The sequence below is a fragment of the Alternaria ethzedia genome, assembly GCF_023757985.1.
Source record: "Alternaria ethzedia strain BMP 0044 chromosome Unknown scaffold_59, whole genome shotgun sequence".
Lineage (NCBI taxonomy): Eukaryota > Fungi > Ascomycota > Dothideomycetes > Pleosporales > Pleosporaceae > Alternaria > Alternaria ethzedia.
The window spans coordinates 1-111558 of NW_026056252.1; the positions used below are offsets into that span (position 1 = coordinate 1).

Here is a 111558-nt window from a genome sequence, read left to right on the forward strand (position 1 = left end):
CTAAGTTATACTACTTTATACTAAACTTTACTACTTTTTACTAAGTTATACTAAGCTATACTAAACTTTACTACTTTTTACTAAGTTATACTAAGCTATACTAAGTTTTACTACTTTATACTATACTTTACTACTTTTTACTATTTTATACTAAACTTTACTATTTTATACTACTTTATACTAAGTTATACTACTTTATACTAAACTTTACTACTTTTTACTAAGTTATACTACTTTATACTAAGTTTTACTACTTTATACTAAGTTATACTATTTTATACTAAGTTTTACTACTTTATACTATACTTTACTACTTTTTACTATTTTATACTAAACTTTACTATTTTATACTACTTTATACTAAGTTATACTACTTTATACTAAACTTTATAACTTTATTTTTTTTAATTAAAAAGTTATTTTATATTTTATTTTATTATTTTATTTAAAGCTATACTTTATCTACTAAACTAATAAATAAAAATATAAATATAAATATAATAAATATTTTTAAAAAAATAAACTTATCTTTAACTTATAAAGTAGTATATAGCTATTTTAAAAAGCTTTAGTATAGAACTATACTACTAAGCTAAACTACTAAGATATACTACTAAGATATACTACTAAGATATACTACTAAACTATACTACTAAACTAAACTACTAAGCTAAACTACTAAACTATTCTATTAAAGCTATATTATAAAGATTTACTATAAAGATTTACTATAAAAGATTTACTATTAAAGATTTACTACAAAGATTTACTATAAATATATTAGTTACTACTAAGAATCGAACTTACGCTCTTTAGTTATACTAATATATAGTTTAGAAGAAAATTACTACTAGACTATATAAGTCTATAGTTTTGTTTAAGTATAATAGAATCTAATAAAATATATACTAAATACGTATTACTTATATTATATCTACTAGTAGTATTTATACTACTACTTTCTAAGTATTATCTTAACTACTATTATATAAAAGAAGAATTAAAGTTATAAGAGGTTTACTATTTAATAACTAGAAAGATATTTACTTTATATCTATATAATTATATAGCTTAATAGCTAAAACTTTAATAAATTTAAAAGAAAATAAGTTATTAAGCTATAGAGTTTTAAGATATAAAAGATAGATAGTTTAGAAATAGAAAGACTTAAAGTTTAGTAGTTAAGAATTATAATAATAAAGTAGTAGTATAGTTATATAAATTAATAGTTAATAAGTTAAATACTAAAGATATTATATATATAAATAGTTAAAAGATTAAAAAGTTAAATAGCTAAGTAGTTAAAAAGTAAAAATACTAATTATTAATAGATTAATATATTAAAATAAGTTATATTACTAGATAGACTATAAGCTAAGTAGTTAGCTAGTTAATAAATTATAAATTAAGGTAGTAAGAAAACTTAATAGTTAGATAGCTATATAGTTAACTTAATTTAATATTCTAAAGTTAAGTATTAAAATAATTAAAAGAAAAGTAAAAATAATAAGTTATAGTATAATATAGTTAGAGTTAAAAAGAAATCTAGTTAACTAGTATAAAAGTTATATAGCGAACTAAACTATTATAAGTAGCTAGTAGTATAGTAAGTAGATAAAGTATATAGCTTATAGAAAAGCTAGCTTAAAGAATACTTAGCTAGTAATAGAGTTAAATAGTAAGTAGTATAGTTAATTAGTAGTATAGTTAGATAGTAAGATAAATTAATATTAGAATAGTTATATAGTAGATAGTATATAAAAATAAGTAGCTAATAAAATAGCTACTTAGTAAAAGAGTTAGATAGTAGAGTATATAAATAGTAATAAAATAATATAACTTAAAATTATAATATTTTATAAACTTTAGAAGAAATAAATAACTTAGTAGCTTAAGAATATAAATAGATAGTAACTTTATAGTTTAAAAATATTAAAAACTAAAAACTAAAAACTAAAAACTAAAGTCTAAAAGATAACTAAGAATCTAAAATAAAAAGAAAACTAAAAACCTAAGACTAAAAGAAAACTAAAAATCTAAGATAAAAAGAAAACTAAAAACCTAAGACTAAAAGAAAACTAAAAATCTAAGACAAAAAGAAAACTAAAAACCTAAGACTAAAAGAAAACTAATTATCTCTAGAGTTAAGTGTAGAGATCTAATAGAACTTAGAAGTTAAATTCTAAGCTCTAATAGCTAGAAACTAAGTTTAAACTATAGTTTCTAAGCTATTACTAGAGTCTTTTATAGCTAAAGACTCTAAAAACTCTAAAGCTTCTAGAGAAGACCTTTCTAGCTCTAGAGTAATATCTCTAGTAGAAGCTATTAAACTAATAGTATCTATCTCTTCTTTAGAAAAGTAAGATTTATTATATATATTAAGTCTACCTAAGTAATAGATCTCTTCGCTAAAAAAGTAAGCTTTAAGATTAAGAAATCTATCTTTATCTTTAAGCTTGTCTTTAATAGCGTTAATATCTTTAGACTTAAGTAGAAACTTAGATATAAAGCTTTTAATAAGATTTATATAAAAGTTAGTTTAAAGTTTTAATATAAAGTAAATAAAAAGTAAAATAAGAATAAAAAAGATAGTAAAATATACTTACTAAAGTCTTTAAATACAATACTAATCTTAGTAATATAAGTATTTAGATACTCTATAGTAGACGAAAGAGAAGTATTCTTTTTATACTCTTTAATAAGAAAGAGATACTCTAAGTCTATACTATTCTCTCTAAGTAGTTCTATTAAAAGTTAGTAAAAAGATTTTAAATAAAATAATAAAGATAATAGAGTATATACTTACTAAGAGTAGAAGAGTACCTAGTACTATTATAGTACTTAAGTCTAGCTAAGTAATAGATAATACGTAAAGTATTTAGATAGTTTATAATAAAAGAACTAGACTCTAAGTCTATTTTCTTATAGTTATTAATTATAGCTTTAATAGTAGAGTCTAACTTAGTAGACTTTACTATAGAGCTATTATTAACAAAGCTAGTAAGAAAATAAACTTTAGAAAAGCTAGGCATTTTCTATAAATACTAATAAAAGTAAATAGAAAGTAGATATAGTTATAAACTATAGTAAAGATATATAGTAAAGTAGATAGTAAAGTAGATAGTAAAGTAGATAGTAGAGTAGATAGTAGTAGATAGTAGAAGTGTTATCTACTTTAATCTAGAAGTAGAGAGCGTACTCTTATATATCTCTTTCTCTTTCTTTTCTCTACGTACGCTTACGCATAAACTACGCTATTTTAGACTCTAACACTAGTATATTTAGAATCTAAAACGCTTGTTTTATAAGCGTTAATATTAATACTTCTAACACTAGTACGTTTAGAATCTAAAACGCTTATTTTATAAGCGTTAATATCTAAAACAATTCTAAAACTAGTCTAATACTAGTCTAACACTAGTATGTTTAGAATCTAAAACACTAGTTTTACTAGTGTTAGAGTCTAAAATAGCGTAGTTTATGCGTAGATAGACGTAGAGAAAGAAAAGAGAAAGAGATATATAAGAGTACGCTCTCTACCTCTAGATTAAAGTAGATAACACTTCTACTATCTACTACTATCTACTACTTACTACTATCTACTTCTATCTACTACTATCTACTACTATCTACTACTATTTATCTTTTTACTACTATTTATTTTATATATTATTCTTTTTTAAAAGATTTTATATAAGTAAAAGTAAATACTTAGATATTTAAGTCTTAGTACTTTATCTACTATCTTTTCTTTTATATTTAGCTATTACTAGCTAGAATTCTATTTTAGTATTAGCTATTATCTAGCTTAGTAAGCTAGTCTTACTACTAGATTACTATACTACTTTTTAGTTAGTACTATCTCTACTAGTTATTATAGCTAGTACTAGTTACTTTTTTAGTTTTAGTATTAGCTTTTATCTAGCTTAATAAGCTAGTTTTATTATTAGATAGTTATACTACGTTTTAGTATTATCTACGTTATTAGTTATACTAATTACTATATCTATTTATCTACTAGTATTTTATATCTTCTAAAATGTCTACTTCTAGATCTAGAAAAGTAGATATTTTATCTAGTAGTTTTACGTTACCTGCTTTAGAAGATAGTTTTTATTTATTTAAAGATAATCTATTTACTAGAGAATTACTACCTTTAAACTCTAGTAATAGTAATAAAAATAGAATTAAAATAGACTATACTAATTATACTTATAGTACTTTATCTAGTTAGCCTATTAATACTACTAATTTAAAATTGCATTATAAGTATAAACATAGAAATTTAATACATACTAGTAGTAATATAGATAATATAGAAGAAAGTAGTTTTAGTTTAGATATAAATAGTAGTTTTAGTACTACTAGCTCTTCTAGTAATTCTAATCTATTTAATAGTACTATACGTAAAAGACCTAGTTTTATACTATTTAATAAAGAAGAATATAGAAGTTTTCTTTTAAAGTTTATTATTAATAATAATCTACCTTTTAGAATAGTAGAAAGTAATAGTTTTAATAATCTTTTAAAGTTTCTTAAAGACGATATACCTACTATAAGTAGACGTAGTATTAAAGAAGATTTAGATAAGCTATATAATAAAGAATTTAATAAAATTAAAAAGAAGTTAGCTAGTAATATAAGCTTCTTTTCTCTTACTTTAGACAAGTGGAGCTCTAGTAATAGTATAGACTTTTTAGGTATAACTATTAGCTTTTATAATAATTCTTTTAACTTAGAAAGCTTCTTAATAGCTTTTGAAAATCTAGAAGACTACGAGAGCTATACAGGTATAATACTATATAATTTACTAGATAAAGTATTAAAAGATTTAAATATAAATAAAAGAATTCTATCTATTACTAGAGATAATGCTAGTTCTATTACTAGTTTAGTACAAGAACTAAAAGAAAATTATAATACTAAATATAAAATAGAAATTATAGATAATAGATGCGTAGCATATATTTTAAACTTAATTACTAATAGCTTTTTAACTTATTTATGTTTTATACCTAGTAATACTATAGCTTATAATACTAAAGTTAAAAATCTAATTAAAGATAATAGAGACTATAGTTTATTATATAAAGAATATACAGATCTACCTAATCTAGTACGTAGTATTGTTAATACTATTAAATATAATATTTACTTTAAGAATAACTTTAAAAAACTAGTAAGACAATATAAAAAAATAGATTATAGTACTTTAGTAGGCCTAGAAAGACTAGTTAAAGATAATACTACTAGGTAGCTATCTACATATAATATGCTAGATAGATTTATCTATTTTAAAGAAGAAATAAATACTTTATTAACTAAGGCTAAAGAAGAGCCTAATAATAGAAGAAAAAACTTTAAAATAGATAGATTTAATATTATAGAAGTAGAGTAGAATTATTTAATATATATAAGAGATACTCTAGAGATATTTAGAAAACCTACTATTAAATTTTAAGCAACTAGTTATTCTACTAGCTATTTAGTAATACTGTATATAACTAGACTTCTTACTAAACTAGAAGATATTACTAGAAATAATACTACTAATATTAACTATAATATATTTATAGAAGTAGCTATTAAAGAAGCTATAAATAAATTACTAGAGTATTATCTTATTAAAGATACTAGAGTAATTAATACTAAAGTAAAAGATTTATATATAATAACTACACTAAATCTGTAATTTAAGCTTAATATCTTTAGAACTCTTAGTTATAGCGAAGATATAATAGAACTAATAAAAGACTTATTATATAGTATATACTTTAAATATAGAAATAATTATATCTTTAATACTAATAATAATAATAATAATAATAATAATAGTATAGATATAGATATAGAAGCTTCTAATCTAGATATAGATTATAGTAGCGATAACAAGTTTTATAAAGATAATAGTATAACTATACCTAAAGAAGAGCTAGAGATCTATCTAGAAGAAGAAGTAATTTTGCAAAATATAAGTATAATAGATTACTATAACGCTAATAAACAAAAGTTTCCTATCTTATATAATATAGCTAGAGACTATTTAGCTATTTCTTCTTCTTCTAGTGCTAGCGAAAGCGAATTTAGTAAAGCTAGTAGTATAGTAACTAAAGCTAGAAATAGATTATTACCTAATACTATTAAATAATTACTTTGTTTAAAATCGTAGAATAGTATAAGTCTAGAAGAACTAGAGATTAACGATAATATAGATCTAGATCTAGAATCTAATTATAGTAGTAGTTCTAGTAATAGTACTATTATAGACTAAGATATAGCTTATATAGTTTTCTATTTTCTTTCTTTTTTCTTTTTTTTCTTTTAGGTAGTATTAGATAGATAAAGCTTTATATAGATTAGTTAATACTATTAGATTTTCTTATATACTTTTATTTATTTATTCTTTTTTATCTAACTATACTAACTAGACTAATAGATAGTAATAAAACTAATTTAGTATATATAATATAGCTATTTCTTATATAAAGCTTAATACTTTACTTAATTACTATTTTACTTTATTAGTAGTTTACTATACTACTAGTTACTTATATTATTACTTAACTAAAATATCTACTTACTATAATACTAAGTAGCTAAATACTATTAATTATTACTTATATACTATTTTTGTTTTATTATTTTAATCTAACTATATTAACTTAATTTTTAAGTACTAACTATTACTTTATATATATATCTAAATATTATTATCTTATATCTAGTAAATCTTTTTAATATATAAGTTTCTTATTACTTATTAGTATTTATATCTATTACTATAAATACTTATAAATACGTTATACTTTTATATATTTAATAAACTTTTTATAATTTAATAAGTTTACTTATTTAATAGTATTTATACTTACTTTTTTCTTTTCTTTTAATACCTTTAGTATTTAGCTTAGTAGAGTCTACTATTAACGTATACTTATACGTTATTTTTATACTAGCTAGTAACTTTATAAAACTTAGCTATATCTTTTTACTTTAAACTTTAGATAATATTTAAATATATTATCTCTTTTATTAACTTTCTTTTTAAGTATACTCTATATACTCTTACTATTAAAAACTTTACTACTACTATATAATTTACTATATCTATTTTTAAACTATTTAGTTTCTTTATAAGTTTAAACTAAGACTATTATCTACTTTTTTTTATACTTTAGTTACTAAATACTTCTAGTACTATTTATATTTTATATATATCTAGACTTTAGTTACTTACTATATACTATATACTTTCTTTCTTATTTAATTTATACTTTAATAGTAAATTAAAATTTAATAGTTTAATAGCTTTTAGTTTAAGAAAAGCTTATATAAAGTATACTAGTCTAAACTAAAACTTTTAATCTAAACTATACTTTAAGCTAAACTTACTTTCTACTATTTATATATACTTAATAATATAACTCTACTAGTAAAGCTATATATATAATTATGTTTATTTTAATATTTCTAAGCTTTATTAAAAGTTTATTTTTAGATTAATATTTATATCTTTTTATACTATATATAGATTATAATCTAACTATTTATTAATTATATATTTTAGTTTTAGCTAATTACTATATAGTACTTATACTCTTTTCTAGAGCTATATATATATTAAACTACTAAGCTATAAGATATATAACTATTTACTAGTACTAAAATACTCTATTTAAAGTTTTAAACTACTACTTTTATAACTAATATAATAATATACTATATAGTTACTATCTTTATTAATATACTAAGTAATAAAATAAATTATTAACTTTTTACTAAAAGTAATAATATATTACTTAGTCTAGTTATTTAAATATAAAGTTTTAAAAAGATTTTTATATTATTTTTTTATTATTCTTACTTTATAGAACTATATAAGCTATATACTATAGATAAAATATATAAATAATATATCTATTATATATATATACTTATAAAACTTAAAGTATTAGAGATACTATTATATATAGTAGCTATACTTAAATATATACTATAAAGTAAGAAAGATAAAAATCTCTAAGTCTTTTGTTACTAATTAGTAATTTAGTAATTACTAAGTATTACTAAATTAGTAATTACTAGTTAGTAATTACTAACTATTAGTAAGAAGTTAGCGTTAGTAATTACTAACTTTTTTTTACTTAGTATTACTAATTTAGTAATACTTAGTAATTACTAAATCACTAACTCCCCCAACCATGATGCTAGACCCGGGAAGCGGGAACCCCTCCACGCCGTCATAGCCGCGGCCGTTGACCAGCAAGTTTGCAATTCCGCATCCTCATCGACGATACATTCCCATGTACTCTTTTCGGACCGGAGACATCCAGCACTGGGACCCAAAGTTCGCATGCCCCAGCGGCTAGCCATAACACCAAAGGCAACTTTGATGCGTTGGTGTTTCGTGACGGTGCTGAGGCCCTCCTCAACATACCCCTCACTCAAGACACCCTCAGCTCAGACGCCTCTGCCCCAAGTAAATTCTCCGCAAATCCAGACACGCTCCTACGGCAGATCTCGCCGCCGATCCTGTCCGAAAACTAACATACATACCCGCTCAACACCATACCGAGTCTTATGCTGCGTCTCGCTCTTGAGCGAGCGAGTTGAGCGCCTGTCACTGCGGCAACGCAGAAACGGTCGCCGACAGTATGACGAGTTTACCGCCACTATCGTAACCACACTGCACTCCACTCTGCAACTCTACCGATAATCAGCCAACTAAAGCTTACATCTGACCCTCTACGTGCGAACAAATAAAAACACATTCTTTTTGATCCACCCCGTACTCTACCTCACCGAACAACGGCGAAAGCGCAAAGAACCACCACACTAGATCACGATGTCCCAAAATCTGAAACACATCTGGGTGGAGTCGTACGCAGTTCCCAACCACCCACAACCACGCACGCACAAAGGAGCGGTAAGCAGAAAAGGCACCAAAACAGCAAGCAAAGAAAAAAAATCAACGTGTACCAACACCAGCGGTCAACCCAATAAGCGGGCCGCTCCCGGCAATCAATCGGTGTCCTTTGCTCCGTTCACACCAACAGCCCGTCCGTCTCATCCCTCCCCCACTTCCGCTACACACCAAATCCCAACACGTGCACACTTCCACCACAACACCCACATAACAATCCGCATTCTAGACCCTTGATTCCCACATTTCTCGCCTGCCTAACACGTGCAACACACCGGTAGATCGTTATCTCCAAACGAAACGGCGCATCTGCAGCTGTCAGGCCAGGTCATGCGCGGTAGGTGCGGGTAAGGCGACGCGCGGGTGTACCAGGGTGAAAGGAAAACACAGTGACAGGGGCGATGAGGGGCATAGGGGACCGGGTATGCTGGTATAGGGACAGCGATCATAGTAGATGGGAGGAGGTCAAGCGGGAGGTTTTGTGCTGTTGCGGTTTAGTGGCGGTGCCGATGTATGCATGAAGTGACAGGGCTTGGGGCGTTTTCTTTCACGTGTGTTATGCGAGTATGACTGGAATTATGAGGTGGGTTTGCGTGGTGGGGGATGTGTATGGTAGCCGGTGGGTGTTTTGGCGATGGGAACGCGGTATGCGGAGGGAGGCGTGTGGACTGTGGATACGTGTGTTGAGGGGACTTGATGGTAAGCGATTGGTTGGGGGGTGGTGTTGTTGGATTGGACGGTGGCTTGGCTATTGCTATCTGCACGTGAAGATGGTGGTAGAAGTATCAAATCAATCATAACATAGAGGTGATACAGTAAACATATAAGCACGATCAAAAGTGAAGTAGTTTGAAGTGGCATGATTTGTTGTGTTTGGACAGGGCAGTTCTTTGTATGTACTATCATCACATGTCGACATAGGCAATTCGCACTGTACCACTAATGGTGGTTTACTCCTACAACATGTCACCTCGTTCATATCATCCAAGTTCTTCAATGCTAGGTTGGGGTCAGCATGAGATCGTGAGGAGTCACCAGTTGCACTTACGTCGACATCGTCCCAACCACGACCCTTTACGTTTGCCAACTCGTCCATCGACATAACATGGCCAGTTGTGACTGCGACATCCTGTTAGTAGTTGCCCAGAGCATTAAAAGGGAATAAAAACATACAGTAGCCAGCTTGAATCTTAGCATCAATCTCGACACGACTATCCGCCGGGATCATATCGTCGGGAATGGGTACACGCTCATGGATAGGAATGCCTTGATCGACAATAGCATCGTGCTTCATGTTGGACATGCTGAGCATCCTGTCGATCTTGGTGATACCCAGCCAGTGCAGGATATCTGGCATCAGAGCCTGGAAGCGCATGTCCTTGACACCGGCAATGTTCTCGGTGCGCTTGAAGTACTCGCTGGCACGGTCTTCGCCTCGCTTTCTGGCGTTGTAGACGAGGTATTTTGTGACCTCACCCAGAGCACGGCCTTCCTTGCGGAAGTAGATGACAACACCGCTGCCACCCTTCTGGGCCTCTTTGACTGCTTCTTCAATACCGAAAGTCAGGTAGGGGCGGCATGTGCAGATGTCAGATCCGAATACGTCACTTCCGTTGCATTCGTCGTGGATACGAAGAGCGAGCTTCGCGCTGGGGTCGGACATCTTTGCTGGGTCACCGAAGATGTAGACTGTTAGACCGCCAATAGGAGGAAGGAAGAGCTTGATGTCGTGACGGGTGATGAGCTCTGGGTAGGAACCACCAGTCTCTTCGAACAGTGTCCTGCGCAAAGTTCCCTCGTCTTTCGAATACGTTAGTGGATGTAGTCAGAAATGCGTTTCGACCCACTTACCAATGTTGAAACGCTCAGCAACACCAGGCAGGTACCATACAGGCTCGACTGCGACCTTGGTGACCGCAACCTCACCAGTCTCGTTGACACAAATCTTGCCATCGGGAACGAGCCTGCCTTTCCTTACACTCTCCTCAAGTTCTGGCACTTTCATGTGTGCTCTGGTGATGGCAATGGTAGGTCTGATCTCAACATCGTCCTTATCCATGGTTTCCTTGTACAGCCAGGGTGCGAGATGGCCGTAGGGGTCCATGGCCACGATCTTCTTTGGGTCGCTCCATTGCGGGAAAGGACCAATCTTTGCGGCAGGTTCAGTGTTGGTGAAGTCTGGCTTGTGTGTGATGTCGAGATTCTTGCTGGCAACAGCAAGGGCGTTGTAGATGGAGTATGAGCCACCATGAGCACCGATAGCTACGAAATGTTAGAAACTAAATGTATAGTCGTTTAGATGTACGTACCGTTACGTCTTCGGATAGTGTTCGCATGTCTTGACACAACGACAGGGCCACGAACGGCAGGGTCCTTGGCACCCCACTGCATTGGCAACGGGTCGACACCGGCTTGGCCGGGATACGAAGTCAAGATGATCTTTGAAATCTTGGATACACTCGTGCGACGTGGTTGGGCATCAGCATTTGAAGGTGGCTGCTCATACTGCTCGCTAACAGCTTCTACGGACTTCTCTGGCTCAACTTCCTTCGCCTTCTCGCCGTCCAGCTTGCCATTGGCAGCTTCACTTGCTGCCTCGTCCTTGATTTGCTTGATGCCTGCCAGCATGTTTACACGGCCGTTGATCTTGTCGACTGAAGCTGCCAGTACGGAGTTCTCCGAACGGAGCGCCTTGAGCCCATCGAGAATCTCCTTGAGGACAGCATCGCTGGTGGTGCTTTCAGTAGACATGTTTGGTAATGGAAAACCTCATACAAAGTAGTACAGGATCTCTGATCTTAAAGGCAAATAGCAATCGCGATTGCTGCGTTGGTATCGAGTCGTGAAACAAAGACCGGTGAGCTCCGGTGGTAGGACGAACACGCAAGATGATGTAGAAGTGGGGAGCGGACAGAGTCACAAACACAACTTTGAACAAACGTCAAAGGGGACCAGAAAGATCCAGAGAAGGAGGAGAAAGAGGGAAGAGGAGGATCAACGTGGTCAGATATTAGGAGCTCGCCGGCGGTGGCAGCAGCGAACAGCTGACTACACACGTGCATGATGGTCGCGGCGAGCGCTGATAGGAGCGGGGGCGCTTATCGGCTATCGACGTATGCGGCAGCTGCAAGGGAGCGACAGGGATCTTGGCGGTCGGAACCACGCGAGACTCGAGACGCATTCAAGCCAAACTCGCGATTTCGCGTCACTGCACACGACACCGGCGCGACAAGCACCAAACACGGCTCTGGAGATCCCCACCACAATCGCTACTTAATAATTACGTGTACACACACCTTCCCCATCTGGCGACTCTAACCAACGCGAAAAATGGTGCGTTCCTCCCGGCTTCACGGTATCGCAGGCGCAAACTAACAGCAATGACAGGGCAAGCGCAAATCCTCCAGCAAGCCTCAAGGCCCCAAGAAGGCAGGCTCTACCCTATCCTCCCGATGCCCCGCCAACTAACACCCCTGTAGAAGGAGAAACTCCCGACCACCTTCCAATGTCTCTTCTGCAACCACGAAAAGTCCGTCAGCGTCTCCATCGAGAAGAAGTCGGGTGTCGGCAACCTGCAATGTAAAGTCTGCGGCCAGACCTTCCAGACCAACATCAACTACCTCAGCGCGCCCGTCGACGTGTACGCCGACTGGATCGATGCGTGTGACGCCGTCGCGAAGGAGGCAGCCAAGGGCAGCGTCGAGACGGCGCGGAGTACAAATCGCATGGGCAGGATGCCGACGGCGCACAATCAAGAAGACGACGACGGCGACGGCGGCTTCATCGAACACGACGAGCCTGACGCTGAGGGCGAGTACGCGGACTGAGTCGCCAGGGGCCATCGCGCGAGGACGACCAGGCGTGAAGGCTTCAGGCCTTGTATAATACACGGGAACATGGGGAGCGGATCATGGCTTGCACGGCGTTTAGGATACCAAAAAGGGTCCGCAGATTCACGGTGGCGTTTCATTATCGTCGTCAGCGTCAGGCTGAGTGTGTTCACGGTTAGCTGAGCGCAGCCTGTAGAAGTGTACACAGTAATCAAGCGTGTACATCAATGACCCTGGTACGCCTATAATCATGTGGTTTTCTTTGAACGAAACCATGCTACTACATGCCCAACTAAACCTAAGCCGCCCTGCGCCCAGCAAATGCTATCGATGAACCGGAGATGCTGTTGAATGCTTTACATGGTGTAGAAACGGTCACCAAAGTCACCCAGTCCAGGGACAATGTAGCTACACTTCATATTAGTATGGAGCGGTTAGGAGATGGGAGTAAACATACTTCTTCTCGTCCAGACCCGCATCAACAAAGGCAGTGACTACCCTCACCTTGGGGAACTTATCCGCAAGGTTTTGTGCGCCTTCTGGGCTGGCAATGAGGTTGAGGAAGAGAATGTGCTCCTCTGGCACGCCCCGCGACTTGAGCACATCGATCGCCATGAGTGCCGAACCACCTATCTCCATCAGCAGTGCTTACGCAAACACGCCTTGTGTACTTACCAGTAGCCAGCATAGGATCCAGCAACAGGACCCATCTGTCGGCAATGTCCTCGGGCAACTTGTCGTAGTACAATTTCGGCTTACTAGTCTCCTCGTCCCGCTGAATCAAAATCTTTCCAATACGTACGCTCCTACAGCAGTCCCTCAAACCCTGCTCCATAGACTCTCCCGCACGCATAATCGAGACACCACAGATCTTGCCCTCGAACTTGACACCGGAGTAGGTGCGCCCTACTGGGGTGGTGATCTCCTGGGACTCTGTTGGCAGGTGGTTGAGACCTTCTTCGACAAGCAAACGGATTATGCGGTTGCTGTAGAAGATAAAATCTGCGCGGCCGGTATTGCGATCACGTATCATGCTTTGAGATTGTTAGTTGAGGTAATGATGCCCGACCATGGTGTTAGTCATGGTTCACGGGGCTCTTACGTGAGCAATGCTATCAGCTGAGGGGATTGGGGTAGGATGTGGACATTGGCCTGCTTGAGGGGAGTTGAGACGGTAGCTGTTGGTTTCAGATTTGAGGGACGGTATTCGGGGCCCAGGGATTGGGAAGGTGGATGCGAGTCGGAAGACATGGTTAGGGAGAGGCTGAGGATGGTCAGTCAAGGTCACGTAGCAGAAATCTGGTAGTATGGAAATGTTTCAGAGCCAAGACACAGCATCCTAGCAGGAGCGTTTGGGAATATGTAAACGTAGTCATAGTCTAAAATGAGCTTACCGGCGCGTGAATGTGTGAGTAGAGCTTGTGGTGTTGGAACACAATTTGATATTGTGGGGTGGTAAGAATGAGATGGAGGTGAGAGCAAGACCAAACGATAGAGCAGACTTTTATCAATGGATACGATGTCCAGATAAGAGGCAGGAAAGAGGAGCTGGAGCGTAGGTGGGCTAACAGTCTAGGCTCGTGACCGTCGGCGAAGTCCTTCACTCTGTTTGGGAAGGAGCAACCCATGCCCCGCTGTTTAGCGTGCCTGTCGTTCGGGACCCTGCTTGGATCACCAGCCACCATGCAAACAGCCGCTTTGAGCATTTCACTGTGACTATGATGAAGTCGCGACAATGAGAGAATAGGTTTGCGGTGAGCGAACGCGTGGACCGACGCTATCAAGCTGAATGAGAGCGGGTGCCGAGACAAGCCATCCACGGTCCCTGGTGCCACCCGCCTGCTGCGAGATGCGCGTCTGAGCCAACTTTGGGAGCGTCACCACAACACGCCTACGCACCGACATGGCCACGACCATGTTCGCCAATTTCACGTCCGGCGACCGTCGCAAGAAAGTCTACGGCAAATCCGCGCGTCGCTCCACCCTGCCGCCGCCCCTTCCTGATTCCAACGATGATGCGCCGCCATCCCCAGACCGACCGCGGAAACATCCCGCAGCCGTGAACGGCTCGCTGAAGAAAGCCGGAGACACATTGAAGGCCAGCACGGGTCTGGAGAATGCGCGCGCAAGGTCCGACGATGTCGACGTCTTCGATGTGCCCTCCGACGACGACTTCCTGTCGCGCCCGAAGCCCGCGAAGAAGATAATAGCGAAACGTCGGGCACCTGAAGCAGGCTTGGAAACCTCAACTTCTTCTAGAGGGGAGGCCGTGGTGGCATCCAAGAAGCCAGCAAAAGCTTCACAGCCATTGCGCAAGCCTGACGATGCGAATACTGCCACCGTAAAGAAGACGCTGCCAACGCCCGCACAGGCACCGCCACCGCCATCCTCGGATACGATCGCACCTCGGACACTACGCGGGAAGACGCCTCAGCCTGTGGGAGCACAGAAACAGACGGCAAGGGACCCGGAGTCATCACAGAGGCCGGTGGCCAAGGCAAAGGCGTCTTCCGAGACGACGGCCGTTGCGCCGACAGCTACCAAGGCTCAGAAGAATGCGAAGATAACCTCGGCACTACCTGCGAAAAAGACGGCAGGAAAAGCTCTTGCCAAACCGACCGATGACCTCGCTGTGTTCGATATACCGATGTCGGACGAAGAGGCTCCGCCAACTGTCAAAAAGATCTCACGTCAAGCTCCGCAGACAGCACATAAAGAGCCTCCCGGGAAGTCCAAGACAACATCGGAAGAGTCTCACAAGGACACTACCGAGTCGGACGAGTCGAATGCATCGAACAAGCGAAAGCGCAAAGGGTCTATGTCGTCCACTGCCACAGTGGCTACGCCAGTGGTACAACAGACGACTGAACAGACGGCGCATCAGCGGAGCCGGAAGGTTCAGAAGAACGAAGAAAGTGCTTCACCGGGGCATGCATCACTATTGCAGCCCGTCGCAGGCGCAACACGGAAAACGCAACCGCCAGCGCTGGCACTCAACAAACCGACAAGGACGAGGCAACGTACCGTACCCGTCATGGCACCGCGAAAGATGGTCAAGGGCCAGTCCTCTCCTGCTACTCTGAGCGGCATGATACCGAATCGCCAGGCCCCCAGGCCATCTCCTGTCAAGAAAATCCCAGACGTGCCTGAGATGGAAGACGAGACTATGTATGACATACCAGATCCGTTGACCACCCCTGTTCGGAAATCCAGACCTGTCGTACCTGGCTCCGTGACACCGCGACAGAGGGATCTCTTCAGCGGCTTGCTAAGCGATTCATCGTCCTCTGCTACACCAATGCCAAGCCTGGCGAACTTACAGCTGACGGATCGCAAATCGAGATCACTCATCGGTAACCTGGCAAGATCAAAGTCTGATGTCACTCATAGTGCCAAGGCCCGTAGGACTAGACTCATTGACACTCTTAAACCAACCGAGACTAGCTCGGACGATGACGAAGAAGACAGCAGCAGCGATGGTGGAGAAGAGTCGGAGGCAAGCTCAAAGCATCCTACGTCTGCAAGAAGATCTGTACGAGAAGTCGGAAAAGATCAAGCTTCGACGACGTCCTCTGACGACATGGATGTGGACAAGCAAGCAAACGCGGAGTCACAAACATCGCAGACAACGTCTGGTTTCGGCATGCGTCCAAAGCTCACTTACGCAATGGCGCGGTCGTACCTAAAGGAAGACAATCCAGAGGATGACCTACTGATCTCGATGGATCTAGACGATGGCTTTGGGTCTCAGTCCCAGATGGATACCAGATCTGTATCCGAGGATGACCCCGAGCAGAACAGTCAAGCACAGGCTCAACAAATTCACGAGCTCAAGACACGGGGGCGTAACATGATCATCGGATATGAGATCGAAATGATGATCGGAGACATATCCGTTACCAACAGTAAGAGTATGAGGCGTAGCGCAATGATCGATCTGTGCACCAAGATGGCCGATGAGACGTTCTGTCATCAGCTTGTCGACTCGGCTCTGGCCCATCAGTTCTTCCAGAACATCGCTGGCGGTCGCGAGATTATCTTCGACTTTGTCGCTGCCGTCGCCACAGTATTTATCCTCCGTACCAACCCTACCCACTCTGTCCTAGACGAGTTGCAGGAGACCGGCAGTTTCGCACACTTGATCGAGCTAGCCAGCAATGATGCGGATATCAAGGAGATCGCCAAAGATCGCAAGTCGAACATGTCAAAGATTGCTAAGGAATCGGTATTCACGTTTCGCACCCTAGTCCAGCAAAGCTCTATCTGGTCATCCAGCATAGTACAGAAGATATCTCCCCAGCTTGTCGCTCTGAAAGCTATCGAGCTGCTCATCATTGGTATGCGGAAGGCTGGCAATGCTGATAGGCTACTTGATCAGACGATGATCTCCCAGCTCGTTGAGATTGCTTCGAAATCGAATGACCGGTTGCAATCGGGCAAGGAGGGAAGCGCGGACAAAGTATGCCTGGAAACAGTACTTTCCATACTGGAGTCAATTTCTGCCACAAGGCAGATCCAAGCCTCCTGGCCGACTGGTGTGCTTCAGCGTATTGCGGGCTTTATGCCTCGGTTCTTCCAGCCTGACAGCGCTGCATCAACTATGCTCGCTGTCAAGCTATGTATGAACTTGACGAACAACAAGCCGAAAGCTTGCCAGCCGTTCTCAGCCATGGCTTTTGTGCAGCCATTGACGCAATCTATCATTAGAAAGTTTGAGTCAATCAGTACGGGGCTCGCGACGGAAAAGCGGACAGAGGTTTTGGATAGTCTCATCTTGAGCTTGGGTGCTTCCATCAATCTTGCGGAGCTGAGCGACGAGATGAGGCTTAACGTCGCTGATCAGATTGACGCTCTGGTCGCCATCTTCCTGGAGGGATCAAAGCGTGCTTCACAGGTACGTACGCGTTCAGAAGTCATGCTTTCAATAATGCTAACCCTGCTTTAGGCTGCTTCTGTGGAAGAATCGCATTCTGGTGTAGCCATCGGATATCTTGCCGTGCTCCTTGGGAATCTGAGTCTCAACGACCAGATAAGGGCAAAGGTCCGCAAGCTGCTACCGAACAAGCGACTTGACACCCTTGTCGATAGCATCAAGGAATTTGTCCGTGTGCACCAACATGTTGACCAGAAGGCAGGAAATCTTGAGGGAGCAGAGGGTCAAGAGGCTTTGCAGTCCTACACGGCGCGCCTCATGCTTGTCGTGGAACGGTTGCAGAATGCGAGCACTTGATGGTGCAGAGATGCAGAGGCTTGACTCCGGTATCCCGCCTGGGCATTGATTTATTACTGATCAGACGCACTTTGCCTTTACTTGATTATCTCTCGGGTCGTTTACCATTGGGCAGCAAGTCGTTTCCCTCTTGACAGGTAGGTTCTTATTGGTTAGGCCTTTAACGGCTATGGCATGATACCCCGAATTACGCGTATGCGGTCATTGCTGGGAAGGGATCGCTTGTATTGTATATAAAGATTTCGATACCCCAGCATCTTGGACAGAGATGTGGATAGTAACGGTCGTGCAGCGAGGCTCTTCAGGCTAGCAAATGACCCGTAGCAGTTATATGAGAAATCTGCAAGCTTATACTGATTGAGCGACATGTCGTCTATTCGTCGCCGCTATCCGCTCGTATTCCCATCGCGTAGGCAGTAGAGGCTAAATGAAGGCTTGTAACCTCGCACGTACCCGTCCGTAAGGCTGCACCCGACCCAGAAGGCCGGCTCAAGTGACGCAACAGCCGGCATGTGGAGTGGCTCTGCCGTCGGGGCAATTTGCGAGATGCCTTCTACAGAACTTCCATGCAGCGGGCGTGTAATATCCGGGCGAGCAACATTTTTCACTTTTGCAACGACTTGCATGTGATGGTTTCGCCTTGAGTCAAGAACGCCCGACATCATTTCGGCTAAGTTGTATGCTCGGGGCATCGGGAAGGGCAGCAATAGTTTCTGACATTTCGGAGGTTCTTGTGGCGCTGAGTGGTTGTAGGTGAATGGAGTATCTGCAGGTAGTGTGCTGGACAGGTTTGCGCTAGGCTCGAGACGATTGGCAATACGTAAATGAATGCTTCGAGAAGCTCTGGATTCGTCGGCTACGGGGTGCACTGTTCGGCTTGGATGGCCAGAACTGCGGAACCCAATACCAGCTGCTCGGTGCCAAACCCAAAGCGATATATCATGGTTGCCCAACTTTCATATGCGGACGCGAGTCGTTGCTGCTATATCGAGATGGGAGCCGGCAGACATGACGGCATCAGCACCCGGTCGGGGACTTTTTTTCGTGAGCAACGCCTGCTCTTCACCTACAACTCTGGCACGACGCTCGCCGAAGTTTGCCTCGAACCATACATCCTCACGACAGTAGCTACAGCGCTCGGGCCAGTGAACCAGCTTGTTCGTGCCACACGCACCCATCACCTGCAGCTAGACGGCGTCATTCCGGGCTGGAAGCTAGCTCCTACAGGCAATTGGCAGGTCCGAAGCACCAAACGCAACCTAGGCAGCTACATCGCAGCGGTGGACTGAGACAGCCAAACCTCAAACCTGGCGAGTCGTTCAGCTTCCTCACGACCTCTTCCCAAACCCAGCAGCAAGATGGCGCCCCCTCCCAAGCAGAGAAAGGTGGCCATTGTCGGCAGCAGAGCCGTCGGTACGTGGTTGCCCGAAGCTCGCGCAGGCTTCACATGCAAGTACCAACAAACAGCATACTGACGCGAGGGTGCACAGGCAAGTCGAGTCTGACGGTGCAATTCGTCGACGGGCACTTTGTCGACAGCTACTACCCGACCATCGAGAATACTTTCAGCAAGATGATCAAGTACAAGAACCAGGACTATGCGACTGAGATCATCGATACGGCTGGCCAGGTACATGAGGTTTTCTTTTCCCCCGCGTCGCGAAGCTCAGCCCAGGTCGACGCCCCACCTGTGATGCTTCACGCGCGTCTCTGCTGAGCATGCCATGCCGTGCACCTCAAGCTGTTACTGAGCACCCGCTGACTCGGGTACCGCCTTCCAGGATGAATACAGCATTCTCAACTCCAAGCACTTTATCGGCATTCATGGCTACATGATTGTCTACTCGGTTGCCAACAAACAGAGCTTTGAGATGGCGCGCATCATTCGCGATAAGATCCTGAACCACCTTGTGAGTCTGACATGTGACACGCTCCGCGCCACTGCCTAACCACCCCTCACACTAGGCCGTCGAATGGGTTCCCCTCGTCATCGTGGGCAATAAGTCTGACCTGCGTCCCGAACAACGCCAAGTCACGCCTGAAGACGGCAAAGCCCTCGCCGCCGAGTTCAAATGCGCCCACACCGAAGCCAGCGCGCGCTACAACGAGAACGTACAAAAGGCCTTTGAGCTTATGATTGCGGAGGTGGAGCGGTCCCAGAACCCTGGTGAGCCCGCTGGCGGCAGCAAATGTACAGTCATGTAATTCCAAGATTCTTGACTGACATGAGCGCGTGTACCAGTCGGCGTGGACAAATACCCGGCCCTCCAGAAGGAGCGCGAGGACAAGGAGAAGAAGCGGCGGAACAGTGCGCACCTCCTCAAGCACCCGTTTGACCATCTCACGAACGCGCTCAAGAAGAAGTAAGAGGAGGTATACTTTTGTTTGGTTGTTGTAGATGGCATAGACGGTGGCTGACTTGTCGCGATGATTCTTTTACGCGTTCTGGGTTTTCACTATCCTCATGGAAGGCAATAGTGTGTAATGGCGTAATGGTGTGAGCGGCGGTGTAATAGGCGTTATTATCTGGTATTCTGGGGTTCAAGCTGTTTGTCAATGACGATGTTTCATGGCTGTAGTACTACGTATCACTTTACGTTACTTTCAACAATAGACGGTATACGTTCATGTCAGCTTGAAGTTGTGTACATGAATGTTTGCGTGGAGTTCTGAAGGTCACGCCGGGCCCTGCATTTCGACTCGACAGGCTTGCGATGCACCGACCACCACCCACCATTTCTACCCACAGACCTTACAGTATTAGGAAGCTCGAAGCTTTGACGGAAAAGCTACTGCTTTCAACGGCACTTCTGTCCAGCCTACTCGATTCGGCAGTTTGAGCTTTGATGCTCTGCAAGATGTGTTTTGCCTGCGATGCTTTCCTGTAAACCTGGGCTTGGGAGATATAATCCATCTTTGAAATGCACAAATGTTGTCACATCACCGTTGCATACGTCATTCATTTCTACCTTCCCAATAAGGCAGTTTCGCATCCCGCCCATCGAGTGCAGCACTTTCAATCCGCGTGGTATCCCAGCCAAAGCAGAAAACGCCAAGCGTTCTGAACAGACTCGTCCTGATTCGCTCTAGTGCGGGTCGCTCAATCTAATCCCTGTCGCTGTTTGAGTAAGGTGCGGGACACTGATGAGTCCCGCGTTTTGAACATCTCTCGATACGAGCCTACTCACACCACACACGACGGGATCCTGCTTGTGATACGCAAGCTGAGAGACGGAAAGGATGCTCGATATGTACGTTGCCTCTTTTTTTGCGCCAGGGGAAAGTGGGGGCTGCTTGAATGCGCACGCGCTGAAGTCGGGCTTGGAGGGGCTGGAATTGCGGGAGTAGGCATGGAGAGGGCGAGATTGGAGGTTGCGTTGGGGGTATGAAGAGATATGGGCTGACATTCGCGTCTATACAGAAACGACTTCATCAAGGAGCGCGGCGGCGAGCCCGACGTATGTATTCCCCGACTCGTCTTGCGCAACATTGAATGTTATTCCCATGCTAATACTGCGACCAGAAAATCCGCGAGTCCCAGAAGAAGCGATGCGCGCCCGTAGAGATCGTCGACGAGATCATCGCAGACTTTGAAGGCAAGAGCGACTCCAAAAGTCTTGCCGGGAGGGTCACTAGAACTTACACTGGCTACAGACCACCGTCGCACACAGTACGATGCCACCCAATTCGGCTCCAAGATAAACGCGGTCCAGAAGAACATTGGCGCCAAGAAGAAGGCAAAGGAAGATGCCTCCGAGCTGCTCGAGGAAAAGAAGAAGTTGGAGGCTGAGAAGAAGGAGAAGGAGGCTGAGGCTGCTGAGAAACTGGCCAAGCTGCTCACAAAGACGAAGACGGTCGGAAACTACGTGTACAAGGACGTTCCAGTTAGCGACAGCGAGGACAACAATGCGGTTCAGAAGACGTGGGCTCCTGCGGACCGGAAAGCAGAGTTCAAGGCAGATGGCATCCCACATCACGGTGTACTTGCGCGGTTGAATGGATACGACCCGGAGAGAGGCACCAAGATTGTTGGGCACAGAGGATACTGCTTGACTGGATACGGTGTCTTCCTCAACCAAGCGCTCATCAACTACGGTCTTGAATTCCTGGTAAGCGCGCAAAGCACCGAGTTCTACAGAACGCTATACTGACATGATCATTCCCCAGTTCAGCAAAGGCTTCACACCCAACCAACCGCCCTTCTTCATGCTCCGCGACCAGATGGCCAAGACCGCACAACTCTCCGATTTCGACGAGGAACTCTACAAGGTCACCGAGAGCAAGGACAAGCCAGAGACCGACAAGTACCTCATCGCCACCTCAGAACAACCCATCTCCGCCCTTCACTCCGAGGAGTGGCTACACGACAAGGAACTGCCCATAAAGTACGCCGGATACTCCACAAACTTCCGGAAAGAAGCTGGTTCGCACGGCAAAGACGCATGGGGAATCTTCCGGATACACCAGTTCGAAAAGGTTGAGCAGTTCCTCCTCACAAACCCCGAGAAGTCATGGGAAGCTTTCGATGAGATGTTGGCCAACTCCGAGGAGTTCTACCAGAGCCTAGGTCTTCCGTACCAGGTGGTCGCCATCGTTTCTGGTGCGCTGAACAACGCTGCTTCGATGAAGCGCGACCTTGAGGCCTGGTTCCCCGTTACGGGTGGTGGAGAGTACAAGGAGCTTGTTTCCATTTCCAACTGCACCGACTACCAGACTCGCGAGCTGGAGATTAGACATGGAATTAAGAAGTTGAACGCTACGAGGAAGGAGTATGTCCACGCGCTCAACGGTACTCGTAAGTTACTCCCGGCACCCCATCTTCTCGCTTGAGAATGGAATCAGGAAACTAATTTGTGTGTTACAGTGTGCGCGACTGAGCGAACTCTTTGCTGTATCCTTGAGAACTACCAGACACCCGAGGGCTTCGTCGTTCCGGAGGTGCTAAGGAAATACATTCCGGGTCAGCCTGACTTCTTGCCTTTTGTCAAGGAGTGGAGGGCGCCTAAGGAACCTATTCCTGACAGGACGAAGTAGGTGTTTGTCGCGCTATGTGGTGACTACGAGGATGCATTGGCGAACAGCATCGTGCCGGGAGATTCAAAAAGAAAAACCGTCTGTATGTTAAGTAATAGCCTTGGCGGGTAGTGAGTAGTTCACGAACGAGATTACGAAAGAGCAATTCCACGCATCTTAGAGTGTTGAGATGTCAATGTGATCTAAATGATATCCTCCATCCCTAGAAGCCACCCTGAAGGAAACAAAACATCTCCTTCTGATCCCCTCATTCCTCCCCCCCGCCACCCTCCACCTAACCATCACCATCTCACTATCCCTCCATCTCCCCCTCAACCACAAGCCTATTCTCCCAACTCCCCAACCACCTCCACCCCCGACACACCTTATCCAGCTCTCCCAGCGCTTTATCCACATCCCCGGTATCAGTATCTGTCTTCCTCCCCTTGAACTCCACAAAGAAAACATAATGCCAATTCCTTACTCCACTCGGCCTCGTATTTATACTCGTCAGATTAATCCCATGACGTGAAAATACCGTCAGACAATTCGCCAGCGCGCCAGGATTCGAATGCTCGATGGTGAAGGTAACGAGTGATTTCCAGGTGTTTGCGTTATTAGAGCTGGTTGATGGCGGTGGCGGTGGAGTTGTGGGTGTGGGTGTGGGTGTGGTCGTAGATGGCATGGCATCATCGTCTTTCCGGCGTATGACGAAGAACCTCGTGCTGTTACCCTTCTTGTCATTGATCTCCTTCGCAAGCACATCCAGTCCAAAGAGCTCCGCTGCGATTTCACTAGATAGGGCTGCGGACTCGCCGGTTTTATCTTGACTCGCGATTTCCGCGGCTTTGCTCGTGGAACTCACGTCGTGCCTCTCAGCCGTCTTGAGGTACTTGGCCAGAAAGTTCTTACACTGGCCCCAGGCCTGTGGGTGCGAGTACAGTTTCTTGATGTGCGAGAAGGTGTTTCCGTCTTTGCCATCTCTTCCATCTCTTCCATCTCCATCTCTTTCGCCGGTACTTGAAGCATTTGAATACCCCAATAAACAGTGCTTAACAGCCACATACGCCTCTCCCGTAACAAGAATATCAGGATACTTGTTGTTTAGGTCGGCGAAGAGGTCGAGGGTGAAGACTACGCTGCCGTTTGAGCTGTTTTCAAAGGGCACGACGCCGCGGTATGCGATGCCGGATTGGACGGCGGAGAAGACGTCTTCGATTGTTATGGAGGGGGTGAGGGTTACGCGTGGGGTTGTTGGTGAGGCTGGGGGGAAGGCGGAGAGGGCGGCCTGTGGGGGGTTTTGTTAGATTGGGGATGTGGGGGTTGGGTGGTGAGAGGTTGATCTCAATGGGGGATGAGAGAGGAATACGTATGTAATCCAATTTCTGTGACGGAAGGAAGGATATACGGAAAAGTGGTTGTGACGAAAGACTGAACCAGTGACATTGTCTGTTCAAGCTGATGGCTAGATTTGAGTGGGGGAACTCAATCACCTCTATTCCGCTTTTTAATTCGACTCACCTGATGTGTGTAGCTGCCCTCAGGACCTAAGAAAGCCACGATCGGTCTCTTTTCATCTGCCATGTTTGTGCGTGGTTCCTGAGATGTTGCGAATGTACAAAGATAAATCACCAAATCTCGGAATGACGTCGGAACCCGGCATCGGCGCTAGTAAAAGCAAAGACTAACTTGTCATCCCCATGGGGCGTGTTGCGCCCTAATGTTTGTCTTGAGATTGATCGAAAGGGTGGGGTCATGTACAAAGCATTGAACGTCACGCGCATCACTACGAACACTCAATCTCATTTTCAAATCAATTTTATATTCAGCTGGAGTAGAGCGAGCGACAAGCTGACGCATATTGGGCGAGCAATCTGCCTGTCCTTCTTCCGTAAAGGACTACTTTTCAAGAGGTTCGCAATCGACAATTGACGGTAGCCACCCTTCTGGATCCCTATGCTTTCTAGTCCTTATTGTAGCTAAGTTAGAGCTTCTCAGACCGAGGTTTGAAGAGGTCGAGCCTGTATGAGGCTGCTGCCTCTCCATGCAAGCGAGAGCGGGTCGTGGTAAGAATGGTGCTGGTCGACCTTGTCAAAATTAGTCAATGGTTGCTGGGGGACGGATACTAGTCGTACATTGCAAACCCTCCATAGGCACTCCCATCTTACAATCTGGAAAGGCGAAGTGTCGTTGCTTCGACTACTCCGGCCTTGATCTCGGACACGTCTTTTTGACTTTTCGCGCAGGTAGCGGACGTTCCGTCACTCGAAGCGAGTGGGGACGCTACCTCGCAGTCAGCGAGGGCGCACAACCGTCAATCATCGTAGAATTCATCTTCATCTTCGTCGAAGTCTTGCAGTTGCTCAAAGTTGAGCGCATAACGGAGGATGGCGCCGATACCACCAAAGCCCTTGACGAACTGGTTGCCCTCGGAAGAACGGTCGGAAACAAACTCCAGGTTGGCACCAAAGTCGCGGTACTTTTCGGCGAGCCACTCAAGCATAGAGCCTTGATCGATGACTTCCATCTCTTGGCCGGTTTCCTTGTCCATGAATATGCTTCGGTCCTCTTCTTGCTGCTTGGTGGTGTGGAGGATAATTTCCGCGCCCGCAGAGCTCTTGAGAACCCAGCGAGTGATCTCCAGGTTCTCAAAGACAATCAGAGTCTCAGCAGCACCAGCCTCCAGAGCCTTCAGGGTGTCGTCGATACCGTAGCAGACCTTGCCGGAGTCCTTGGAGATGTGGTCAAAGTACTCGTTGATGAGCTTCTTCTCCTGAATGAACTTGACGTTGCTGAGGGTCTCGCCAGCCAACTCGATGGCCTGGTTGAAACCGTTCTCGCCTCCGTAGGACACGTCGACGACCTTGATGACCTTGGACTGCAGACGGTTGTCGAACAGATCGGACTGGTTGAGGTCGTTCTTGAAGTCGGCGGAACCAGCGAGAATAATACCGGCTACGTTGACCTTGTCGGCGGTGATGAAGTTCTGTACAGCCAGTTCGGCGACCTTGCGGACGTAGTTGTGGCGCTTCTCTTCACGAAGACGGGCGAAACGCAGAGCGGATTGACCACCACGGCCGTGCTTCTTGGGGAGATCGACGGAGAACCTGCACCGATTAGTGAGCTGTATGCTAAAAGGTATTGGTCGCACTCACTTGTGGACAATCTCACGCGTGTTTCCAGACAGAGTGCCAAAGAGCGCACCGTTTCCGTCCATGATGATGAAGCCAAACTTCTGATCCGACTCTAGCAGTTCGCTCAGGGCCTCGGTATGGAATTTGTTGTCGCAAAGGTATAGCGACGTGTTGATAGGCTTGAAGGGCTCGAAGTCGATGTTGATCTTGCGCTCCTTGCCTTCCGCGGTGATAATTTCACCGCAGTAGACAACGAGGCCATTGGGCGGGACCTTTGAGTAGAGCTTGAGGCGCTGCTGGGTCGAGGTAATGGCGGACAGGACGGAGAGACGGTTGACGCGCGACTTGATGTTGGAGGCGGTACCCTGGAAAATTAGTGACGGCGCCGGCGCAGGGTGTCCTGGTACTCACGAATTCTTCAGCCAACATCTTCGCGGCACGTGAAACCTGATCCTTGGGCGCTACAACGGTCAGTCTGCGGCATTTTGCTAGGTCGTCAGGTGTCACCTACGGATGATGAGGGAAATCATGGATGTGCCATTTCCGCGGGCTGCTTCGAGGCGCTTGATTAGCTTCTTGACCTTCCAGATCTCAATGTTCTTTTCAGCCTCATTGGGCTGCTCATTCTTCCCGGACGACATGGTCGCGGCGGTGGTGTCGAGGTGAGGTAGTGGTGTTGGTGGGGTCGAGAGATTTTCTTGTTCGGCGAGGGGCAAGAACAAGCGACGTAGCTGCCGACTGGCGGCGGGAGGAGGGTGGAGAGCGCGGCCTGTGACTACTGCGCGCCTTGGCTACGTGAATGCGAAAGTCTTCAGGAGAGGCAAACGGCAGCCCACTCGGCTTATGTGAATTTATTTGTCCCTGACTGTGCCCGTAAGGCAGCACAGTCACGGTAGGGCAGTCGACTGGGCGCTGACAGAGGCTCGCTTGCACGGCCACTCAGCGGGCGGCGGGCATGGTGAGCAGCAGCAGCGCATGTGCAGTAACCCGTTATCAGCGCGTGCCTTGGGTAGCTCCGGCTGGGGGCAGCTATGACGGCAGACCGGCGGGGCCGCATGAATCCCTCGTGATAGCCATCTTGACTTTCTGCGTCGTTCTATGGCAGACGTGCCTCGCTCGGCGCTTCTTTATATAATCAGGACGGTCATGGATAGCGGCTATCACCCGCAATCCACCAGGCGCAATCTCATCCCGACGATAGCCAGCTATCGACTCAAGTAGCTCCCGCCTCCCTGCAGGGTTTGAATCAACAGTTTTAGACGATATATCGCCTGGCCTGCCCCATACGTTCTTCTTGGTCGCGCCTGCTCCATCTGTCGTGACGCCCTGACGTACTCACCATGGATAACAGAGGAAAGCAGCCATCCGCCTGGAGCGCCTACGACTCCAACCGCCCATCCATCGACTCAGATACGGAGAGCCATGTGCAGTGGGACGAGCTCTCGAGGCGGCCCAGTGGAGAGAGCAATGCCGGGAGGTGGACTGGCACCGCGGGAGAGCTGCGCAGGCGGAGGTGAGCATATCGCGCCGCTCGCGTGACACTGCAGCTAACAGAAAGCAGGTCTTCCGTAGGACAGCAGATTAGCGCGCTGGGCGAAGTTGGAGGCGTCAACAGTATCAACAACTTTGCGCGATCGTGGCAGCGGGCAGCCGGCTTCTTCGAGATCACCCCCGTGCGCCCTTCCTTCCGTGTCGAGACAGACGACGAAGGCGACGACACAGAGGAGTCCGACTTCTCGCGCAGCGGACTGCCCACGCCAGTACCCGACCAACGGTCCGCCCTGCGACAGGCCTTCCAGAACGAGGGCAGACGCGCATCCGACAATGCCATCACAGACGAGGAGAATGGCGCGACCGAGCGGAGCCAGCTGCTGCCCAACGGCGTCGAACAGCGCCTGAGAGGGAGAGGGTCGAGCATCTTCCAGATCGAACCTTCGCTATCGTCACCCTTCGGCGCGAGTTATGGCACGGGATACGGCAGTCTGAGTTCGCGCGTCAACGAGTCGTCCATGCGCCATGCCGGCCGACTCTTCACAGAGCAACAGATGAAGGGCGTTGGGGAGCCAGAACAAGAACGAGAGCCGCTCCTGGTCAAGCAGGTCGAGGAGGACGGACACATTATCAACGTAGTTGTTGGTCAATCCACCCTGCCCCAGACAATCTTCAACTCCGTCAACGTCCTGGTCGGCGTTGGACTGCTCACATTGCCACTTGCACTCAAGTACTCTGGATGGCTGATAGGCATGGTTTTCCTCGCATGGTCTGCCATAGTGACTGGCTACACTGCAAAGCTCCTAGCCAAATGTCTCGACGTTGATGGTTCTCTCATTACCTTTGCTGATCTTGCCTACGTCTCTTTTGGAACCAAAGCGCGGGTAGCCACTAGTATCCTATTCTCCTTGGAGTTGCTAGCAGCATGTGTAGCGCTGGTCGTGCTTTTCGCTGACAGCATGGACGCTCTCATCCCCGGTTGGGACGTTTTCCAGTGGAAGATTGTCTGTGGGCTGATCTTGATACCATTGAGCTTCCTACCCCTCCGCTTTCTGTCATTCACATCTATTCTGGGTGTAATGTCTTGCTTTGGAAGTGAGTCAACAACTACATGCATCATATTCGTCAGCTAACATGGAATAGTCACCCTCGCTATATGGGTCGATGGACTTGCCAAACCCGACGCTCCCGGCTCCATCCGCCAGCCCATGACTCAATACCTGTTCCCCGACAACTGGATGACCGTACCACTCTCCATTGGCCTTCTCATGTCCCCTTGGGGTGGTCACTCTGTTTTCCCAAACATCTACCGCGACATGCGACACCCATACAAGTACAGGAAGGCCGTCAATGTCACCTACATCTTCACCTACTTGATCGATGTCGGCATGGCCTGCGCTGGTATCCTCATGTTCGGAGACGGTGTCAAAGAAGAAGTGACAAGCAACATCTTCCTCACCAAAGGCTTTCCTCAAGGCATATCCGTTTTCATCGCCATCTGCATCGCCATCATTCCGTTGACCAAGATCCCGCTCAACGCACGCCCTATCGTCAGCACGTTGGAAGTTCTCTTCGGTCTGGACACGCGCTCTCTGGCCATGTCCTCGTCCATTGACGGCATGAGCGGACTCACTCGAGGAGCGCTCAAGATCACCCTTCGCATCGTTACCATTGTCATCTTCGTTATCATCGCAATCGTATTCCCTTCATTCGACCGCATCATGACACTTCTCGGCAGTGTCGCCTGCTTTAGCATTTGCATCATCCTACCCTTGGCGTTTCACTTGAAATTGTTCGGAAAAGAGATATCTAGTGGGGAGAAGACGATGAACTGGGTGTTGATTGTCGTCAGCACTATTATGGCTATCATCAGCACTGTTTTTGCATGCCTGCCCAAAGAGATGATTGGGGCTTAGGAACGAAAGTATGGAGATCATGACGATGTCGGAATGATTATAGTTGTCTGGTAATGTGTTTGTTTAGTAAAAGTTTGATATCCGGGTGGTAATGGGCATGGCGTTCTTGTGCATTTGAAGGGTTGTTCTCGATATGAAATATTATTTTGCATAGCACCATGTAAGTTCAAGGTCACCAGTCTCGTAGTATGCTTCTTGAGAAGAGAGTGTGAGGGCTGTGTAGCAGTTGAAATCTGGGCGTGCAAGTGTGCAGAACAGAATTTGGGAATCATGTGACCAAGGCGCAGTGAATGGTTTGAATGGGTTTGAATATGCTTCTTGAGTGTTAGTGCGAATGGAGGCCAAACTGGACTCCGCCGCTCCACCGCTCACTTACTGGCTGCGTTTGCTCTCTCAACTTTACTCGATATCCTGCATAGACTCACCGGTCTCGACTCCTATCCCCAACTATTCAAACCCCCTTCCAACTAACTGAAGATGCGCGCATCGTATCTCACGTCACGCTCGATGGGGCTGTTACTGCTTTCCGCAACTTATATTGTGGCTATTGTTCCCCCGGCTGGTATTTCTAACACTACCCTCATCTTGACAACCAATACCACCTTCAACAACAAACTCCACTCCGCTACCGGAACTGGCCCAGTCAGAACCGCCGCTGGTGACTTATGGACACTGGCTGTCGCCCGTGGCGCCAAGCTCCTCCAAGGCATGAGTTCCAGCGACGCTCAAGCCGCGGCTCTCTACGGCCTAGGCACCACTGCTGAAAGTCCATTCGACGGGGACCTCGTCGCCAAGCTACGTGAATGGGGTTACAACGATGCGACTGAGGAGCTCGCGAAGTCAGCAGACGAAGCATGTGACTTTGACGACCCCTACATGAAGACAGCCTTTGACGAACTAGCCATCGGAACCAAGAGCATGCGCCAGGGTGGTCCAAACCATTGTTTCCAAATCGAGCATGCCAACGGTCCAGCCATGAAGAAGGACGAAAAGGGCGAAATGCCGGAATTGGAGCATCAACGGTACGAGGTCTGCGGCAAGGAATATCGTGCTACGGGCGCAGAATTCAATATTGGCGCCAACTCACAGGCAGGCGCAATATACGGAAACCTTCTCTACTCTCCCGCAAGAAATGCAAGAAATCTATGGTCTGAAGACCCCCCTGCCGATACCTTGCCTGCGATACGCAGTGTCTCGGATATGGCGTGGGCGGTCTGGAATCGCGTTCATACCAACCCGCGAGAGTTCCAGAACATCAGGTACCTGTTCGTTATGCAGATCATGAATCCAGAGACGCGTCAACACGTTAAGCGTGCCCGGCGTACGCTGTCGCCACCGAAGGGGGAGGTGCCGGAGCCCTGGCCAGGAACCGATTTCAGCATGGAGACGGACGCTGGGAAAGCTCTGTTGGGAAGTCCTGTTGGGCGATGGGCTGGCTACTTCCTTATGCAGCATAAGCGGCGGTTGGGAGGTAACAAGTCCATCTCCAAGGTGAGAGTGTTCAAGGGGATGGAAGACGAGAACTGGCCGTATTTCCTGTTTTACGTTGCTGGTACCACGGCGTCTGCAGCAAATGAGGAGGCAGGTATGGGGGTGGCTGATGTATACAATGAGACGCGAGTTATGCGAAGAAGTGAGGACGGAAGAAATGTCATTCGGGAGCATGTGTTGAGGATGACACTGCCAAAGTCCGTAGACTGAGCGTCTTGTTGTCGGTTTTAATCACAACATCTTACCTGTTGCCAATCCAACACCCATACATACCCAGCACTCCCGGAACTTGCAATAAGAAAAAAACAACCATGGGACTCAAAATCGTTGAAGAGAGACAAGGAAGTCAGCAAACCCAAATCTTGAGTGTGTCCGTCTTCCCCAAGGCTGACTAACCCCCATCGGTCCCTCCGCGGCTGAACCTCCGATGCGCAAAGCTTCAAGTACGTCAATCCAGACAAAAACTACAGCCCGCACTTGCAACCAGCCACACCGTCTCCGTCCTCCACCCGAAAACCCCCACGATACACGCCGGCGCAGTCTTGCGACTACACATACACACAAGAAGAAAAGATGGACTCCCTAGGTGGTGGCGGTTTCGGCAACGCCGACTTGAGCAAGCTGTCCGACCGCGACAAGCAGGAACTGCAGCAATTCGCTATGAATGAGGGACAGAAGGCTAGGATTCAATCTTGTACGTCTTTTTATCCCTCTAGGAGCTCTCTTGCGACGAATTGAGTCTATGCACTATGCCTCTACCACCTCCCTCTGTGGATACAACCGCCCTCGACCATCACACCCTCCACCCAAAGCCCTTCCTTCCCGCCTTCCCATGTCCCACTCCCATAAGTACCCATTCGCTAACTCAACTCCTCCAAATAGCGATACACTCCCTCACCGACACATGTTTCCGCAAATGCATCCCCGCGGGTACCGTCAAGGCGGGCAAATTGGACAAGTACGAGGAGCCGTGCATGCGGCAGTGTGTGGATCGGTTCTTGGACGCGAATATGGTTGTGCTGAGGGAGTTGGAGAGGTTGAGGGGATAGATGGGGTATGGGAAGAGAGGGGGTGATACAAGTGACGAGACAGGATGTGTATGATAATGAGGGGACTTTATGATCTGTATAACACTGCATGACGGAACCGTCGGGTGTATGGCATTCGGAATGGAGATATGAGGTACATGGTAGACATTGCGGTGCGTCCAGCATTGCATTGATCTCTCCTACCGAGCAAACTTTCATGGCTATTTGAATGTCTCTATATCTGAAAGATCGAGCTGTGTCGCATGTCCAGGAATCACAATTCAGGAAAGAACAATGTCACAGCACGGAAATGTAAAGGTTGTTGAGGACCAAGTCCAACTTGGCGTCATGTGGAAATCTGATTCATTCGAGTCACCGTGACTACGTTTATCCCATGAACGCCCGCCATGCATATCACATCGCTTTTTCCATTGCCAGGTATAACCAGACCCTATCATGACCATGCCTTCCCTTATACAGAGACCACCTCTTTAAACGATGGCGAGCTTGGTGGCCGCAATGTCGAGAGCGTCGACATCGGCGGTGAGGCGGCAGAAAGCCTTCTTTGAGCCGTCGGGGCGGATCAGGGTGTTGATCTTGACGCAGCTGACGTCGTACTGCTTCTTGAGGGCGGCGGCGATTTGGCGCTTGTTGGCCTTGACGTTGCAGATGAAGACGAGGGTGTTGTTCTCCTCAATCTTCTTCATGGCCGACTCGGTGTTGAGAGGGTGGATGAGAACCTTCTCGGCGTCCATGCGGGGGGCATGGGGGACCGACTTGCGAGGGTACTTGCCGGCGCGGGACAGCTCGAGGGTCTTGGGGCTGCGGCACGTTAGCAGGCGACATCTCGCAGCGTTGGAGTCGGGCATACCGGTGGAAGCTGGTGTTCTTCCTGATCGCGCGCTTCTTGTTCGCATACGACTGTCATCTCGTTAATTGTGCCCATCACACGAGAAGTACAGCCCGTCAGAGGTATGTTTCTGACACGACTCAAGAGGATCAAGGGAGGCTTACGCCGCGGAGGGCCGCTTTGGCAGCAGCATTGGCCTGCTTGCCAGTCTTGGTAGGGGCTGTGAAGGATGTTAGCGATGAGCGCAATAGGAGGGTCGCTGATCGAGGCGCATTCGCAAAGTTCCCTTTTCCACAGACTGCTGCCGCGGTCCGGTGCCACTTTGCGACATGTATGCTCCTCCTCGATTTCGCAGTTACGGTGTCTGCGTTGACGTACTCTTGGATACGGCCTTGGGTCCCATTTTGGCGGTTGTGGTGGTCCTGGAGTTAGTGTCGAGAGTCGCAATCGAAAAGTTGTGGTTTTTGCTCCGGCTACAAGTTGAGTGTGGGAAGAAAGCACGCTAACACACTAGCGCCAAATCCTTGCATCTGAGCTCTCGGCGTCGCTCAACCATCACCTTACCTCAGCCATGTGACTGCAACATCAAAATCGTCATGGCCGTGAAAAAGCGCCAAAAGACTCTGTCGCATGGCCGACCACCCGTCAGCAAGCCGAAAGAGCGTATGACCTCGGAGCGCTCCAGGACTATCATTCGCACCCATCACCGACTACAGAAGGAGCATGCAGCAGCCTTGAAGAAAGGGGATGTGAGCTCAGCAGAAGAGATTGCGCGAGCTATCGAGAAGAATGGAGGCATCAAGATGTACCAGGCTGCAAGCAAGCAAGGTCAGGCGAAAGACAGGGGTGGTGATTCTAGCAAGCTGTTAGTCGACTGGCTCCAGCAATCCAAGGTTTTGGACCCCAAAGCACGGGATCGTCGTAGGGCTGGCGACGCCGAACTCAGATGTCTCGAAGTTGGAGCTTTGTCAACCAAGAACGAGATCTCCAAGTACGCAAGCGTCATCGACATGACGAGGATCGATCTGAACAGTCAAGGGCCGGGCATCGAAAAGCAGGATTTCATGGAGCGGCCACTTCCTACATGCGACGATGAGCGCTTCGATATTATCTCCCTATCTCTCGTACTCAACTATGTTCCGGATGCAGTTGGTCGAGGCGAGATGCTCAAACGCATCACCAAGTTCTTGAGAAAGGGCGTTGCATGGACTGAGACGGCCGATTCGGTGTTGCCAGCTCTATTCTTTGTTCTACCTCTACCGTGCGTCGACAACTCACGCTATCTCGACGAAGATCTGTTTCTGGGAATCATGGGCGATCTAGGTTTCACGATGAGATTCAGCAAAAACACTTCAAAGCTGTGCTACTACTTGTTTACCTTGACGAATGAGCCTAAGGCTACGACGGCTGAGAAAAGGAAGATCAGAGACGGACCGGGAATGAACAACTTCTGCATCGTTGTGGAATGAACGTCCAGATGACGGCAGCTTGTCATTAGTTGCTAGATTACGCCGTCCACAACTCTACTCGGCGACGAAGCAAGGCGAGAACGCGCTCAAGCGCGATTGGTTCATCATACAAGTCAAAGATGACCAGGAAGAAAATACTCTCGTATTCTTTGCGAAGACCAAGATGTCGCGACATCGCAGCGGTTCTGGTTGGCATGGCCCTGTTCCAAGCGGAGACTTCGACGTGTGTGCTGTCACTGCGACTACGACAACTCTGGCTACACTCGAATGCAAGCGGATTCTCAGCGAACAATCTCTCTGGAAGGAGCCGATATTTAGATTGATGGTAGGAGTACCACCGACGCCATCGCGGGGCTGTCATTGTATGCTCTAGCCTGTTGTACTTGTATGGAGAAGACTTGGGATCCACATCTACGCATCCTTACATCCGTTTATGGATTTACAGTTCTGATATGGTCAACAATCTACAGAATGGGTTCCATTTAAGCGCAATGTAGAGAACGCGGGATCATGTAGCAGGTTCGTCGACGATGTTGCGGGCGCCTACCGAGTCAACAATATCCACCGGACCATCACCGGACTACGCTCGGTATTTCGTGTAATATATACACTGGTTCTAGACTCACTAGTACTTACCACGCGACTGTACTACACGGCCGATAAAGTCCCGAAGTGCCACAAATCGGTTTCCTTGAAACGCTTTGGTTCCCGAATTAGTATCGCATAGCCACGCAACACACTCGCGGCGTTACTGCTAAACAACGCATCATGCTACGGCTGCGCAACAAGCAGTTGTAGAACGTCGCTTGCGGTGTTCTACTTTTCAAAATCCGGTTCCCGGCAGCGAATTTCAAAAATACTGCATGTTCCCGTCTTCTCATCTCACGCATGTTTGATCGCCTTTTAGCGCATCCTACGCCTTAGCGCCACACGACTCACAATGCCCCCAACTCATCATACCAAGCATTGACACAAGCATTTTCTGAAACGGACTCTGACTTGCTCAACCCCAAACGCCCGTCAATCAACGGATGCATATCACTGGGGCTGGACTAGAAAAAGGCGAGAAGCGCGTGGGTACCTAGCCGGCATTTTCCCGCTACGTTCGGTGGGTCGAGACAACGGAATTGGTGATCAAGAGATGAGCTTATTCGCATTCCTCCCGAGCGCAAATTTCCACATGTTAGTTTACTGCGTGGCGCTGCGTTGGGTTAGTCAAGTAAAATGAGATGTAAGCGTTGTTCGAGGCCTTTATGTAGGGCGGGGACGCCCTTTCGTAGAGCTTCAAGCTTCTGGTAACTCTCTCAACACGAAGTCGAACTTCCATCTTTTTTTGCAAGCCGCTGAGCTGCTGCCATTCATTACTTGGACTCGTTGATACGATCCTATACAGTCTTTTCCAACAAGTCGTCGTTCGAATTCCATCTTCCGTCACTCCATCAAACAGTCATCAGACACCATGAAGTCCACCTTCTTCTCTCTTCTCCCCATCGCGGGTCTCGCTGTTGCTGAGTCCGTCTGCTCCCAGCAGACTGTCACCACGACCGCAACTGAAACAGTGTACGAGACTGCAAAGCCCGTGGATGTTGCCGACGCTACCGCTAGCAAGTCTGGCGCTTGCTCTTCCAGGAGCACTGTCTACACCACCACCTACGAGAAAGTCTACGTCACTGTCACCCCCGGTGCTGGCTCTGCTACTCCCGACGCTGTCGAAGATGTCACATCCACCAGCACCAAGGAGATCCTCACCACCGTCACCGTTCACCCAACTGGTGCTCCCTATGGCAACGCCACCACCTCTGCTCTCTTCAAGCCTGCAGGATCTTCCGACTCGCCCTCCTACCCTACGATGAGCGTCCTCCCGACCACCAAGCTAGACTACAGCTCGCTTGCCTACACTCCGATCCCCCAGAGTGATGCATCAAAGTCTTACGCTGCCGCCCAGTCATCCAGCGCTGCCGCAGTGCCTGCCTCCGAGTCCAAGGCTCCAGCTCCTGCCGCATCCCAGGCCGCGGCTCCCGCTGACAAGGCTGCCGTATCATCTGCCGCCTCCAAGCGCGGCGAAGCCACTTTCTACGGCGGAAACACTGAGGGCGGCATGTGCTCTTTCGTTGGCTACACCATCCCCGCCGGTCTCTACGGCACCGCGCTCTCCGACTCCAACTGGGACAACGGCAACGCCTGCGGTGTGTGCGTCAGCGTAACCGGCCCTAACGGTAACAAAATCACCGCCATGGTCACCGACCAATGCCCAGGGTAAGCAATCCCACCGTACAAATCTCACAAAAAACACATACTAACCCCACCCCCAGCTGCGGCCCCAACCACCTCGACCTCTACCCCGACGGCTTCGCCAAACTGGCAGAGCCCTCCAAGGGCGTCATCAACGTCGACTGGACCCCCGTCCCCTGCGGCATCACCACCCCCATCGTCCTCAAGAACAAATCCGGCACCTCCAAATTCTGGTTCAGCATGCAAGTCATGAACTCCAACGTCGCCGTCTCCAAACTCGAAGTCTCCGTCGACTCTGGCAAGACCTGGCAGCCGACTACCCGCAAGCCGTACAACTTCTTCGAGAACCCGGCTGGCTTTGGCGCGGACAGCGTCGATGTTAAGATTACGAGTGAGGGGGGCAAGGAGATTGTGGTCAAGGGCGTTAGTATTGCGGCGGATAGTAAGAAGACTGCTGGTGGCAACTTTGCTTAGAGTAGTGCAGTGAGACTGAGAGAAAGGGAGGAAGGAGAGGGGTTTGGTTGATGGGCTTGGGGTTTTTGATGATGGATGATTCTTTTTGATTTAAGCGATACCCTTCTTGATGCCTTGTTGATTCGCTTCTCAATATCTTTCGTGGTATATATCTTTGTGTTTGCAGCGTGGACTGCAGTTGCTATCTGAATGAATAAAGCAGTGTCACCATTCAACTTATGAAGTGTTTGTGTGCTATATTGTACCTAAGTTTTGTCCAAGTTGTGTTTCGTCGAAGCTAAGGAGCGACATTATACACCCACGTCTGTGCATTTGGAGGCTGGCATACTTTATCTCAACTTCGCACTGACGCGACGTCAACGGGATCGCTGTTTATGCATGTCCAAAGATATGCCAGACGTGGCGTGAGCCACAGTAGCCCTTCACACATGCCTCGATTGTCGTTAGTCGGTCACGTATTGATGAGATTGATAGACTCCACAGCACTATCACATCATCACTGTACATATCTTAGCAATACTAGCATGAAGAAGATTCTAGGTTCCGTATTGAGAGTAGAAAAGATCTATCATAGGAAAAGACCAACCGGACTCCACCCATGCAGTACTTGACATTCATTCGTGCGTAACATCCCTTTCGCAATCCCCCTTCATTCCAAAGTAAGTTCCCCGTGCTTTCGTTACCATTACCAATCATCAGGTCGTAAGGAGGGTATCGAAATGCGCTAGACATATCCCGTGCAGAGAGGTTCATGTTTGCTCGCTTGCCCAAAGTACCTAATGTTTCAAGGTGTACGAGGGTTCTTCGCGAGTTTGCTCAGGGCGCCGAGAAGACCTGCGGGATGTGTTAGTGGAGTCTTGTTGAAAATTCAAGAATGCGAACTTACCGGTTGCGCCGTTGGGCAATGTCGACATGGCGATTGAGTTGCGATCACCGACGGTGACGGTCTGAACATTGGGAACCTTCCATTCCTCCTTCAGCTGCTCTGCCCAGCGGAAGACACCCTCGTCACTTCGGTCGTTTCCAGCCGCGAACACAAAGTCAGGTCGACCCTTCTCAGGGTACTTGCTGAAGATGTATTGCGAAGCGGAAGCTTTGTCAAAGTCGATTGGCTCGATGACAACTGAGTCCTTAGTGGGAACCGCCTTTATGCGCTGCTGCTCACATGCATCGTTAATGTGGTTGGCACAGTCACCAGCATGTCGGCTTGCGGAATCATCCTTGTCGTTGGGCGCTCTGTAGTGGAAGATCATGGAGCAGTGGCGCTCTTCAACCCAACTACCCTCGACACGCTCGAGGTAGTACTGCAAGATGGGCTTGACGGAGTCTTTCCATTTCACAGTCTTCTCTTCGTCGGGAAATTGTATCCACTCTTTCGCGCTGGGTTCGCGCAAGAAGCAACCATTCTCCGCGATGAGACCGAGACCTCGCACGCGGTTAAAGATGAGCTCAGTCTCTCGAACAGTACGTCCAGTCATGACGTAAACATCGTTCTTGTCATCAGCAACAAGGTCGTTCAGCACGACAATGACACGCTCGGTGTTCGCCAGGACGGTGTTGTTAACAGATCCGTAGGATGCGAGGGTGCCTTCGTAGTCGAGTACAAAGAGTCGTCGCTGAGATGCCTGGTAGGTACGCGCAAGATTGCTGGACGAAAGACGGGGAATGGACATGGTGTCGCGCTTGAACTGCTCCTCGTGGACCTTTGAGAGATGGCAGCTGAGGTTGTTAACCCAGAAGTCACCAGTCTGGTGCATAACCGTATCGCGCAACTTGGTATATCTGCGTTCCTTTTCGGAATCAGTCATCTCCAAGGCGACCTTGAACGCTTGTGCGATGCTGTTGTAGTCCCAGGGGTTCACAGCCAAGTCGGCACCTTGGAAGACTGAAGCACTTCCGGTGAACTCACTGAGGATGACAGGACCGTGCTTCTTTGGACTCGCGCGACCGTCCTGGCAGATGACGAATTCGTGGCAAGTAAGGTTCATGCCTTCACGAAGACTGGTAATCGCGAGGGCATCGGCAATGGAAAGAAGCGCGAGATATTGCGAAAAAGCGATATCCTGCCTCAGGAATACGAGAGGGTTATGCGTCAAGGTTGAGTGAACCGCGTCGATGCGAGTGACGATCTCTGAGACGGTTGCAGCGAGTTCAGTGTCTTCGGTGGTAGATGTGGCGACTTGGATCATAACAACCTTGTCTTTCCACTCGGGGTTCTTGTTGAGGAACAACTCGAACGCTAACAGCTTCTGCCTGACACCACGGATGTTGTCGAGCTTGTCGCGAGCAACGATGACCTTCTTGCCCTCGTACCGCTTCTGCATGGTCTGAATCCACTCTAGCACCTCGGGTTCCTCGCGGGCCAGGGCGAGAGCGCGAGGATCAATGCCGATAGGCGATGAGTGTACGTTGACGAAGCGGTTCTCAAGTTGGACACCGTCCTCAGTAGCCTCGACGGAGAGAATTCGACTGCACGTCTGCAGGAAGTGGTGGGAATACTCTGGTGTCTGGAAAGCGACTAGGTTCGCCCCGAGCATGCCGTTGAGCAGCTCCTTCCGCGCGGCCAAGCAGCGGAAGACCTCGGAGGAGGGGAACGCAGTGTGGAGGAAGAAGCCGATCTGTGCATCTGGAAGCTTCTCGCGGATCATCTGTGGGACCAGACACAGGTGGTAGTCATGGATCCAAATGACATCTCCGCGCTTGTAGTTCTTGACGACCTTGTCGGCAAAGGCCTGGTTGACCTTGACGTAGAAGACCCATGAGTGGTCGAGGAAAGCCTTGCTCTTGGGGTGGTCGGGGATGATGTAGTGGAAGACTGGCCACAGGATGGTCTTGCAGTAGTGCGCATAGTGGCCATCGAAGTCCTTATCGCTCACGAAGACGGTGAGGGCGTCCTGCTCCTCCTCGAGCTTCTCGTAGATCTCCGTCTTCTTCTCCTCGTTCAAGCTGTCTGTGGGGAATCCGATCAAGCCGACGGTGATGGTGTCACTAATACATTTGTTGTCCACGGCACAGCGCAGCGCGTTGGTCAGGCCGCCGTTGCCCTGGACAGCTGGCACGACGGAGTACTCGGTGGCCCATCGCGGGTCCGTTGTAGGCTTGCCGGCGTGAGAGCCCTTCATGCGCTCCTTCTGGGCCTGCGCCCGCTCCTGCGCCTTTGCGTATTCGAGGATGGTGTCGGGGGGCGCTGGCTCGGCCCTGGACATGGGCTGGTTGAAGAAGAGACCGGTAGTACCCCATTCGGGGACATGGGCATCGCTACGTACCAGGCCCCGGGGGTCTGCTGGCTTGGGGAAGTGCGTGGCCGCGCTGGGCTGGCCGGGGGTGAAGAAGTCCTCATGCTCCGTCATGCGCATGGGCGTCTTGGGCAGCTGGATGTGTGTCGGCGGCGCCCGCTTAAGGAGGCTCGGAGTCTGCTCTTCGGTTGCATTCTTGCTGACGGGCCGCGATTTGGCTATGCTAGTAGCGGAGGACTCGCGGGCGGTCTCGCTCAGCTTCGGGGGAGCGGCGTCTGGCGGGCTTGGGGGGTTGGACTTGGACTCGTGAAAGTCGACGGTATACGGGAGGAAACTAGCGCTGTTAAAGGGCGAACACGGAGGAGCAGGCAACAGTCACGATGCGCTATCTACAGGCTGACAAGTGAAAAGCGGTACCTACAGGGAGACGACGTGGGTGGTCATGTTGGGCAGCAGTCTGGCGTGGGCGCCCGCTGATCAGAGATTGAGGTTGTAGAAATGGTGGAGAAATGGCAATCAGATATAGGCGGGAGAAGCGGGTCCTGCGCAATGGCTTGGGGCAGACGAGGTGAAGTTATAGAGGCGGTGGGCGCGCGCAGTGAAATTTCCGGCAGCTTCGATCGATCGTGATGAAGCAGGTAGTAGGGAAGCCACGCCTTTAGTTACGCGTGTCAGTCGGGGCCCAAGCAAGAAAGTGCTGCCGGCGTGCTGGGCTGGGGGTTGGGCAAATTCAGGATATCTGGCTGCTGTTCCTGGATGAGGCGTGCGGCTTACGGCAAGGGGCGTACTTGATACTTTCGTGTCCATGGCCGCAAATTGCAAGATTTCAGCCCCGCGGTATGACGTACGGCCACACCGGCACGCACAGCGCGTTTGGTGGGCCTCTCCACCGTCGCACTGCAATCAGCGAAGGCCTTGACTCGACGACGGTCATCTTTACGCAAGTTGCACGGAAGACCGTCGTCAGACAGTGCCGGCGCCTGCTCTGCTAACCTGACAGCTGCGGGAGCTTCCCCATTTAGTCGCGCATCACTGTGCCCCGCCCGCCAATTAGACACACGCCGGCTCGTGCAACCGTTGGGGCCATGGACCATAGCCTGCCTCCGTCCTGCGCGCTGAATCTCCCGAAGCCAGTCGCCGTCTGTGCAGCCCGCGCAGTTTGCAACCTTCACGTGAAGGCTCCCATCTCGATGGGGGTTGGTGGGAAAGTGTTGAGAGCGACTCCAGGGCTAGTGCGCCGTCATGGCATTTCAAAGAATCCGATAGTGCGCGCAGAATTCGATGTTGACCTGCAGCATGGCCCTCCCGCGGCTCACTCCCCCCACATGCTGCTATATTTTCCATGCATGCCGTCTGCAGAGACTTGACGAATCAGCCGTGCTGAACGCGCGCGTGGAATAGACGAGAAGATTGGAGAAATTGCGTGTATGCTGCAGGCCTTGAAACTCTGACCGCGTAGAGCGTCTCACGTATATATCGAGATATCATGCTACCTGGAACCGACACAAACTTCGCCTCACCCTGCCACGGCCTGTCTCGGCCGCGGTATATGCGCCAACATGATATTTTCTTGATAACCCGAACTTGTCGACTACACGAACACACTGAAGACCGCATCGCTAGCTCTTAGTTCATAGAGCCGAACGTGCATGCATCATGTGAGGAACGTATCAAGCAAGAATCTCGACTTCAGCATGTAGGCTGCGTTGGGCTGACCATGACATACTGCATACAACCAGATCAAACCGCAATGTATATATATCTCAACAGTAAAATCACATCTCAGATCAAGCCTTTCTCGAAGCCTTCTTCGGAGCCTTCCTACCCTCAACCCCCTTTCTACTCTCCGCCCCCTCCCCAGGCACACCAAGCCCCACCAAATACGCCGCCCTCACAAGCACCGGCAGCACATTCAGCGAATTAGTAATAACATCCTTCTGACTCCAGCTCCCCAGATCCAACACCCCCCTCGTCCCCATCTCACACCAAGCCGCATAGCAATGCCCCAAATCACACAGTATCAGCCCCAGCACAATCCACCACCACGTCTTCCGATCCTTCACAACGCGCATCAACACGCCCTCTGTGAAGGCGAAGAAGAGGTATGCGGATGCGAGTTGGTCGTATGCGATCTGGGAATCGGGGTGGTACGCGGATGTGGACGGCATGAAGGTAAAGTATTCGGCGGGCGCCCAGTGGAGGTGGTATGTGCCGCCGAGGGCGAAGATGGGCTCGAGGTAGAGGTGCCAGAGGAGGTAGACGAAGGGCGTGTTTGGGGGCGCCATGGCGGGCTGTGTGGCTGCGGCGTGGGTAGGAGGTTATGCGTGGCGTGGCTGCGGCGAGGCAGGGTTTGTGCAAGGGATGGTCGCGAGTTCCGCTGTGCTGGGTACACTGAGGGTCTGGGATCTACGTGATGCGACGCGGTATAATGAAGCGCGCGATTGCCGTTCTTCGGAGGATATGAATCAACTTATGCGACACCAGCGCGCTCTGGTGAAGAGTGTTGATGACGTTGCTGAAGAGCCCGCAATGCGAGGGTTCCGGTCACAGGGACAAGGGCATGCCAAGTTGCGGAGCGCATGACCCTGCTATCACGGCAAGTAGCGGGCGGACGAGCAAAACGAGTCCGGAACATGCCAACACTGCAATCTACACTTGTTGATAAACTGCCTTGTTGGGAAGTGTGGGCATGAAACGGACTTCCGGTGAAGATACGGCGATCGTCTCCCTTCGTTTCACGTCTGGCGTGGGTGCGAGTAACTTTTGGGTAACGAGGGATTAGAGGTGAAGAGTAGGTACTGGTAGACATGTCACGCGCGCGACTTACAGGCGGCACTGACAAGTCTACATGACAGCTTGGACAGGTGTATAAAAAGACGTCAAAGCGGAGAAGCGCGGTATAGACGGTGGACAGTGTTGTAAGGTGATTACAGAATTAATTGACTCGCTCTGGGGCTCTATGGTCCCAGCAATGATGCGCATGGATCATCGAAATAGATTATAATAATACATATCCGCCCAAAAAAACGAAACGCTCCAAGAATGTAAAACTCCTTTCCTCCAAGCTGATTTCGCCCTGTGCATGTAGTACCCCAGCATGCGCCGATGAGAGGATGCTACCTGTCTGACTCCTGTTGCCCGACACGTCTTGTGACTGACCGGTGCGTGTTGGCCCTTCTTATCTTACGACTTCGCGGTTTGTCGGATTTCTGGTTGACCAGGAACATCGCTGAGCTCTGGAATCGCCCGCGAGTCGTCGATCAGGTTGTGGTGGCGATGCGCATCCCAGATGCGATTGTCCGACATGTTTGATGGACATGACATACCGCCTGACGGGTTGAAAGCACGGGTATGATGCAGGACGGCAGCGGACCCTGCAGGTGACAAAGGGTACCGTGGAACCTGGGGACCAGACCATTGCCCCGGGTCCACGACATCTTGTATTACCAGATGCGTCCATCATTCCATCCTGCCCTCTTGCACATAAACGTTGTGAGGTCCCGCACCGCAGTGCAACGCGCCGCTCGCCAGCTGCGTAAACTTCGGCTCAATAACATCGACAAGACAATGTTCGACAAAGTACCGCGCCGCGAGTTCATTCGCTGCCAGCATGCTCGGGCAAGTCCCTACGACCTTTGTATCCTCGCCCAGATCGCGGTTCTTGCTGCTGACTACCACATGATACGCTGACCGGCCGTCATGCGCCCGCGGAATCAGCTTCTGCGAATACAGGGCATCGCGCAGGGCGAGCGGGTATGTGCTGATGTCGCCGGGGACGATGGCGGGTTCGGGGCGGCGATGGACGAGCTGCGGTGCGGCGGCCTGGAGGGGAGGGGGCTGCGACGCCTGAGAATAGGGATGAGGCTGTGGGTATGCCTGAGGAGTTGGCGGCGCTGGGCCGCTGACTACCGACGAGGTAGGAGCCAGCCGCGGTTGCTGCTGCTGATGCCGGAGCAGGAAGTCGCGATGCTCGTCGAGTTGTTTCCGCAGGGCGTCGCTCGTGGTCTGGAAGATGCGCTCCTGGACGCCTGGCCCGAGGTTGCGCGAATAGTGTCGCAGGTCGGCGCTGCAGTCGAGCTGCAAAAGGCTGTGTTGGCGATCGAAGCCATGCGAACGTGCTGGTGCTGTTGCTGTCATTTTCAGAGGGGCGGTTTGCGCGACTGGACACGGTTATAGTAGATGGTGATGAAAATCTAATATGATGTGCATGACGCGGATATTCGCAAATCTTGGAAAGGCCCGGAGCCATTCCCTCCCGTATTCGCGTCTCCACGTGATCTGGCGTGGCAGTATCACGACGCGAGGTGTGTCTCATTGCTTTTGGGCTATTGTATCGAAAATTATTTTTGTTATACGTGTTGGTGCGTAGCTGTGCTACAGTACATCTGGGGCTTCTGCGCCAGAGCCATTCCTTGTACATGGGTCGTTACATGACGTCGTGAGATCGGTGGGCGTGAACATGAAAAGAAACTGACGATGCTGCCGGGATACTCCTCCAACAAGATCGCGCCGAAACTCCATCAGTGCCCACCGTGAAATGCCATGATAACAAAAAGGAATCAACCCACTATTAATTCTCGTTAGAGAAACACCATACAAACATACCCCTGATCGTCATGTAAACATCGCCTAGGCGAAACCATCAACAGACCTTACGCGACTGTTATTGTCGTTACTAGGCGGCCGGAACTCCGAGTGTGGGACAATAATCCCACTCCACGAAGCTAAAGTCGACGCAGTTGACAAGTCTCAGAATCCGCCGCCGAATGCCTCGTTGGCCTCTTGCTGGAGGGCGTCGTAGTACTCGCAGAGGTCAGGGAAGGCCACTATGGTCTGCTTGACCGGGAAAGGAATGTCGCAGACGATCTTCTCCCAGTCCTTGGGACGGTTGCGCACGACGCGGATGAGCTCTTCCATGCAGTTCAAAGACATGCTACACATCTTATGAGCCCATCCCATGTCCACGGAACCGTTGAGATGCTCTAGATCTTGTGTAGCGGGGTTGATCAAGATAGACCAAACGAAGTTCTCGTGAGTGGGATACGGCTCTACGGGCGATGTAGCAGGCGTTCCTCCGTAGGCTGCACCCATTTGGAAGAACCGCTCCCAGACCTGGTCGAAGAGGCTTGCGAAGGGGCTTGCTGGGACCCTGCTGCGAGAGTTTCCTGAGTCATACTGACCTTGACGGAAAGCCATCTCCTGTACAGCCAGATACTCGGGAATGTCGGTCATTGTGCGTGGAAATGCTGGCGCAGGGTTGACCATGGTGGATGGATGACGCTTGGAGTTCCTGAACGATGCGTGACCAGATGAACGCCAGTTATCGGACCTCTGGCCTGTGTGAGAGATGCCACGTTGTGAAACAGAGTTCTTGGGGTGGTTGATCTTAGCCGACGCCATCTTCTGGGTGTAGTCACCGTACTGCTGAGTACCCTGCGGGAAAGTGAACGATGGGGACGCAAGAGAAGGCGGCATGTTTCCGTTGACTGTCATAGGATGAGCTCGCTGAGGAGTTGTCGGCTTCGTGTATGTTAGCCACAGTCCCTCGACATGCTAGGGTGAAGCGAAACCCACAAGCTGCTGCTTTGCGTGTGGCATCTGGCTGTTGACTGGTCCTCGAGAAGCATCCATAGGGCGGCTCATGGCATTGTTGTAGCTGAGCTGCGACGATGATCCTCCAGAAGCGGAGTGTGAATCAGTGGACGCGCTTCCATTGGATCCGTCTTCTGCCACAGTAGGCAAGGACTGCTCGTCCCTCTCGAAGCGCGGACGGAGTGGACTGCCATAGCCACCAGTCGGGCTACCGCCTATGAACCTACCCTTGGTGGGCGTAAGTGCCTCGAGGACTGTCAACAACAAGATTCCACAGAAGATGCAAGAGCAGACGAAAGAGAAGACGACTTACATGAGGTGATGAGAGAGACATGACTTCTACAATCCTAGCAACAATGATGCGATAAGAGCGCTATAGCGGGTGCGGATGGTGCGGAATTGGGGGGGCGACGCGACCGTGTGAGCGTGGTGCGGTGGCGGAGGGAAGAGGGTGGACGCGGCGACGAAAGGCCTCGCCAAGCTGGCAGCTTGAGCAAACAGGCTTCTAAGAGATTCAGTCGCGATAAGGTGAAAGTGAGAGCTCAAAGTGGGGCCCCGAACCCCAGATTCTCGTCGTGCCTTCTGCTTTGGTGCTCCGCGTGGTGAAGGTGAGTCCACGTCCGGAAGAGGAAAGAGCGAAAACATGACACTGGCTTGCCCTCAAACCAGAGATTCGTTCCAAAGTTCCATTGAAAGCTGGTAAAACACGAATTTTTTCTGGGGCATATCGAGAACTGTTGGTTTTATTATAGAAAACCACGACGTAGTGTGGAACCATAAGGACGAGAGTGCGCACATACGACCTCAGCATTATAAACATGAACAGAAAGTGCAATGCGTTTCAGACTGAAATTGTGTAGGGCTTGGAACAGTGGGATTTCGACCTTGCAAGGCAGAGTAATCCCGGAGATTTGCGCGGTGATTGAGACAGAGCGACAAATGGAGACTGGACTGCTGGAGGGTTTTGGTAGAACGGGAGAGAAGCGTTCTTGAGATTTGAGTGGAAGCACAGTACGTGCAAAGAGAATCAAACCCTCAAGGATGTGGAACATCGGCTATTCCTGAGTGAGTCGGCGTTGCAAGAAAATTCTACCTCATCAAGGCCGATCGGCTATATGGCATATACCTCTAACGTCGGCGTGATATGAGTACAGCAAGCCACTACGATATTACCGACCTTACAGTTACTATGAATACCAACACTGGCTATGCGCAATTGATCACACGAGCACAAAGAAATTGCTTGTAGCCGAAATCTTCGTGTGCTGGGACCTTGCTGAGCTTTGCAATCTATCGAAATACGACTTCTTCAAAGACCTGCGTTCTGGAAAGAACCACACTGGGCGAACGATCTTTATGTGCGAGATGACTGTCACAAGTCTTGACGTTTTCGACGATGATGTAGTGGCGTCGAAGGGCCGAAGAAGCCGGAATCGTCCGACGAGCATGCGCGACCAATCACGGATTGGCAGTTGTCATAACCGAGGAAGCTTGAGTGGCGCCCTGGCGCTACAACTTCGATGATAGCAACACTTTGATCTTTAAGCCCCAGCCCGCACTCTCCACACCACACCACACACAATGGCCTCCACACGCGCTTTCACCCGTCTGGCTACCCGGAGAATTGGTACGTACACCGTCCAGTGTCACCGCGACAGCTGAGCACTGCTAACGCTCATCGACAGCCGTACGGCCGGCAGTTTTCTCCCGCGGCTTCGCCTCCGTAAACGACGTTCACGCCCGCGAGCCCATCTCCAAGACCGCCGAAAAGATTGTACCCAATGCGTCGCGATCGCCCATCCCAGAGAGCAAGACATCGACGATTGAGGACCCCGAGGCCAGCGCAGATGCGAAGACCAAGACCTTCCACATCTACCGATGGAACCCAGATGAGCCGACCTCCAAGCCCAAGATGCAGTCGTACACGCTCGACCTGAACAAGACCGGACCCATGATGCTGGATGCGCTCATCAGGATCAAGAACGAGGTGGACCCCACCCTGACGTTCAGGCGGAGTTGTCGCGAGGGTATTTGCGGAAGTTGTGCCATGAACATTGACGGAGTCAACACCCTGGCATGTCTCTGTATGTGTAATCGCAACGTATGAAGGAATTGGAAGGCTAACGATGTTGACAGGCCGTATTCCCACCGACACAACCAAGGAATCTCGCATCTACCCGCTCCCCCACATGTACGTTGTCAAGGACCTCGTACCGGACATGACGCTCTTCTACAAGCAATACCGATCGGTCAAGCCATACCTGCAGCGCGACACCGCCGCACCAGACGTACGTACACCCTTGGAAGTCGGCCAATAGACATCTGCTAACAATGTCCCAGGGTCGTGAGTTCCGTCAATCCAAGGAAGACCGCAAGAAGCTCGACGGACTCTACGAATGCATTCTGTGCGCTTGCTGCTCGACTTCGTGCCCGTCTTACTGGTGGAACCAGGAGGAGTACCTCGGCCCCGCTGTTCTTCTCCAGTCCTACCGATGGATCGCCGACTCGCGAGACGAGAAGAAGGCCGAGCGCCAGGACGCCCTCAACAACAGCATGAGCTTGTACCGATGCCACACCATTCTCAACTGCTCAAGGACGTGCCCCAAGGGACTTAACCCTGCGCTAGCCATTGCCGAGATCAAGAAGAGCATGGCTTTCACATAGAGTGTATTTGGATAGTTGTGGAAGGGGGAGAGCCATCGCATCTTGTTTGCTGGATGAACCTGCGATTTTGCGCAGAAGTTGATACTTCTTTGAGCCTGATTTGTACTTTTTGAGATGTATATGCAAACAAATTCAAGCAATTACTTCACCATTCTATACCTGCGACGTATACGAAGAGGGCTGTTTCTCTGAGCTTGCTCTTCATGCAAATTGAATGTCTCCTAACTATGCTACCGCATGTGTAGATTGTTAGAGAATATATATTTTAAATTACGTTTTGTACAGTGCCATGAGGAAAACCCGGTAACCTTATCCTTCGCAAACTAGTCCGTCATACTTTTCGCATCATGCTCGATGTCATTATTATCCAACACCCTCATATACTGGTCAATCAGAGTCATTCCCTTCCGAGTCATGTTCCCAGGGGTTCTTCTTGGGAGCAGGATCAATCTCATACATCATCCACCCACTGAGCGACTGCAGCGAATCCAGCTTCTTCTCCTCCTCCCCAGCATCGGAGTCATTGCTGCTAGTAATCTCGATACCCAGCGATCCAGCGACCATCTTCGTCTTGTACTCGGTACCATTGTCGTTCACCAACACAGGTACAGAAGCAAAGCCCGACGGGATATCATCGGTATCCACCCGATGGTACGAAACTCCGTCCAATTCCAACAGCTGTTTATCGGATTCATCGACGTTCCAATCCTGCGTTCCTGTCTTCAGGTTATACATGCACTTGCCCTTGTCGTCCCAGAAGCAGAATGCCGTTAGCCAGCCTCCCAGGTATGACGGTCCGCTGCCCCCGCCAGAGCGATGGGCGATCTTCTGCCAGAAGTCGCGGGAGGCAACGGCCTGCTCCGGATCGAACGTTGCGATGAAATTGCGCAGGACAGGGCGAAGTAGATCGGCGAATATACTCGCTTCAGGACCCAATTCGACGAGTTTCTCCAGCCTGGCGAGGATGTCTTCGTAGTCTTCGCGTTCGCCCAGTAGAGTGACGGAGGGAATGCCACACATGATGCTCATTTTGTACGAGAAATATGCCTGCATCGTACCCATCATGAGTACTGCAGCTGTTGTGCGGTCGCTGACTGTGGTCGTGCTGAATGCAGGCATGATCCAATCGCGCAGATCGGGGTCCTTGACATTCTCCTGTATGAGTCCTGTCATCCGTCGAGCCAAGGCACCGATGTCCACGGAGTGAATGCTGCCCACGTCTTTGACCTCAAGCTCTTTCTGTCCTTGGTGCGAGACGAAATGATCGCGTAGGGCTTCCGCATTGGCGTTGATGTAGAAGTTCAGCTGTGAGAGAATTGCGAACCAGACGTCTTCCGGGCGGATGGTGAGATGATGGTGGTAGCTATATGCATCGAAAGCTGCGTGGACGAAGCCATTGTTGGAGCCGACGATGCAAGACTTCTGGAGTTCATCAGCGGAGACCGAACTCCGGATTAGCCATTTGCAGGCCTGGGAGTCTCGTTCACTGGTGCGTGCGAGGAGCTTTTCTGGGGTGTCGACGTTGTAGGTTCGGCTGCGTGAGCTTTTGGAGTCGTGGTCTGCGACTGTGAGGGTGGTTGGCATGGTTGCTGGAGTATGCGGTTGATGATTTTGACTTTTGACTTTTGAGATTATTTGAGGATGAGAAAGATGTGTGGTCTTTCATGTAGCTACGTTCGACTTTAATATGCATGCCGTGTGAGCTTCAGGCTGCTGCTGCCTAGGTATGCCTAGATCAGCCGATGTTTGTGGATTGGTGCCTTCCAACATCTCGATGCGCAGACGCGCAGTTGCTCAACGCTTCGCGGGGTAATCGCGTCCCTGATCTTCAACACCTCACTTTACTGCGACAGAGACCTATCTGGCACATTGACATCCAATAAAGTTGTCATATCGAATTGCGATACAGTTACGGGACCATCATTGGGTCCGCCGGCAGCGTGACAACTTGCTTGAAGAAGTGACGAGACGACGCCGTCCTTGAGGTGGCTTCTGGCGGCCAATGATCTCGACTGAGAACCAGCGACTGCGCATATGCGCTTTCCCCGCCACAATATGACTGACAGCGTGCGAAAAGCAGGACATCAGGCTGCAGTCTGGTCAGCATAGCCAAGCATGTGGCGTCGGTGTAGGTGAACTTTAACGACGCGGCCGATTCAACGTCTACTTCCACCACTGCTGTGTCTATTCCAGCTGAAACTGACCTTGGCATTTCAAGACCCTCATATTTCCTCACTGTCTGCTACAGTCTTGGTCCTAGCCCGTGAGCATCATGGAGTCTGATGCCGGTTCATCGGTTCTTTCAGGCGCGACCATCCGACACACGTCGTTGCCTGGACACCATACGGATGTCGCATCGGACTCCTTGTACCATACGCTTCCTACCCCACTATCTTTCCGCCTGTTCGAGATCATTACTGTGTTTCCGTACCTCAGTTGCAAGATGAGATCGGTTTCGCTCACCGATCATACGCCATACCATGCGCTCAGTTACTGTTGGGGGTCCCCAGATCGGAGTATTACTTTACGATGCAACGGGTTTAGGCTGAAAATATCGTCGAATCTGGCAAAAGGACTGAAGAGATTGCATGCATATGCAGTGGAAGCGAGTTTGACGTCGTTCTGGGTAGATCAAATTTGTATCAACCAAGAAGACGATGCCGAGCGTGCCCAGCAAGTCCGTATGATGCGATCCATATATCAACGAAGTACGCATACCATCATCTGGCTACCGCTCAAGAACGGTAAGTGTTATATTTCAGGGCCACAGAATATACCAGAAAATCTCCAGACGCCCAGTCCCTATGACATGATCAATATACCAAACTCATGATATCGCCTACTGACGGATTGAAGAGGTTGCTAAGGCTGCGAAAAGCCTGCTAACTCAAATCAATCACTGTCCCCACGCAAACCGCCATACGCTACCGCCAGTGGACGACAGAATATGGAGTGCTTTAGCCCAACTGCTGGAATCACCCTGGTTCGAGCGTTGCTGGATCTTGCAGGAGATAGCAGTGTCTAGTAGATGCCCCGAGATGCTTTGCGGTAGCCAGCGGGTGTCCTGGTCACATTTCCAGGAGGCCATAGTTTGGCTGAACACATCTGGCATGAATCATCGTACGGAACGTACGGAACTTGTTAATAACATCCAAGAAGTTATCGGTAAACACTACTGGGGCGGCACAGGGCTGGCATATACCTTATCTCACCTGCACGTCCTGCTACGCTTAACAAGCTCATTCCGCTCTACCGACCCAAGAGATAAAGTCTTTGCGCTGCTCGGAGTCAGTAGCGCAGGCCGAGATCTGGATAATTGGCCTCAAGAATTAGAACCCGACTACACGAGGCCGGTGCAGGATGTGTACGCAGCTGCTGCGAAGTACTGTATCCAGCAAACCCACAGCCTGAGTGTTTTATCGCAGCTCACTCCTGCGAAGATGGCAAGCGCTACTTCATCGGGCCTACATTTCCCTTCCTGGGTACCAAGATGGGATCTTGCGGATTCCACACGCCGCATCAGTGCATTTCGATTGCACTGGGATCCCGATGGCTCGCGCAATCTTTCCGAAATACTCAACAGAGCTTCCAGACGTACTCGGCTTACGATGGATCAAGATGCCCCATTGAACGTCCTGCGCGTTCTTGGAACACATGTTGATACCGTCAACGTTTGTCTCCCTACGGTAAGGCTAGACGACACGAAGTTTCACGCGGGAGTACCAGAGCGACATCGAGACTACTTGTCCAATCTTATTCTCCAACTTTACGAGTCTTGTAAGACACAAGCTGTACACACCTCGGATTCTTTTGACAGGACGTTTTTCCGTGTGACAACCGCAGGATTGACTCCTGAACACGGGGACGTTCAATACGAACCGCTGAGAGCCTTCAAAATTGTCATCGAGTTTTCGCAAGAACGGGTGCCTGATCGCGATGATCGACACCAACAGCATACGACCGAGACATGTAGCGTCGGGACTATCGCGGCCGTTGAGGACCATCGCCCAAATCGCTATATCATGTCACTTGAACGTCTAATGAACAGACGTCTATTCATAACCTCATCGGGTCATCTCGGTCTTGGACCAGCAAGCATGATGTCCGGGGATACAGTCGCAATCTTGTTCGGCGGAAACGTTCCATATATACTAAGGCCTCTCGCAAACAATCAATGGCATTTCGTTGGCGAGTGCTACTTGGACGGGTACATGGATGGCGAAGCAATGGAGGGACGGGATTCATCGAAAGATGAGTGGTTCGAGATGGTGTGAACGACAATCCGGCGGCAATAGTAGAGACAAGTCTACCCTTGAGATTGGCAGTGTGGGTGACGACGACTACCTGAGACGACCCTGACAAACCACCATTACCTAAATAAACCCTTGTTGAACAGAATGTACACAAACTATCAACAGCCATTGCTAGCCACTGTGCAGCCTATCCTCCACAACCGAAACAGCATCGTCCTGCAAAAAAGCGACAATTGTGGTGGAACCATTCTTCCATAGTCAACACCCGCTTCGAAGAAGCTATGCTGCGTCAGTCGAGGACGAGAGAGGATGAGGAAGATGTGGGATGTGGTGATCGAAGAAAGAAGCAAGCGATCGGGTCCGGCTTGTGCTAGCCTGTTGTGCTATAAAGCATGCAGCAAGACTGAACTTGGGTTCGCAGATGCTTTAGCGAGGGGAGCTAGAAGAATCAAGGCGGTGATGAAGCTGTTTCCAACGCCCTGCATGGTCGAAGCATGATGAAGGAACGAGGGTTTCTTCGCATGCCGATGAGACGCGCAAGTGTAGTTTGATCGATGCCAGATTTGTTGTTAGACGCGCTGTCGACGCTATTAGTGCAGCTCCGAGCCATCTCCTACGTTAGCAATTCGATCCAATTCAAAGTAATACAACGCGACAGCTTCTCAATGGGTATTTGACTTGTTCATTATTACCACGAAGCCCTCTCAAAGAGGCATTCGCACCACAGTGCCTCCCCAGCAGGGTCAGCCCATGTTATCCTATACGCGAATATTCAAACACATTATACACAAGCTCTTTGCCCGGTCCACATAACAGCTCTTATGACTTTCGTATCGGGGGTCATGTCTTGTCCGCCTTGAAATCGTACTGCTCGGCTTCGCTCCAACTTCGAATCAAAGGGGGTATCTTATGCCATGCCTTTGCCAGCTTGCCTCTGTGGTGGGTGTTAGAATGCTGTATGGGGGAAAGAATTGGGTGGCTGGGGTGGTTGGGAAAACGTACCTTCTTGTTGATGAACATGGCAATGACGAGGATGGCGACGAGGAAAACAATGACGAAGACGACAATGACACCGGGCTCACGCTGGGCCCAGTTCTTGTCGCGCTTGGCGAGCTGGTGGAGAGCGTACTCGGCGCGAGCGGCGATGGGCATGCTGATGGCGGCCATTGTGTTTGTTTGTGGGTTTCTGGGGTGGAGATGTTAGAAAGGTTGTTCGTACGAGCAGCTGTGAAGACCTGGAAGGATTCCCGGAGCTGGAGAAGCACAGGCCAGGCGCATTGGGCGCGTGCGATTTACTCGCAAGAGAGGTCTCGAGCGTAACGATCTTCGGCCAAGGCTTGTCGCGAGACTGGTCCCGATGGCGGTGATGCGATGCGATGCGACACGACGCGACGGGATGCGACGACGTGACGCGAACTCTCCCCGGCAGCTCCAGAACAAGGCGGCATTGAGCTTACATTTACGAATTGAATCGGTCCACTGTTTGAATATCGAGCTGAAGGGAGCTTTGTTTTGGCTGTTGATGGCAACGGAAGCTGGTCAGCGCGATCGGATCAAACCCACGGAAACGGTCGCTAGGCAGAGGGACTCGGCGATGTTTAATTGAAAGGCGCAGGTCGACAGCGATGCAGCATCAAAGAGTGAGAACGAAAAAGCTCTTAATAGCAAGAGGGTGAATGTCCGCTTTTAAATGCGCCGGCTCGCCGAAAATTTCTGCACAGTTGATGAGGCATTTTGTTTGGCCCCGGGTCCTAGCGGGTTGTCCGGGAGGCTCCAAGCTTGCAAGGGTGGGTGCAGCGTCGCTTCGGCCGGGGAATGGGCGCGGGCCTGGAGGGAGGGAGTAGGGAGCGGTACTTACGTCTGAGGCTCGTCCGAGTGGGTAATGGATAGTGGGCGCTGGGGGATGTTGGAGACTCGGGGCGAGGAGCAGCGTGAAGAGTAGATGAAGGTTGGGTCGGGCCTAGCAACCACCCGCGAGGGTTGAGGGAGCTAGGAGGGAGCTACCCAGTGCAGCCAATGGCGCGACATGCCATCATTTCGTCGTAGATGAGCCGACGATCGCAGCCTCACGTCGGAGATACTCACGTTCGGATGTGTAGTCACTATCTGCTAGTTGCCTGTCATGAGAAGAGCCGCTTTAGAGCTTCACCGGTCGTTGATACCAAGCCATCCACCGTAGCACTCCCAGCACTCCCCATGAACCTCTCGCTCGCGCCTCCACACAGTTGCCCAGGTGCGTCTGGCGCTGCAAGCCGCTGACGCTACTCGTCGGCTCCACTCAGCCAGCACCCCTGCCACCTCTTAACCGTTCTTGTGCCGCAGGAGCAGCAACGATGTCATCGCCCATTGCTTATCGTCCATGACTGATGGAGGCGGCGCGAACCCACCAGCACCCTCGGATATCTCGCCAGGGCCGTTTGACACCAGCCGAACCGTGGGCAGCATCAACCGGGCAACAGCAGGCCTAGCGCACCGGAGCCAAAAACAACGCACGTCAATAATGCCTCATTTCCAGACGCTGGCTTCGCGTCGACAGGGCGACGCGCTACGCCGATAGCGCCCAGGCAGACTGGAGACGCGTGGGGTGGCCTTGGTAGCTCGATGCCGGGATCCTCACTAAGCTTCTGCTGTGCCTGTGCCCCCGCATCTTGGCGAAGCATGGCACACGAGCCCTACACGGCCTTTGAAACGCTGCAGAGCATCACCGTGTCACAGGCACTATCAGCAGAAGCAAGTCTCGCGAGCTGCACGCGGGCCTTGGAACGTCTGAGTTGTGCTGCCGCGTCCGCTATCGCGACGCTGCCCGTACTGCCAATATTGTTGCTATCCGGGATCGTGGAATAGCGTCGCCACATGACTCGGCTCCCATGTGACCGCCGTCGCTGTTGGCATAAATCCTTATTCAGCCCATCATAACCACCGCAATGTGCAGCCAGCCATCGAGATATGCCGTCGCGCGCACCAGCTCCTCCACACTCGCGCTCAGCGGCAGCACCGCTCCGTGCAACACGGCCTGCGCCAGCAGCGGACTGCGTCTGCTCGGAAATAGTGTCGGCAATATCGCGTTCAGTGCTGTCCCGATGGTCTGTGGTTGCCCTGTCTGCCGTCAGCGCCTTCCACACCTACACCGCAATTACACCTACTAGACGACAGGTTCGGCGTCACCAGCCTCTGCACGACTCTCAAACTCCCGGGTGCCGTCTCTTCTTGCACCCCTTCCGACGACGCGTGTGGGAGATAGAGCCGCACTGGTAGATGTCTCAGGTTGACTCCTTGCGGGTTCAGCAGCTTCTGGTTGATAGGGTTGTACACCGCAAAGTCGTGGTTCTTCACTCCGCTCCAGAGCTGCGTGCTGTCTTCTTTGCTTAGAAACATGACTGTCTTTCCTGTTCCTGTCCTGAGGTAGTCGGCCTCCTTCACGCTGTGGATGAACAGATCATGCATGTGCTTGTCGTCATTGTCGAGCTGAACCAGCTGCTCGGACGGGAAGTCGGAGAAGTGTACCGTGAGTCGCCATGGTAAATGTTGACGCTCTTCCTCTGTACTCTCGATCTTGTGCGCTTGCTCAGCCTCTGTATCCGTGTCTGAGGGATACGCCGGCTCAGCGCCAGAGTAGAGGTCGTAGAGAAGACCTAGTGGATAATGCCATTTCAGCGGCACGTCTTCGTAGGATAGCCATGCGTCTTTGGGCGTGACATCCGGGTAGATAAGGCTGCGTGCGAAGAAGGCATGCAGTTTGTGTATGAGCAGCCCGAGATACGATATGCGTGGAAATTGTATCTACCTCTAGTCAGCCATAGCTCATCCGATGTATCATCGCCAGACTATGTCGACACTGCACGTACTAAGTAAGGATCCGACTCGTCGTACGTCCTACAGTCGCCCTTGTGCAGGCGTATCTCGAGTGGAATGCTCCCGTTCCAAGTGCTCTGGCGCAATCTACTCGCAACGTCTCTCTCAGCCATGGGCGCGAAGCATCCGAGATGGCAGATTCGCCAGCCGCCGTTCTGGTAGCCTAGGCGCAGCTGAGCTGATGGATAGTGGGGTAGGTCGCTGCGTAGGCAAGGCGGAAAGGCGCGTTGATGGCGGGGTATGCAGGGGAGCTTGGGCCTGACGTGCAGGAAACCCTGGGTCTTTTCGCTCGTGCGTGCGTCTCTGCGACAACCCCAGACCGACTGTCGTAGGAAGATGGGCGCTGGTCGTGTCTTCTTCTCCACCCACAACGCATGTATGACGTGACGCCGTAGATGGGTGACTTACTTACGCACGACAGCTGGACCATGGATGTGGCTCTTAGCCGCAAACGCTCGCGCCTGACTGTTGACGAGGACGAGGACGAGGTCCAGCGGAGGAGGGAGCCCTCGCCTGCGCTGCCGCCATTGGGCGATGCGCTGAAGAGGTCGAAGACGCAGTGCGAGCTGGAAGAGCTAGATGTTATTAGTCCGGAGGAGGCATGGAGCGTGGATGTGGATGCGATACTGGGTAGCAGTACGCTCGCGACTCCTGTAGGCAGTATGCTGGAAGCGCATAACAACTGGGCAAGGTATAAGAGGCAGGCGTCAATAATTGTTTTGTGTGTGCAGGGGAACGTTCAGGTCCATTACGACCTGCTTTGGTAAGATCATCCTGGACCATTTCAAACTACTACTAACAACCCACAGCTCCGCTCTACCAGACCTCTACGCGCTCTCGCCCACCCTTCAGCCCTTCGTCCTCTGCCACGACCCCTCGACACATAGACTCTCCTCTTCCGCGCCCTTCTCGCTACCCTTAATACAAGCCGCGACTCCATCGAACAACCACTTCGTCCGCTTGGGCTTACTACATCCCCTCGGTGGAGGCAAGTTTCCATTAGATGCACTCGTTGTGCTGGATAAGAAGGGTAGACGGAGGCTAGTGCTGCCATTTGGTTGGGGTGCTGGTAAGCATGCGGATACACCTGCGGGGCGGAGCATACAGCTACGGTTGATGGCATTGCTGAGGAGTTGTGTTGCGATGTTAGAACAGGAATAAATAACGATATTATGAGTATGCTGATTGCATACGCCTACCGTGAGAGGACTCTGGGAATGGTGATGAATAGCGTGGTGGTCTTCAAGAGGTTTTATTACATGTGCTGTACCACATGAACGCCATACGCCTGCTATCAATCGGGGTATCATCGCGAAACAGACTACCTGTGAACGCCTACGTCTGGAGAGGCTCCGCTAGTAGCGGACTTGTGAAGCAAGAGAGAATAGCGAGGAATTGCAAAGACAATACCAACGCTCACCCATACAGACCCGTAAGCCGCCGCAACATGACTTATCTAACCAGGGAATCGCCGGCGGTACGCAGCAGGATCCTCCCTTTTGACCACCTCAACGTAAGCCTTGACGCCCCTCCTTACTTTGTTCAGCCAATACGGCAGATATCCTTCGGTAGTAAGGAACAGATCACTGTACACTTTGCTTCCACATAAGTCATCTTCGTAGAGAACAATGTGAGTGGCGAGCGTGCACATGACCTTGTGAAATGGCAGTGCCGACCGTGTCTTCTTGCAAAAAGCTGGAGTGAACAGCCCGTGGTTCTCTACCAAGCTCCTGAGCTGTTCAGGCGTCAGGCCATCTTCGCTGAGGGCAGCGCTCATGAACTTGAAGGCGAAGTGTTGGACGGCGTTCATACCCATGGCGACTGCACAGAAGTACACTTGCAGGTGGAAGTCGGTCGCAGTGGTGCCGTCGGGAAGGTCGTTGGGGATGTCGTACTGTGGGTCGAAGATGGCCTCAGCCACGGTATTGACGACCATAGGGCTGTAGTCCTTGGTAGGCGCTTCTTGGATATTTTCCGTCTGAAACTGCGTCAGTACAATGTTTGCAAAGTAGCTGAAATGCGGAATGTACTCGGAGACTTACATTGTGCTCGACCCATTCAGACGCCGCAATTGCCAACTCCAGGTTTGTAGCAAAGCTAGCCAGCCTGTCAGAAGACGGGAGAGACAGGTCGCGCGGCATATTACGGCGGAGCTCCTCACGTGCTCTACAAAGGGAGTAAGTATCAATCAAAACACAGGTCTCGGGCGGTTGGCTCGTAGCTTACCTCTTGAAGAGTTCTTCGTCAGATGGCTCCATGTCTTCATACGACAGATCTCCGAACATAAGATCCACCAAGGTAATGTCGGCCCCACTATTACCCAAAGTGTGCTCGTCGGGGTTGCTGGCCATCGCGCTAGATATCGTGGTCGGTAGAGCGACTGCTTCCTGTGGTTCTGAGGGCGGGTCGCTGAAAGCTGTCTGGTGCGGGCGAGTTCAGTTGGTGCAGGTAGTTGTCGGATTGGCTGCGAGATGGAGAAGTTGAACGACTACCGATAATGACTATCACGGTGTTATGACTGCCTCACTAGCGCCTCACATGACTTAATAACAATGGTGCTGCACATTCACTCCGAAGATTCTAATCTACCGGGCCTAGTCGTGCTGTCCTTCGGCGTATCATCACCGATTGTACTGAAAATGGATGCCTGCGCCAGGAGTATCTCAGCTAGCAGCACAGTCACAAAACAAGAGGTATAACGAGCGTTGACTGATACATCCTCGTTGTATTTATCTTCACCTAAGCACGTATGAACTACAAAAGTCTACATAGATTCATGGGCTGACACCCCATCGTCTACAAACGTCCTTGTCGTTGCCACGCCCCCTATACCTCCATGCGATCTTCGGTCTTGACGCCATCGTCTCCATCCCCAGACACGTCAGTCATGCTGGTATCTTCCTTCTTCTTCTGACCACCAGTCTCATCTGATGTGCTACGGGTAGCGACAGTGGGTGCGAGGACGGGAACCTGGGGAACCTGGTTGATGGTGTTGCCCTCGTCGAAGCTGAACTCGACACGTGGGACTTCTAGCTCCATGGGGTCGCCCTTGCCGTCGTCAGATGAACTGATGAGGGGAATGAAGGTAGATTCGTCGACGTTGTCATCCACGGGGATGTTGTTCGACGACGACGACGGATCGAGTCCCTGACGAGTAGCAGTGAAGCCCGTGATGGTAGTGTCATCATCATCCCCGCCAAGAACGTTCTCACTAGCATCTTGACGGTCGACGTTGGTCTGGTCCGTAGTCGGCTGATGACCTCCTTGCTTGCGCGCAGTTCGCGGAGCAACGGGACTAGGACCTTGTGGACTATGAGAGGCGAACGGGGGATTGAAGTCGGCGAAGAGATCCGGTCCATCGACATCATCAGAGCCATCGGCCTCACCGCGGAACGTCTGGCTCTGTCGAAGGCTTGAGCTTGGACGAGGGGTACGCAGGAGACCTGATGCCGGCTTCATGGGAACCGAGGCTGCCTTCTCACCTTGAGACGCCTTGGATCCGCCCATAGACTGCCAAGACCTGTCCAGCTCAGATGGTGTGGGTGTAGGCGGCAGTGCTTTGTTGGTACGAGTGGCCGAGCTTCCATGGTCACGACGACGGGGGGTAGGCGAATCGCTGTGGTCCTCGACAGTAGGTTGGTAGATATTGCTCGAACCAGGGCGCTGGAGAAGGCGACCGCCGATGTTTCCACGCTGTTCTTGTCCTGTACCGACACTACGCATTTTGGGGGTTCTCGCATCAAGCGAAGGATCAGTCGACAGTCGCCTCTTGCTCGATAGCTGTTGGTCGGTGGCGCCGATGTTGACCATGCGCTCTGGGATGTTATGTTCGAGCTTGTACTTGTCCAGGTCTCGCTCGGCCGCCCCCTCGTATTTCGCATAGCCAGATGTTCCGAGGAACTCAAGGTACTTGGTGCCACCTTCTTCTTGGAGCCACACAGAACGCTGCATCGCTCCACAAGTCGCGACCGCGTAAAGGAGCTCTTTGCTGGTGTTCTCTGACGGGTCGAACAGCTTGTACTTCTCCATCATGTTGACGAACTGGTCGGCCGTCGGTAGATCCTTGAGGAGAGAGGTCTTGAAGTTTCTCGCAGCCTCGGCTAGGAGTCCCGAAATCTCCATCTTCTTCGCGCAATGATACACCTGGAGGTGAAGTTCTGTTGGCGTCTCGTCTATCCGCACCGTGAGGTTGTCGTCTTCGATACCAGGCCGAGCTTTCTTCATGTATGTCAACCTATACTCGCCTAGCTGCTGGGCTTTGTCGAGATAGTATTCGCCGTAGAGGATGTGTTGAACCATCAGATCAACGACGATGAACTTGTGGTCATGCATAGTGACAACGGAGTCGGTTTTTTGCGGATCTTGGATCTGATGAATTGTCAGTCTAGGCTCCTAAGGCAGCGGAAAGCTGGAACTTACCTGCATCCTGAACTTCTTCGAAAGGACTCCGGCTGATTCCGTGGGTAGAGTACAAGTAGCGGTCTCGTCTCCCAGCTTGGCAACAAGCGTCACGGTACTGAGTGGGCTCGTCACGAATTCGCGGCGCCACCTGCTTTTGTCAGTGATATACTCGTGCAGATGACATACGCTTGACAGTACATGTCGCGACACTCATGAGGCATCGGGGAGGCCTTCGAAGCCGGCAGGTGTCCAAAATGGATATCCACCAACTCCATGTCCGCGCCGGGATCGCTGTTTGTCAACGCCATTGCCCGAGGCTCGACGCGCTGAGGCTCTGCAACACGTCCGCTGTCGCTCTGACTGATTTGTTGGTTGTCCATGTCGGTTCTTGAGTCTACCGAAGATGTGCAGAGGCTGGGTCGTCTGGACGCGTAGGCGGCAGGAAGTGAAGGGGCAGAGTGGAAAGACAACGAGCGCCGCGACTAGCGCTAGTAGCAGGGCGGTCACCTGCGACTTATTAAGCGGGGGTGGAGTTTGTGGAGTTATGAGTGGTTTGGGTCTTTCACTGTTTGCGTGTTTGCAGTGCATGAGCGGCAATGTCTATGCCTGAGATCTTGTTAGCCTGTATACAAAGCCATCAATTCAGAGATATCCCAACCCCTCTACTCTGAATTAGCTTCTCCCATGAGATGGACCCCCAAGTGGTAGAAGTATACGTGTGTCCTTGACTACGCTATGCCATAGTGTTGATTGGGTCAATGTAAGTATTTTTTGCGTCCACACCAAAGCCGAGAGTTCGGTTCTTTGCTCGATCATTCTTTTTTTGCTTTTGTTTTGTCTTCTAGTGAGAGTGAAAGGGCAAACGTGAGTCCTTTGCGGCCTGCTAAAGTGGGGCTTGCCCATCCGTTGCTAACGCTGCTTTGATGTCCTTCTACTAGGGCTCACACACCAAGACCTCGATAATATTCCTCAAGAGCAGCGCTCAATCGTGGCTATGACGAATCAATCTCCGAAACCAGACAGCAAAGGCGAGAGCTCGGAATTGGATCCTGCGACAACACTAGTCAATGATGCATCGACACCCATTGCACCTTCAGGCTTGAATGCACAGCCAGAGCACGAGAGCCGCGAGGCTGTCAAACGCGACAATAGTGCGGACCAGGGTGGTTTGGAGACAGAGCCGCGTGCTCAAGAAGCGCATCCGCGTACGACAAGCCCAACACCGTCCGCCAGAGATGTAGCTCGTGCTGCGACACACAACCCGGACGAACGTGACGGTGAAGAAGCTGTACGAACAGGTGAGTTACTCGACACCCTTTATGAAGCATGGAGGTTGACTTAACAGACGACGGAGCTCGCGCCCATACAAACGCAGTTACGATATCGTTGGCGACTCTGAAGACCCTCCTGGGCCATATCTTCGAGGGCAAGAGTGTCAGACTACCACAGCCGCAACTAGTTTGTGCTCAGTGAGTATTGATTGTATTTCACTCTTACGTGCGCTGATAAATCGCAGTCGTGGCCAAATGGCCCTTAGCAAGCGACTCGGTTGTGACTTCACACTCGTCGTAGATAAAGTTGCATTCGACGTGAATTCGGGTTTCCTCATTGCAGGCTCGGAAGTGCTAGAAGGATATGCTTTTCCTAGCAATGTAAGTACAAGGCTAGTTCAAATGGACAGAACTCGTACTCACGGCTTTTAGGGTACACTTAATACTCTTACTAGGGAGTGCGAGTTCAACGCACAAGTACACAGTCCTACGATGGTCGACCGCCTCGTCGAATTCATATACACTGGAACCTACAAACTGGACAAGGGCGGACGAGCGACGATGCTACACCATGCGACAAAGTTACCCATCGGCAAGACCAAGGCGAGCTATCCCATGAAATTGGAGGCTGCGGCGGAATTCCATCTGGAGATGTACAAAATGGGCAGAGACCTCCGATATCATTCTTTGGTAGCCGTCGCGCATAGCAAGATGGCAGAGGATATGTTGTGGAAGAGCACCGTCGACGTGGGAATTGCGAAAAGCCTCGTAAACTGGATATACGGCTCAGCTCAGAGGCTGCACGATACAGCTGAAGAGACGAACGATACGCTCGGGGACGACAACCTGAAGGAATTGGTCGTAGCGTGTATCCTGCGGCACGTTCATCAGAAGCTCTGGGATGAGGAGGAGGTAGAAGGGTTCAAGTACCATGTCCAGGCATACCCTGCTTTGGAGGTAGATTGGGACGTTGCCGAAGAGGAGTACAAGGAGCTGCTGAGGAAGCGACCCGAAGCTAAGAGAGGGGCGAAGAGGGCGAGACGCGAACAGCAACATCAGCAGGAGGTTGCGAGTATGCTTCAGCTCTTAGAAGGTCCTACTCTTTTGTAGACGAGGTACTATCGAAGACTGCGATCTTCCGTATCGTCTTACAGTTCCGATATTTCCGGTTGAGGAAGCCACGAGGTGAGCATCCGTGTATGGTAGTGGCGGCAGTCGAAAGATATGATGCAGGGCTAATTACAGGGCATTCGATCTGTACCGTAGCATAGCTGTAAAAGAGTGCCCCAAGCGCCATGTTGCTAAGATCGAACGCGTGATGCGTGGTTACAGGAAGTGTGAAGGCACGTCTCCGTGAGGGTGGCTGGCGACTAGCGTGTTTCCCCCCACCCTGTCGCGATGACATTGGCTGGCGGGTCGTCGAACGTTCCATCACCTCTCCCCTGAACATGCGGATCTCGACAACGTTCATCAGCTTAAATGCGAATTGACAACGATTGCTTCCTCCTGTGATTTGAAGTTCCGAAAACTACGCGTGCAGATGCCATTTTTTCCGCTGCAACAAGCCTTGGCATACTTCTCATTGCATGAAGACGCGTCTCTCCATCGAATCTTTGCGCTTCCATCTAGTGATGATACAGTCGCAACCGCCTTAGGCCCAACTCATGGTCGGTTAGTTATGTGATGACATTACTTTTGCTGGCGGCTTGACTTCGGCATCAGTAAGGGTAGTGCTTCCATGGCTGAGATGCCCCTGTTCCAAGGTTGTGCCTGCCGGCCCGTGCATCTTATTTGCACAGGATCTCATCTCCTACCAAACCCTCTCTCCCACCGATCGTCGATACACACATTTCACCATGCCGCCGGTTCGCACAGAGAAGAAGAATAGTGTTGCGAAAGCTGCTCCTTCCCGCGGTCTCGCAGCCTTCGGCTTTACACCTGCCCCGAAAGAGGAGGTCGTAGCCGCAGCGGCCCGGGTAAAGCCTTCAGTTGTATCACAACCCGCTGCCGTCCAAGTAACGCAGGTAGTGCAAGAAGAGCAGAAAGCGCAGGAAACGCAAGAAGCGTCGAAGTCAGAATCTCGTCTCCCCACGCCTCCAGTCGTATCACGACCCGCTGAAGACCAAGAAGCTCAAGTAGTGCAAGAAGCGCAAGAGACTCCAGAAGTGCAAGAGGCGGCGAAACCAAAACCTCGCCTTCCGAAGCCTGTTGTCAAAGGAGTAAAACGAGCCTCCTTTGAAGACTCCAGACATCACTGGGATGGGATGTACCACAAAATCATTGGAACATCGACACGAAGGATCATCTTTGGAAGAGCGTTCAAACTGGCAGAGTAAGTCTTACTCCTACTTCATCTTTGGAGGGCACATAATACAATACTGATCTGTTTGCCTCAGTAATCACATTGAAGACATCCTCTTCATGGGTCCTAAAGTCTGCGACACGCTGACAGAAATCTATTTCGAATACTTGGATACTGATTACGACGCTCACAATGGTACGGCTCGATGGCTATGCAATCTTAATAGAACTGTTTCTGACTGATGACAGCCTGCCTCGTGACAGACGAGGGTATCAAACGCCTTGCTAGAGGCTGCAGAAACTTGAAGAAGATATCCCTACCCGGGGGTAGCGGTTCCAGCATGGGTGACGAAGGTCTGATTCACCTTCTTACCTTCTGTCGTGATATTACACATCTGGAATTCTCCGGGCGTGGTGTTACCGAAGCCGCTTTCCAACAAATGGCCGCTAACTCAGATCTGGCGCCGAACTTGAAGAAACTACGCCTGGATGACCAGTCTTCGAACAAAAACTACATGCGTGGCATGCGAGAGTTTGGAAGGTCGCGACCGACGCTACCAATCGAGCTGGTTCATCGTTCGCATTACAAGAAGTATGATTCGTGGTACATGTCGACTAGTCATACAACATACATCAATGGTAGAAAGGTGTCTACTAGTATCCCTGTCGACACATGAGCTATACCTAAGCGGGTCAGGCCATAGGTACTTTCTTTATCAACATATATCTTTCTTTGGCTGGACAGTATCTTGGGCTTATTGAGCACAACTAGCAGGATGTCACGAACTGTCAGATTTACAGCGCCGCGCTAGCCAACGACAGAACTACAGGAAGGATTGGTGGCTTACAAGCGTCAAGAGAGGGCGTTCGCCATGTGCCTGCCACATAGCTTAAACCTGTTTATATACACTAAAGCAACCAATAGCAACTGGTGTCGAGATATCGGGGGGTTGGTACAGCTGGGTTGAGTTTCAGCCGTTGGAAAAAGCAATGCCCCAATGTAAGACACAGCAGAGACCCACCTACAGGTACCCGCTATAAAATCTGGGTCATCTGAACATCATTCTTTTGTTATTGACTTTTCGATCTCTGTTTTCTCCTTCGAAGTTGTTACAATTTCCGCGGTTATGCCACCAATTCGCACACAAGACACAAACATGACATCAGAGGGCAGCTTCGCACGACTGGGCTTTCCAGTCGTCTCGCGAGACGAAGCTCTAGCATCAGCCATGAGTGTAGTGGTAGCTGCGCAAACAAGGGCACCTCCGCGCCAGAAGCGCGTTCGTCGCGCGAAGACGCATTCGCATCCAGCACCGATCAGTCGTACAGTATCGACTCCTCCAATCACACCGCCAACCCCGTCAGCTATACCCGAAGAGGGCGAGAACGAGGACGCTGGCTCAGCTGCTGATATCGGTGACCCCGATATCGAGCAGGATCTGGGTGGTTGTACATGCGGGTGCCTATGCGTCGCCGACACCTTGACTGATCCGTCCAGATGGCGAAAACCAGCTCATCTTTTGACTGGGGAAGACGTTGTCATGGAACCCGATTGCCATGAGGGATTTGAATGGGACAACCTAATTTGCGAGCGATGCCCTGCGGGTCGTCAGTTGGACGTAGGCTCGTAAGTCGAATTGATGTGTTTCGCTCGGGAGACCGCTCGCTAACGCCTAGAAGCATGAACGATGAGGCTATGCTAGCGGTCGATATGAATGGGAGAGTAAAGCATATTTACTCTCGCGACCCGTAAGTCATTCCCGCCTCTTTTTGAGAGGCAGCCATGATTGTGGGTGGAAATTAATGGTTTTAGAATGAATCTCCCCACGGCTAGTTGGACGGAAAACATGGGAATCCACAAAGTAAAAAGCTTGATCCATCTCATCCATCATTGTCCTGGGTTGCAGTCCGCTCATTTGCAACACTGCCGCAACCGGGACGTCGCGCTAGCACTTATGTCGTCATGCCCAGCGCTCCTCAGTATCCGACTATCCAAGTTTATCGACTACAATGATGCAGTCGAACTGTGGGCTCTCGCTGAGCACCCAGAGTGGGCCCCAGATTTGCGAGAACTAAGTCTTGAGTGGACTGGATTTGCTCCCTTTCATCACGTGCGGTGTCACATGCCGATGGAATGGGAACGTGTTGCACGCCCATTAACAGCACTTGCGAATGCAAGACCGAATCTCATTTTCAGCATAACTGAGAAAGAAAAGGTAGTCTGGGCTAGGGTCCCAAGCTGGATCCAGTTGGACTGGTATCAAAGACGAAGGAGCACTACGGACACTACGGTTTACGACACTACACATATTGAGGAGGTTACGGAGTGTATTTCGCATTGGGTCTAAGCTTCGCAAGCGGCATGGACTTGCCTTTTCGAAACGAACTGATTCAATGATCCCATACACTATTATCGGAAGTTAGTCCTGTGACGTACAGATTGGAAGCATCGAACAAATTACTTGCTTCAAACTCGTCCGCTCTTCTCCATTTTCTCAACCTACGCATTCTCTCGATGAACCTTCTGATCTTTCTCCCCCAGCGGCCCCTCTACACCTGGATGAACACTCTTCCTCCTCTTCTCATCTCTCTGCTGCCGACTTTGATCGAGGCTTTGCGCAAACTTCGAATTGGCTCTGATCTGCGGACCTTTCCAGTACACGATGTAGATGGGCAGGGTGACCAGGAAAGCAAGGCAGGCTAGAATAGTGGAAGCGTATTGCAACGGTCGACCAGGAATGTTTGAGTAAAGCGGTGTTGAGTATAGAGAAGCGATACCGGCGAGGGCATCACGAGCGAGATCGTTGCCACCGGTTGCGGAAGAAGCGTATGGGCCGTATGCAGCGGTTTGGTAGTCGATTGAAGACTGGTAGATCGCATACTGGGAAGTATTAGCCACTGAACACTGGGCACCACATGAAAGGCTCCAAAACTTACGTTCGCCATGCCAACCATTGCCGAGAAGATCATCGGCGCGATCCAAGGAATGCCATAGTCTGGGCCAAGTGACGTCCAGGCAAACCCAAACAAGCCGATAGTCTCCAGCGGAGCGAGGAACAGTAACCACCAAAGTCGGGCTTCCGGTTCGACTGATCCTGGATTCTGTCGTCGTTTCTTCCGGAAACTGATAATCGACGGCATGTATGAAGCGTAAGCCAGGAAGTAGCTGATCAAGATGGGTAGGAAGGCTAGACCAGCGCCAACGACGCCAAAGCCCCATTGTTCGTAGACGGGACCGAAAGACTCCAAGAATGTGAAGATCAGGGCGTCGCTGAAACCACTGAGGAGGGAGAGCCATAGGACGATTGGTTCGGTAAAGAACATGTAGAAAGGTCTATCTTATTATTAGCATCGAAGCCATCAAGTCTTGAAGCCGTTACATACCTCCAGAAGATAGTGCCGACCTCTTTGAAGCTCATCTTATGACCACCTCGAATCTCATTTGGGCCATAGATATTCGGGTCTTCACCTGTCTTACGTCGTCTCTTCGCCTCACGGTCCAATAGGATTGTCGAGCGAGTCTCGGGGTTGCAGACAAAGTGAACCAGCTGGACGAAGCCTCCGATGATGAGCTGGACCCAGAATATCCACTCGACCGACTTGTACCTAGAGAGCTAAGTCAATAATTGCTAGCGAAACTTGCCAATGATGTTCTTACCTCTCTACGAACGCTCCGATGATCGCACCAACAACGGACCCGCCTACAGATGATAGCACTAGGAATGCGACAGCAAACTCTTGTTCATCCGGCTCCCACATGTCGGCGAGTACACCAAGCGTGACCGAGCCGCCAGCCGTTGATAAGCCTCCAAGCGTCCGGACCACCACATATGTCGCATAGTTCTTCGACAAAGCAGCTGGTATTTGCCAGAGGTTGACAAGGAACAGACTGAGTTGCTGGATCGGCCATCGTCCATACTCTTCTGACCAGGGAGCCCAAAGTTCGCAACCAATACCATATGCGATAAGAAAAGCTGCCTGGGGGACGCGAGCTGCCTGTTCGCTAACGCCATGGTGTTCGGATACTGCGCTAACAGCATGCGAGTACATGGACGCATTCGTGTTGATGCTGATTTGGATGAAGAAGACGACGATCAGGATCTGCCTATCGTGGAATCATTGTCAGCGCCGTACATTGAACATCGCAACATGGAGAGAGTGATTGCGAGGAGGTTGTAAGCCCATGGTAGGCTCTCGACATGCGCCGCCACAATGGTCGGGTCTCACGGCAAAGCGGCATCCAGACAAGAGACATAAGCTCAACTCACCATTTGCGCCAAGTTGGGAACGAGTAACCAAGCTTGTCCCAAGCATCACTGTCTTGTAGCTCGACTTTGTCGCCCGTAATGATTCGGTCCGTCTTCTCTTGCTCAAGTTCTGTGCCTTCGCCATAGTTGGGGTCGCGCTCTGTATCAGGCACAGCTGTCGGTTTGCCATCGTCTACGGTAGCCATATCGAAGTCCACACGCACGTAGGAGGAGAGATGAGAGGAAGGGGTGTGAAAGGCGGAGAACGAGGAAGTGTATGAGATATACTTCACACCATCTCGACCACAGTGCATACGCCTCTTCGCCTTTCGCTCACCCTCCACGCGACATCAGGCTGCCCGTTACCCCGTGCCTCTGATGTCAAGAGGCGGCTGGTTACATCTTCGGTAAGCTTACTCCGCCAATGTGAGGCTTGTCATTCTGAGCCAAGGCATACACAGCCGTGGCAGCCAAGAGTAATCAACTGATCGCGGGGTAAATAAGGGTGCATCGACCGATGATGGGGAATGCGATGTGCGTTGCGTTTCCCATGTTTGGTCGATGCGGGTGTTGGGCCAAGAGAAGGAATGAGGCATGGCGTCATAGGCGTTCTGTACGCTGCGGTTACGCGGCGTCGACCAGGAAGTCGGATCCTACTCATACAGTCAATATACGCAGAGTACCTGGCGCGGAGTTTGACGCCGGGTATTGTGATGTCATGCACCCAAGCAGTTGTTCAGGAGATGGGTGTGAAAGGACGTCGACACGTGGTGGACGAGCCCATGGGTGGACGGCAGGCGCGCTAGGCGGGGGCACACGCGACCTGACAACGCGACGTAACAGTTTGAACCCGCGGCATAGACTGGGTGAACCCCAACATGTACCTGATGGGGATTGGATTACTATTAGCAGCACTTTTGCGACCGACTATCGTCCACCAGCTGTGCCATATTTACCGTTGCCGTGTCTGTCTACCTCCCCTGCGGGCTCAACAGCAGCGCCGTTATCGCATCAACACACGCATAGAACTTTTGTCCCACCTCTGGCTGAGCGAGGTATGCTGAAGTCTTCTCCTTAATCAGATCTTCGTGACTCCACTCCTCCAGTGGCACATCTTCCAACCCCGTCACATCAAACCGAAAGTACTTCATCCAATTGCGCTCCATCAACGCAGCATGTTCGGCTTCGAATCTATCACCCCACGATCTTGCTTCCGCCTTCCTATCCTCAACGCTGTTCGCCATTTCGGGAATCTCGTTTTTGCGATTCAGGCCGACGCCCGTCCCGACCGAGACAATGATCATCATGTCGTTCGCATATCGGAACAGCTTCCTGCATTCATACAGGATGTCGCGAACTGGGTTGTTCTTTGTAGTCCCATGGTCGACGAGACCCTTCTCAATCACGAAGCGTTGCGGAACGCCTGGCTCGGATTGCACATATCGTGGGGCTGCTGAGGTCGCCTTCATCGCTTGCCATATGGGCATGTTGGGTTCCAAATCCGGTCCAGTTATGCGCCGTGTTTGGTATGATCGGATAAGGGCGGCTTTGTTCGTGCCTTCTCTTCGTTAGTGAATCTCACCACGCTTCCCACTTCAGTACGTACCGATATCCATTTGTGTCGTGATTGCGAAACTTTATCGAGTCAGTATGTATGTCGCGGATGAATAGGGTTTACTCACACGTCGCCCGAGTCGGGCCGTCCATCTAGGAGTACTTCGTCTGCGCTGCCTAGCTCCTGCTGAACCACGCTCTTGATCTCGTTCTCTAACGCGCTGTCGTCAGGCTTCTGTATCTGTGCATGAGGGTCGAGATATCTGAAGTAGGCCCTTTTATTGTCGAAGACTTGCTTCGCGATCTGTTTGTAAGCTTCTCTTGCTCTGTGGGCTTGCATGCGCAGTCGACATAGCATGATGGCTATTATACCGCCAAGAGAACTACCACCTGTCAAGTCAAAAATCTGGTGGCTGTCTAAGCGCTGCCCAACTTTGACGCAGATCGCGTTGACCAGCGATTCAACTAAAAGGAGAGCAGATAAGCCCCGGATACCGTCACCGTCAATGGAAAGCAGAATCTTCGTCTCTCTCGTTCTCGAAAGGATGGCTGGTAGAGGTGCTGCTTGGTTTGGTGTCGGATCATGTAAGGCGGGATCGATGTACTGCGAAGATGGGCGCATATTGTTTTCAGGAGCTGCTTGAACAGTGGGAGTCGATTCTGGCGGTATTTGGGTGGCGCCAGTTGGCGCCGCAGCTTGAAATGCGTACGGGGAAGCATACACGGTTGCTGTCGTTGCTGACGAAGGCGTACTATGATCGCGTGGCGAGCCGGGGAGAGCATTCTCAACCACCGTTGACGGTGAAGGTGTCATGAGACCTGCTACCGTAGTATGGGTGACAAATGGTTGTGATGGAGCCTGGCCGTATATGGGAGCTAATGGTGGAGGCCCTGTAGCAGAGGGAGGTGGAGACGGCCATGGAATGTATCCAGAGTAAGGATCCCGGATAAGTCGCAACTCTGCTTCTTCTGCAACGCGTCGGACATCCGGATCTTGAGCCTTGCTTCGATACGTTAGTCCCACTACGGGTGATATCTGGAGAAGACGCGCGACGTACTACTTCACGTAGCTGACGTCCCAAGGCTCCCAGCGACCGGACAGCAAGAACTGTATCGAGGAAGGAAAGGCGGAGTCATGAAAGTAGTGTGTGCCCTCTACCGCCGAGTAGCGGACACAGCTGAAGTCCACCGGAGTCCACGACATGCTGTTGTATAGTGGTTATAGCGCGTACCAGTGGCCAAACCGGTAGACGGAGAGCTGGAATTGAGGCAGCACTCAGCCTTGTACTGGCAATCTAGTGAGAGCAGCGGTGGATCAGACGGCAGTCCTAGGAAACATGCGGTAAGCCACTAGCTGCCGCTGGGAGCTAGACCGTTAATCAGGATGAAGTCGCTTCTGAGAAGGGCTATTGTATAGCCAATCGCTACGCGACAAACGGCCCGCCTGCAAGGTATGCTCTGCGCCAGCTCGTCAAAATATGCTGCCATGCGTAGCGCTTCAGCGAGGATGCGGCCGCGTTTGACCGGCCAGGCGAGGCCCTGTACGGGCAACGTGTATGGACGAGGCCGCTCGGCAATTGGGCAGTTTGATGGATCTGTGAGACAAGGGCTTTGTGATACCCGGCCCATCCCTGCGTGTGCGTTCGTCACGAAAAAGTCCCATCGCAGAGGCGATCGGATCGATCGCCAGGCTCAAAGTATACTGATAAGGGAAGATCTCGGGTCAAGGGTGTATGCAACTGCTGAACATCGCGACTGCCTAGGTGAAGACGGGCGATTCGCTAGCGGCTAGTGCATGACCATCGCTGGATTGGTCCACGCCCGCGGCCCGCAGCGTTCCGCTTGCTCGGCTCTCCCCCTCAACAGCTTTTCACTCTTCAGCCACACATAGCCCTTTCGCGACACGAGTGGATTTGGACAGCATCTTGCGGCGTTGAGCTTAAACTTGAACTTTCCCGAAAGAGTTGGTGTGAACGGCTGCACGGTGACGGCGTAATCGAGCAAAGAACCTGGTCCCACCTGAGCAACGTTGGGGAAACCACTACAAACACCATTCGTCCAGAATAGACATGGAGTCAGGACAGAATCCACTCGGAACACTTTCGATTCTAGCAGTGGAACTGCGCGAGGCCATCTGGTCATATGCACTCACCGACACCACGATCGTGTACCATGCAATTACCGAAACGGTGCCAATCCCACTACTCGGCTGTTCCAAAGCGATTCGTGAGGAAGCCATATCTACAATACTCCGAGAGCGAAGCGTCACGTTCCAGACGCATGCTGCACTATCGGGCTTGCTCACGAATCACAAGAGCCAGCAAACAACAGACACGGTCAAGGATGCGATAGCCCCACAGAGTCCAGCTAGATTGCCGAAGAAGATCAGGTTGAAACTGTTCTCGGAGAACCAGAAACTGTTCAAATGTACCGAGAGCAATTGGCTGGAGTATACAGAGGAGGAGCCGAAACTTGCAAGGGAACTTGATGGTTGGCGGGAAGCGCTGCTTCAATATCCTATTACACATCTCACAACAATAGTCATGGACTGCAATTCCAGTCCCACATACCATGGCGGACCGGGTTATGCACTTCCGTGCATGAGTACGTTCGTAAAGCGTGTAGCGACGCGAATCCGCATGGTGTCAAAGGGAAGATGCCAAATTTTACTAGTCGCACCGCCAGGCACCGTGAAACAGCTCATCTGGCACGCTGGTTCAGCCTCCTTTCTGAGGAGCTGGACGCCAACCGATGACGGGTGGTCTGCAAGGAAGATTCAAGAAGCGCTCGACAAAACGGTCGTTGCGAATCCGTCAACACCCACACAGAGGAGCAGAAAGCGACGACGGACTACGGCAATGATTGAGTAATTTCTGTCAACATAGAGTAAACTTTTGTACATATTGTGAAAATCTTCACGTTCCTTATTATGACTTATTACTCACATGCGAAGTTACTGGCACCATTGCAGGCTTATGAAGTGTGGTAGTATGCATTACTCAGGACAAAAAACATCGTCACGAGTTTCCCCCCGAATTGACCTTCATGACCAACTTGCGAAGGCCCACCCGAAGCAAAAACAAAAAAAGAATGCATGAGATGCTCTCCAGCGGGGAATTGAACCCCGGTCTCCCGCGAGTTGTCTGTGAAGATGACAAGCGGAAATACTGACCACTATACTACTGAAGATTGAGCAACCGAGATGGTTGAGTAGGTGATTCGATGGAAAGCGTAGAGATTACAAATAATATATACCATATTACCTACATAGCGCAGCGAGCCCTGCGGCGCCGACTTGCTGCGTCAATATGCACAAGTTCTGCGTGCTGCATGCCCAGGTGTGGGCGCCTAGCCAGCTCTGGAGGGGCTATTTTAGCTACGGCACATGGCATGCGAATGGACCAATGCTGCTTACATAAGCTGCTGCAATTATCTAGGATCCATTCATACTCTTTTCGAATTGGTATACTTGGATACAAAAGCTTGGCCCAAGACCATGGTACGCACTAGTTGGCACTATGCTCAGACGCAAAGCCCCGCTTGTCACAAAACTGGGCTGTATTATGTGTACGGACCAGAAGTGGGTTCTGTTCTGCCGCGCCCTGCTGTCACTCTCCTCTTTGATTGAGACCTTCCGCCCGGGCTCATCCTAAAAAGGCCATGTATGCATAGCTCACGTTGCAGACACTGCCTCACTGGAGATATGTCATGTTTACGTATCTATACAGTAAGTCACAGTTAGTCTCCACAGGCATGGAACTGTGACTGTGTGTTGAGTTGAAAGCACATCCAGGGGGCTTTGTGCATGTGAGCGATCTGGCGTCACGGACATGCAACATCTTGGTGACACTTGGAAAACATCCATAACGCCACACCCATCACGAGGGCATTGTGCACACCAGGATTTGGTTTTCGAAGCATATTCATTTCTCGCCGAGTCGATTCGTCGTGAAGACTCTAGCTTTATTCGTTCATGCAACCCATGCTCATTTTCTTTCATGAGCTCCGAATCCCACAGAAGATGATGAACCGAATGAAGTAAAACTCCGAACCAATTCACATGCACCACGCTCTTCAGTATCTCATGATCTATGCCTCGGTGGCAGCGGCCTGAGCCTTGGCACCCCTGGCCTTGGTGGGCTTGGACTCCTTGACGGGCTTCTGGCTCTTGCGGATGGCGGAGGCCTTAGCAACGGCGTCCTGGCGGAGGTCGGGGCGGTAGTTGCGCTTGGTGGTGGAGTTGACGATGGCGGAGTATGTCCTACGTTGGTCAGCAAGCAGCCCTTTGATATGCGGTATCGGTACGATCGAGCGAAGAGAGCCGCGGCTCGGAGAAGACGTACTTGCGGGTGGACCTGCTGGGGCCGAAGGTGGTGGTCTGGATGGCAGATGCGGGCTGGTGGTGCTTGTCGGCCTTCTTGATGAGAAGAGTGACACCACCCTCGGGGCCGGGGATAACGCCGATAGCCTGTTCCAACTTTATCAGTATCGTCTCGTGTGTTGATTCGCATGTGCGCGCGGCGCATTCGTGGTTCGTGGTAGTCGTACCTTGTTGGCAATGGAGCCCTCGTTCTGAGCAGAATTAGTCAACTGTCCCCAAGAACACAACATCCACACATACCTTGCGGCTGTACACGTTCCTCAGGTTAAGAGGATCGCGCGAGAACTGGATACCGTTCGCCCTCTTGACGAGCGTGGAGCTGCGTCCCTCTGCCATATGTCAACCCCAGTCCCTCCCCAATGCGCGTCCCAGTCTTTCACTCACTGGTAACCTCCCAGGCAAGATCGTGCGAGATAGTGGTGGCCATTGTGTCTGTATGGAATGTGGATACGGACGATGTCGATTGCTTGACGTTGGGAAAGTTCGCCAATATTGAATCGAGGGCCCTCGTCTGCATTACCGCATGCGCTTAGTGCGTGTTTCGGGGATGGATCAACGTGGGTGCCGACGCCAAGAGCGGAGCGGAAGTGACGATGCATGAACGCGACGTGAGGCGGTGCAGCCGAGCGTTCTTGTCCGCGACTCCGTGGTTACAAACCATCGTTGTCTTGCATCAACCTCCCCTAATGCCTTGGCTTCAGAGGCGCTCATCTACACACTACCGCTGAATTTACTTCACATCCGTTTCTTTTGTATTCATCACCAACTCCTTTGTCGCGCCTAGCAGCTCCCTCCCGCACTCCCGAAGACCTCCGCTCTGTCGCATACGCTATAGACCTCTCGTGCAGCCTCGCAAGCAACCTTCATCATGGCCTACATCCTCTACTCCGTCTCGCTCTTCGTTCTGGTAATTGCGACAGGTATGTTGCCTTAGTGAACACCTCCTGCGCCACACTAACACTGCGCAGCTGCCTATTTCACCCGGCACCGCTGGATACACCTTCTGCCTATCCCCGGACCCATCTACACGCGCCTCCCATCCTCGTTCCGCGACGACATCGAAGCCGGCCTTTCGTCCTCAGCGTTTGACCTGAGTGGGAACGTGGAAGCCGGCGACTCGCGCCAAGGCTTGGACGACGCGGGGAAGAAGGAGGTTATGCGCATTATGAAGAGACGCGGCTGCGACTTCGACGAGGCACGCAGAATATACATGCAGGAGAGGTTCAAGAAGAACAACATTGGAGCCGATGGGATACCCCGCGACCCCAAGTTTGTCAGCTTCTCATAATTGCAACGACTGGGTTCAATGGCGGATTTCATTCACAGGGCTCTTTCGTAATTCTTTCTTTTGTATGGGGTTTGGAAACATTACTACATTTCCTTTGTTGCCTTCAGTGGCCTATCTCTGTCTGACATGCTCTTGGCGGGTATCTTTCTGCGAGTACGGATTTGGACGCCAGATATCCTGCGTCTTCTGTTCTTCCATCTCTTGCGTCTTTCCTTCGCTGACCTTTCAGCGCCTTTTCGAATACACTTTTGATGTTTTCCCTTATTCAACTCGAAGCCTGGTGAACATCATGTCTCCCAATCGTGAACCCATCGTCTCATGCTGCTTCATGTCGATCAAAGGCCATGACTTCCGCGATTTCTGCGGACGGCTATTATACTAACGGGCCTGGTTCCCTGGCTCGCAGAAGTACCGGTTCTAGCATCTTGGAGACTGCTCAAGCTACAACGCCCATGTTCAACGTGATTGTCATTGATCCTTCCGCGTCTCGTCTCTCTACCTCGGTGCCTGAGCGTAGCCGGGAGGCCCTCCGAAACCTGGGGGACCACCGAAGGCTGGCGGTGGGCCGTTGAACCCGGGCGGAGGAGGGAAGAAGTTCGTCGGAGCGCCGCTTGGTGGGCGAGCAGGTAAGCCAGATGGGGGTGGTGGGAGGCCTGGATGGCCGACCGGAGCTGCGGAAGGAGGTCGGCCATAGCCTCCAGGGCCGTTGGGAGCGTAACCAGGAGGTCCGCCGGGAGGTCCGCCTGGGGGTCCATATCCTGCTCCAGGTCCGCTTGGTGCGCCAGGCATGCCACGTCCATCCATGCCCATGGCTGGTCCACTCGGTGCAGCACCTGGTGGAAGTTGGAAAAGATGTGCCGGCAGAGGTTGCACAGCCGGCGCAACTCCGTGGGCCTTGGCCTGTTTCGCGAGCATACGCTCCGCTTCGTCTCCGTGCCGCTCGCCCTTTCCATCTTTCTTGTATGCGTATTGAACGGTGATCTGCTTGCTCATGATGTACTGGTTGTGCATGCTCGCGATAGCCGCATCTGAGGATTCGAAGTCGCCGTAGGAGATGAACCCGTATCCCTTGGATGCTTGCGTGATGTCGTCGCGCGCGACCTTTGGCGCATTCACCAACGGTCCGAAGCGGCCAAATGTATCGTACAGTGTCTTTTCATCCACTCCAGGATCAAGGTTACCAATGAACAGCTCTGCGCCAATCTCAACATTCTTCTGCTTATCTGCGGACGCCTTGTTGACACGTATCCGACTTCCGTATAGCGCAACGTTGTTCATGATCTTGGGCGCGTAATCTGCCTCTGCTTCCGTGTGGAACTCGACGAAACCGAACCCTTGATGTTGGCCGTTGACGCGATCGACGGGCATGTTGACATTTCGTACTCGGCCGGCGTTGAGCATCAGCTCGTGAAGGATGCGGGGCGTGATGCGCTCATGGAGGTTTCCGACGTAGACTGTGGCTTCTTTATTCTGTTCCCTGCGCATTGGTGAGTTCATGTTCGCGACTTGTTCGCTACTCGGAATGCTGCAACTTACCAGTGACGCGCACTCGGGGCCGACATGTTGAAGGGCTGCTGTCTATAGGCTCGAAACTCTGGATCCTGGGTCGCAATAGAAATCCGGACGATTTAGTTGGGGTCGTGAGGCGTCGTGAGTGGGAATTGGTGTTCAGGAACGAAGTGAAGGCGTCTCGAAGATATTGGAGCTCCAGTCTGAGCTTGCGCTAACACGCATGCGGCTAATCCCAAAACTTTGAGCTTTACGCATCATCGCAACTTCGTTCGCTGGGCCCGCCTTCACCCATTACCGCATACAACTCGACCACCTCAACCCCAGGCCGACTGCATACTCAACATGTACCAGTTGTCAGAAGAGTCCAAGGTACGTCAATACGCCAAGTATATACATTGGGCTTCCGTTGACTCAATACAGGAGCGCATCGCGCGCATCATCGATGTCTCCCGGGTTGCTATTCACTACGGCTACCTGCCTTTGATCCTATACCTCGGATACTCCCGAAGCGAGCCTAAGCCTTCTCTCATCCGGTGAGTACACCACATATCCCCGCCTTTCCTATACCAGCACGAGGTCGCTCTTCACAACGGGAAAGAACTTCGCCGGCTGTGAAATTCAGCCCGTCGACTTCCGTAGACTGGAACCAGACTATGAGAAGGAGATTGTGATATGGTTACTACGAGATTACACCAAGGCCATAATCGGTCAGCCTAGCAGTGTCAGTGGAAGACCAAGGCATGTACGGGGATTACGGTCTTTCTGCTCTTTCAGTCGCTCGCTTCTGTTCTGAACCTCTTCCTCAAAATATCGCTCCATCATGGCCGATGTACTTTTGGGAACTTAGCTGACCATTATAGTCTTTTCTCTCCCCTCGCATAAGCACCAGACGACGATATGACAACAACGATTTGCGATTCATTGTACAATACTACACACTCTAGGCGCATGGATTCTCGGGTATGATTTGGACCGTGATGGTCGGGAAGATGGGCTATACAAGTACCATGTGTTCGAAAATTCCTCTACTCTATCACGTCGCACGGAAGTCGGCAAAACGTATCCCACAGGAGGCGGGATTTGTACATGTATACCAAAGTCTTAATACGAATTGACGGTACCCTGCAGGACGGCCGGTGCCATGGCTGCCCGGTCCGAGTGGTAGCCCGCTTTTTGCACCAAACACATTCGTCTTGCGCATGCGTGTCACAATTGCTGGAACTTGCGGAGTCTAAGCTTGCGCGCACGTCGGTCCTCATTGAGCCCAGCGCCGGTTGGCAGGTATTGACAGCTACGCGGGGCAAATGCCGGTTGTGCGGTTGACGCCAATGGCGAGACGCTACCTGACCCACGTGGTATCCCGGTCGAGCATCGCGACCCATGCTCCTCCATTCTCAACCTCTGCGAACTGGAACACCCGGCCACCGGTCCCCACAGTACACGCGGGCACTCGTTATGGAGTCTTATATCCCAGGCGCACGGCGCTGGGCCTGCTCTAGTTTGTGCTGCGAATCTTCATCGCATAGCCCCCACGCCTCCCGTGTCCACAGTATATCGAGAGCTCCCCCGGATGTTCTCTACCTATTCTCTAGACCTTATGGACACTCCGAATTGCTATCCCCATTCCCATCCGTGCGCTGTCTTACTACCTGGCTGATTGCTCAACTTCGTGCATGACCCGTCATCGTCCGCCACCATGACCGTCCCCAACATTGGGGACATCTTGGTGCTGTCGCAGAAGGCTTGGAAGATTGGACGCACCTTTTCTGCTTGCCAAAAGAATGCGCCAGTGGAGCTTCAATATGTTGAGACGGAAATCGGCAGCCTCGCAAAATCATTGGCATCGTTGGCAGAGACGCTGCACGCGGAGTCCGTGCGGCAGTTGTTACAGGACGCTGACCAGGAAATAAAATATGGCGTTGGTACCATCCTAAGGTCTTGTCAACGGACAGTAGATGATCTTGACTCGCTGATCGACCAATACCAAGTCATCAAGAAGCACCGCACAGTTGGAGGGTTCGCAATTGAGCGCTCGTGGAGCGATCTGGTATTAGCCTCATACAGGACGATGATCTGGACTCCCGAGGGCGGAAACCTCGCAGATCTGAAAGAGATGTTACAGACACATACGAACTCTATCGATGGGTTGACGGAAGCATTACAAAGGCTAGTGCTGTCAAATCCTTGTCAGACATCTACTGACCATGGTGCAGCAAGTCTATGGCTCGAATGGACAGCATCGTCATACCAATGGCAGAGCGAATCGATAACATGCATCACTCGGCTGGAAGCATCGATCAGCAGCTGGACGAAGTGCATCGTATGGTAGAGGACCTAATGATTGCACCACAAACTTCACATGTGCCACCCGTACCAGCAAAGAACCCTGCGCGTTCACCGACCACCGAAAACGCCGACCCATTGAGCCAGACGTATCATGCTTTATCTCCCCCAGAATCTCCACCCAGGTCACAAAATATCAAAACATCTCTGCCACGGATCCCGCAGCGCCCAAAGTCCCACGAACAGTCCTCTATAGTCAGATTCAACGATGATGCTCCTGTTCCGACATCTCCGGCGGATGTTGTGTCCGCCTCAAGAACATCCTCACCAGCTCAAAAACGTGTGTCGGAATTTAGCTTTGGCGGCTCATCTTTGCGATACTCCAGCAGTAGCTATGCATCGTCTGACGCTTGTTCAAGCTCAGTCGGTTGGCAAAGTCCATCTTCGTTACTGCCTGACTCTCGTCTGAGCGGACAGTTTTCGACATCGACCAAGAAAACATCACCTCTTCCAAGGACACCGGAAGTATGCAAGCCGGGCCGAAAGGCTGACAATCGGCATCACACGCTACTCCCACCTCCGGCTATGACGCTCGGCTCACTTCATGAACTCGAAAGAACACCTACTCAGACATCGCACGCCATGTTAAGCCCTTACCCTTCGTTGCAACCAGAGATTATGAAACTTCACAGAAGTTCAACCACTACCAGCCAAAAAGCCGCCTTCGAGAAGGAAGCCTTTCGAAACTCCGCCATTCTATGTGATGTGTAAGCCGACTTTGCTCTTAGTCCGTTCTTCTTAGTGTCAGTGTTTAGCAATACTGACCACAGATAGTCGCGGTTCGCTCGTCGAATACTCGCACCGGATAAACCAGGACGACCCCAGAGACGTCGAAATGATCCAGGCTTCCGAAGAGTGCAGAATCGCCGTAGTACGGAAACGCATAACCGACCCTGAGACGAAGGCAGTGCGCGTCGTGACATCCGTATGGGCGTTCAGCGACGACAACACCACCCGCGTGGAGCTACGTATGGAAGACGACCAGATGTACATACCGTACTCCAGCTACTTCAATCCAGCCAAAGCCTCCATCACGGTTCTCTGCGAGCTCATATTTCACGACGTCAAGCACGGAAATCGGCCAGTGCGTGTAGAAAAGACAAGCTGGGTCAACTACGTCTTCGACTCACCACAAGGTAGACTACTGAAACAGCATCTAAGAAAGAAGACGATGACTAACTGCATGCCCAGCGGCCGCACTCTTCCAAAACGAACTAATGGGCCGCACCCTCCTTGCGACATTCCGCACAGAGAAAACAATGCGCATCCACGAAGGCCTCTCAAAATCCTTCTCCTACGCCGAACAGATGTGCGGCCTGGAAAACCTCCGCGTCTGGGAAGATAACGACACAGGCGCCATCATCGCCCTAATCCATTTCTCCGCCGACTTCCGAAACGGCTACTTAGCCTTCTACCTCAACTCCTCCGTCAACCCTATCAGAGTGAAAGACGGTGGGGACAGAGAGGTCAAGATCAAAGGGCTGAGAGTACCGATTGATCGGGGTGATCGCGCGATGAGGAAGGATAGTTTTGCGGAAGCTGCCACTGCTTCTGTTACAGGGAAAGGTAAGGAGAAAGTGGGGGCTGGGAAGAGTGTGGACAAGGGGAAGGTTATCAGCGGGGCGAAGATTGAGTTTGCGACGGAGATGGAGAAGAGGGAGTTTTTGGATATGTGTAGCGAGATGCAGAGGGAGTTGATTGAGTTGCCGGATTTGTTGGGGGTTAATTAAGGAGATTGTTGTCACGATTAGATCGACGGGGTGTAGAAATCGATTGATTGTACTGCGGTTTCATGGATCGCCAGAGCGTTCTCTTCGTAAAGTGTTTTTTCGATGACTGACTTCTAATCCTTTGAGCATACACATCAGAGTACTGACTACCGGGTAGGGTAAAGCCTCTTGGAGCGTTAAACGCCACTTCTTCAGCCTTATCACTGTGACATCTTCATGATCTCAGAACTTCCACTCGCCCTCGCCCCAGAAACTGTTGTAATCTTCTTCACAGTACTTGTCGAAGAGAAAACGACCCATCGCAATAGCGGACCCATGCTCAGGGCCACTATGGAGCTGATGCTCGACAAATGATTCAGCTGCACGGACCGATACACTAGTCTTTTTTCCTGCGGAGGTAAGGGTGTGGATCCTGATGCGAATGTCGCGTGTGCGATCACATAAGCCGAACGCTCTACCAAACTCTGTGACCGCTTCCTGGTCTTCATCGTAGCCTTCGGTTTCGGCGCCCTTCGCAACGGCGACTTGAAAAGTGCGAGACGGGTGGGCTTCGAATAGGTTTTGGTAGCCGTGCTGGAAAACGAAGCCACTCAAAGATGGGTCGGTGCGGCGAAGGTGAAGCACGTACCCAGCCTTGCGGATGAAGTAGAGTAGACGAAAGACTCCCTCTTCGAATGTGCCATTGTCCATGGAATATCCGTAATCTCTCAGAAGAGAGGACATATCGTAGCCTCGAGAAGCCAAGAAGGTTTCAAAGTCGCTGGACGAGGTTGCTTGAATGCAAGAGCACCAGGCGAGGGCTGCCTTGATGATTCCCTCCGGCGCACCAAGAATAGGCAGAGCGGAGATTTCGGTTTCGATCTTGGGTGCAGTGCCAGTGACAAAAGGAGGCTGCTCGACCACTCCTCCAGGTAGAAGCTGCTGTGCGGTCTTGCGGACGACAGCTACGGCTTCGTTGTGGACAGTCTTACATGTAGTAAGAATGGCAGTCGGCGGTTCATGATTAATGAGGGTGAAGCTGCTCTCAGTTGTTCCGTCGTTGCTGCGCTTCACATATCGAGTACGAGTGGTACGGTTCGGCAGGAGCTCATACACCATCAGTCGCAATTCAGCAGGCAAGTCGAGGAATCCCAGGGGTCGGGATTGCGCGTTCGTCATGTTTGACCGTGGAGCTTCAAAGTCCTGGATTAGCTTCGAAGTATTGTGAATTTTCTGTAGACTTTACCTTGTGGTTTCGTTGCAGTGCAATGAAGTGAATCTTATTGGGGCGCAAGGTGCTTGCATCCACCACGGGTAGTAGTGGTTTTGGTAGGAGCAGAGCAACTGCTCGTAGCCAGATTGGGAAGCACAGACTGACGCTAACCCCACTCGCAGAAGGCTAGGCAGCGACGCGCAAGGAACTCGAGGTGAAGGTAAGTGTGGACATCAAATCACAAGTTGTGCGCGGCAGTAGAACAAGAAAGATATTAAGAGATCAAGCGCTAATTTAAGAGAGCGATGAAGATACTACTATTATTAGAAACGTTCTACTTTTCCAGAATAAATCAAAGTTGGACGCTCTTGCCGTCTTATCTTCGCCTTTACCTTCACTCTGCCTCTAACTCCGCCTACACCTACACACCGACGCGAAAAGAGACCAAAACAACACCACCCCAGCGTTCTATCCCAGCCTCGAACCACCACCTCTACCTAGATCTCAATCCAATCAATGTCTTTTGATTCTGTCTCTCCCTTTTCTTACTTCTTGGAATTTCACTTTCCGGATCGTTTACACAGCCCTCAGACATAATAAGTCATGAGTCTGCGACTGTCCTCTACTGTAACCACACCGCAATGCCATCGAGCAGAAACACTAGATCGAAAGGCGGACACCTCACTTCTTTCTCGGTTCGTGCTTGGTGAAGACATTGCTTCTCTTATCCATGTCATCTCTCTAGTCATAACATCTTGTCAGCGTAGGTATCCTAGACTAGTATACCGCATCGCATTCTCTAGCTAAACTAATACTACAGGCCTTAGCTACGCAAATGCAGTAATGCAATTATAGCACAGAATAGATGCCTTTAAAACGCGGTTATAGTCTTAGAATGTAGTTTAGCTTGCCTTGTCTTGCTGCAATGTAAAGAAACACATGTTCAAAAAAGAGCATTAGTACACGGGATCGAACAGGCGCGAAAGTTGGGAAGCAAAAATACATGGAGCTCGATGTGTTGCGTACGACTCAGCCATCCTTCCGGTGGAACATTGTCAAAGCCTGCAATCTAACGATGGAGTCTTACAGAATTTCAACCTACATGTATTGCCATCCGCTACATACACGGCTTTGCTGTCCACGTTCACCTGGCAACGCTTTACGATAGGCGCACCCGAGCGTTTGCTCTCACTCACTCCCGCACCTCCACACCGAGCCCCACTATGTTTATATATCTTGGCGCCTGCCTTGATAATTCTGACTATCTCGCTTTTGCCTTGCCTCTTCACTGACCCTGCGAAGGAACTGCGCGCACTGCCGATACTAACAATGGCGACTTCACTGCCCACCGAAGCCCGCGGGACCAAGCGCAAAGGCGAAGACGTCGACAACGAGGATATTATCAGTCCAGAGGCGCAGAAGATCAAGACGTTTATTCGTGGCGGATTCCACAAGGTCCTAGCCAAACTTGGATACCACAGAGAGATCAGCAAGTCAGACTTGCGTTCGGATCACGAAATCACCAACTCGTATGTGTTTCTCATTCTGTTCACGATCGCAAACTAACTTGCATAGCTGCCTGGCCGACTTGGCCAAGTCCTTGCCACAGAGATTTCCCATCGCTGGTCCTGGCAGAAGCCTATGGAAGTGCCATGCGCAGGTCGCCGCCACCTACTCACCCGTCATGCGGGGTCTGATTGAGAAGCATGTAAGTATTTGAGTTCATCTGGTTTAGGGGTCCACTCACGACTTCAAGTGGATTGATTCTAACGTGTGAAAATAGAAGCAGATCTTTGTTATGGAAGACTGGCCTGCGTACGCTATCGATGCCATGGTGGACTTCTTTCGTCACCACAAGGCCTACCGCATTATCACTCCTCTCGACCGCCACAAGCTCATGTACTTGGACCCTACATCCGACGCTTCCGTTGGAGCTATTCCTTCTGATGTGTGCCTCGCTCACGTTCACCTCGATATCTTCAAGCTAGCATATGACTGGAACGTCAAACATCTCCAGGAATTCGCTCACAATGCATTGGTCAAGGCATTGGCGGGTCAGCCTACGCTGGCTCAGTTCAAGCACATGCTTGTTAGCACTGGCATATTTACAGAAAAGTATTGCACGCCTCCTGCTTCCGAGGATCATCTTCTGAACCTGGTGTTGATGGCTTTGGGTACTTATGGTGCTATGGTTCACGATGCCTGGATGAGGGAAGAGAACCGTCAAGAATATGTCAACCTCTACATTGCCGCACCTTATTTCGCCGTCTATCGCGATCTGGCGACACCAGGACATAGCGTCCATTTTGCTGAGTGGTCAAAGGAGGTAAACGCGAAGCAGCAGAAGATCGAGGGCTCCGGTTCCATGCAATTGTCATAGCATACAACAGCCCCACCCTTCATCCCAACACCTCAAACATCCCCAGCAACCAACTTCATGATTACGACTAATTCCAATAATTCTTCAGCTATCTGCGTGGTATCAACGTCAAACATGCAACAAGTCGGGCGCCTTACTCCAAAGAGCCTAACCAATCCATTCAATTCCAATTGCATCCATATCCTCCATCCTAGCCGTGTATACCACCTCAATAACCAACTTAACAGCGGGACTCATGACTCCAAAACCAGCCACTGACTATGCAAAAGAACCATAAGAAAAGAAGAATCTACCAAACGATACACCGCTGAGCGATCTCAATATCCAATCCATGCTATTATCCTATCCAAACTCTTGTGTTGGTTCCCGGACGGCTGGCTATACAAACGCCGGGGTAAGAAGAACCCTATGCTCGAGGTCGGTCGTGTTCTACTCGCCGTTGACTTCCGGCTCGGGAGCGGTGCCGTTGGCGCGGTCGGCGCCCATGTACCGCTGCATGTATGTGATGTAGTCGAATTTGGGTATGTCGCGGTCTTCTGCCATATCTGGGCCTTTGTGCTCGGGCATGGTGGAGAGGAGGTCGTCGATGACTTCGTCGGGGACGAGGGAGTGGCGGAGGTCGAGTTCGGTCACGTATGGCTGGTGGGATGTAAGTAGCTGGTGACACATGGAGAAATGAGGGAAAGAGGTGGGTATAGACTGACCTTGCCGTCGGCGACCTCCTTGAAAGACTCAAAGACTTGCTCCGCGGTATTTTGATCCTCGGTTTCGTCCACCATGAATCGGATAAACTGCTCAAATGTGACGTAGTCTTTGCCACCACTAGTTTCGCGGAATCTCTCGTGCATTTCTTCTTCGTCGTATACCAAGCCCAAACTAGCCAATGCAGCAGAGAACTCCAGTTCTGCTAACGAATTCGATACATCGCGGTCAAAATGCCTGAATACTGATTCAAACTCTTCAAGCTGTATTGGGGTGAGGTTGGTCATGTTACGTGCCACCATCTGGTTTTCCAGGAAGGCAAGCTTCTTCGATACCGAACTGCGGACCAAGCCCAGCTCGTATTCTAGCTCGTCGTATGTGTATGTTGTGAAGTCGTTCTCCTCGATGTTCGCTTCGGCGCATTGCTCGTCGATGGACGCTATGAGGTTCAGGTATTCGTCCAGGGGTGCCAGCGACTTGCTGATCTCCTTTGTGTGCTCTAGCTGGTCCTCAACATCGCCTTCCAACGCTGATATCGATGTAGAGAGTGTGTTGAGGGCCAGGGCAAAGTCGTTTGCTTTGTCGGCGAAGGATTTCCGCAGAGCGTTCTTGATGTCTCTGATTGTCTCGTTGATGACCTGGGAGCGCTGTCTCTCGGCCTTCATCAATCCCGTCCAGGCGGTGTCTAGTGCTTCGAGGCTGAGCTCCGCGGGCGGATCGTACGGTCGCAACCGGTATGTGGCCAACTTCGTCCTTATGTTCCCTAGTAGTCCCACCAGGTCTGACTTCTCGGCTACCCATGTTCGCTTGCTCTTGCGCTTCCAGGCGGTGAACTCGGTCGACTGGTTCCTAGCGTCTGCGTATGTCCCGTCGAACTTGGCCTCCTCCCATTGTGTGCGCTGCTTGGCGATCTGGTCCAGCAGCTCGCGCATGCGTCGCTCGAAGTCGTTTTGCATCTGCCAGGCTCCCTGCATATTCGCGACGAACTTCTCGACTCGCCGCCCAGCATTCTCCACGCGCTCCATCTGCGAGAAGGCGTGGAACCAGTAGGCGATGTATGTCATGAGCGAACGCTCATCGGGCTTCGCGACGTCGCACACGTCCTCCACATCGAGCAGATCGGGGATGCCAATTTCTTTGGAGGCGATGTCGAATGCAAGCTGCATGTTGCCGCGGTGATCGCTCTTGTCTAGGCTGTCGTAATCGATGAGATCGGGACGGTGGATGTCGAGCAGGGCGCAGCTGTCTGTTGTTAGCCCAGTCTCCCACCAAAAAGTGCTCCACCTACAATGCCAGTCCGTCGTTCCAGCTCGTGGAGAAGTCACGGACTTCGACCTCATCGTAGCAGGCCGTCTTCCGCTGACACCACAGCAGCAGACCCTCCTTGGCACTGAGACCCTCTTCGTTGATGTCGCTGATGGTGAAGCGCAGAATGAGGGTCCATATCAGACCCAGGATGATCTTGCTGTTGCCGTCGACGACATCTTCGGCACCGGTATTGGTAAGCTGGATCCTCCGACTCCGGATGAAGTCGAGCGACTTGTTGACGTTCTCAAACTTCTGCACGCGCAGCTTGGGTCGGGAGGCATAGCGGCCGAGGGATTCGTTGCTGAGGATCTCGAGGAGGTGTATGAGTATGATCTAGGGGGCGTTAGGACGTGATGCGGGGAGAGGCCATGTTGGGGGCCAAGCGGGGCACGTACACCGTCCGAGAGGTCGATGATGAGGTCCTTGATCTCGACTTCGCGGATCTTGAGCTTGCTGTTCAGCCTGCAGCGGTGTGAGTAGTAGTGTCGGGGCCGGGGCAGCGGCGGGGGTTGCAGCGTACCACTTGGTGAATGTCTTCTGCTGGACCTTGACCCATTGCTGTTCAAGCGGCGCCATGATCAGTGTGCATCAGGCCTCTCACTCGGACTGGGCGCATGCAGGTAGGAATATATTTGGGTGGATACGGGATGCTAGCTGGCGACTACTCGGGCGTGTTTTCCAGAGTCCTGGCCCAAAACAATGAATGGCTGACTGCGGGCGCGGCTTCGGCTGTCGCTGCACCCCTGTCCCAGTAGCGGGGCCCCTGGATCCACACGGCCTTGGGCGCCCGAGTCGCCTCTGGTTGGCTGGCTGCGACGACACGCGATATCTGGTCTACAGTCTCTTCGTCCAATGCTTGCTGAGACCGAGAGACAATGTCCAAGATACCCTTGGAGTAGCGCGTGTATCTAGCCTATCTATCTGCTCGCATCCACTTGCCTCGTGGCTGCACCCCGCCGGGAACAGCAGGCGCCACACGCCATAGTGGTCCTTCATCGCTCTTGCCTGCATCATGGCTGTAGACGCGTCTCAAGATGCCGCGTCGCTGCCATATCACGAGCCGGGCATCGTTGTCATTCTCGTGCTCACGTCGTTCCTCCTCCTCCTTAACGTCGTCAATGCTGCTCTCGACAGGGTGCTGTACTGCGGTCTGCTGGGCCAGGTTTTGGTTGGCATTGCATGGGGCACGCCATGTGCGAAGTGGCTATCCGAGAGCTTAGAAGAGACGGTCGTGCAACTAGGCTATCTGGGATTGATACTGCTTGTCTATGAAGGTCCACATGCGCTGCATCACCCAACCCTACCCATATCTGTGGCATTGACTAACGCTCACCAGGCGGGCTCTATACTTCGTTCCAATCTCTCAAGGCGAATCTGCTTCTATCTTCTGGCGTCGCACTCACGGGAATTCTGGTCCCTATCGGGCTTTCGTACACTCTGCAAGGCTTACTGGATGCTAGCCCAGTACAAGCTTTCGCCGCTGGCGCTGCCCTATGCTCCACCAGCCTGGGCACAGCCTTCACGGTTCTCGGGTCGAGTGGCTTGGCTACCACCCGCCTAGGCGTTGTTCTCACAAGCGCCGCTATGATGGACGACGTCGTGGGACTAGTCATGGTGCAAGTCATCTCCAACTTAGGTGGCGACAACTTCAGCTGGGTAACGGTTGTTCGCCCAGTCCTTGTGTCGATTGCTTTTGCGGTTATCGCACCTCTGGTTTGTCTCTTCGTCGCCAAGCCTTTGACCACGTGGCTCAATGCGTACCGCGAAGCTCACCCAGGCGCACATCTGAGTGCCTTGCTACAACGAACACAAACAGCCTTCGGGATCCACACGCTGGTTCTCATTGCTCTTGTCGTGGGAGCTACATATGCGGGCACATCGAATCTGTTCGCTGCATATATCGCGGGAGCTAGCATTAGTTGGTGGGACTCTGACGTGCCCCATCCTACAAGCACTCCAGCTACAAATGCAGTAGATAAGAAAAGACAGGCAACTGTCGGTCCAATGCTTGGGAGCTCAGAAGGCTCGTCTCCTGATGCGTCAAAGACCACAGCAGACCAAAATCGAGGAGCGATTCCGTCTCGACCCACCAACATGAAGAGTGAAGAGCATATGGTTGCGACCGGTGGTGCAGCCATCTACGAGCAGTACTACCATCCCGCAGTGTCGAAGATCCTACAGCCGTTCTTCTTCGCATCAATCGGCTTCTCGATACCCATCACACGAATGTTCAGAGGCGCGATAGTTTGGCGAGGCATCGTCTACGCTGTTCTCATGACCTTCGCAAAGCTTGTGTGTGGTCTCTGGCTCGTCCGGGTTTCCATATTTCCATGCAAGAAAGCACCCGGCAGGTTTTTGTCCAAGGTGCGCCTGCCTTCGGTGCCTCACCTGTGGGGAAAGAGCGGCGGCGCACCTCCCGCGCAAGAAGCAGTCACTTCAACGCAGGCAAGAGCTACCCCATCGCGAACCCGCCCGACAACTTCACCAAGTAGTACCGAAAGCGAGGCCCGATCTTCGCCCAATCCACCAAAGCCCTTTTCGCTGCACCCGCCACTGATCCTCGCCTTTGCAATGTGCGCTCGTGGAGAGATTGGCTTCCTAATTTCCGGTGTCGCCGAGTCGCAGGGCGTCTTTGGAGAGACTTCAGGCGAGCCAACCGACATATTTCTTGTCGTGACTTGGGCCATCGTTCTGTGCACTATCCTGGGTCCTCTGGCTGTTGGACTATCCGTTCGCAGGGTAAAAGCACTCCAAGCGCGCAAGAACAAGGAACAGGAGGGCGCGGGCAGGGACGTTTTGGGCGTTTGGGGTGTAGAATAGAGTAATCTCCGGAGTAAACCAAAGCTATCGAAATGCGGTCGCAACATGCCCGGGCAGGTTCAGTGCGCTCGACTTTTGCTGCAAACTGTTCACTTTGTGCACATGTGCCCCTGTTGTCATGACGTGCATCGCCGGGTGTCGCGACAGGGATAGCGGCTGTAATGGTGGGGTCGGAGGCGGGCATCATCCAACAGACGGTTGAAACATGCTGATTTGTACTCGGTGTATCGAGCGCCGTGGGACGTGAAACAATAGGACATGATATATAGTGGTTGCCGTCGCGATACCTTCCCATATATACATGGCGACCATGTGCGCAGCTGCAATGGATGCATAGTGCGAACTGTAAAAATGTAGACGAACATCAATGACATTTGACACAACGTGAAATCCCGTAGTTTGGTAGAGAACCCTTCTTTTGCACAAGCAGGCAAGCAGCCACCGACGTCGCGAGCGGCACGGTTTCTAAATATGCACCGGTGGAGGCTGTGGAAGGTTTTGGCGGCCAGCCAGAAGGGTTTCAGACGTCAATTTGCCTTCTTCTGAAACGCTGAACAAGATGGTGTACTTGCAACCGCCGGGCGATCAAGCCGGACCCTCTGCCGTTGTCGCGCCTGTCTGCTGATGAAACGTCTGTAGTAGACTCATGCCGCTGGTGGTCATCCGCTTCGCGAGTGGCAACAGCCAATGAGTGCACATCGCGTTCCTTTCAGGCTCGACGTCCGAAGAGGAGTCGAGCGCACGTGAGAGAAAGTTCCGTGCCGGATGCTAGCGCGCCAGTGCCCAAAGCCAATGGTGCCAGGAGAAAGGGTTCCACTCCAGGCCCTACCACGACTGCGTGCACCAGACACGACTGCGCTCTCGCCCGCAGCCTGCCAGCTTCTCCTATTTACCCTGCTTGTGCAGTTCTCGAATGTGGCATCCTCGCTGAAGACGACTCGGCGCGACGCTTTGCGATTTGGATTGGCAGCAGCGCCCGCTCGCTTTCAGGATCAGGACTGGTATCCCGCTCTGCTGCAGCCCGACCCTCGCATTGCTGCTTACTCGACGCGACCCCCATCTCCGGACGCTGCGTCCTCGACACCACCCCAGCGCCCTCTGTCTCAGTGAGAGTTGACCCAAACCTCGCTCAACATCGCCCCGCCACTTACTTGCTCACTCCATTGAGCACGGGTCCCCCGCTATTCACCACACTCACCCTCGACTGCCTGGCCGCACCAGAGGCAGTGAACGACTCACGAAGCTATTGTAGCTATTGTATAATTCGACTGTTGTTGCTACAACGATAGTCTGCCCATGTGAGTCCCCTGGCGCTCCTTCCTCAGCTGTCGTCTGGCTGCTCCAAACACCGCTTTTCAACCCCAAACGGCAGCAGCGTCACCTGCCCCGTTTCAATCAGACTGCCACTCGCGAGACCGGCCGCTGACCACATTGCTCCAGCATGTATCCCAATGGACATTTCGAGAACACCCGTGCAGCACCAAAACCACCCATCCAAGCACCGCAATCATCCACCAGGACCAACCTTTTCCCCGACACCAACCCCAACATGCCGGGCAACATGGTCGGCCGGAGTATGCAGTCGCCTGCTTTCAACAACGGCTCGCAAATGTCGCTTGTACGCACACAGTCCGAGAGAAGCGTCTCGACAACGGCCACAGTCAAAGAGGGCATGGTCAAGGTCAAGGATGCAAACGTGTTCAGAAGTATGATTTGGGCCGAGCGGTGGCTGGTACTGCGCGAATTCGAGCTGAACTTTTTCAAGAGCCCTAATGCCTCCAAAGCATCAACCACGATTCAACTGCGAGACATCCTCGGCGTGGAGCGATCAGACACGCAGCCTTTGTCCTTTGAAATCACCAAGGCTGCCAACACCAGCAAGGGCTCGTCCCCGCCCCGCGATGGCCCTACAAAGATCATTACATGCAAGGTCGAGACTGACGATGACGTCTACTCGTGGATCGACAGCATCTACCAGCGCTGTCCCAGCATGGGCGGTGTCAGCAACCCCACCAACTTCACCCACAGAGTGCACGTAGGCTTCGATCCTAACAGCGGAGCGTTCGTCGGTCTGCCGGTAGAATGGGAGAAGCTTCTCACTGCATCCGCTCTGACTAAGGACGACTATGCAAAGAACCCCAAGGCTGTTTTGGAAGTTTTGGAGTTCTACACCGAAAAGCTTGTCAAGCGCTCCGAGGACCCTCAGCAATACCCGAGTCTCACTCCGACCCCGCCAACAAATGCTGGAATGGAGAAACAGCTTGGATACGGTGGCAGCGGCAATTCTGTTGCGCCTCCGCGCCCTGCACCGCCTGGCAATTATCAGCGAAAAGACAGCTACAGTCAAGGCTATGGCGGTCAACAAAACTCGGCTTCGCAGCAACAAAACCGCTACGAACAAGATCGCTACGAACAAGATCGCTACGAACAAGATCGCTACGAACAGGACAGGAGGAGGCAAGAGGACCAGGTCAGGGCACAGCGCGAACGCGAACTCCAGCGGCAGAGGCAGGAGTACGAGCACCAACAAAGGCTGCAGGCTGAAGCTGAAGCTGATTGGGAGAACGATATTCCAAAGAAGGTTACTCCTGCGGCGAAACAAGAAATTGGCGGAGGCGGCTACTCGCGAGATCAGAGCCCGTCAGGCCAGAGGTACAACCCCAGCCGCCCTGCGCCATCCACTCCCGGTGCAAGAGGCCCACAGCAGCAGCCCCCGCGGCAGCCAGTCGCACAGCGTCCAGCACCTTCTGCACCTCAGCAACAGAATGGTGGCTACAGCACATCTCCTTCCAAAGCGCAGTCAACTCAGCAACGACCACCCATGGCCTCGAAGAATTCGAGTGGCCAGGTTCCCAGGGTTGCTAATGGTCAAAACCAACAGCAAAAGCAATACCAGCCAGGTGCTGCACCCAAGCCGTTGAACGTTGCTAAGCCTCAGAATGCTCCTGTCAGTGATGCAGTGAAGAAGGCCGAGCAGGCCCTTACTGCTAAGCCCAAGGAGGAGCCAGCACGGAAGGATGTGCGCATGTCCAGCATGTCCGAAGGCGAGGTCATGGCGAAGCTCCGGGAGGTCGTATCCAAAGAACGGCCACTGGACTCGTACAACAAGCAAAAGAAGATTGGTCAAGGTGCTAGTGGTTCCGTGTATGTTGCTCGCATCCGTGAAGGTGCCACTTCGCCCATGGCCCGAAGGGTTATGCAAGAAAATGGCCCACGTGCACAGGTCGCTATCAAGCAAATGGATCTCCGCAACCAGCCACGCAAAGAACTTATCGTAAACGAGATTATCGTCATGAAGGACAGCAAACACCCCAACATCGTCAACTTCTTGGACGCGTTCTTGCAAGAGGAGCAGTCCGAGCTCTGGGTCGTCATGGAGTTCATGGAGGGAGGTGCTTTGACCGACATCATTGACAACAACCCTTCCATTAGCGAAGACCAGATCGCGACGATTTGCTTCGAGGTAAGCTATGTAGCATGGACTTTCGGGAATCTACACTGACAATCATCAGACCTGCAAGGGACTTGAGTACCTTCATAACTTGAACATCATCCACCGAGACATCAAGAGTGACAATGTCTTGCTCGATGGCCGTGGCAATGTCAAGATCAGTATGTACCCGCCACGTAACCTCCATCGACAGCTTGCTAACCTTTAACAGCCGACTTTGGTTTCAGTGCGAAGCTCACCGAGCAGCGCAGCAAGCGTGCGACTATGGTTGGAACTCCATACTGGATGGCCCCTGAAGTCGTCAAGCAAAAAGAGTATGGCAACAAGGTCGATATCTGGTCTTTGGGTATCATGGCCATTGAGATGATCGAGTCTGAACCACCGTACCTGAATGAGGAACCGCTCAAGGCTTTGTATCTCATTGCCACCAATGGCACTCCTCGTCTCAAGAAGCCAGACAAGCTCTCGAAGGAGCTCAAGGCTTTCTTGTCGGTCTGCCTTTGCGTCGACGTAAAGTCCCGAGCAAGTGCCGGAGAGCTGATCAGCCACGACTTCCTCAAGAGCGGATGCAGCCTAGCGAGCCTATCTCAGTTGCTTAACTTCAGGAAGAACGGCGGCCACTAAACCCCTACTGGGCACACCACTACAGCATGAAGAGTTCTTCCGGTTAGAGCCACAAGAGTAATGGCGAGCTGTTTCATGCTTCTGGACTTCGATACCCTTTTCATGTACATTTTCCCAGCTATACCCAAACTTCTCGGCTTCCGTCCTTACCGAACGATCGACGACATACCACGAAACCTAGGAAGGCGTCATTCGCTTGGGCAATATCAGTCTGGTCATCTGTACCCTCTGGTCGCTACGGAATTTGCCTCTATACATCCCATGTAACTACCCCATCCGCTATTCGCCTTCTCGTCCGTCTTTCAGAGCGCCAAATCAAGCACCCTACGAGTGATACATCTGCCTCCAAAGTCTACAAACGGTGCTCAAAGATTATGGAACCTGGAGGAGTGAGGGCCATTGCTCAACTACAGTACCAAGTCCTTCCCTTCGGGCCCGATATGCGTGCGCGCCAGGTAACTTGTCATGTTTGTCTTTTTCAATGTTCCACAGCGTAGCGATATCACACGGTCTGGCAATCTTAAGCATCCAGGCGCAATATCTAGGGCTCTTCGTAATTAAATCCTTTGGGAGTACATGTGGATACCGATAGATTCAATGGCAATGTCATAAAACTTCAATGCGAGCTATTCCTCTTTTGTGCTTGACTGGCCACCAATGTTGCAACATGGCTGACCATTCGTCACGTGCCATGAGCACTACACCTGATCCCACCTCATCAACGTCTCCACCTAATGTCCCTTAGTAGCGAAATTGAATTGCTCTTGCAGGTTACAGCAGACTCTAGTAGATCTAACAACTGGTAATGCATATCCAGGGTGGCTCTCTATATCTGCACCAGTCAGGACAAGATAAGCAGCATTGTGTTTTGGGACTACAACTGCGTTCGGACGCGACTATCTTCTTCTGACATGAATGTGTTGCTGCATCCGCGCAGCTAAAACTCATGGTATCGGTTTGGTCGAAGGATGCGATGGTGAATATGGGTCTGCAATAGTGGAGCCCCACGGTCGTACGTAGGGCATTGTTGTTACCTAATTACTATAAGGAGAGCTGCCTCGCTAGGTAATTATTAGGTGCTAATAAGCTATAAAGCTTAGCCTAAGCTTCTCTAGGCTTAAGATATATTACACACTCTTATTTTACAACCTTTTTAATACTAGTAGAGGGCTATACTAGACTTAGGCTCCTATTTAATAATACCTACTTACTTATATATTCATCTTAATACAACAGTGGAGCATTGGTGACAGAGACGGGGCGCGGAGGAAAAGGGATTTGTGCTCTTCTTTCTATGGAGCCAGAGCGCTGTGTGGGCAATCGGGGAAGAGAAACTGCAAGGTGCAGGAAAGAGAAGAGACTTCTTCTGCGAATACTGATTGAATTGAGATCTAGACGCTGTAGGGTGACTCGACGTTGAGTGATCGATGATGGTATGCTTGCAGAAATGCCAGAGATGTGCCGAAATGACAGGAGGATGATGACTCGCTAAGATGCATCCGATTAGAATATATGACGTAAGAAATCAGAAAGAGATGAGATCTTGACAGCGATTTCTAAAATGGAAGAAACGGTAGCTTTAGAGACTTGGGAAAGTGCGACGAACTGGTTGCGGCAGGTTTGGCAGCTGGTCAACCCAAGCACAGCAGATGCGGGCTCAATGCTATGGTGCTAGACTTGGGACTAAGCATTTCGTCCCACCAGCCGTCGTCGCGCTGGCATGACGTGTCCTGGTTTGCAAGCCAGGTGCGCATACCACTGATACGTCTGAGCACGGGTGGGAGTGTGTTCTTGTCGCCTTCTCGTATCGGTACGACGCGCTGGTATAGGCGGTCGCGCTTGTCTGAGTTTGCAGTGACTGCAGCGATAAAGAAGGGCCAGACGGGGTAGATGGCGGTGTATAGTGGACCTTTCACTGGTAGCGAAAGGAGGAGAGTATGGAGTGCGTCGGAGAGCTCGAGGATGGAGGAGTGGAATCTTGTGAACCTGGAGACATGTCAAAATGTGAAAGCTTTAGACTATATAAGATGCTTACCCGTAGACGCGACAGCGCAGGTAGATGAGCGCGGCGAGGCGAAAGGCTTCTGCTGTGGCGAGTAGGATTTCTTTCTCTGGCCCATCTGGCTCTGAACTCCACTGCTTTAGATCTTGAAGCTGTTTCTCTTGTGCTTGGGCGTACATAAGTTTGTTTAGTCTGTATGGGCCCGTCGGAAGTGATGTTATGGATGAAATGAGGAAGAGCAACTGAGGTGAGACTCCCAGAGTAGTCGAAGCCCTGGAAGATTCGCTTGGCGATATACTATCCAACCAATTCGTGGTCTCGAACGCATGCTGCCGAGTGTTGCTTAACTGGTGAGAAGTTCGTGCGGTACGTGCCAAGATGAGCTGAGCGTGCAAGAACATGACGGTGTCAGAGTTGTGGGTGATTGCTTCCGGGGGAAACGCATCGAGCACATTAGCGTGACATGACCAGCACATTAGGGAGTCGTCTTGATTGATCAGGCCGTGGTGCATCAGTAGCATGCTAGTAGCCAGGGCACCGTTATAGTGATGACCATCGCTGATTTGTGATGCTAGAGCTTGAAGTGCTTGCGTCGAGTAATACAGTTCCGCTTGGTGATAGGTATCCTTGTCTTTCGGCATCTGTTCGCAGAGGTATGATGCTGAGAGACTGAGGATAGCGTAGCGTGTGCTTAAGCAAGTATCCGCAACCTGTAATAACGACGTGTACACATTCGTCTGCGATGCAACGGTGCGACCCGGGCAGATGCCCCTGACATAGAAGTCGATGAGGAAGTTTTCCATATCTGCGGCAGCGGGGACCGTGCTGAGTGGGAAATACTTGATGAGACTTGCGGGTCCTGTCTCCTGTGAAGATATGCTGTCACGAGAACGGACAGATCGCGTCGGACTACGTGAGCATATCTGTAAAGCTTCTACAGTTAGCATTGGTGAATCGACTGCTCAGATTAGCAAGCTACGTTTGATACTTTCACGGTGAAATGCATACCTTTAGCGCCGATAAGATCCGACAACTCGGACAGAAAGTCTTGACAAGCGTCCGCCTTTGATCTCTGAATGTATCGGATGCGCTGAATCACCAGCGCTACTGCGTTCGCGTCTTTCACCAAAGTAACGTATGGCTGTCGTTGCTGAAGTGCTGCTTTGAACTTTTCGAACTGGTTGCTATTGAGCTCGCCCAACCGCCAATATAATTGACCCAGGACTTCGAGAAGCACAACGCCGGGGCCTTCACTAATCATCCACTGTCGGATGACAAGCAAATTCCGCCTGCTGTTCCTTTGGTTTCCCTCGGTTGGTAGGTCGACTACCCGCCCAAGGAGTCGGTCGATATGTGTGCAGTCTAGACTTCCGAAGTCCGCGGTTATTGAAAGATGTTGGAGAGCGTCGTTGGCGGCCTCGAGAGCTTTGGCGAGCCGTCTGTCTGCGTCCATAGTGATGCGCTGCACGGTCGATCGCGTCGGTAACAGTACGTAGTATGTGTTAAATATGTGTGCCGTGACTCTGGAAAGATAATTACAACCGTACCAGACGGGTGTTGCGGGCTGGGCTCCACCGAGGATTGGTATATCGCGTTTGGCCCAGAGAGAAAATATGTACTGAACAATGGGCCTACACTGAAGTAAATGGACAAGGGCAGGTGAAGCATAAACAAGAGACAGAAGCGCCAGAGGCACGGTACCTTGTCCAGCATCGCGTCTGAAACTCTGCAAGCATACGGTGCACGCAGGTGAGGCTCCGCCTTGCTCGCCATGATGAAAATGCACATCAAGAGGCTGACTTCATGCAGGCTGGGCTGCAGATGAGGCCGTGTAAGTCCCCGATTTAGGTCACCACAACGTTAGCTAGCGCGAATTTGGCGAGATGGAACGGATGTGGTCATGAAACAACATGTTGACTTCCAGTTTCCCAAACGCTGACAGGAGAAGGCGCGCCACCACCTGGGCGTAGTACCCGTAAGGCTGGAAGGATGGGGCTATTCAGCGCAGACGTGCGGCACAGCGCTTGGAGACGCATGGAGCACATGGCACGGCGCATGTCGACAAGGAATTGTTCGCGATAGCGAGAAGAACGTTTATGGACTTGAGTCGTCTCTCGCCGGGAACGGCTACGGTTGGCGAGTCTCGGTCATTGTTGTTGGCGAGGTACAGGAAGGGCGAGCTTGAAAGAAAGGGTGAAAGCCGGCGAGCCAGCCGAAAGAGGAAAGGTGCATACTTTAGCGACGACGGTGAGGATCACTCAGCCACATCCCCAGCTTGAGTTTCCCTTCAATCGGGATTTCACCCAAAGACCATGCCATCGGCGCGCCGCTTCTGCAACGTCGGTGCACACTGCTCTCCGCACCACCGACATCCTCCTCAGGGCCCGAGCGAGACAATCGCTCTCCGACTCAAAGTACATGCGCAGAGCCTCGGATGCCGAAGAACGGCCTGTCGGGGGCATCCGCTCCTCGAGGGTCTGAGCGGCAAGCATCGACCTCTCGTTCTTACGTAGCTGGCTTGATACCAACCCGTCTGTCCGCTTCCTGCCTTTACAACGATCGCGAACTTGTCGATCATTATGAGGCAGGCGTGATCCGCTCAAGGTTCATGGATACCTCTGCTAGCTCTCAAAACGACGACCGACATCGAAGTCCTTTCACCAGGTTGACCGCTAGATGCACTTGTCACAGGATCAAGTCTACACAGCCACGATTTAGTTACAGGCATTTCCAGCTGCGGCCCCAGGGATCTCAAGGTCCAGGCAACTCTTATACATCTAATAGGTATATCTGCGCAGGGGCCGAGTCAATTGTGAAACGCTAAACCGAAACCGTATAAGGAAAAGTGACTTCGATGAACAGTGCATTTGTTGAGAAAAGCATGGAATTTGACGGAAACTGATGATACGCAAAGTCCTACTACAGCGCCACAAGGGCTGCCACGGGACGTGACTGTCATTCCGTCTTCAGCTTCTCGACGCAAAGCCACATCCCCATAATGTACTAGGTATTTGGTCCGCTTCAAACGACATTTTCGGGTTGTTCGACACGCTGGTACGCCGTATTGTTCCACTCTTGTTCAGCAAGATGGTCTGTGCTGGCATTATCATGAGTAAGCTTTCCCATCGACATAACGCCCTTATCAGCAGGTATCCAGAGGTCTGAAAATACTCGACCAGGATGAAACACTGTCAGTGCAGCAACTGCAAGGACTATCATTGGCCCTTCGAAAACCATGAATGTGGCTTCGTGATCAATCAGAGCTCCGCCGAAACCGGTCCAAAGCTCAGCGACACGATATATGCAGCGCACATAGATGGGCACAGTTGCAACAAGGAGATTCCACTGGGAACAGATCGAGTTCCTTGTCGAACGAAGGTGGATGTACAATGGTGGCTGGGTGCATGACAAGCTGCTTGAGATCTTCGCATGCCGCACACGGAGAGGAAATTCGCCCCAAAGAGCCAGGAAAAGAGTCATGGTGATAACTTGGGACATCAGACCAGCAATCATGATATTGACTCCCGTTCGTGAGCTGTCCTTCTCTCCTGCAGTTGCGGCCATGCCACCACCAATAGTCCATAGGACAAGAGCGAGCATATCGCAGCCGACGAAGACGAACGGGTAAACATCGTGTTCTAACCTCGAATAATCGGCTCCGACGACTACGACGATGCGTCAGAACGAGAGATAGATGCTGGCGGTCAGGAGAGCAGGTGATGTGGTAAGCGCAATGCGGTTACTGGATTCCGTTAGACATAGACGCGATATACGGACGGGGTAGCCTATACAAGGAAGAAGTTCATGCTGAAAGAGTTCAGGTTGAGCATGACGCGGCCGATGTACCCCACTGCCTCTCCGAGGACGTCAGCGCACATGGTACCTAGGTACCCGTGCACGACCAGGTCTTGCTCCGGACGCCATACCACAGGTGTCCACCAAACAGTGCCAAGCAACAGAGCATGTAGATTACGTTTTCCCCCATGCTGGTCGATATTCGATGACTTGCCAGGACTCTGACCATTTGCCAACTGAAGACATGTCTTCAAGGTTGTGCTCGAACACGAATTAGCCCTCAACGACACTGTGATCTCACTCCATCCGTTCGGTGCACCGTATTAGCGTCCGCTGATCTCGCAAGTGGTTTGCGCATCACTGCTGTGAGCTTTGGCGTGTGCCTGCGGCTGATATATAGCGACCGTAGTTCAAGCGAACAGCATTGGCGCAGGCGCAGCGGGAGGCTGCCGTTTAGAAGCCTTCGAACATGCGGAAATAACCTGATTGGTCAAACGTCAGGATTTTCCCATCGGCTTGACTGGTTGAACTGAATTATCAGAATAGCAACGAAACAAAAGGGTGCAGGCTGAAGCGAAGAGATCTACAACGGCGAACGCCATTGTTGGAGGAGCTGGCCAATTACGCACAGGCCAACCTCCCCACTTCGCCTTGTCTCCGTCCTCAACCTCAGGCCTCCCAGGCGCAGCGATCCTAAAAGAATAGAGTGCGCCTTTAACTTAGACTGCAGTCTAGTTCTAAGTTAGGCTTAGTCTTTAAGATTATACTTTAGTATATAGTATAATTATAATAGCTTTAATATTATTTACTAAAGTACTATTTAGTATATTACTATAGTACTATAAGTATATATAAAGGCTTTTAATAATTTAGAGAGATACTATTAGTTAAAAAAAATACTAGTAACTTTAAAAATAGTATTTTTTAGTTTTAAGTAAATATAATAAGTTAAAGATTTTTAAGTATAATAGTATATAAAGCTACTAGCGTACTAGTAATATTCTTCTTTTCTTTATATAATACTATAATAGCTATAACTTTTAAAATACTAGCTCTAATAACTTTATTAGATATTAACTCTAATATAATTATATCTAAGCTAGCACTTTTAGAGCTAAAAGCTAATAATACTAAACTTAAAATAATAATAGTTATAAATACTACTATAGAGACTTTAATAGAGAAAAGACTTTAGTAGTATAACTATAGAATTTAGTACTAAAAAAGTGTTTATAGTATATAAAGAACGCTCTAGTTATTATATAATAAATACTAATAGCTAAAGTTTAAAAGCTAGATTAAAAAATAGAAAGAAATACTAAGATTATAGTAATTATAACGCTATATAATAAAATTTATATATTATTAGTATTTTTATCTTTATAAGAACGTAAGTATCTTACTACTCTTCTATTCTAGTAGATAGAGATTTTATTAGCTTTACGTAAGCTATATAGTATTAAATAAAATTAGTAAATTATTATTAAAGATAAATTACGTAATATAAGTTAGGTAGTATAGCTAGAAGTAGTAAGGTAGTAATTAACTAAACTAGCCTCTAGTAAAATTAATAAGGTATATTAAAATATTCTTAAAGACTTTATATAGTTACGTAGTAATTCTTTAAATAATAGCTATTACTTCTATATTAGTGCTATTAACGTAGATAGAAGTTAAAAGTAGTCTTTATAATCTTTATAAGCCTACTTCTTATATAAGAATTAGAATAAGCTAGCTCTTCTATTAGATTAATACGCTAGTTATAGCTTCTATAAAATCTTCTTACTTCTTAAATCTTATTCTATCTCTTTACTTTACTATTCTAATATTTCTATAGTACTTACTAATTTTAAAAAATTACTACGCTAGCTACTAGACTTATAGAATAGATTATTATATTATCGCTATTACGTACGCTATACTCTAGATCTAGAGACGTAATAAATAGCTATTAGTATATACTACTCTAAACTATATAATATTATATAAAAATATATTTCTAAGTATTATCTACTTTAAAAGCCTACACTCTACTTATAGAAAAGCCTAGAACTATTATAATATAATAGTTTATACCTTCTTTTAGTATTACGCGTTTACTTTAATTACTAGCTTTTTATTACTATTAGTTAACATTAATCTAAGTAACTCTAGTTCTATACTAGGTATTAGTATATTTTAAAATGTTTTATTTCTCTTACACTATTCTTATATTTTTGTAGCTACTAGTCTAGGTATAGAATCTAGCTCTCTAGTTAGTATATAATAGGTATATAAGTTAGTTTATAATTAGTAACTTACTTAATTAAAACTTTAATAAAAGCTATTATAAAGCGCTTAGTAGATAAAAGAGCCTTATAATAGATAAATAACCTTCTACTAGTTACTTTAAAGATACCTCTTTTCTTAAAGTATATTAAGTAGGCTTATTTAATAGATTAATATTTAGCTAACTTAGACTAAGTAATTACGTATATACCTATTATAACTATAGAAATAGACTATATTATAGACTTTTTTCTACTTTCTTATTCTTTTAAGAATATTTAAGAATACTATCTCTTATAAAGTTAAGCTTTTAAATACGCTATACGCTTTTTTTCTACTATATAACTATAAATATAACGTCTTTTAGCTTTCTAGTATACTTAATACTATTTAAACTTATTTAACTTATTTACTACTAGTACCTTATACTTAATTTTATAAACTTTATTTAGTAAAAAGATATTAAAAAATACTTAGCTTATTATCTTAGAATAGCTAGAAAATTTTAAGATTTTAAGATATTTAGTATATATTACTATTAGCACTAATACTTATATAAACTATAACTATATATATTAATATACTTTTAAGTTTACATAGTAGTTAAAAACTACTAAAATAATATAGTAGTAATAAAAATACTATACTAAGCTTTATAGTATTTATTCTCTAACTAAGTAATAATTATAATATAATAACTATTTCTTTAAGTTTTAATAAAAGTTATAGTAGTTTATTATAGCTACTATTTAATAAATAGTATCTTACTATTAAAGTTAGAGAGTAGTTGTAATTACTTAATCGCAGACACGTAATTACTTAGCTCTTAAGTATATAACTAGAGATTTTATTCTAACTTTCTTTTATAGTAGATTAATTACAATATACTTAATTATCTCTAATTATTAATTATCTCTAGCTCTAATAGTTATAAGCCTAGCTGCTTAATTATAGAACTAATTTCTACTACGTATTAAAGCTTACTAGAAAATAGATTAGTTAATCTTATTTCTACTTTACTCTCTCTAAACGTTCTACAATTAGAACTTCTTCTACGTAATTACTTACTTACTACCTACTTCTTTATATTACTATATTAATTTTACGCTCTAACTCTATAGATATAAGTAATTATAATATAGCTATTATAGCTATAAGTGTACTTCTTAAGAAGTAATTTAACTAGAATACCTAGTTTGCGCTTCTTAAGTAACACTACAACAAGAAAAGTATCTAGAAAGAAATTAATTCTAATCTTCTAAATATTAAATATATAAATACTTAGAAACCTAAGTTCTCTAACTTTTTAGTTCTAGAGTCTATAGCTCTAGCTTCTTTCTCTATAAAGCTAACTAAAGATTAAAAGAATAAGTATAATAAAGCTACTTATAAGTATAATACTCTCTTATAAGATTATAATTATAAGACTAAGAATAGTACTACGCTTATAGCCTGCTAGAACTATAAGTCTAAGTAGTAGTTAAGAAAGAGTAAGAAGATTAATAATATTAAGATCTAGATTATACATACTATTACGCTAAATTATCTATTACTTATAACTATAAGTAATAATAAAAGAATAGTCTAGTCTCTTATAAAGACTCTTAAGACTATACTTACTTCTACTAATTAGACTACGTAATATATAGTTTACGCAAAGTATTATACTTATCTTAAGAAAATCTAGAGAGAAACTACTAAGAAGTAGTTTAATAACTAGTTAATACTCTACTATAAGGCAAAGATCTTTAAGCTCTTAGAAGTTAAAGAACTTCTTATAATTACTAACTTTCTTACTATAGTTAAGAAGTTTAACTCTAAGTAGACTTACTAGTAGTAATATAATTAATTATTTACTATAGCTCTTAGAAAGAACACGTTAAGCCTTAATAATCTAAGTAAAGTATTTAGTATTATTTTTTAGAAGATATTAATTACTACTAGAAAGAGAAAAGCTAATATAATTTTTAACGCTATTATAGGTTAACTCTCTACTTCTACTAAGTTAGGTAAGAAGTAGTTAAGCTTACTACCTAAGTCTTGCCTCTACAAACCTAACGTAAAGTATAAGTAGAAGCCTATTTTATATTACTAATTATAGACTATAATTACTAGATCTAGACTACTAGGCGTTCTACTAATAGAACTCTTAGCTTAAAATAAGTAAAAAATCTAGAAGCGCTATTATAAAGAGAAGTAAAGTAGCCTACGTAAGAAGGTTAAGTAATCTAGCTAAAAGATAAGCGCTCTAGCTTCTAAGTATCTAGGTAATATAGTCTTAATAATTATTTACCTAAAGAAGCTAATTACTAAGTTTAGGCCTTCTATCTTTAGTATAGGCTTTAAGCCTTACGCGCTTTTATTTAGTATAATTCTTAATAGTAGAGCTATAGTCTACTTAGTTAATAATAAAGCTTTAATTAAGTCTAATTTCTTTATTAAAACTAATAGAGAAATAGTTAAGATAGATAGCTAGATTCTTCTAGTAATTAGTATTAGTAATTGCATACTTTGTTTTATTCTTAGCACCTCTAAAGAACCTAGAAAGGCTAATCTTACACTTACTAGTATTAAGATTATCTCTAGTTTCTATACTAATATTATCTTAGAGAAGCTTTTTAGAAATAGTAGTATATAGTATATAGGCTATAATTGTATAATTAAGATAGGCACACTAGAGGCGTTTATTATTCTTATAACTCTTAAGTGTAGATTTAACCTCTTATTTATTAAATATAACTTTTCTATCTATCTTTCTAATTCTATTATTATAAATACTATTATCTACTTATAAGTTCTACAATTACGTACTAGCAACGCTAACCTTTAGTATTAAAGATTAGGCTACCTAGGTAAGAGAGCTCTTAAGGCTCTTATTAAAGCTACCTAAAATATAGAAATTATAAGTATATAGTGTAGTAAATATAATAATTACACTACTACTTATATATTTTAAAGAATTTCTTATTAGCTTTATAAGCTATTACTATATCTCTTCTTTAGAGTATTATAGAACTTATTTAACTTCTTTATAAGCTACGCGCTTAATAAATAGACTCTAATTATTAAGAAGAATTATTTAGGTAAGCTATATAATTACAACCTAAAGAATAAGACGCTAGACTTAGTAATAGAAGTTATTATAAGCTTTATAGCTATAGTTAAGCGCTGCTATTAGTAGAAGATTATAGAAATCTATTAAGATAATAATACTATAATACTACCTTAAAGAAAGTACTTAAGATATAAGAAATAGGCTAAAGAGAAGAGAATTATAATAGTAACGCCTCTACTATATACCTATAAGCCTAATAGCTTAGTAGAGAGAGCTAGCTAAGAGCTTATTACTAAGTTAATTAAGATATACATAAGCGCTAATCTTCTAGCTAGGCTCTAGCTAGTAATTATAAACGTAGTAGCCTAACTCTATAAAATAAGTCTATTATAGCTTTATAGCTATTAATCTCTAGATTAGATATTATATAAATAGTTTAGAAAGTATTTCTAATATTATTAGCTACCTAAGATTAGACACTAGGCTACTAATCTTTGCCTAGATTAGAGTAGAATCTATACTTATAGCTATTAAGTGTATCTACTTAATAGTAATTGCGTAGCTAAAAAGTACTATTAAGACTTTAAAGTTAAGCCTTACAGCTATATAAAATATCTTATTAGCTATTAAGCTTCTAATATATATTATATATAGGTACTAGTAATTAATTAGGTAATTATAACTTGTAATATTACTTTTAATAAGTAGAAGTTCTATTAAAGTAAGTGTAAAGAGAAGCTAACTAGAGATTAAGTAATTAAGTAGATTAAAATACTTAATAATAGTAAGCTTATTAATTCTATAGAAGAGTTTAATATTCTTTCTATTAATTAAATAGTAAGTATAGTAGAGCTATTAACTACTAAGTAAGATCTTAAGAGTAACGTAGACTATAATTAAAGTAATAAGGTTAGCCTACCTATTAAATATAATTAAAGCTCTATTAATTTAATAGAAATAGAATATAAGGCTAGTATTCTATTAGAAATTTCTAATAATTAGTAGCTTTCTACTAGGCTTACTACCTTAGAACCTACGCCTAAGTGTAAAGTTTTAGAGATAGATAATTAAAGTAATTATAGAGTTTCTAATAGTTAAAAAGCAGTGTATACGCTTAAGAGAGCTAACTTATTAGAGCTTAGAGGTAGAAAGCCTTCTATATATAGATTAGAAGATCTAACTCTATCTATTAAGTCTATTATAATAGACTCTAGTTCTATAGAAATAGATAAGAAACTAGCTTAACTAGAGTAAGCGCTAAAAAGACTAAGAGGTAGGCTACCTAAATTAGTAGCCTTCTCTTAATAATTAATATAGCTATAAGATTAGCTAATAGCTAAATTCTCTAGAACGCGCTGTAGTAGAAGAGTTATAAGTAAAAAGCCTAAGCGCTCTTTCTCTATAAATGTCTATTAACTATTAAAATATCTAAAAGGTAAGAGTAAATAGCCTACTTAGCCTAGTAATTAACTAGAAAGTAATAGCGTAGGTAGCGTAAATATAGTAATTATAGGCTTAGTTAATAAGTAAGCCTAGATTAACTTTTATAAGACCTACCTCTCTAGTCTTTAAGAAGACTAGAATAATTAAGCTAGCTATAAGACTATAAACTCTATTATTATAGCTACTACGCTTAGTAAGTATAAGCTAAAGGCTACTTACTAATACTGCAACAATCTCTAAGAGCTGCTTAGATTATAGAAATAACTAATCTAGTATCTAATACGTACGCTCTTTAAAGATACCTCTAAGAGAAAGATTAATTAGCTAAGTAAAAAGAGAACCTAGATAGAAATCTATAGGTTAAAAGCCTAAGATTAGCTACTTCTATTAAAATAGGTATAGACTTATAAGTATAATTAGAATAGCTATCTTCTTAAATATAAAGCTTAAATTATAGTTTATAGTAATTTCTAGAAGAAGAACTTAATTAATATAACTTATGTAGTAATACTTACTATAAAGTTCTTCTACGCTGTAATAGTAATTACTACCTAGAGTAATCTAGAGATTAAATAGTTTAATATTATAGAAGCGTTTCTTAATATAAAGATTATAGTAGAGAACCTAGTAATTTATAAGATACTAGATAGCTTTAGAAAGCTAGAATTATGCGTATAGCTTAACTGCGCGCTTTATAAATTATAAAACTCTCTACTATTATAGTATAAGAAGTTCTTAGAAACGCTAAAAGCTATTAGTATAATAGCTTCTTAAGAGAAGCTTTGCCTTTTCTTTAATTAAAAATGTAAGATTTTTATTCTCTTCTATATTAATAATATTCTATTACTCTATTATAAGAATATAAAGTAATAAGTAATAGATATATAGGCTAAGATCTCTAGTAAGTATAAGATCTAAGATTAGAGAGACATAGAGTAGTTTCTAGGTATTTATATAATTAGAGACTAATATCTAAAGATAATTATACTTATTTATAATACGTATATAAATAAGATACTTAAGAAGTTTAAGCTTAGAGATAGATCTTTCTCTCTAACACCTCTGCTATTAGAAAAGCTAATTAAGAATACTAAAAAAGCAACTAAGCCTAAAATTAAGAGATACTAGAAAATAGTTAGCTCTATACTCTATATAGTAATTATACTCTAACTAGATATAGCGTATACTACTTTAAAGCTCTTACACTTTCTTATAAACCTAAGTAATAAGTATAAGAAAGCTATAGAGTAAGTAATTATATATCTTTATTATACTTACTATAATATAATCTAGTATAGTAACTATAATAGGCCTAATCTAATAATTACTAAAGACATATTCTTTACTAATAATCTAAAGACTTACTAATTATCTTATAGCTATATTACTATATTATATAAAAATATAATCTTTTAGAAAGCTATAAAGTAAAGTATAGTTACTACCTCTACTATAAAAGTAGAGCTACTTACTTTTAAGTATACTACTAAGAAAGCTATAGCGCTTAGGCGCTTTCTTAAAAAGCTAGCGCTTAATCTTAGAGAACTCTAGATAGTCTAGTATAATAATTAGTAAATAATTAGGCTAGTTATTAGAAAGAATAAGCGTATTAATACTTAGCTTAGATATATTAATATCTAGAATATATAGCTATAGTAGAAATATACTAAAGAATTATTTAAAGTTAAGTATTTAGAAACTATAATTATGCCTATAGATAAATGAACTAAATTACTTATCTAATAATAGTTTAAGAAGTTTAAATAGTTACTTAACTTATAAGATTTATAATATTTAATTCTTAAGAAGTAGATAGAGTAGAGAGATTTTTATTTAGACTACTACTATAAAGATTAATTATACCTAAGCTAGATCTTAGTTACTTTAACTAGCGCCTAGTTATAGAGAAGTAATTACTAATAATTAACATAAGTATAAAGTAGATAAATTACTAAACTTTTTTACTAAACTAACTTATATAGCTACTAACTTACTAACTACTATAGCGCTAATTATTCTAATTATAACTCTTATAGTTATTCTTATTAAAGGCTAGCTTACTATTTTAGCTATTTTTAAAGTTCTTAACCTAAGCTTATAAATAAGTAGTTTTAGTAGCTTAAGTCTATATATAAATCTTAAGCTATATTTAATTATACTTAGTACGTAGTAGCGCTTTTACGTACTTAGCCTTAGCTAGCTAATACTAAGTATAGTAATAGAATCTATTACTTATAATACTAGATATAAAGCTATTAGACTTATAACTATATAGCTAAGAATTATAATACTAAGAATAATTATTACGTAGCTAAAACTAATAATTATACTACTAAGACTAGTAGTTACGCTACTAAGACTAATAATAACTATACTAATTCTACTACTAATTCTATAGTAGCTAAATTCTAAATTAAGAAGCCTATAGCTAGAAAGTTAGTAGTAGTAGCTACTAAAATAAGCTTTAATAATAATAGCCTAAGTATTATAGTATTAGATTAAAGGCTATAAGTAAATAACTCTAAGTAGAAATTATAGATAGAGATATCTAACTACTATTTATATTAATCTTTCTTATTCTCTTACTTAGTATTATAAACTTACTATAAGTACTATATTAATTAGAGTTTTAAGAAGTTATAGATAGAGTACTTTTTAAGCTTTTCTTACCTAAGAACTTAGAAGTTCTATCTAATAATTTAGCTAGAGTCTTAGAACTACTTTTAGCTTCTTTCTTCTACTTCTTATAAGTGTAGAGATCTTAGTAAAGCTACTTATAATACTTAATAGTGTTTTTAGAGCTCTAGCGCTATTATTAAGTTAGTAAAAGATTAAAAGAACTAAAGAAAAGAGAATTATAAACTTACTTTAGAACTATAGTAATCTACTAAGCTTATAAAGTAATTATATAAATCTTAATTAGTAGTATAGTAGTTATAAAAGTTATAGAATAAATAATACGTAACTTAGTAAAGTTACTTAAAATAATTAGCCTTCTAAATATTATTAAAAAGCTACTAATAAATATAACACTTATACTTAGAAACTTAAGAAGTATTATAGTTAGATAATACTTTAACTTACTTATACTAATAACTAGTATACGTTAGGTATAAATAATCTAGAAGAGTCTTAGATATAAAAGTCTTAGCTTTAGACTTCTTATAAGAGTAACTATAACTATAACTATTACTTAGAGACACTTACTTCTCTTAATCTTAAGTGCTTTAGTTCTTAACGTAGTTAGATTACTAAAGGCCTAAATTCTAAGTCTAGAAAGTATTATTAGTAATAAAAATACTACTCTTAGAGATAGGCTTAATAGTCTCTTAGATATTTTTATTATTAAGATTATTAAACTAAAAGCTCTTATAATCTAAGTAGATACGCTTAGCGTATAACTCTAATTACTTATAATTCTTATAAAGGTTATTATTACTAAAACTACTAGTTACCTTAAAGCTCTAATCTAGTTAATTATTAGAATTTATAAAGCTCTAAGATAGTTAAGTATTAGAAGTCTAATTATCTTATATAAAGCTACTAGAGAATAGACTATTAGCTACTATTATTCTAGAAAAAAAAAGTAGAACTTAAGTAGTAGCATTTTTAAGTTAAGCGTAGTAAAGAAGTTAAGTACTTAACTATAAAGCGCTATTAAGTAGAGTACTATTACGCTAAGTACTATTACGCTAAGTACTAGCTTACGTATTATAATTACTACTACTAAGAGTATTATAATTAGAGCGTAAAACACTATTATAGTAGAAGCTAAAGTACTAGCGCTTATAGCTAGAGTTAGAGTTAGAAGTTAAGTTATTAGACTAAATTATAATAGTTAGCTATTAATTTAGATATAAGAGTAAGAACTTACTATAGTAATAAAAGAATAGAGAAGTAAGTAGAGTAGTATATTAAGCAAAGTAGAGAATTAAGCGTAGAACTTAAGAGCGCTAAGGCTTAAGAGCTAAAAATCTTAAGTAGAAGAGTTAATTAGATAAGTAGCTTATTAGCTTATTAGCTTAAGCGTCTTAATAATATAAAAGTAGATAATTATAGTAAAGAAGAAAAGAATTAAAGAACTTATTATTATAAAGTCTCTAATTCTAGCCTAAGCGCGCACCTACGTAGAAAGCTAGTGTAGCTTATTAAGCTCTTAATTACACTATAAACCTTACCTAGAAAAGACTAGAAGCCTAGATTTTACTATTAGAATTATCTCTTACTAGTTAAATACTTAGATTTCTATAGCTATTAGGCCTTATTTATATAAGTAAGAGCTTACTACTATTAGTATTAAGTATAATTAAACGCTTAATTAGGCTGTAATCTACTACTACGCTCTAGATTCTTAAGCCTAGACTCTACTAGAGTATACTAATTATAGTAGATTTAATAGAATTAGTTTTAGTAAGATAGATTAATACTCTTACTACTCTAGAGAGTATGTTAAAGTTAGAGAATAGTTATAATTACTTAATTATAGATACGTAATTACTTAGCTCTTAGGTATATAGCTAGAGATTTTATTCTAATATTCTTTTGTAGTAGATTAATTATAATATACTTAATTATCTCTAATTATTAATTATCTCTAGCTCTAATAAAGACTAATAAGCTTTTCTTTAAAAAATTACTATAAACTATAATTTAAGCTTAATATTTAAGAATATAGCTACTTTTATTATACTTCTAAGTGTATTATAGTAAAGTGTTAATATAGAGTAGAGTAATAAAACGCAGTTAGTAACTCTATATAGTAATCTTAATATAGATATATCTTCTAAACACTTTATACTTACTATATATAGC

General features: G+C 48.0%; 38 protein-coding genes and 1 non-coding gene across 39 annotated transcripts; 18 read left to right on the plus strand and 21 right to left on the minus strand.

The window, feature by feature from the left end:
- Positions 1–9916: 9916 nt before the first annotated feature.
- Positions 9917–11674, minus strand: URC1 (putative GTP cyclohydrolase; the record flags this gene model as incomplete). Its single annotated transcript, XM_049382453.1, has 5 exons — positions 9917–9922; positions 9972–10042; positions 10097–10723; positions 10775–11185; positions 11233–11674. The coding sequence occupies 5 exons, from the start codon at positions 11672–11674 to the stop codon at positions 9917–9919; spliced, it is 1557 nt and encodes a 518-aa protein (XP_049227773.1).
- Positions 11675–12253: 579 nt separating this feature from the next.
- J4E87_010884 (uncharacterized protein) lies at positions 12254–12750 on the plus strand (the record flags this gene model as incomplete). The annotated part of the gene is made up of 3 exons (XM_049382454.1): positions 12254–12256; positions 12311–12352; positions 12403–12750. 3 exons carry the CDS (start codon positions 12254–12256, stop codon positions 12748–12750), a joined length of 393 nt encoding a protein of 130 aa, XP_049227774.1.
- Positions 12751–13109: 359 nt separating this feature from the next.
- Positions 13110–14004, minus strand: FUR1 (Uracil phosphoribosyltransferase, synthesizes UMP from uracil; the record flags this gene model as incomplete). Its single annotated transcript, XM_049382455.1, has 4 exons — positions 13110–13161; positions 13211–13382; positions 13429–13787; positions 13856–14004. The coding sequence occupies 4 exons, from the start codon at positions 14002–14004 to the stop codon at positions 13110–13112; spliced, it is 732 nt and encodes a 243-aa protein (XP_049227775.1).
- Positions 14005–14656: 652 nt separating this feature from the next.
- Positions 14657–17983, plus strand: J4E87_010886 (uncharacterized protein; the record flags this gene model as incomplete). The annotated part of the gene is made up of 2 exons (XM_049382456.1): positions 14657–17647; positions 17699–17983. 2 exons carry the CDS (start codon positions 14657–14659, stop codon positions 17981–17983), a joined length of 3276 nt encoding a protein of 1091 aa, XP_049227776.1.
- A 1358-nt stretch (positions 17984–19341) lies between these two features.
- Positions 19342–23017, plus strand: J4E87_010887 (uncharacterized protein; the record flags this gene model as incomplete). The annotated part of the gene is made up of 10 exons (XM_049382457.1): positions 19342–19396; positions 19474–19613; positions 19765–19893; positions 19949–20150; positions 20226–20346; positions 21405–21441; positions 21507–21579; positions 21638–22092; positions 22151–22778; positions 22848–23017. The coding sequence occupies 10 exons, from the start codon at positions 19342–19344 to the stop codon at positions 23015–23017; spliced, it is 2010 nt and encodes a 669-aa protein (XP_049227777.1).
- A 459-nt stretch (positions 23018–23476) lies between these two features.
- Positions 23477–24580, minus strand: J4E87_010888 (uncharacterized protein; the record flags this gene model as incomplete). The annotated part of the gene is made up of 3 exons (XM_049382458.1): positions 23477–23490; positions 23543–24284; positions 24518–24580. The coding sequence occupies 3 exons, from the start codon at positions 24578–24580 to the stop codon at positions 23477–23479; spliced, it is 819 nt and encodes a 272-aa protein (XP_049227778.1).
- Positions 24581–25310: 730 nt separating this feature from the next.
- Positions 25311–26771, minus strand: SU2 (Eukaryotic peptide chain release factor subunit 1; the record flags this gene model as incomplete). Its single annotated transcript, XM_049382459.1, has 4 exons — positions 25311–26103; positions 26152–26495; positions 26542–26591; positions 26642–26771. The coding sequence occupies 4 exons, from the start codon at positions 26769–26771 to the stop codon at positions 25311–25313; spliced, it is 1317 nt and encodes a 438-aa protein (XP_049227779.1).
- Positions 26772–27470: 699 nt separating this feature from the next.
- Positions 27471–29537, plus strand: J4E87_010890 (uncharacterized protein; the record flags this gene model as incomplete). The annotated part of the gene is made up of 3 exons (XM_049382460.1): positions 27471–27643; positions 27692–28716; positions 28765–29537. The coding sequence occupies 3 exons, from the start codon at positions 27471–27473 to the stop codon at positions 29535–29537; spliced, it is 1971 nt and encodes a 656-aa protein (XP_049227780.1).
- Positions 29538–30014: 477 nt separating this feature from the next.
- J4E87_010891 (uncharacterized protein) lies at positions 30015–31238 on the plus strand (the record flags this gene model as incomplete). The annotated part of the gene is made up of 1 exon (XM_049382461.1): positions 30015–31238. One exon carries the CDS (start codon positions 30015–30017, stop codon positions 31236–31238), a length of 1224 nt encoding a protein of 407 aa, XP_049227781.1.
- Positions 31239–31601: 363 nt separating this feature from the next.
- J4E87_010892 (uncharacterized protein) lies at positions 31602–32077 on the plus strand (the record flags this gene model as incomplete). Its single annotated transcript, XM_049382462.1, has 2 exons — positions 31602–31722; positions 31911–32077. The coding sequence occupies 2 exons, from the start codon at positions 31602–31604 to the stop codon at positions 32075–32077; spliced, it is 288 nt and encodes a 95-aa protein (XP_049227782.1).
- A 470-nt stretch (positions 32078–32547) lies between these two features.
- 60S (60s acidic ribosomal protein P2) lies at positions 32548–33309 on the minus strand (the record flags this gene model as incomplete). Its single annotated transcript, XM_049382463.1, has 4 exons — positions 32548–32878; positions 32928–32977; positions 33071–33126; positions 33285–33309. 4 exons carry the CDS (start codon positions 33307–33309, stop codon positions 32548–32550), a joined length of 462 nt encoding a protein of 153 aa, XP_049227783.1.
- A 193-nt stretch (positions 33310–33502) lies between these two features.
- Positions 33503–34375, plus strand: J4E87_010894 (uncharacterized protein; the record flags this gene model as incomplete). Its single annotated transcript, XM_049382464.1, has 1 exon — positions 33503–34375. One exon carries the CDS (start codon positions 33503–33505, stop codon positions 34373–34375), a length of 873 nt encoding a protein of 290 aa, XP_049227784.1.
- Positions 34376–35834: 1459 nt separating this feature from the next.
- J4E87_010895 (uncharacterized protein) lies at positions 35835–37081 on the plus strand (the record flags this gene model as incomplete). Its single annotated transcript, XM_049382465.1, has 2 exons — positions 35835–36631; positions 36688–37081. 2 exons carry the CDS (start codon positions 35835–35837, stop codon positions 37079–37081), a joined length of 1191 nt encoding a protein of 396 aa, XP_049227785.1.
- Positions 37082–37865: 784 nt separating this feature from the next.
- J4E87_010896 (uncharacterized protein) lies at positions 37866–40761 on the minus strand (the record flags this gene model as incomplete). The annotated part of the gene is made up of 3 exons (XM_049382466.1): positions 37866–37915; positions 37968–40657; positions 40739–40761. The coding sequence occupies 3 exons, from the start codon at positions 40759–40761 to the stop codon at positions 37866–37868; spliced, it is 2763 nt and encodes a 920-aa protein (XP_049227786.1).
- Positions 40762–42104: 1343 nt separating this feature from the next.
- On the minus strand, positions 42105–42602 carry J4E87_010897 (uncharacterized protein; the record flags this gene model as incomplete). The annotated part of the gene is made up of 1 exon (XM_049382467.1): positions 42105–42602. One exon carries the CDS (start codon positions 42600–42602, stop codon positions 42105–42107), a length of 498 nt encoding a protein of 165 aa, XP_049227787.1.
- A 1174-nt stretch (positions 42603–43776) lies between these two features.
- Positions 43777–44454, minus strand: J4E87_010898 (uncharacterized protein; the record flags this gene model as incomplete). Its single annotated transcript, XM_049382468.1, has 1 exon — positions 43777–44454. The coding sequence occupies one exon, from the start codon at positions 44452–44454 to the stop codon at positions 43777–43779; it is 678 nt and encodes a 225-aa protein (XP_049227788.1).
- Positions 44455–45066: 612 nt separating this feature from the next.
- On the minus strand, positions 45067–45810 carry J4E87_010899 (uncharacterized protein; the record flags this gene model as incomplete). The annotated part of the gene is made up of 1 exon (XM_049382469.1): positions 45067–45810. One exon carries the CDS (start codon positions 45808–45810, stop codon positions 45067–45069), a length of 744 nt encoding a protein of 247 aa, XP_049227789.1.
- A 1680-nt stretch (positions 45811–47490) lies between these two features.
- SDH2 (succinate dehydrogenase complex, subunit B) lies at positions 47491–48573 on the plus strand (the record flags this gene model as incomplete). The annotated part of the gene is made up of 4 exons (XM_049382470.1): positions 47491–47536; positions 47595–47993; positions 48046–48197; positions 48250–48573. 4 exons carry the CDS (start codon positions 47491–47493, stop codon positions 48571–48573), a joined length of 921 nt encoding a protein of 306 aa, XP_049227790.1.
- Positions 48574–48960: 387 nt separating this feature from the next.
- J4E87_010901 (uncharacterized protein) lies at positions 48961–50157 on the minus strand (the record flags this gene model as incomplete). The annotated part of the gene is made up of 1 exon (XM_049382471.1): positions 48961–50157. One exon carries the CDS (start codon positions 50155–50157, stop codon positions 48961–48963), a length of 1197 nt encoding a protein of 398 aa, XP_049227791.1.
- A 5571-nt stretch (positions 50158–55728) lies between these two features.
- Positions 55729–56791, minus strand: ATG5 (autophagy protein 5; the record flags this gene model as incomplete). Its single annotated transcript, XM_049382472.1, has 3 exons — positions 55729–55922; positions 55970–56606; positions 56672–56791. 3 exons carry the CDS (start codon positions 56789–56791, stop codon positions 55729–55731), a joined length of 951 nt encoding a protein of 316 aa, XP_049227792.1.
- Positions 56792–57106: 315 nt separating this feature from the next.
- J4E87_010903 (uncharacterized protein) lies at positions 57107–57839 on the plus strand (the record flags this gene model as incomplete). The annotated part of the gene is made up of 2 exons (XM_049382473.1): positions 57107–57441; positions 57488–57839. The coding sequence occupies 2 exons, from the start codon at positions 57107–57109 to the stop codon at positions 57837–57839; spliced, it is 687 nt and encodes a 228-aa protein (XP_049227793.1).
- Positions 57840–58134: 295 nt separating this feature from the next.
- J4E87_010904 (uncharacterized protein) lies at positions 58135–59029 on the minus strand (the record flags this gene model as incomplete). The annotated part of the gene is made up of 3 exons (XM_049382474.1): positions 58135–58656; positions 58721–58844; positions 58905–59029. The coding sequence occupies 3 exons, from the start codon at positions 59027–59029 to the stop codon at positions 58135–58137; spliced, it is 771 nt and encodes a 256-aa protein (XP_049227794.1).
- A 475-nt stretch (positions 59030–59504) lies between these two features.
- Positions 59505–61459, minus strand: J4E87_010905 (uncharacterized protein; the record flags this gene model as incomplete). The annotated part of the gene is made up of 3 exons (XM_049382475.1): positions 59505–61046; positions 61098–61227; positions 61290–61459. The coding sequence occupies 3 exons, from the start codon at positions 61457–61459 to the stop codon at positions 59505–59507; spliced, it is 1842 nt and encodes a 613-aa protein (XP_049227795.1).
- A 614-nt stretch (positions 61460–62073) lies between these two features.
- J4E87_010906 (uncharacterized protein) lies at positions 62074–63460 on the plus strand (the record flags this gene model as incomplete). The annotated part of the gene is made up of 4 exons (XM_049382476.1): positions 62074–62377; positions 62425–62548; positions 62596–62731; positions 62783–63460. The coding sequence occupies 4 exons, from the start codon at positions 62074–62076 to the stop codon at positions 63458–63460; spliced, it is 1242 nt and encodes a 413-aa protein (XP_049227796.1).
- Positions 63461–64206: 746 nt separating this feature from the next.
- J4E87_010907 (uncharacterized protein) lies at positions 64207–65328 on the plus strand (the record flags this gene model as incomplete). Its single annotated transcript, XM_049382477.1, is given in 4 exon segments — positions 64207–64215; positions 64234–64682; positions 64747–64847; positions 64901–65328. 4 exon segments carry the CDS (start codon positions 64207–64209, stop codon positions 65326–65328), a joined length of 987 nt encoding a protein of 328 aa, XP_049227797.1.
- A 450-nt stretch (positions 65329–65778) lies between these two features.
- Positions 65779–66175, plus strand: J4E87_010908 (uncharacterized protein; the record flags this gene model as incomplete). The annotated part of the gene is made up of 2 exons (XM_049382478.1): positions 65779–66094; positions 66150–66175. 2 exons carry the CDS (start codon positions 65779–65781, stop codon positions 66173–66175), a joined length of 342 nt encoding a protein of 113 aa, XP_049227798.1.
- Positions 66176–67151: 976 nt separating this feature from the next.
- Positions 67152–69104, minus strand: J4E87_010909 (uncharacterized protein; the record flags this gene model as incomplete). Its single annotated transcript, XM_049382479.1, has 5 exons — positions 67152–67532; positions 67589–67985; positions 68036–68257; positions 68310–68756; positions 68920–69104. The coding sequence occupies 5 exons, from the start codon at positions 69102–69104 to the stop codon at positions 67152–67154; spliced, it is 1632 nt and encodes a 543-aa protein (XP_049227799.1).
- Positions 69105–69869: 765 nt separating this feature from the next.
- On the minus strand, positions 69870–70810 carry J4E87_010910 (uncharacterized protein; the record flags this gene model as incomplete). The annotated part of the gene is made up of 2 exons (XM_049382480.1): positions 69870–70461; positions 70581–70810. The coding sequence occupies 2 exons, from the start codon at positions 70808–70810 to the stop codon at positions 69870–69872; spliced, it is 822 nt and encodes a 273-aa protein (XP_049227800.1).
- A 2744-nt stretch (positions 70811–73554) lies between these two features.
- On the minus strand, positions 73555–73641 carry J4E87_010911. Its single transcript has one exon. It is a non-coding gene; the product is annotated as a tRNA-Asp (tRNA).
- Positions 73642–74541: 900 nt separating this feature from the next.
- On the minus strand, positions 74542–75260 carry J4E87_010912 (uncharacterized protein; the record flags this gene model as incomplete). Its single annotated transcript, XM_049382481.1, has 5 exons — positions 74542–74713; positions 74796–74920; positions 75001–75024; positions 75074–75162; positions 75218–75260. 5 exons carry the CDS (start codon positions 75258–75260, stop codon positions 74542–74544), a joined length of 453 nt encoding a protein of 150 aa, XP_049227801.1.
- A 441-nt stretch (positions 75261–75701) lies between these two features.
- J4E87_010913 (uncharacterized protein) lies at positions 75702–76121 on the plus strand (the record flags this gene model as incomplete). The annotated part of the gene is made up of 2 exons (XM_049382482.1): positions 75702–75753; positions 75802–76121. The coding sequence occupies 2 exons, from the start codon at positions 75702–75704 to the stop codon at positions 76119–76121; spliced, it is 372 nt and encodes a 123-aa protein (XP_049227802.1).
- A 495-nt stretch (positions 76122–76616) lies between these two features.
- Positions 76617–77683, minus strand: J4E87_010914 (uncharacterized protein; the record flags this gene model as incomplete). Its single annotated transcript, XM_049382483.1, has 2 exons — positions 76617–77598; positions 77658–77683. The coding sequence occupies 2 exons, from the start codon at positions 77681–77683 to the stop codon at positions 76617–76619; spliced, it is 1008 nt and encodes a 335-aa protein (XP_049227803.1).
- A 1646-nt stretch (positions 77684–79329) lies between these two features.
- Positions 79330–81706, plus strand: J4E87_010915 (uncharacterized protein; the record flags this gene model as incomplete). Its single annotated transcript, XM_049382484.1, has 4 exons — positions 79330–79680; positions 80387–80441; positions 80747–81112; positions 81168–81706. The coding sequence occupies 4 exons, from the start codon at positions 79330–79332 to the stop codon at positions 81704–81706; spliced, it is 1311 nt and encodes a 436-aa protein (XP_049227804.1).
- Positions 81707–81928: 222 nt separating this feature from the next.
- J4E87_010916 (uncharacterized protein) lies at positions 81929–82864 on the minus strand (the record flags this gene model as incomplete). The annotated part of the gene is made up of 1 exon (XM_049382485.1): positions 81929–82864. The coding sequence occupies one exon, from the start codon at positions 82862–82864 to the stop codon at positions 81929–81931; it is 936 nt and encodes a 311-aa protein (XP_049227805.1).
- Positions 82865–84227: 1363 nt separating this feature from the next.
- J4E87_010917 (uncharacterized protein) lies at positions 84228–85278 on the plus strand (the record flags this gene model as incomplete). The annotated part of the gene is made up of 3 exons (XM_049382486.1): positions 84228–84427; positions 84474–84606; positions 84682–85278. 3 exons carry the CDS (start codon positions 84228–84230, stop codon positions 85276–85278), a joined length of 930 nt encoding a protein of 309 aa, XP_049227806.1.
- A 429-nt stretch (positions 85279–85707) lies between these two features.
- On the minus strand, positions 85708–87864 carry J4E87_010918 (uncharacterized protein; the record flags this gene model as incomplete). Its single annotated transcript, XM_049382487.1, has 5 exons — positions 85708–85917; positions 85983–87222; positions 87269–87621; positions 87684–87750; positions 87809–87864. The coding sequence occupies 5 exons, from the start codon at positions 87862–87864 to the stop codon at positions 85708–85710; spliced, it is 1926 nt and encodes a 641-aa protein (XP_049227807.1).
- A 436-nt stretch (positions 87865–88300) lies between these two features.
- On the plus strand, positions 88301–90108 carry J4E87_010919 (uncharacterized protein; the record flags this gene model as incomplete). The annotated part of the gene is made up of 2 exons (XM_049382488.1): positions 88301–88562; positions 88625–90108. 2 exons carry the CDS (start codon positions 88301–88303, stop codon positions 90106–90108), a joined length of 1746 nt encoding a protein of 581 aa, XP_049227808.1.
- Positions 90109–91657: 1549 nt separating this feature from the next.
- On the plus strand, positions 91658–94183 carry J4E87_010920 (uncharacterized protein; the record flags this gene model as incomplete). Its single annotated transcript, XM_049382489.1, has 3 exons — positions 91658–93571; positions 93621–93720; positions 93771–94183. 3 exons carry the CDS (start codon positions 91658–91660, stop codon positions 94181–94183), a joined length of 2427 nt encoding a protein of 808 aa, XP_049227809.1.
- A 1631-nt stretch (positions 94184–95814) lies between these two features.
- On the minus strand, positions 95815–97638 carry J4E87_010921 (uncharacterized protein; the record flags this gene model as incomplete). Its single annotated transcript, XM_049382490.1, has 3 exons — positions 95815–96169; positions 96219–97044; positions 97194–97638. 3 exons carry the CDS (start codon positions 97636–97638, stop codon positions 95815–95817), a joined length of 1626 nt encoding a protein of 541 aa, XP_049227810.1.
- Between the last annotated feature and the right edge of the window lie 13920 nt (positions 97639–111558).